Source organism: Ovis canadensis, chromosome 1 (genome assembly GCF_042477335.2).
Source record: "Ovis canadensis isolate MfBH-ARS-UI-01 breed Bighorn chromosome 1, ARS-UI_OviCan_v2, whole genome shotgun sequence".
NCBI classification, from domain to species: domain Eukaryota; kingdom Metazoa; phylum Chordata; class Mammalia; order Artiodactyla; family Bovidae; genus Ovis; species Ovis canadensis.
In genome coordinates this window covers 65,719,692-65,863,870 of record NC_091245.1, presented here as the reverse complement: position 1 = coordinate 65,863,870, position 144,179 = coordinate 65,719,692, and the positions used below count along the sequence as shown (strand labels likewise).

Sequence of the window (144,179 nt, the reverse complement as noted above, 5' to 3'; positions counted from 1 at the left end):
TTATTTAAAGGATATTCTGAACACCCATCCACTGTTTGAGCTGTTTCTTTGCATTTTCAGCTTCTGTATGTCCCTGAAGGTATTTTTCTATGATGCACATATGAGAGGATATGAGCCTGAGTTGCCTGAACTCAAGAAGAGACCCTTCTTTCCATATGACTAAGTCATTTCTGGTTTGCATCAATCAGCCATGACGTGGAGGCTCACAAATGCTGACCTAGTCAGCCTCCAAGAAGAGGACAACTTTCAATTTACCTCCAAAAAATTTGTTTTGAGGATTGATGTGAGATAGGCCTTGAATCCTATATTTTATGTTTTAATAGTTATGGTATCATTTTACAAGTTAACAACCAATGTTCGATATTAAAACAGATGGCAATATGATCTGAATTTACTAAGAATTTTTAGTCCTAGATTTTTTTTTTAAACTGGCTGTGACTTCCCCCAGTGTCTTAACTTCTCTATTCTCTGATCTTTCATCTAGAAAAGAAGGTATTTCAAGTAGGTGATGCCAGATTTTTCTTCAATAGTAAGTTATAACAATAAGCATTAAAAGGAAAAAAGAGCAGCTCCCAAGATTAATCAGTTTTACAATTATTGGTGAGACCCTGAAGTTTGCCTGAATTCAAAGAACTAGTTATGTGACCTTGAAAACTTTCATTTCCTCACCTGTGAAATGGGAACACAAGTAACATGAACCTCAGAGGGAAGTTGTGAAGGTTAACTGAATAATACATGTAAGATGTTTGCCACAGCTTAGCCATAAATGTCAGCCACTTGTAGCAGTGACGATAGTAGTGGGGACCAGGAACTAGCTCTTTAATTCAATTCTCACAGCCTGAAACTTTTTAAGTATTAATATCCATATTTTATAGACGTAACTGAAGTTCAGAAAGGTTAAGCAATTTTTAAAATGTCATGTGGTTAGGAAGTGACAGTCAGAGTTTGAAACCAGGTCTGTTTAATTTTAACCAGTAGGAAAGATATTTTCTAGCTCTATGATTCTGTGAAAATTCTATTTTGATTAGAATTGCAAAATGGTTATGAGTTAGTTATTCTGTATTTTTGCTCCCAAAGCACTTTATACATACATATATGAAACTAGCAACACATTCATCATTTCTTGTAACCTTTTTTTTTAACTTGTCTGACCAACAATAGACAGTAAGATTTGAGGACAAGAGTCTTGGTTTATGAGGCCAAGAGACAGATCTTGGCACACAGTAGGCATATAAGAATTGTCTTTTGACCAAAATACATTTTAAGAAAATACAGCATCTAGGGTGAAGCAAAGGAGAACAAGACAAACAATTTCATTGGGTTAATTTGGCTTCAGGGAAAAAACAGAAAAATAGAGACTACAGAAGCAGGATTTTATCAGGGCAGAAGGGTAACAGACATTTAAGGTCAGCTACTGTTTAGCCTTGAGGCAGGGCATGGGATTCATTTCAGGAACTTCCTCCTAAAACAATTGCTCTGAACTAAGATTTGACTGGTTCCTGCAATGAACATAATTAAAGTTAATCACATTTTTTTATATCCAGAGTAGTTTTAAACTTAGAGGTCTGACTATTAAATTTGAACCAAACAGAGGCAGTTCACTTTCAAAGACATTCTAGGAGAAATTCACTACGGTTGATGTTTTGTATTAAAATTTATATCATCCATCATCCTAATAGATTATACATATGATTTGTCCATCACATTGTAAGAGCAAAATGCTATCTTGTCTCCTTGATACAGTGTCTTAAAGAAAAAAAAAAAAAAAAAACAAGAAAGAAACACCACACTGTTCCTTTTTTTTTTTCTTTGAAGTTGTTCATAGCACACAAGGTCTGGCATCGGGAGTAATTAGAGTAAACCATGCAGAAATCCCAAAGGAAGCAGGCAGGTAGGATAATGTTTGCTACATTAAAAACTTAAAAAGAAAGCTTGGTGTTTTAGAGGACAAGAAGGTGAACAAACCCTTCCGAGGACGATTAAATGAGTGAATCTGTCTTACCTGTCTAAATGAGACTCTCTGGCCATACTCTGAGATGTAATGATAATTATGGGAAAAGCTTAAGAGGAAATTTTTAATAATTAACAATGCTACCCTACACAATAGGCAGACAAATGTTTTTGAAGATTATGATCAACAGTAACTGTACACTAGGATCACCTGAGATGCTGGTTGCCACTCCAGGTCTAAGAAAACTGAATCTACTATCCCTAGGATGTATTCAGTCCTCCCCACCAACAGGTCCCTTGGGAAACTGTAAAGTTCTATTGACAGGTGAAGACCTCTGACAGATAGGGCCCTTACAGAGGGAGCCTTCTTTTTCCTCAAACAGTGTCTAATTTTTTTTCAGTTAGTTTGGTTTGTGTCAAATATATCCCATGCGTATTGCCTTCATATCTCCTTTCCTTATGAAGGCAGAAGGAAGCAAAGTATTTAAAAGCAAAAATAGTGTGAAAATAGGGTTTCTGGATTTAGCAAGTAAAAAAGTCCCACATGTTACATGAAACATACTTATACTAACAATTATTCATTATTTACCTCCAATTCCAGTGTAAATGAATGTCCTATATTTTATCTGTCTACTCTATGCAAAAAGGCATATGTCACAGCCTGGAGGCAGCCAGCACACTATTTGCAAATGACCTTGCCTGTGAACTGATGCAGAGAAAATTGCATTTGTCACCTAAAATAATTAATCTAAATCTTAAAATGTTTCCTTTATTTAGGAAACAAGAGTTCAAAAGTAGTTTTCATAATGTAACAGCCTCTGTTATAGACTTTGATTCTACTGTGTTCCTTAATTCTACCTAATTTAATGCTTTATGGTTGTGGTGGTGGTTTTTTAAAGAACTAGGTTTTTAGTCAGTGAAAATAATCTGAAAGAAATGTATCTGTCCTCCAAACTCAAAGTTGTACTTGATTTTTCACCTAGACAAGTGAAGTGGCTCTTTAAATAATTTCCAACACTAAAATGGACCTAGCTACCAAGAGCTTCAGGAAATCTACATAAAGTAGGTGATGATAAGCATCTCTCATACACTGAGGTCTGTCTTAGCGTCCTGAACAGGGCAACAGGTGTGGCCACAATGTGAACAGATGCTTCCACATGTGGGAGTTGGGGTTTGAGTCTGCCTCGAGTCTGCCTCGGCCTTTTCCTTTGTGTCATTCACTGTGGTGATGTGTGTTTCAAGCTGTTGAACTCCTTTGCCTCACTTTATGCCTCTATTTGGTAGAGCTGTGGGCTGTGGTGTGCTATTTCTTTCTTGCATATTTTTATAGGATTGTTAAGAAATTTTTTCTTTTTTTTAATTTTAGTCTTGCTGTTTTGAGACTTCTGAATCAGACTTTCTGGTCACTGGTTTAGGGTATGATTTTATAGCAGAAGGAGAGAAAAAGAGAGAGAAACAGTAGAGGCATTATTCTTAAGAGGGAAAAAAGCCCCAGCCAAAGGCAGATGACCTTGCCCTTGTTCTGCCTTGACACGGGAAGTTGAACTGCCCCAGGAAGTCATTAACAGACTAGTAGTGACTGTTTTGTCAGGTCTTATTGTTTAATTAGATCACAACTTGGTCCCAGTTCTAAAATCCTTTTGGCACATGCCATAATTCTCAGTACTTAGTATCAAATACTTCTAAGCAGCTGCCTATATAAGGCAAAAAGCAAGTAAATTTAGCATTTGAACTAATTTAATTAAAAACATAACAGACTCTTAGAGTAAGAAGTTTCTAGTGGTCAGTCACTCAAACTTTTGTGGAAGTGATTGCTCCCTGTGGCTGCAAAATGCTCAATTTGACTACAGGCTTCCTTTGAATCACATTAAGTGTTTTGCACCATGTCTGGAGAATAAGTTTTCATCTTCTCAACAGCATATCCTAGTTTGAAGATGCTTCCTCTGTGTTCATGGACTGTGATGTGAATACCTTTAGACACAAAGCTGAATCAAAGTTCTAGACCTGGAGAATGAGAGTTGTTGAAGACTTTACATATTTGGCTCTGAGAGTCTGAGCCATCAGAGCTGAGCTTTCTGGGGATGCATCATCACAATTAATGCCATGCAAAAATTAAAAAGGGGAAAGATCTACAAAGATCTGAGAAATCTCAGTTAAAATAAAAAATTTTGTCACTCAGTTCAAGGTTCAAGGGCTAGGTATTTTAGGTAAAAAATGCCTAAATGCTGGGAGTTACCAACCTTTCCAAGGAGATGCCAGAGACCAATGAAATTGATTCTTGAGCTATTTCCCCTAGAGAATCAGCCTGCAGTTCATTTTTATTAATTTCATTCTTCTGCCTCTGGTGATATTTCTATTGACATCTTCCCTTTTCTTTTTTTTAAAAAATGTGTCAAAGTCCATCAATTATTTCTGTTGTTTATATCTTCCTACACTAACTCCATTTAACAAAGCTCATCCTGTTGGATTGTGTTAATATTTCCCTTTACATGTCTCTCCATTTCCCGTATCTGTAGAGTGATGATTTTGTTTTTCCAAATTTTGTTTTCAATGTTTTTCCAAAATGTACCAAGTATTTTACAAATTGTATTAAGAGGATGGTATGGAAAAACTTAGGAGACATGTTACCTCAGACTGCTGAGGTTGACAGTCTTGGCAGAGAAGGCATCTTATGTGTGAAACTCAAGAAGAGTATGAAAAAGGAGAATAACTAATGAAACTGCAAGTGTGATTTCAGTGTGAAAAGACAATAAATCATGAAGGTTGAGCAACAGATGATATGGCTAAAAAGAAAAGCAAGAATAGAATTGTAAAGAATATTGCACACCACAATAGGGTTTGATTTTCATCCTGGTGGGAAAAGGGCATAGTAAAGGATCTTAAAGAGAGTAATTTCTGCTTTTGAAAGATCACTCTGGAAAAATGTGGAGAATGGCTATGAGTAAGGAAAAATATGAAGTAAAAGAGCGTTGAAAGTGAAAGTGAAGTCGCTCAGTAGTGTCCAACTCTTTGCGACCCTGTGGTCTATAGCCCACTAGGCTCCTCGCTCCATGGGATTCTCCAGGCAAGAATACTAGAATGGGTTGCCATTTCCTTCTCCAGGGGAGCTTCCCAACCCAAGGATGGAACCTGGGCCTCCCACATTGCAGGCAGACGCTTTAACCTCTGAGCCACCAGGGAAGCCCTGGTAGAGTGGTAGAGGCTATTTTAGTAAATTAAGCAAGAAACAGTATCAGAAACTCAGATAGCAATCATGCAAAAAGCTAGGTAGAATCCATGATGAACAGTTAAAAGATGAAAGTGTGAGTGAGTGACAATACAGTGAAGGGTAACTGTTTTCAGTCTTGGTAAAAAGAGGAATTGTGGAGATGATTCATTCATTTATTGAGAAGGCAAAAACAAAGATGAAAGCTCCAGTCAGGACATGTTGAGCCTGCAGTATCTATTGTACACATAACTGCAGATATTCAGTTAGCTGAGAGTCATAAATAGAGGATCCATTGGTCTGTCTGTAGAGTGCTGTGGAATCTCAAGAATAAATGAGATCACCAAAAGAGCACTCTAGATTCTAGAGTAGAGTCTAGGACAAGAGGTAGGAATAAATCAAAGAAGGCTCTATGTAACCAAAATGAGGAAGAAAGAATGTCAAGAATTTCATGTAAAGATGGGCACAATAAAGGACAGAAGCTGTAACTGGTTCCAAATTGGGAAAGGATTCAAGGCTGTATATTGTCACCCTGCTTATTTAACTTATATGCAGAGAATATCATGTGAAATGCTGAGCTGGATAAAACACAAGCTGGAATCAAGATTGCTGGGAGAAATAACAATACCACCCTTATGGCAGAAAGTGAAGAAGAACTAAAAGAGCCTCTTGATAAAAGTGAAAGAGGAGAGTGAAAAAGCTGGCTTAAACCTCAACATTCAGAAAACTGAGATCTTGGCATTCGGTCCCATCACTTCATGGCAAATAGATGGGGAAATAATGGAAACAGTGAGATACTTTATTTTCTTGGGCTCCAAAATCACTGCAGATGGTGACTGCAGCCATGAAATTAAAAGACTTTTGCTCCCTGGCAGAAAAGCTATGACCAACCTAGACAGCATATTAAAAAGCAGAGATGTTACTTTGCCACAAAGGTCCATCTAGTTAAAGCTATGGTTTTTCCAGTAGTCATGTATGGATGTGAGAGTTGGACCATAAAGCTGAGTGCTGAAGAGCTTATGCTTTTGAACTGTGGTGTTGCAGAAGACTCTTGTGAGTCCCTTGGACTGCAAGATTAAACCAATCAGTCCTAAAGTTAATCAGTCCTACATATTCATTGGAAGGACTGATGCTAAAGCTGAAGTTCCAATACTTTGGCCACCTGATGCAAAGAACTTACTCACTGGAAAAGACCCTGATGCTGGGAAGGTTTGAAGACAGGAGGAGAAGGGGATGACAGAGGTTGAGATGGTTGGATGGCCTCACCAACTTGATGTACAAACCTGGTATGCTTCAGTCCATGGTGTCACAAAGAGTCACATGACTGAGTGACTGTACTGAACTGAACAGCTCAATACTATCAATTAGAGAAGTGGGCCCTGACAAGTTCTTTGCATTCAGTAGCTGGGCACTCATTGGTGACTTTATCAGAGATGGTTTCATAGAAGTAATATTGTAGATCTAATTGCAATGGGATTTGTTGAGTTAGTTTTAATAAATTGTGTCTTTCAAAAATTTGAAATTTGAAATTTCTTCATTTTTAAAATTTGTCCATTTAATCTAAGGTGCCATATTTATTGGTATAAAATATTTCATAATATTCTCTAATTGTGATTTAATCTCTATAGGAGTCATGATATCTTCTCTTTCTGGATGTGGGTAGTTTGTTTTTTCTCCTTTTATCTTGATTTGTCTAGCTGGAAGTTCATATTTTTTTTGTTGTTCAAATAATATATGGTTTCATTGTTTCACTATATTCTTTTTCTATTTCATTAATTTCCCTTCTTTATTATTTCCATTCTTATGCATATTCTCCCTCTTGTTTTTTTAGTTTTTAGGTTGGGAACTTGGATCATTAAATTTAAAATTTTATCTTTTCAAATAGAAACAATTAACACTATAAAATTTGCTCCAAGTTTTAGCTATACTCATGATTTTGATATGCAGTATTTTAAGTTTCACTCACACATTTTATAATTCTTTTCATGTTTTCTCCATGAGTTATTTAGAAGCATGTTGTTTTATTTTCACATAATTGATGATTTCCCAGATAACTTTCTGTTATTAGTTTCTTTTATGGCTAGATAACATACACTATGAAATTTCAATTTCATTTTAAAAATTGTTGCAATCTGTTTGATGATTTAAATGAACATTTGCATTTTTTAAGATATGTATTCCAAGGACTTTGGGGCATTCTATATATGCTAATTATAGCATATAATTGTTGCTTAGCATAGTTCAACTCTCTTATATTCTTACTGACTCTCTGTCAATTTGCTCCATCAATATTTGTCCTTTTGGTTTATTCAGATTTTGCTTTGTACATTTTGAAGCCCTGTTATTAAGTGCATAGATATTTAAGATTGCTTTGTTTCCTTGATGGATTGACCCCTTTAACATCATGAAAGTTCAGGTAATACACCTTGTTTTAAGGTTTATCTAATATTAATTATAGTCACTCGAGTTGCTTTGTGCTAAGAGTTTGGCTAATATGGCTTTATTTCCCTCTTTGTTTTTAGCCTAGCTATGTTATTATATTAAAATGAGTTTCTTGTTAACAGCATAGAATTTGAACTTTAAGTATATAGTTTGATCATTTCTTTTAATTAGAAGTTCAGACCATTTGCATTTAATATGAGTATTTATATGATAAGGTTTGTCAGGCAGGCGTATGCTCCTCAGTTCTGTCTCATCACCACAAAGTTTTGTGAGTGATGGACATTAAAGCCCTCGGCGGGTCACAGCTCTCAGGTCTTGGACAGACCATGTTATAGCTCTCAGGTCTTGAACAGACTGTGTTATAGCTGTTAGACAAAGCAATGTTACAGCTCCATGTTACAGCTCTATTTTATTTAAAAAATAGCAGGAGAATTCATCCTTCTGGCTTGAGGGCATGCCGACCCAAAGACACGAAGAAAAGAGTGGGAGAGCGTGCCAGCACGTGGGAGAGAGAGAGAGAGCCCTTTGCCTCCTCTTTTTATATGTTTTTTCCTCCCTCTGGGCCTGCCCTATGTAAATTAGGCTAGCCAGGAGTGCTGTTTGTTTTACCTGTCCTTTGTTCTATTTTCACGGGCTTTTCCCTTCCTTGTCTTTTAGCCACCACCATTTTGGACTCCTGTTTCCTATTCTAACTACCTAACAGGTTTAAATTATTAGTTTTCTATTTTTTTCTATTTGTGACATCTATGTTTTTATTCCTTTTTTAGTCTTTTCCTGCCTTTTTATGGATTGAATATTTTTAGTATTTTATTTTACTTTTGCATATTGGCTTAATAGCAATACTTTTTTGTTTATTTTTTACTGATTGCCTTAGAGCTTACAAAATGCATTTTACTATCATAATTGCTTTTCCATTTTGGATGACTAACCATCAGTTCAGTTCAGTTCAGTCGCTCAGTCGTGTCCGACTATTTGCGACCCCATGAGCTGCAGCACTCCAGGCCTCCCTGTCCATCACCAACTCCCAGAGTTCACTTAGATTCACATCCATCAAGTCAGTGATGCCATCCAGCCATCTCATCCTCTGTCATCCCCTTCTCCTCTTGCCCCCAATCCCTCCCAGCATCAAAGTCTTTTCCAATGAGTCAACTCTTCTCATGAGGTGGCCAAAGTACTGGAGTTTCAGCTTTAGCATCATTCCTTCCAAAGAAATCCCAGGGCTGATCTCCTTCAGAATGGACTGGTTGGATCTCCTTGCAGTCCAAGTGACTCTCGAGAGTCTTCTCCAACACCATAGCAGTGTGCTAAGTCTTAGGGATTCCCAGCTTGAATTTTTCATGCTAAAATCAGGAAAGTCTCAGGGCACATAAGAATGAAATGAATCACTACTCTTCTCATATAGTATAAAAATATTAAAACATTACATTATAAATCCCAAAATGCACTACTATTTTGCTTGTTTTAATTAGCTGTATTTATAGTTTTTTTTTAAATAGGAAATTTTACTATGTTTATCCACATATTTATGTTTCTCACACTTTTTATTCCTTTGTGAGATCCAAGTTTCCATTTGGTATCTTTTTTTTTTTTGGTTAGCTTTTGTTATTGACTTCATTTAGCATTATTTATAATTTATGTTTGCTGGTAACAAATGCAGATTTTTTTTAATTTAAATTTTATTAAGGTTTTATATTTTAGAATAATTTAAGGATGTTACCTAGAACAAGTCTTGTAAGAAATTTACACTTTATTTAAAGTGCAAAGAAGTCAATGAAGGGTTTTAGTAGGTGGAGGATGAAAAGGTCTTATTTGCATTTGAAAGAAAACTTTGGAAAGTGGAATCAAAGAAAGTGAAAATTAGAGAAGGGAAGATTAGCATTTGAGGTATGAAAATGGACAGTTTGATAAAAACACAGTCTAAGAAATGACTGTATTTCAGGATCACTGGAGTCAGCAAGCAGAAGAAATTGGAGAAACATACCTCTGTTTAGATGTCTAACTCTTTGAAAATGATAATAATCAATGATGAAGAGATATGCAATGTCTTCCAGAAAAGGGAAAGCCTATATATATTTAAAAACATGAGATAGTGACAAAACATTTGCATAGGCCTATGATATATTTATATGTTATTAAAAAAAAAAAGGAAACTGATGAGTGATGATGATGGTAAGAAGATGGAAAATAGTTGGGCAACTCGGTAAAGTGCTAGTGTGCACTGGGCAGGATGATGGGCTGTAATGGGTATCCAGAGAATAAAGTTGAGTTTCAGTTAAAGTCAGAAATGGATTGAGGAAAATAGTGAATCTAGGAGACCTACTAATGAGAGAGCAGGTGTTCCGCAGCCCATAATAGGAGAGTATCACAGAGAGGGTAGACACCCAGATAATAAAATCTCTGCTGCTCACTCCAGGGCTGTTCAGGCTCTTGTGTACAGCTTCCAGAATCACTTTGATTTGGAATGAGCACATCTGGCAGCTTTGGACAGAGTAAACAGTTCCATTCCATTTATAAAAATACAGTGGAGGTTGGTAAAATTGGCCCAAACTGGAGGGGAAAAGGGAAAGATGAAGCATCTTAATTAGCTCAGAACAAACAACATTAATGTGGTAATCAGAGTGAGTGGTGGAGAGTGAGATACAGGAAAGAAAAAAAATGCACAAGGAAACAAACAAAAAGAATGAAATGAGAGAAGAGTGATAAAACTGACAAAAAAGGAAAAGACCAGACAAAGAAGCAAGCGTAGGATATTAGTGTTTTGTTTTGTTTTGTTTTGTTTGTATGCTAAGATATCTAAATATAACTGGACTTCAGTGAAAGAACTGAATATATTTCCTTGTCTATTAATTTGGTAATCTGATCAAAAAGCATTTGGATTTATGTAAAGATAATAGATAACAGAGCCAGAAGAATTAGAGCAATTTTCTTTTTTAAAAATATCATTTAACTTCCATATATATGAAAAGTAAATGTTTCCACTAGGGAATAAAACACTGAGCAAAACCCCGCTTAGCATCTATAAGCGAGTTTGTCATATGGTTACTAAAATGAGTTATATTCAATCTTCCGTCTGTATGTTCATTCTGTATATACCTGGGCCTTGACCTTAGGGATGGCGCACATCTGATGGAAGTCACATACACTCTGTGAGAATCAAAATTAAAAATTATAGATGCTTCATCTAATAAGACAACAGGGAATGTCAGCTTATTATAGCCCTGCAGAAAAATTTTTCCCAATAATGTTTCAGTCACATTCTATGGGAAGATATCAGGCGCTATGGTTTACCAAGTGTGTTGGTCCATTGCTTCATAAACAGTGGGCATACTGCAGTACCTTGGGAATGGGGTGTTCCCTTGACCCCCTTGAACCCTGGACTCCCAGTCAAACAACCATCAACCAACAACCCTAGAGCTGTCATTATTCCCTAACAAGCCTCTTTGCTCCAACCACACTATCCTGCTTACTAGTTTCTATCTATGATTTGCTAATTTTAGTACATATTGCTCTTAATCATAGCATGTCAAAGCTGAAAAGGCTCTGAGAGATTTAGATCAGCCCTCAATTTACACCTGAGGAAACACATTTCAGAAGTCCTTCAACCCCTAACTCAAAACTTACTTCCCACAAAATTGCTTTCCCTCTGAAGTTGAAGCCAGCTCTGGGAATCACTCCTTTCCTTAGTACTTCTTTTGTTATTATAATTTCTGTTTGTCCAAGAAGGAAGTCTTGGATAAGTCCGTGTTCCTCCCCTGGCTTCCATTTCTTCCTCTACAACAAGAAAGGGCTGGATCTGATGACCTGTAAGTTCTCTTTTTACTATAGTATGTTTGTTTTCCAAATCTATCTCTGAAGTCTTGGATCCTTTATAAATTGTTCTTGGTCATACATGCAGGCAGTTGTCATTTTGCATGATTCCTTGTAACTGAAATTGGTACCTATTGATACCAGTTCCTCACTGCAACATCCATGGTGTCAGAGGTCAAATGTTAGTTACCACAGAACCGTGCCAAGTGAAGAATCAGCGCCAGTGTGCATGGGTTTCAGCTAGTATTGTGCTGAATCAGTGCCAGCGTGCATGGGTTTCAGCTAGTATGGTGCAGTGCCAAGTAAGAACTGCCTGTATATTTCTATTCCTTAGTAGTGTTTTACTTCTTGGACTTCATTCTTCAAATTTTCTTATATCTTCAACCATAGCAATTCAAGGCTTGAAAAGGGCTGGAGTGGAGTCACAAGATGGGATTGCTGTGAAGGGACTGTTCACCAGTTCTTCTCTGCTACTTGCTGTTAGAATTGATCTTGTTCTTGTACTTTCTCAGGTTTAATTCTTTAGCAACGAGAAAAACATGCTGAGGAATCCTCTTCATAACCTGCCGGAAAATCTGCTAAATACCTGACCTGTGCTCACAGTTTTCATTGGCCTGATCCTTGTCACAAAGAAGATTAAGGATAGAAGAACCCCTAGCGCTTAAACAACAGCTACTAGGGCACCAGAGATAGCAGAGCCTTCAGGACACCCTGGGGCACGCACTGCTGCTCGCCTGTTCATGGGAGGTTTGAAGAAACAAGAAATGAGAGATTGTAAAGGAATTAAGATTTTGTTAGCCATATGTCCTTCCAGCCATAGGAGCGAGGACCTCCTACCTTAACGGAAGGTCTACCCCTCAGACTGAGCCGTGTGAGCTTTCTGCCTAGTTTGTTTTTGCTGTCCCAGTTTCCAGCATGGTGGGCTTACTGTCACTTCCACCGTGCTGGCTTTTCTTGTGTTCAGCTTCCACCATGGGAGCTTCTGCCGAGTTGGGCTTCTGCTGTGCTTGGCCTGCTATGGAATGAGGTTCGTGACATTGTACAGGAGACAGGGATCAAGACCATCCCTATGGAAAAGATATGCAAAAAAGCAAGATGGCTGTCTAGGGAGACCTTACAAATAGCTGTGAAAAGAAGAGAAGCGAAAAGCAAAGGAGAAAAGGAAAGATGTAAGCATCTGAAAGCAGAGTTCCAAAGAATAGCAAGAAGAGATAAGAAAGCCTTCTTCAATGATCAATACAAAGAAATAGAGGAAAAGAACAGAATGGGAAAGACTAGAGATCTCTTCAAGAAAATTAGAGATACCAAGGGAACATTTCATGCAAAGATGGGCTCGATAAAGGACAGAAATGGTATGGACCTAACAGAAGCAGAAGATATTAAGAAGAGGTGGCAAGAATACACAGAAGAACTATACAAAAAAGATCCTCACGACCCAGATAATCACGATGGTGTGATCACTAATCTAGAGCCAGACATCCTGAAATGTGAAGTCAAGTGGTCCTTAGAAAGCATCACTACGAACAAAGCTGGTGGAGGTGATGGAATTCCAGTTGAGCTATTTCAAATCCTGAAAGATGATGCTGTGAAAGTGCTATACTCAATATGCCAGCAAATTTGGAAAACTCAGCAGTGGCCACAGGACTGGAAAAGGTCAGTTTTCATTCCAATCCCAAAGAAAGGCAATGCCAAAGAATGCTCAAACTACCTCACAGTTGCACTCATCTCACACGCTAGTAAAGGAATGCTCAAAATTCTCCAAGCCAGGCTTCAGCAATACGTGAACCATGAACTTCCTAATGTTCAAGCTCGTTTTCAAAAAGGCAGAGGAACCAGAGATCAAATAGCTAACATCCGCTGGATCATTGAAAAAGCAAGAGAGTTCCAGAAAAACATCTATTTCTGCTCTATTGACTATGCCAAAGCCTTTGACTGTGTGGATCACAATAAACTGTGGAAAATTCTGAAAGAGATGGTAATATCAGACCACCTGACCTGCCTCTTGAGAAATCTATATGCAGGCCAGGAAGCAACAGTTAGAACTGGACATGGAACAACAGACTGGTTCCAAATAGGAAAAGGAGTACGTCAAGGCTGTATATTGTCACCCTGCTTATTTAATTTATATGCAGAGGACGTCATGAGAAATGCTGGAATAGAAGAAACACAAGCTGGAATCAAGATTGCCAGGAGAAACATCAATAACCTCAGATATGCAGATGACACCACCCTTATGGCAGAAAGTGAAGAGGAACTAAAAAGCTTCTTGATGAAAGTGAAAGAGGAGAGTGAAAAAGCTGGCTTAAAGCTCAACATTCAGAAAACGAAGATCATGGCATCCGGTCCCATCACTTCATGGGAAACAGATGGGGAAACAGTGGAAACAATGTCAGACTTTATTTTTGGGGGGCTTCAAAATCACTGCAGATGGTGATTGCAGCCATGAAATCGAAAGACGCTTACTCCTTGAAAGAAAAGTTATGACTAACCTAGAGAACATATTCAAAAGCAGAGACATTACTTTGCCGACTAAGGTCCGTCTAGTCAAGGCTATGGTTTTTCCTGTGGTCATGTATGAATGTGAGAGTCAGGCTGTGAAGAAGGCTGAGCACAGAAGAATTGATGCTTTTGAACTGTGGTGTTAGAGAAGACTCTTGAGAGTCCCTGGGACTGCAAGGAGATCCAACCAGTCCATTCTGAAGATCAGCCCTGGGATTTCTTTGGAAGGAATGATGCTAAAGCTGAAACTCCAGTACTTTGGCCACCTCATGAGAAGAGTTGACTCATTGGAAAAGACTCTGATGCTGGGAGGGATTGGGGGCAAGAGGAGAAGGGGATGACAGAGGATGAGATGGCCGGATGGCATCACTGACTCAATGGCTGTGAGTCTGAGTGAACTCTGGGAGTTGGTGATGGACAGGGAGGCCTGGCGTGCTGCGATTCATGGGGTCACAAAGAGTCGGACACAACTGAGTGACTGAACTGAACTGAACTGAACTGAACTGAACTGTGCTTGGCCTTGGTCTCGCGGGGGCCAAGCCAAGGTTGTTTCAGCCAGATTACATCCAAAAAATGGCACCATATATGTTGGGGGAGTGTGTAATTTCCTTGGTTCTGTCTCACCACAGCAAAAATTTGAAGCGACGGACAAATCAGTGTTACAGCTCAGTTTTTTAGGAAAAACAAAGGATAGTATGCCCTCAAGCAGTGAGGGTGAGCTGACCCAAAAGACAAAGAGAAAAGAGGCCTCAATCCTTCTAGGCTTCCTCCTTTTATACATTTATCTCCTCCCCCATGAGCTTGCCCTATGTAAACTGTGCTAGCCAGGACGGTTTGTTTTACCTGAGGTCCTCACTTCAGTCCTTGGACCATCCTTTGTTCTATTTTCATGAGTTTTCCCCTTCTTTATCTTATAGTCACTGACATTTCAGACTCCCTTTTCCTATTTTAACTACCTATCATTTTGATTCTGAGAATTACCCTATCTCATTGGACTAAATCCTTATTTTGCTTACGTTATGCAATTTGTGTTTTAAGCAACAGCAGCATCTCAGCTGTTTCAGGGTTTCTGGTTTTACTTGACCCAACGTATTAATTTCTTCCTACAAACTTCAGAAACCAGTAGCATTCACTGGTTGCCCTTCCAATTTCTGAGCACTTACTTGTTTCTTTTATTCAATCTGACTCTTACCTCATTTGAACTCCACCTTTGAAAGTTACTTCTTGCTAAATATAAAGATGTTTTAAATTTTATTTTAATTTCTCAAACTTTGGATATTTCCTTTGCATGTGTCTGACAGAATGGAAACTCTCACCCACCTTTTTGTGTGCCAGTTCAGCCCTCACTTCTCTGACAACTTTTCCATTACTCTTTTAAGCCCTCCTTCTTCCTTTTATTTCATAAATGTTGACATATATAGGCTTCTGTCCCTAGCTCTCTGTGTTCTACTGGAGTCTATGTTGCTCAGCCTGGATCCTTCTTTCCCTACCCCACAATATCTGATAGTCTGCTGAGAGTAAAGGCATAGGTTACATAGGACACCTCTCCTTAGATTATAAATTTTACTTGACACCGTGGAGTAGAAAACATAATTTTTATATTAATTCAATATTAGGATGAATTTTTAGGATAAGAAATTTCTTCTTTCAGTGAGAGTACACTTCTTAATAGCCAACCCTTTTCACTCAGGCAGAAATAGGATCAGCTAGCATACTTCTTGGCCACAAGGTACCTTCCAGAAACAGCCTTTGAGAAGCACTGCCTGGGATGATAGTATTTACTCTCACACCAGTTTAGCAAAGTAATTAAGAGTAGGGGCTTTGAAATCTGAAGGACATGGCTCCACATTCCACCATTTTCTAGGTATGTGACCTTGAGAAGTTTTTTAATGTTTCTGAGCCTGACTTTTCATCTATGAAATGGGAAAAGAATATCTATCTCGTAGGGTTGCTGTAAGAATTAAACAAGTGCTGTAAAATAAAATGTGTCCAGTGAAAGCTAATTGCTGCAGAGAATTGGCCTTCATCTGTATAAATAATAGTCAAATCTTTATCTCTAGCCTTAGGGATCCTCTCAAGTTCTAGTCCATAAATTACAATGATCATTTAGTTGTCTTACTTGTTCCTTAAATTCTATTTATCTAAACTGAGGTTATCTCCCTCTTAAAACAAAGTATTGCCTTCGAACTTCAGTATTTTTACCAATGGCACCACCATTCTGTCTAGCATTAAGGCATAAAGCTCTGACTCTTTCATCTAAATCACGACCACATGTCCAAGCTCTTGACTAGAATAAAACTTAGCATTTTGCTTCTGCAATGTCTCTCATAAATCCTTTGCACCCTCATTTTTTTTAATTTTGGTTACAATTGATGAACTTACACTGATAAATTGCTATCACTTAAAGTCTATAGTTTACCTTAGGGTTCCCTCTTGAGTGTTGTACATTCTGTGGACTTTGACAAATGTATAATGACATGTATTCACTATAGTATCATGAAACAGTCTTACCGCTCTACCTATTCCTACCTTCCTCCCTGCAAACTCCTTCAAAGTTGTCTTTTAGTGCTCCTGCTCATCTTTTATTGGGTTGTTTCTTTTCATGTTGTTGAATTTTAAGAGTTATTTGCACGTTTTGGCTGACAGTCTTTTACTGAATATATCATTTGCAAATATTTTCTCCCATTCTGTGGTTTGTCTTCTCATTCTCTTGACCATCTTCCACAGAACATCATGTAATGTCACAATGAAGCAGAGGGTAAATATCAGTTCAGCTCAGTTCAGCTCAGTCACTCTGTCGTGTCCAACTCTTTGTGACCACATGGATTGCATGTGGCCTCCCTGTCCATCACCAACTCCTGGGACTGACTCAAAGTCATGTCCATCAGGTGAGTGATGTCATCCAACCATCTCATCCTCTGTGATCCCCTTCTCCTCCTGCTTTCAGTCTTTCTCAGCATCAGAGTCTTTTCAAATGAGCCAGTTCTTTGCATCAGGTGGCCAAAGTATTAGAGTTTCAGCGTCAGCATCAGTCTTTCCAATGAATATTCAGTACTGATTAACTCTAGGACTGACTGGTTGGATCTCCATGCAGTCCAAAGGAATCGCAAGAGTCTTCTCAACCTCACAGCTCAAAAGCCTCAATTTGTCAGCACTCAGCTTTCTTTATAGTCCAACTCTCACACCCATACATGACTACTGGGAAAACCATAGCTTTGACTAAACAGACATTTGTTAGCAGAATAATATCTCTGCCTTTTAATATGCTGTCTAGGTTGGGCATAGCTTTTCTTCCAAGGAGCAAGAATCGTTTAATTCCATAGCTGCAGTCACCATCTGCAGTGATTTTGGAGCCCAAGAAAATAAAGTATCTCACTATTTCCAGCATCTCCCCATCTATTTGCCATGAAGTGATGGGACTGGATGCCATGATCTTAGTTTTCTAAATGTTGAGTTTTAAGCCAGCTTTTTCCCTCTCATCTTTCACTTTCATCAGGAGGCTGTTTAGTTCTTCTTCACTTTCTGCCATAAGGATGGTGTCATCTGCATATTTGAGGTTATTGATATTTCTCCTGGCAATCTTGATTCCAGCTTATGCTTCATCCAGCCTGGCATTTTGCATAATGTACCCTGCATATAAGTTAAATGTACAGGGTGACAATATACACCCTTGATGTACTCTTATCCCAATTTGGAACTAGTCTGTTGTTCCATGTTCAGCTCTAACTGCTGCATCCTGACCTGCATACAGATTTCTCAGAAGGCATGTAAGGTGGTCTGGTATTTCCATCTCTTTCAGAATTTTCCACAGTTTATTGTTATCCACACAGTCAAAGGCTTTGGCATAAAGCCAAAAACAGAAGTAGATGTTTTTCTGAAATTCTCTTGCTTTTTCTATGATCCAGTGGTTGCTGGCAATTTGACCTCTGGTTCCTCTGCCTTTTCTAAATCCAGCTTGAACATCTGGAAGTTCACAGTCACATACTGTTGAATTCTGGCTTGGATAATTTTGAGCATTACTTTGCTAGCATGTGAGATGACTGCAATTGTGCATAGTTTGAACATTCTTTGGCATTGCCTTACTTTGGGATTGGAATGAAAGCTGACCTTTTCCAGTCCTATGGTCGCTGCTGAGTTTTCCCAATTTGCTGGCATATTGAGTGCTGCACTTTCACAGCGTCATCTTTTAGGATTTGAAATCACTCAACTGGAATTCCATCAGCTCCACTAGCTTTGTTCATAGTGATGCTTCTTAAGGCCAACTTGACTTCACATTCCAGGATGTCTGGCTCTAGGTGAGTGATCACACCATCATGATTATCTGGGTCATAAATATCTTTTTTTTTTTTTGTATTGTTCTTCTGTGTATTCTTGCCACCTCTTCTTAATATCTTTTGCTTCTGTTAGTTTCAAGCCATTTCTGTCCTTTATTGTGCCCATCTTTGCATGAAATGTTCTCTTGATAGATCTAATTTTTTTGAAGAGATCTCTAGTCTTTCTTATTCTATTGTTTTCCTCTATTTCTTTGCATTGATCACTGAAGAAGGCTTTCTTATCTCTCCTTGCTATTCTTTGGAACTCTGCATTCAAATGGGTATATCTTTCCTTTTCTCCTTTGCCTTTCGTTTCTCTTTTTTTCCCAGCTATTTTTAAGGGCTCCTTAGATAACCATTTTGTCTTTTTGCATTTCTTTTTCTTGGGGATGTTCTTGATCCCTGCCTCCTGTACAGTGTCATGAACCTCCATCCATAGTTCTTCAGGCACTGTCTATCAAATCTAATCCCTTGAATCTACTTGTCACTTTCACTGTATAATTATAAGAGGTTTGATTTAGGTCATACCTGAATGGTCTAGTGGTTTTCTCTACTTTCTTCAATATAAGTCTGAATTTTGCAATAAGGGGTTCATGATCTGAGCCACAGTCAGTTCCCAGTCTTGTTTTTTGCTGACAATATAGAGTTTCTCCATCTTTGGGTGCAAAGAATATAATCAATCTGATTTTGGTATTCACCCTCTGGTGATGTCCATGTATAAAGTCATCACTTGTGTTGTTGGAAGAGGGTATTTGCTATGACCAGTGCATTCTCTTGGTAAAACTCTGTTAGCCTTTGCCCTGCTTCATTTTGGAAACATAAGGTCATTTAGGGTAAATAAGCAAGAACACAAGTAAACAACCACAAAGCAAGAACGACAGATATCCAAGAACTTTCATAGCTGGAAGAGACAAGAAATGGATTACTCCTTGGGGCCTCCAGAAGGAAACAGCCCCACTGACTGACTTTACTTTTTTCCCCATAGGCTTATTTTGAACTTTGGGCCTCAAGAGCTGAAAAAACACATTTTTGTTTGTTGAGCTGGAAGATCGAGCTACCAATCACTGGTGAGGTTTTACACCTTGTGGAAAAGAGCAAAAAGCATGACACTGCCAACCATCAGAAGCAGGGACTCACAGATTGAAGCTCTGAGTCACCAAGGAGAACTCCACTCACAAGGTGCTTGTTGGAAGAACATTTCAATCACAAAAAGCAGAAAACGCCTAGCAAGAGTCGGGTCTTGAGCCTGTCTTCCATGGACAGCAGGACAGCCCGCACAGGGTGGTGAACTGCACAGGCCCCTCTTGTCGTGTGAGTGAAAACCGTGTTCCCTTCCCTCAGAGGAGAAATGCCAGTGGACTGGCCAGATGCTATGCCATGCACCACTTAAGCAGTTCAAGAAAGTTCGCTTTGTACTCAGAATAGGGAAATATTTCCCCTAATAAGGAAGGAGAATCTGAGCTATGTCTCAGCACTGGTCATAACGGAATGTTTCAGGCTCAGGGCCCTGACTGGGCAATGTCAGAGACTGGTGATAGGTTACTATTGTTTTAAAGCATTAAATTCATCATGTTTTTACAGAAACAATAGAGAATGAATACAATTATATTTACCAAATAGGGTTTTTAAGAGGATCAAATGATGAAATTGAACATATATAAATAAAGTACCTACCACAGTGCCTGGCATAGTGTCTTACACAAAGTATCATGTCAGATCCTTTAAAAAATGATTCCAACTATAGAGAGGCAAATGGATTGAAAATATTAAGATGCATAGGCAACAATTACATGTTTATAGCACACTCCATATAAGAAATGAAGGTGACAGCAAATTAGAAAGATAGAAAGATTTCAAATATTTCAATAAGGTAGAGAAATTTGACCACAGATTACATGGAGAGGAGTAGAGGTGAAAGAGTCAAGACTGACTTCCACCTTCCTGACATGAGCAATATAACCTTCTACTCTTTCCTTTTCTCTTTGGGGATCTAAGGTTCACATTTGCTAAAGGTGAAGTTGTTAGGTTGTGGCAGTGAAACAAAATATCTGGCCCACTTTTCCACTGGTGTGATATTTATTTGTCCTAAACACTATCACAATCTGCAAATAACCAGAGCCATGGTTCACATTTGTTTGTTTTAATTCAGCATTTATTTCCTTAACATGCAGACTTATGGCACTTGCAACTCTGTTCCATAACCTCAGAATGGCCCAAAGTCTGGCACAATGACAGCAATCTCAGGTCCTTCCAAAGTACTGTGCTTCATAGAACTATTCCCTGGAAGGAACAGTCAGGTATCAAGGACCTGATTCAGGAAACAAGGTACACTGTCCAGAAACATTTAGCAAAAGTGTGACTGTTCTGCTTTCCTCCTGGATAATTTAATCAAGTGACAGATATGTCCAATGGGTCTCCATTTAGTATGTGGGGTGGCCAGGAAAAAAAAAAAAAAGATTAGAAGAAAAAGCCATCCAGCAATTTTGTCTCAGTCCACAGTTTATATGATGATATCCAATATAAAATTCTTTCCCTTCTGATACAATCAATTACACTGACAACTTTTTTTCCTAATCTCAGATCTGTGTATACCTGCACATTTCAATGTTTCCAGAAGACTCATTATAATCATCACTGAATATTTATTGAGAACCCACTGGGCACAGAGAACTGTACTAGGCATGTGATCAAGAGAGAGCCTATTTCCAGCCAAGTTCTTTTGTTTCCATCCTGTTCTAGGAGTAATAACATACCTAAGGAAAGTGGAATTCTACACATAATCAAACTTATTATCTGATTTGATCATTATTTTGATTGCTACTTATGATTTATAATAGAGGTCATTATTTTATTACATACTTTCTGTATATAATTAAGTTACTTTAAATGAAGACTTTCATTCAGCTCTAGTTAGTAAGAATAATGTATTTCTGATTTTCTCATCAGCAACTGAAGAAAAATTGAGCCACATAAAAAAAGGTATTATACTACTGAATAGGTTTTTTTTTTTTTCAAAAGCTTAGAATTCATTGTATATATAAATGGGAAGATTGATGGCATTTAGTATGAGATAAATTTCATTGTTTCAAAAAATTATCAGAAGTGTGTCAAGAAAACGAAGTTCCTAGTGTTCCATGTGGGGTTTGAATTCTCTGATCAAATTACAAGTTTCAAGTTTTAACAGTAAAAAAGATCACAGTGTCATAGTTGCACATATATTTTGTAAAAGACAAAGGGCTAAATTGATAAAGGAAAAAAGAAAAATCAGTGCCTTCCAAAACAGAATTTCATGATTTTCATTGTTAGTGAGTTGTTTTATGTGTCAGGTAAACTTTGATCTTAAAATATCTTTCACAGGCAGGATTTCCTCCAGAGACCATTTTCTGTCTTGATATCCTCATAAGAGAAGCAAGAATAAATATTTTGTTCCATAAAATATTCCTCCCATGACTACTTGTATCTCTCAAACTTGTCTTTGTGTGAAGATAGTTGTAGCCAATTTGGGGGAGATAAATTTAGCTTTTAAGAAAGCTTCTCTCTCTCTTAAATGGGAATCATTTTCTAATATCCTAAAAATTGGGACAAGGTTTAGGGAGGATATTCCCATATCACAACACCTTAATTTAATATCCAATGTCCTGAGCAAATTTCATCTGGTTTCTATCCCTTTATTTCTTTGCTCTCTGCTCTAATCTTTCCCTTCCTCTCTCCCTGTGCCCTCCCTCTCCCCGTAACAGGATGTCTGTGTCAGTGTAGAAAGTGAGAGAATGTTAGCAGTTGCACCTCGTTCCTTCCAGCTCTAATCTGGCAAGTGAAGGCGCCTCACCCTTCTGCCCGAGCCATTTAGTACCAAAGCCATTTAGGTACATTCTGTGCACCCCCTCAGACAACAAGTTTTCCTTACTGTGCCAAAATCTTCTTGGAAACCTAAGCCAGATGAATTAGTCAAAAGTACGTTCTCTATGATCACAAAAAGTATCTGGACTGTGTTTGGACTATATTTAAACTGAATTTAAAATGATAAGGTCTGCTTGTGTTTCCCTCTCCAACAGAGGAGAGGCAATTGAATTTCCCACTGGCTCCTATTTTTGTTATCAGAATTTTTGAGTTAGTCGTGTCCTATTTAATTCATTCATCAATGTAAATTTGGATATTTTTGCATTCTGAGCTCTTCCTTAACTCATTTGCAGTGTTTATAAAGACATCATGACTAACAGAGGCAGACAATTAGCTTTGCTAGGAACACCCTAAGTTTATCCAACTGAGGGAGTCCAGTTCATCTTCCCATTATTGAGAATTCTACTGCACAAGTGGAGTCCTGGATTCCATCTAGGACAAAACTCTCATTTCTTCAAAAAATTTGTTTCCTATGGTCTTCCCCAAAGAAAGTCAATAAACTTCTGTTTAGTACTTTCATAAAGGGTTCACTATCAAGAACAGGTCCCCCCAACAGGAAAAGCTTACAATTCCTTTTAAAAGGCTGTGTATACTGACCCTGATAGTGGTTTATACACATTTTATTGTAGTATTTAAAGGTAGTCTGACTTTTCTCATAGAAAGTTCCACACGTGTGGATTTGGGACTTGGTAATAACCTGAGACTGTGAACAGGCAGTGGCAATGATGGCCAAAACTTTGCTCTCTCTGTACCTTCTTCCCATCACCACCCACCATCTACTCCATCACTGCTGAGATAATGAACTGGGCTTTGTTTCAAAAGTCTGAGCACCAGACCCAAACTATTACCTCTCCTGTGCCGAATAGACACATAAGTTATCACTGGTCTGGATTCATCTTACCCAATACCAGAGTTCTCTCTCCATCTCTAATAGGTCCTCTGATTGTGAATTTCTACACTTCTGATTGGAAGAGAGATGTGAATTATTTTCCATTTTTCAAATTAAAAGTTTATTCATTAGAGAAAAGCGTATTTTATTTTTACCATGGTGACTGTCCAAAAGAAACAGTCTACAAGCAGTATCTGACCTGTCACTAGTTCTAAGTCAAAATGTTTAGTCAGCATGATAACTTGTGTCTTGAATTCCACATGTACATACAAGAAAATCTATATTACTCTGGTATATATTTAATCTGGAATACAGTACTGGTAGCATCAGTTCATCTATGTCTGAGTATCATATATCACATAGAGTCCATGAAAAAACACAAACATGTTTACCTGGAACTCATACCCATCTCATTTTGTGTTAAAACATGACAAGAAACAGTAGGAACTTTGAGGGTACCAGTTAGATGTTTACTAGCTCTTCAAATGACTCTTGCCATCAATCAGTTCTTCACCTACTCAAAATGGAGAGTTGAGAACAGAAAGTTTACAAAGACAGAGGTATCAGACTCAATTTGCCTGCAAACCTTTCGGATTGACAGCATCAAGATGAAGAACAGAGAATATGCTTGCAGACAGAAAGAGTAGACTTTAGCTTTAGGCTCCACTACTTATTGGTTGTTACCCTTTTTAAATTGTAATTTTTATAGGTTAAATGATAATAATAAAACAAATCCTGAATGTTCTTTGGAAGGACTGATGCTGAAGCTGAAGCTCCGATACTTTGGACATTCTCCTGATGTGAAGACCCAGCTCATTAGAAAAGACTATGATGCTGGGAAAGACTGAAGGCAGGAGAAGAAATGGACAACAGAAGATGAGATAGTTGGATGGCATCACCGACTCAATGGACATGAGTTTGAGCAAGCTCCAGGAGATAGTGGAGGATGGGAAAGCCTGGTGTGCTGCAGTCCATGGGGTTGCAAAGAGTTGGATATGACTTAGTGGCTGAACAGCCATGTTAGACTTCTTGGGGAGTTTTCAAGCTGGAATGTAAAAGGTATACTTAGCACAATGCTTAACCAAGGGAATGCTAAATGTTACAGAAGACATTTTTTCTATCTCATAAGATTTCCTCTTCTCAAGGAATTACCTCCTCCAACCCCCTGTTTTCAGGAATGAGGAGAAGCAGTGTCTGTAATACTTGACTCTGTTCATTTGACCATAGCTAATTCAGAATGGACAGTGACTCAACTGGGCTAATTCTGGTTTGTGAATCAAGAGCCAGAAGCTATTTCACTTTAATGGCAGCAGTCAAGAGACAATTTTCCAAAACTCTTGCAGTTGAGGTTCCAAAAGTTCAACTTTCTTATTTCTTACAGTTCTCAAGGCTGATTGTTGATATCTTCTTCAGATTCCATGAGATATTCCAGATTCTTTGAATAGATTCTTCTCCCCACACATTTTCTAAGCTAAATTGGATGCAACTGGTTTTTGAAACTTACAAAATAAAAGTTTTAAACTGTAATTAGTAGTAGTCATGTCACCCTGCTTATTTACCTTATATGCAGAGTACATCATGAAAAACGCTGGACTGGAAGGAACACAAACTAGAATCAAGATTGCCAGGAGAAATATCAGTAACCTCAGATATGCAGATGATGCCACCCTTATGGCAGAAAGTGAAGAGGAGCTAAAAAGCCTCTTGATGAAAGTGAGAGAGGAGAGTGAAAAAGTTGGGTTAAAGCTCAACATTCAGAAAAAGAAGATCATGGCAACTGGTCCCATCACTTCATGGGAAATAGATGGGGAAACAGTGGAAACAGTGTCAGACTTTATTTTTTGGGGCTCCTAAATCACTGCAGATGGTGACTGCAGCCATGAAATTAAAAGATGCTTACTCCTTGGAAGAAAAGTTATGACCAACCTAGATAGTATATTCAAAAGTAGAGACATTACTTTGCCAACTAAGGTCCGTCTAGTCAAGGCTATGGTTTTTCCAGTAGTCACGTATGGATGTGAGAGTTGGACTGTGAAGAAAGCTGATCGCCGAAGAATTGATGCTTTTGAACTGTGGTGTTGGCGAAGACTCTTGAGAGTCCCTTGGACTGCAAGGAGATCCAACCAGTCCATTCTGAAGGAGATCAACCCTGGGATTTCTTTGGAAGAAATGATGCTAAAGCTGAAACTCCAGTACTTCGGACACCTCATGCAAAGAGTTGACTCATTGGAAAAGACTCTGATGCTGGGAGGGATTGGGGGCAGGAGGAGAAGGGGACGACAGAGGATGAGATGGCTGGATGGCATCACTGACTCAATGGACGTGAGTCTGAGTGAACTCCGGGAGATGGTGATGTACAGGGAGGCCTGGCATGCTGCGATTCATGGGGTCTCAAACAGTCGGACACGACTGAGCCACTGAACTGAACTGAACTGAATTGATTGTAATAGTGAAAATGACCATCACTAGGAGTAGTAGGGATAGTGTAATCCAAACTCTTTGGCTCCTCATGCAGTGTGTTACACCATCTAGTTCCGACCCTTATGTTTATTTCACCTTTATGTTTTGTTTACATCCATGATGATAAGGTTCAGAGATTTACTCTTGAATCTATGCCTCCATGGAACCAATAGATATTGCAGAGAGAAGTTACTCATTAAATATTTATTGAATAAAAAGTGGAAAAACTTGTGAAGGGAATAAAGTTAGATTAGGTATGTAAAAGTCTAGAGTATGTACAGAAAAAAATGAGGTTTTTGAAAGTACTTTAAAACAAGGCACTTTAATGGACAGAGGTAAAAGTATATACATCTCATGGTGTCACTGGGTAACAGAATAAACCTGGACTGATTAATAAATCACTTTCTTTCTCTAAGCTAAATAATAGTAAGTAGAGGTTAAAGGATAAAAGTTTTTATAAAGTTTTTCAAAAACTCTCAAAGTAAATGAGTCATAACAAACATATCTCTTTACTTGCCAAAACACAACTGCTCCCTTCAACCTCCATAACACTTTTACTGTTATAAGGGTCATATATCACAGTGACTTCTGAAGGTAGTTTTTTGTTTGAGAATCTGAAGCAAATAGGTGTTGAGTGCAGCTTTTGCAATCTTTGAGTTAAGTTGTCTTTTGATACTCAGGCATTTACCTAGAAGGGACTGGTTACTTTGATAAGAGATCTGATTTTGAAAAATCAAAATATTATAATGATGAAACATTGGAAAACACCTGTAGAAAAACTTTTTTTTTATTATTCTTTTTCTTGGCAAAGAATTTGGAGGCTCTGTGAGGAGGTATGGATATAAATATCCAGCAGACTACTGTCTTCTTGGACTTCCTACATGGGACTATCTCAGAAACTTAACCTGGTTGAGTTCCTGTTCTGTTGTTTTAAGGGGGCAGAGATTCTTTTATGGGGAAGTGGGAGGAGAATGAAAATATATTTTAACTTATTTTATGATAAATATCATTAAGTCAAAATTTAAAGCTATATATTTTTATTTTCAGTTTGATGCCCTTAATGAAAGAAGCAGTCATTTAATAAGAGATTGAAATGAGCATTTGCTAACAATGAAGTCATTATTTTAATGAAACCTGTGCAACTTTCGTGAATAATTTGGGATTTTTTTAAACAACATATTTCAAGGCAGAAAAAAAGGGAAAAGACCATACGTTTGGCAGAAATGAAAAATGGTTACTATGGCAGCTTGATTTGGACATGGAAAACCTGTTTCAAGCTATTCATAAACCCAACTCTTGCAAACTATTTATTATGTACAATAAATTATATGAAACATGTAATGAAAAAATGAGAGAGACTTGTTTTAGAACTCAGAGAATTAATGTAAACTATTTGAGAAGGAAGGACTGGGTAAGAAATGGATCCTGGTGTTCGCTGCTGAACTAGCTTAATGAACTTGTACTCATACCAAAAGGACACTCCCACACTTCTCCAGTTGACATAAATGTCCCATTCTTTAAGAAGAAAAAATGTGGAATGTGCCCTAACCACATAAAGCACACCATTTTCACAATTCCAACACAATTCATTTAGCCTCTATTCTTCATGCCTGAGTGGACATCCCTCATTACACACCCAAGGCGAAACTTGGAGACAGTGATGGGAGAGATGCATTGCCAACCCTCATATGCTGAGCTGCTTGTTCAACATGAGGATTTTAAAAAAATATATGATTATATTCTCCAAGTGGAGCATGTATGTTCCCCTGAGTCCTGGGAAGCTGGTAATTCTGTATCAAAAATATGTGTTTCTGCATATGCATGACATAAGATGAAGACTTGGTTTCTGATCTCAAAGTCATTGTCAACACAAAATTTACATTCTCAGAGTAAGAATCATTAGAAGCAATACTCAATCAAAACTATGAGTCGTACCTGGATAATGAATGCTTTACAATGAGACGAATCAGTTTGGGTGGGAATAAAAATAGGTGTCATATTGCTGTGTTTATTTCAAAATCTGAAGATTTGTGCTTTGTAGAATGGAATCAATTCAGAAAAGAAGTAAAGAATAGGGGCACAAAGAGGTTTTAAAGCAGGAGTCTGATGGGCAGCACACCGTGTCTTGAAAGCAGTGCTTAGTATGTGTTAAGTATTAGCTTATAAAAAGACAGTAAGGAACCAACCTGCATGCAAAAATCTACTCAATATGTGGGCGGTAAGAAAATGAAAGTAAAATTCTATGGTACAGTCACTGAATCTGTGAAGCAGTCAAAATAAACTCTCTTTTTAAGCAAGATTAAACAGAGCTGTATCCCTGAAGCCAGACCACCTGGGTTGAAACTTAAGCTTTGCATTTATAAAACTGCTCTCTGTGCCTCAATTTCATCATATGTAAGATGGGTATGTGTTAAGTCATTTCAGTAGTATTCATCTTTTTACAGCCCTATGAACCGTAGCCTGCCGGGCTCCTCTGTCCATGATATTCTCCAGACAAGGGTACTGGAGTCGGTTGCCTCCTCCAGGTAATCTTCCCGACCCAGGAATATAACTTGCATCTCTTATAGCCCCTGCACTACAGGCAGATTCTTTACAAATAGTGCCCTTTGGGAAGCCCAAAGATGGCTATCGATAATGCCATATACAATGAATAGAATTACCACGGAGACTAAATAAGTCAATACTTGTAATGCACATAGAATAGTACCTAGCACAAAGAAGGCAATTTATTCAGTTCAGTTCAGTTCAGTGGCTCAGTCATGTCCGACTCTTTGTGACCCCATGAATCGCAGCATGCCAGGCCTACCTGTCCATCGCCAACTCCCGGAGTTCACCCAAACTCATGTCCATCAAGTCTCCGATGCCATCCAACCATCTCATCCTCTGTTATCCCTTCTGCTCCCGCCTTCAATCTTTCCCAGCATCGGGGTATTTTCAAACGAGTCAGTTCTGTACAACAAGTGGCCCAAGTATTGGAGTTTCAGCTTCAGCATCAGGGCTTCAAATGAATATTCAGGATGGATCTCCTTTAGGATGGACTGGTTGGAACTCCTTGCAGTCCAAGACTCTCAAGAGTCTTCGCCAACACCACAATTCAAAAGCATCAATTCTTCGGCCCTCAGCTTTCTTCACAGTCCAACTCTTACATCCATGCATGACTAATGGAAAAACCATAGCCTTGACTAGACAGACCTTTGTTGGCAAAGTAATGTCTCTGCTTTTCAATATGCTATCTAGGTTGGTCATAACTTTCCTTCAAAGGAGTAAGCACCTTTTAATTTCATGGCTGCAGTCACCATCTGCAGTGATTTTGGAGCCCAGAAAAATAAAGTCTGGCACTGTTTCCACTGTTTCCCCATCTATTTCCCATGAAGTGATGGACCAGATGCCATGATCTTCGTTTTCTGAATGTTGAGCTTTAAGCCAACTTTTTCACTCTCTTCTTTCACTTTCATCAAAAGACTTTTTAGTTCCTCTTTACTTTCTGCCATAAGGGTGGTGTCATCTGCATATCTGAAGTTACTGATATTTCTCCCAGCAGTATTGATTCCAGACTGTGGTTCCTCCAGCCCAGCGTTTCTCATGATGTACTCTGCATAGAAGTTAAATGTACAGGGTGACAATATACAGCCTTGATGTACTCCTTTTCCTATTTGGAACCAGTCTGTGGTTCTATGTCCGGTTCTAACTGTTGCTTCCTGGCCTGCATACAGATTTCTCAAGAGGCAGGTTAGGTGGTCTGGTATTCCCATCTCTTTCAGAATTTTCCACAGTTTATTGTGATCCATACAGTCAAAGGCTTTGGCATAGACAATAAAGCAGAAATAGATGTTTTTCTGGAACTCTTGCTTTTTTGATGATCCAGCGGATGTTGGCAGTTTGATCTCTGGTTCCTCAGCCTTTTCTAAAACCAGCTTGAACATCAGGAAGTTCACAGTTCACGTATTGCTGAAGCCTGGCTTGGAGAATTTTGAGCATTACTTTACTAGCGTGTGAGATGAGGTAATTGGGCAGTAGTTTGAGCATTCTTTGGCATTGCCTTTCTTTGGGATTGGAATGAAAAGTGACCTTTTCCAGTCCTATGGTCACTGCTGAGTTTTCCAAATGTGCTGGCATATTGAGTGCAGCACTTTCACAGCATCATCTTTCAGGATTTGAAATAGCTCAGCTGGAATTCCATCACCTCCACTAGCTTTGTTCATAGTGATGCTTCAAAAGGCCCAGTTGACTTCACATCCCAGGATATCTGGCTCTAGGTGAGTGATCACACCATCATTATTATCTTGGTCATGAAGGTCTTTTTTGTACATTTCTTCTGTGTAGTCTTGCCACCTCTTCTTAATATCTTCTGCTTCTGTTAGGTCCATACCATTTCTGTCCTTCATCGAGCCCATCTTTGAGTGAAATGTTCCTTTGGTATCTCTAATTTTCTTGAAGAGATCTCTAGTCTTTCCCATTCTGTTCTTTTTCTCTATTTCTTTGCATTGATCCCTGAGGAAGGCTTTCTTATCTCTCCTTGCTCTTCTTTGGAATTCTGCATTCAGATGCTTATATCTTTCCTTTTCTCCTTTGCTTTTCGCTTCTCTTCTTTTTACAGCTATTTGTAAGGCCTCCGCAGACAGCCATTTTGCTTTTTTGCATTTCTTTTCCATGGGGATGGTCTTGATCCCTGTTCTCTGTACAATGTCATGAACCTCCGTCCATAGTTCATCAGGCACTCTATCTATCAGATCTAGTTCCTTAAATCTACTTCTCTCTTCTACCTTATGACTATAATAAGAGATTTGATTTAGGTCATACCTGAATGGTCTAGTGGTTTTCCCTACTTTCTGCAATTTAAGTCTGAATTTGGCAATAAGGAGTTCATGATCTGAGCCTCAATCAGCTCCTGGTCTTGTTTTTGCTGACTGTATAGAGCTTCTCCATCTTTAGCAGCAAAGAATGTAATCAGTCTGATTTCAGTGTTAACCATCTGGTGATGTCCATGTGTAGAGTCTTCTCTTATGTCGTTGGAAGAGGTTGTTTGCTATGACCAGTGAATTCTCTTGGCAAAACTCTATTAGCCTTTTCCCTGCTTCATTCCGTATTCCAAGGCCAAATTTGCCTGTTACCCCAGATGTTTCTTGACTTCCTACTTTTGCATTTCAGTCCCCTATAATGAGAAGGTAAGGTAAGACGAAGTTGCTCAATCATGTCCGACTCTTTGAGACCCTGTGGACTGTAACCTACTAGGCTTCTCCGTCTATGGGATTCTCCAGGCAAGAATACTGGAGTGGATTGCCATTTACTTCTCCGGGGGATCTTTCCAACCCAGGGATCGAACCCAGATCTCCCGCATTGGGGGCAGACGCTTTAACCTCTGAGCCACCAGGAAAGCCAGTGAAAAGGACATCTTTTTTTGGTGTTAGTTCCAAAAGGTCTTGTAGGTCTTCATAGAACCTTTCAACTTCAGCTTCTTCAGTGTTACTGGTTGGGTATAGACTTGGATTACCGTGATATTGAATGGTTTGCCTTGGAAACGAACAGAGATCATTCTGTCGTTTTTGAGATTGCATCCAAGTACTGCATTTTGGACTCTTGTTGACCATGATGGCTACTCCATTTCTTCTGAGGGATTCCTGCCCACAATAGTAGATATAATGATCATCTGAGTTAAATTCACCCATTCCAGTCCATTTTATTTCGTTGATTTCTAGAATGTTTATGTTCACCCTTGCCATCTCCTGTTTGACCACTTCCAATTTACCTTGATTCATGGACCTAACATCCGGTTCTTATGCAATATTGCTCTTTACAGCATTGAACCTTGCTTTTATCACCAGTCACATCCACAACTGGGTATTGTTTTTGCTTTGGCTCCGTCCCTTCATTCTTTCTGGAGTTATTTCTCCACTAATCTCCAGTAGCGTGTTGGGCGCCTACTGACCTGGGGAGTTCCTCTTTCAGTATCCTATCATTTTGCCTTTTCATACTGTTCATGGGGTTCTCAAGGCAAGAATACTGAAGTGGTTTGCCATTCCCTTCTCCAGTGGACCACATTCTGTCAGACCTCTCCACCATGACCTGCCCGTCTTGGGTTGCCCCACTGGCATGGCTTAGTTTCATTGAGTTAGACAAGGCTGTGGTCCTAGTATGATTAGATTGACTAGTTTTCTGTGATTATGGTTTCAGTGTGTCTGCCCTCTGATGCCCTCTTGCAACATCCACCGTCTTACTTGGGTTTCTCTTACCTTGGTTGTAGGGTATCTCTTCACGGTTGCTCCAGCAAATCACAGCCGCTGCTCCTTACCTTGGACAAGGGGTATCTCCTCACCTCTGGCCCTCCTGACCTTGAACGTGGAATAGCTCCTCTAGGCCCTCCTGCACCCGCACAGCCACTGCTCCTCGGTTGTGGGGTTTCTCCTCCCTGCCGCCACCCCTGACCTTGGACATGGGGTAGCTATTCTTGGCTGCCACCCCTCAGGCATGGGGTCCTCCCGACTTCTGCCCCAATCTTGGACGTTCAGTAGCTCCTCTCGGCCGTGCTATGTGCACCATCACAGCCGCCCGTAGGTCACCTAAGCAACCTCCAAGCCAGTCACCAGGAATCCCTTAGAAGAAATGGAGTAGCCATCATGGTCAACAAAAAAATCCAAAATATAGTACTTGGATGCAATCTCAAAAATGACAGAATGATCTCTGATCCTTTCCAAGGCAAACCATTCAATATCACAATAATCCAAGTCTATGCCCTGACCAGTAATGCTGAAGAAGCTGAAGTTGAACGGTTCTATGAAGACCTTCCAGAATTAACCACCCCCCCCTCCCAAAAGATGTCCTTTTCATTATAGGAGACTGGAATGCAAAAAAAGGAAGTCAAGAAACACCTGGAGTAACAGGCAAATTTGGCCTTGGAATACAGAATGAAGCAGGGCAAAGGCTGATGGACTTTTGCCAAGAGAATTGAGTGGTCATATCAAACACCCTCTTCCAACAACACAAGGGAAGACTCTACACATGGACATCACCAGATGGTCAATAACAAAATCAGATTGATTATATTCTTTGCAGCCAAAAATGGAGAAGCTATATGCAGTTAGCAAAAACAAGACAAGGAGCTGACAGTGGCTCAGATCATGAATGAGTTATTGCTGAATTCAGATGTAAAGTGAAGAAAGTAGGAAAAACCACTAGATCATTCAGGTATGACCTAAATCAAATCCCTTATGACTATGCAGTAGAAGTGACAAATAGTTTCAAGGGATTAGACCTGATAAGCAGAGTGCCTGAAAAACTATGGACACAGGTTCATGACATTGTACATGGGACAGAGATCAAGACCATCACCAAGAAAAAGAAATGCAAAAAGGAAAAATGGTTGTCTGAGGAGGCCTTACAAATAGCTGAGAAAAGAGCAGCAAAGGGCAAGGAGAAAAGAAAAAAATATACCCATTTGAATGCAGAGTTCCAAAGAATAGCAAGGAGAGATAAGAATGATTTCTTCAGTAATCAATGCAAAGACATTGAGGAAAACAATAGAATGAGAAAGACTAGTTATCTCTTCAAGAAAATTAGAATTACAAAGGGAACTTTTCATAAAAGATGGGCACAATAAAGGACAGAAAGTGTATGGACCTAACAGAAGCAGAAGATATTAAGAAGTGGCAAGAATACACAGAAGAATTATACAAAAAAAATCTTCATGACCCAGATAATCACAACGCTGTGATCACTCACCTAGAGCCAGACATCTTGGAATGCAGAGTCAAGTGGGCCTTAGGAAGCATCACTACGAACAAAGCTAGTGGAGGTGATGGAATTCCAGTTGAGCTTTTTCAAATCCTAAAAAATGATGCTCTGAAAGTGCTGCACTCAATATGCCAGCAAATTTGGAAAACTCAGCAGTGGCCACAGGACTGGAAAAGGTCAGTTTTCATTCCAATCCCAAAGAAAGGCAATGCCAAAGAATGTTCAGCTACTGCACAATTGCACTTATCTCACATGCTAGCAAAGTAATGCTCAAAATTATCCAAGCCAGGATTCAACAGTATGTGACTGTGAACTTCCAGATGTTCAAGCTAGATTTAGAAAAGGCAGAGGAACCAGAGATCAAATTGCCAACAACCATTGGATCATCGAAAAAGCAAGAGAGTTCCAGAAAAAAAGCTATTTCTGCTTTATTGACTACACCAAAGCCTTTGACTGTGTGGATCACAATAAACTGTGGAAAATTCTTTAAGAGATGGGAATACCAGACCACCTGACCTGCCTCCTGAGAAATCTGTATGCAGGTCAAGAAGCAACACTTAGAACTACACATGGAACAACAGATTTGTTCAAAATTGGAAAAAAAGTACAAGACTGTATATTGCACCCTTTTATTTAATTTTTATGCAGGGTACATCATGAGAAATGCTGGGTAGAATGAAGCACAAGCTGGAATCAAAATTGCTGGGATAAATATCAGTCACCTCAGATATGCAGATGACAAAACCTTTATGGTAGAAATGAAGAACTAAAGAGCCTCTTGATCATGAAAGAGGAGTGCAAAAGCTGGCTTAAAACTCAACATTCAGAAAACTAAGATCATGGCATCCAGTCCCAACACTTCATGGCAAATAACTGGGGAAACAGTAGAAACAGTGACAGATTTTATTTTGGGGTGCTCCGAAATCACTGCAGATAGTGACGACAGCCATGGAATTAAAAGATACTTGCTCCTTGGAGCAAAAGTTATGACCAACCTACAAACATTACAAAGCAGAGACATTACTTTGCCAACAAAGGTCTGTCTAGTCAAATCTATGGTTTTTCCAGTAGTCATGTATGGATGTGAGAGTTAGACTATAAAGAAAGCTGAGTGCTGAAGAATTGATGCTTTTGAACTGTGGTGTTGGAGAAGACTCTTGAAAGTCCCTTGGACAGCAATGAGATCCAACCAGTCAATCCTAAAGGAAATCAGTTCTGAATATTCATTGGAAGGACTGATGTTGAAGCTGAAACTCCAATACTTTGGCCACCTGATATGAAGAACTGACTCATTGGAAAAAACCCTGGTGCTGGGAAAGATTGAAGGCAAGAGGAAAAAGGGCTGACAGAGGATGAGATTGTTGGATGGCATCACCAACTTGATGGACATGATATAAGCAAGCTCTGGGAATTGGTGATGGACAGGGAAGCCTGGTGTGCTGCAGTCCATGGGGTCGTAAAGAGTTGGACACAACTGAGTAACTGAACTTAATTGAAAAGGTATTTAGAGGTTTATAGTTTTGATTCTAATATTTTTATGCTAATGATTAATAATGTTAAGCATACTTCATATGCTTATTTTTTATTCGTATATCCTCTTTGGTGAAATAGCTAGTGTGCGGTCAAGGTACTCAAGATAGCTGTTCTGTTACTCTCTGTACACCCCCTGCCTGTCCAGGGTCTGCTACACCTGCACCCTACTCACATGACTGACCTTCCTGCATACTTGCCCCAGTGAATAATTGTTCTTATCAAAGGAGTGGTGAGGAATGTGTGCCTATCTACTGGTTTCCTTGGTAACTAATGAGCCCATCTGATGTCAGTATCCTTATAAATGGCAATCTCCCCTTCCCTGGGAGAAAAGACTGCCACCATGCCTGGTCCTACCTGCCACAATCCACACACAGGGGGGTGTCACTCTAAGACTTTGCTTCTGAGTGTTAGCTCCCCCTTCCATTAAACCATTGTCTCTATGAAATACTGAGTTCTTTCTTCAGTCTTGAAACTAGGCAAACAAAGGTCTTGTAGGCCTATGAGGTGCAGTAGAACAGCTATCTAAATCTTTTACTTATATTTCACTGTATTGTTTGTTTCCTTATTTTTGAGTTTCATTCTTCCCAGTCTGTCTTGCTTTTCATTCACTTTCAAATAAAAAGTTTTAAATTTTGATTGTTTTATTTATCATTTATTAATGTATGGATTTTGCATTTAATGTAGCTAGGAAATCTTTGCATAACACAAGAGCATGAAGATTTTTTCCTTTTTTTTTCCTTTGGCGCTTTTATAGTTTAGAATTTTATATTAAGTTTAAGGCCCATTTTTAGTTAATGTTTCCATAATGCAAAGTAAAAATTGAAGTTTGTTTGTTTTTACATCAGTTCAGTTCAGTCGCTCAGTCGTGTCCGACTGTTTGCAACCCCATGAATTGCAGCACTCCAGGCCTCCCTCTCCATCACCAACTCCCAGAGTTCACTCAGATTCACGTCCATCGCGTCAGTCATGCCATCCAGCCATCTCATCCTCTGTCATCCCCTTTTCCTCCTGCCCCCAATCCCTCCCAGCATCAAAGTCTTTTCCGATGAGTCAACTCTTCACATGAGGTGGCCAAAGTACTGGAGTTTCAGCTTTAGCATCATTCCTTCCAAAGAAATCCCAGGGCTGATCTCCTTCAGAATGGACTGGTTGGATCTCCTTGAAGTCCAGGGGACTCTCAAGAGTCTTCGCCAACACCGCAGTTCAAAAGCATCAATTCTTCGGCGTTCAGCCTTCTTCACAGTCCAACTCTCACATCCATACATGACCACTGGGAAAACCATAGCCTTGACTAGACGGACCTTAGTCAGCAAAGTAATATTTCTGCTTTTGAATATGCTATCTAGGTTGCTCATAACTTTTCTTCCAAGGAGTAAGTGTCTTTTAATTTCATGGCTGCAATCACCATCTGCAGCAATTTTGGAGCCCCCAAAAATAAAGTCTGACACTGTTTCCACTGTTTCCCCATCTATTTCCCATGAAGTGATGGGACCAGATGCCATGATCTTCGTTTTCTGAATGTTGAGCTTTAAGCCCACTTTTTCACTCTCCTCTTTCACTTTCATCAAGAGGCTTTTTAGCTCCTCTTCACTTTCTGCCATAAGGGTGGTGTCATCTGCATATCTGAGGTTATTGATATTTCTCCTGGCAATCTTGATTCCAGCTTGCATTTCTACATGAATTTCAGAATCAGCTTATTAATGTCAACACTGAAAATTTTTTCTGAAATTCTAATTAGGATTGTATTATATCTCTGGATCAATTTGAGGGATAGTGGATATCTGAACAATATTGAATATACTGATCTGTGATTCATATCTCTTTATTTATATAGTCTTTTTCAACAGTATCTAGTTTTCAATATAAAAGTTCTTCATATATTTTTGTATATGTATGCATTCCTAACTATTTTGTATTTTTATGCTTTGTAAAGGGGCTTCCCAGGTGGCACTAGTGGTAAAGGACTTGTGGGCCAATCCAGGAGACATAAGAGACATGGGTTTGATTCCTGAGCTGGGAAGATCCACTGAAAAGGGGCATGGCAACCCACTCCAGTATTCTTGCCTAGAGAATTCCATCAGCAGAGGAGCCAGGCAGATTACTGTTCGTAGGATCGCAAACAGTCAGACACAACTGAAGCGACTTAGTATATACACTTAGTAAATTATATTGATTTTCAATTTCAATTGTTTAATACTAGCATATCAAAATATATTGATCATTTTGTATGTTGAACTTGCGTCCTGAAACTTTGATAAATTAACTCATTGTTCAGTTCAGTTCAGTCACTCAGTCATTCATGTCCGACTCATTGTGACAACGTGGACTGCAGCATGCCAGGCTTCTCTGTCCATCACCAACTCCTGGAGCTTACTCAAACTCATGTCCATCGAGTCAGTGATGCTATCCAACCATCTCATCCTCTGTTGTCCCCTTCGCCTCCTGCCTTCAATCTTTTCCAGAATTAGGGTCATTTTCAATGAGTCAGTTCTTCACATGAAGTGGCCAAAGTATTAGAGTTTCAGCTTCAACATCAGTCCTTCCAATGAATAGTCAGGACTGATTTTCTTTAGGATTGTCTGGTTTGATCTCCTTGCTGTCCAAGAGACTCTCAAAAGTCTTCTCCAACACCACAGTTCAAAAAGCATCAGTTCTTCAGTGCTCAACTTTCTTTATAGTCCAACTCTCACGTCCATACATGACTACTGGAAAAGCAGTAGCTTTGACTAGACAGATCTTTGTTGGCAAAGTAATGTCTCTGCTTTCTAATATACTGTCCAGGTTGGGCATAACTTTTCTTCAAAGGAGCAAGCATATTTTAAATACATGCCTGCAATCACCATCTGCAGTGATTTTGGAGCCCCCCAAAATAAAGTCTCTTGCTGTTTCCATGTTTCCCCATCTATTTGCCATGAAGTGATGGGACCTTATGCCATGATCTTAGTTTTCTGAATGTTGAGTTTTAAGCCAGCTTTTGCACTCCTCTTTCACCTTCATCAAGTGACTGTTTAGTTCTTCACTTTCTGCCATAAGCGTGGTATCATCTGCATATCTGAGGTTATTGATATTTCTCCCAGCAATTTTGATTCCAGCTTGTGCTTCATCCAGCCTGGCGTTTCGTATGATGTACTCTGCATATAAGTTAAATAAGGAGGGTGACAATATACAGCCTTGATGTCCTCCTTTCCTGAGTTTGAACAAATCTGCTGTTCCATGTGTAGTTCTAAGTGTTGCTTCTTGACCTGCATACAGATTTGTCAGGAGGCAGGTCAGGTGGTCTGGTATTCCCATCTCTTGAAGAATTTTCCACAGTTTGTTGTGACCCACACAGTCAAAGGCTTTGGTATAGTCAATAAAGCAGAAGTAGATGTTTTTCTGGAACTCTCTTGCTTTTTCGATGATCCAATGGTTGTTGGCAATTTGACCTCTGGTTCCTCTGCCTTTTCTAAATCTAGCTTGAACATCTGGAAGTTCACAGTCACATACTGTTGAATCCTGGCTTGGATAATTTTGAGCATTACTTTCCTAGCATGTGAGATGCGTGCAATTGTGCAGTAGTTTGAGCATTCTTTGGCATTGTCTTTCTTTGGAATTGAAATGAAAACTGACCTTTTCCAGTCCTGTGGCCACTGCTGAATTTTCCAAATTTGCTGGCATATTGAGTGCAGCACTTTCAGAGCATCATCTTTTAGGATTTGAAGTCGCTCAAGAATTCCATCACCTCCACTAGCTTTGTTTGTAGTGATGCTTCCTAAGGTCCACTTGACTTCACATTCCAGGATGTCTGGCTCTAGGTGAGTGATCACAGCATTGTGATTATCTGGGGTCATGAAGATCTTCTTTTGTATAGTTCTTCTCTGTATTCTTGCCACCTCTTCTTATTATCATCTGCTTCTGTTAGGTCCATATCATTGTATCTCATTGCTATGTAATATTTTATACATAAGCAATTGTGTCATTGAATAAGGAGAGTTTTACTATTTCCTATCTAAGCTAGATAAGTTAATATTTTGTCTCATTTTGCTATCTATCGTTCAGCACAATTTGAATCAAAATAACAATAGTATGCATTCTTCCCATTTACTAGAGTAGATTGGAGAATGCATTCAATCTTTCAAGATTATAATTGATTTTAATGTTAGAGATATGTTTTTCATTGGTGCAATTTAACAATTTGAATAAATGCTCACATATTCCTAATGTATTGATTTCAAATGTTAAGCCAGTCTTGGATTCATGGTATAAGCATTACTTGGTCATGGTGTATTTGCATTTTATATATTGTTGGATTAAATTTTTGTATCTTTGTTTATGAAGTATTTTGGTCTGTAGCTGTTTTTTGTTTCTTTGTTTATTTTATTTCCCTGGTATCTTATTGGCATAATGCTGGCTTCACAAACTGAGCTAGGACATCATTCCCTTCTCCTCAATTTTCTAAAAGAGTTTGTGCTGAATTGGTATTATTTCTTCTTTAAGTGATCCAGTGATGTCATCTAGGCTAACAGTTTTCTTTGTGGGAAGGTTTTTAACTACATAACAATTTCTTTTTACATACAGGACCATTTACATTACCTGTTTCTTTTTTATTATGCTTTCATAGTTTGTGACTGGAAGAAATTTTTCTCTTTTCCTAAGTTGTCAGATTTATTTTCAATGGCACCACACTCCAGTACTCTTGCCTGGAAAATCCCATGGACGGAGGAGCCTGGTAGGCTGCAGTCCATGGGGTAAAGAAGAGTCGGCCATGACTGAGCGACTTCACTTTTCACTTTCATGCATTGGAGAAGGAAATGGCAACCCACTCCGGTATTCTTGCCTGGAGAATCCCAGGGACGAAGGAGCCTGGTGGGCTGCCGTCTATGGGGTTGCACAGAGTCGGACACGACTTAAGCGACTTAGCAGTAGCAGCAGCAAGCTGCCATAATATTCCCCTGTGATCCTTTTCATACCTGTGAAAGCTGTAGTGATGTTACCTCTTTTATTCATGATATTACCAATTTGAATCTTCTCTCTTTTTTCTGATCATCTTGTTAGAGTTCTTCTATCAGTTTGAGTGATCTGTTCAAAACACCAGCTTTTGGATTCATTAATCTTCAGTTCAGTTCAGTCGCTCAGTTGTGTCCGATTCTTTGCAACCCCATAAATTGCAGCACGCCAGGCCTCCCTGTCCATCACCAACTCCTGGATATACATATTTAAACTTTTAATTGATTTTTGCTCTGATCTTCATTATTTCCTTTACTCTGCTTACTTTTGTTTATTTTTTTCTATTAATAATCCCTTAAGCCAAGGCTACTGATTTATCCCTTTATTTATTTCTAATGTAGATACAGTAATTTAGTAGTAGTTTAGTAACATAAACTTCCTTCTTCATTTCCACCAGTAGTGCATCCCACAAATTCTTTTTATGTTTTGTTTTCATATTCATTGATTTCAAACCAGTTTCTAATTTCCACTTTGATTTCTTAGTTTACCCGTTAGTTGTTTACACTTATGTTAATTAGTTCCAAATATTTGGGGACTTTTCCAGAGAGCTTCCTACTATTGATTTCTACTTACATTGCCTACAGCTACATTGTAGTCAGAAAGTATGTATTTTTTAAGTTTCTTGAGACTTATTTTATTGCCTAAACCATGGCTTGTTTTGGTAAATTCTGTATTTATTTTTCTGTTTTGAGATAAGCTGTTTTTAAAATATCAACTAGATCTATATGGTTGATATAGTGTTCAAATATATGTCTTCACTGGTTTCTATTTGTCTCTTTTCCAATTATTGAGAAAAGAGTGTTAAAAATCTCTATTTATAATTATTTGTTTATATCTCTTTATAGCTCTATGGATTTTATGTTATATATTTTGAAGTTCTGTTATTAAATGCATAGACATTTGTTATTGCTGTCCCATTGCTAAATTACATCTGACTCTTTGCAACCCCATGAATTGCAGTGTGCCAGGGTTCCCTGTCCTTCACTATCTTCTGGAGTTTGCTCAAACTCATGTCCATAGAGTCAGTGATGCCATCCAACCACCATTATATCCTCTTGATGATTTCACCCATATCTCATTAGTAAGATGCACTTCTTGATCCATGGTAATATTTTTTGCTCTAAAATCTACTTTATCTGATATTAATTTGGCTACTCCAAAATCTCTTGATTGGTATTACCAGATTATATATACTTTTTCTCTCCTTTCCTTTTGTCTGTGTCTTTATATTGCAAATGTTTTTCTTGCAAGCAAGATCTTCCTGTATTTTTTCCAATTTGATAATCCCTACCTTTTAGTTATGGGCTTCCCTGATAGCTCAGTTGGTAAAGAATCTGCCTGAAATGCAAGAGACCCTGATTCAGTCCTAGGGTTGGGAAGGTCTGCTGGAGAAAGGATAGGCTACCCACTCCAGTATTCTTGGGCTTCCCTTGTGGCTCAACTAGTAAAGAATCTGCCTGAAATGTGGGAGACCTGGATTAGTTGGGACATTTAAAATATTTACCTTTGAATGTAATTGTTGATGTTGCTGAGTTAAAATCTACCATGTTTCTACTGGTGTATCCCCTGGTGGCTCAGATGGTAAAGAATGTTTCTAATAGTTTCTAGTTATCTGATGTCTTTTATTTCCTATTTTAAAATTTCTCTGTAATAGTAATTGGCTCTTTTGGCTTATTATCTATAACTCTGGTTTGTGTGTTTTATTTGACTAGTTTATGGTATGTATCATTTACTTATTACAGAATATTTTCAAGTGATTTTATGCTATTTAATGTATCAGAAACTTGCAGTGATATAACTTAACTTATCCCACCCTGTCCATCTTCTATTATTTTTATACATTTACTTCTATAGATGTTATCAATCCCACAATACATTGTTCGTTTGTTTTTTCCTTTCAATAGGCAATTATCTTTCAAAGAGATTTAGAAAATAAGAAAATATACATAGTTACCTATATAATTACTATCTTAGGAGTCTTTCGGTCTTGGATGCAGTGTTCCTTTTTGGTATAATTTTCTTTTGGCTTGAAGAGCTTCCTCTAACCATTCTTATAGTGCAGGTGAGCCAGTGATGATTTCTTTCTTCTTTTGTATATCTTAAAAGCCTCACTCTTTCTTCATTTTCAAAAGATATTTTACCTGGGTATAAAATTCTAGTTAGATTTTTTTCTTGCAATGCTTTAAAGATATTATTCCTTTGTCTTCTGGCCTGCATTCTTTTTCTTTCCCTAAAATAAGTCTGAATAAATCTTATTTTTGTTCCTCTACATGTAATTTTCCAAATGTGTTTAAGATTTTTTCCATATTACTGTGTGCTTTGTTGCTCAGTCATGTCTGACTCTTTGTGTCCCTGTGAACTGTAGCCCACCAAGCTCCTCGCCCATGAGGATTCTCTAAACAAGAATACTGGAGTGGATTGTCATTCCATCCTCCAGAGGATCTTCCTAGCACAGGGACTGAACTCAGATCTCCCGCATTGCAGGAGAATTTTTTACCATCTGAGCCACCTCGGAAGCCCAATATTTTGCTGGTTTTAAGCAATTTATTTTGAGTGTTGATATAGTTTTCTTCACCTTTCTTATGCTTGGGGTTCATTGAGTTTCTTGGATTTGTAGTTTCAGAGATTTAAGCACTTTGGGAAATATTTTAGCCATTATTTCTACAAATATATGTATTTTTTTTCTTATCCTTTTTGCCTTTTCTTTTCCCCTTCCTTCTGGGACTCCTATTACATGTATCAGAATGTTTAAAGTATTTTTGCAAATCACTAATGCTTGATTGGGCTTCCCTGGTGGTGCAGAGGTTAAATATTTTCCTTGATTATTTTCAGTTTCTTTCCCTCTGAGTTCTGAATAATTTCTGTTTCTCTATTTTCAAGCTCATTATCTTTTCTTCTGAAATGTCTAATATGCAATTAATCCAATCCAGTGTTGTTATTGTTGTTTTTATCTCAGAATTGTAGTTTCTGCCTGAGAAGTTTCATTTGGGCCTTTCTCATATCTTCTTTCTTCTCTACTTAGCATGCTCAGTTTCCTCTTAACCCTCTTGAACATGTAGCATACAGTTACAATGTTTTAATATCCTTTTTCTATTAGTTTGATCATCTGTGTGATTTCATGATTAATTTATTCTTCTCTTCATTAGGAATTGTGTTTCCCTGTTTCTTAGCATGCTTTGGTAATGTTTGATTGTATGCCAGACATTGCAAATTTTGCTTTGTTGAGTGCTGGATAAGATCTCTATAAATATTCTTCAGCTATGACCTAGAGTATAGTTAAGCTATTTGGAAAAATTTGGACACTTTTAAGTTTTGCTTTCTAGCTTTCTTAGACAGGGACAGAAAATTGTTCAGTCTAGAATTAATTTTCTGCTATTACTGAGGCAAGAATCTTTGTGAGTGTATATCTTATCTACCATTAGGATAGATTTTCTATCCTAAGGATTTTCTATGAGGATTTTCTATTCTTCCTGGGAACAAAAACTTGCTTCTTTCTGTGTATGCTTTGGGCATTGTTTTTTTCAACTTTTTCTGGGTTTGGGAAAAATCCAAGTAATGACTAAAATATTTCCCAAAGTACTTTTCCAGCTACAGAGAGTTTCCTCATACATTTGTACCTGCCAGTACTCAGCTGAACGTTGAGGGGAGCCTTCCTTCTAGAGATCTCTGGAACCTCCTCTCTAGACAGTTCTCTCCTCTCTCTTATTCTCTTTTGCATGCTCAGTTGCTTCAGTCATGTCCAACTCTTTGTGACCCAGTGGATAGTAGCCCACTAGGCTCCTCTGTCCATGGGATTCTCTAGGCATGAATACTGGAGTGGGTTGCCATGTCCTCTGCCAGAGGATCTTCCTGACCCAGGGATCGAACCCAAATCTCTTATGTCTCCTGCGTTGGCTGGTGGGCTCTTTACCACCAGTGCCACCTGGGAAGCCCAATACTTTTCCTTTTATTAAAAAGAATTTAAAACAGCTGAGAGAGTACCCCAGGAAGATGTTTACTCTCTTTCAGAAACTCCTAATTCCTTGGCTTCTCAAAACCCCAGTCTGTTTTTTCTCAACTTACAGGAGGCCACTGGGCTTTATCTAGGTTACCTCTCTCTGGGCTACAACATGGCAGCTCTCTCCAGAGAGCAAGTCAAGGCAAATGTATGATTCATCTTATTTATTTTTTCTCTGTCAAGAACCCTTGTCTTTCATTAGTAATGGTAAATATCTTGAAAGCTTTTATTTCATGTATTCCATCTAGTTTTTCAGTTGTTTCACAAAGAAAGATAATTCTTGGCTAAAGTAACTGCCTCTTTGAAAGTAAATCTTTCTTATTTACTCAACTTACTACTTTCTGGTTCAATTTACTCCTTTATTCCTCTGATATTCCACAGGCAGTGGGCTATAGGTTATGCTTTTAATAAATCCAGAATACAACCTCATCTTTCCATCTCTTTCACAAATAACCTCATGAAAGCCATCATCATGTGTTTCCTGGGTTATTGCAGGATTTTCCCCAGGGCTTTCCTGGATTATTTTTAATTGTTTGCCTTGATCTATCCTTTAATCACCTATTATCTATTCAAAATCCAATAACTGGAATAATCTCTTTAATTTCTATGGAAAAATAAATAAAACTGCTCTTCTGCTAAGAAACCTGCAGTGGTTTCCCATTATATCATAAATAATAAGTTAGATTTTATTATGTACCCATGCATTTGATTCTGCTTTCACCTTATCATCATCCCCAAGTATACTTCCCAGCTGTTTCAGCTGGTAAAGAATCTACCTGCAATCCAAGAGACACAGGAAACATGGGTTTGATCCCTTGGTTGTGAAGATCCCCTGGAGGAAGAAAAGGAAACCCACTCCAGTATTCATGCCTGAAAAATCCCAGGGACAGAGGAGCCTGGTGGCTACAGTCCACAAGGTCGTAAAGAGTGGGACAAGACTGAGAGACCAAACACATCAAGAATGCTCCAGGCTGGTTATTCCATTTTAGTTATCAGGTCTCATTCCTGTTCCTTGAACCACCCAGACACATGCCTTAGAGACTTTCTTCTTGATATTCCTCCTGTCTAGAAGGCTGTTACCTCCAGAACCTGTAAGGCTTGCTTCCTTGCCAACTTTTTCAAGTGAGTCATTTTATCTACTTAAAGTTGCAACCACCCATGACATCAGCTGAGACACTCCTAATACCCTTTTGCATTTGATCTTTGAACTTATCTCTCATTACCATCTGACAGGATTATTCTTTTCCAGTCTCTGGGATTCCTTTCCATTCCATGAACATAGTAAGTTCTTTCTTGCCTCCTTTTGTATTTACTATTCCCTCTTCTTGAAAGAGCCTTCAGGCAAAATGTATCTGAGGTTCTCTTCTTTAAGCTTTTCTTCATATGCACTTTATCCATGGTCTTAATTAACCATTGTATTTTAAATTGAATCTCTCCCCTGACTACCTGCTTTATATGTCCCCTCTATGGTTTATTATTTTTTAAGACATATAAAATGATACACTATATATTTTATTATCTGTGTTTTATCTTCCATCTCTCCTACTAAACTGTAAGCTGCATGTGGACAGAGACTTTTTTCTTTTCTTTTTTCTCTCTTTGGTTTATCCCCAGAATTTAGAAATATACCTAGCATGTCGTAGGTCCTTGAAAAGTATAGTTGATTACATTTTAAAAATAGTATTTTTCTAAGAATTACCAAATTCATAACCTAGAAGAGAATAATTAAACTGATGTAAAATATTTTCCATATTAAATATGGATTTCAAAATACCTGAGTTGCATTTTTTCCCTCCGGAACCCCATTTTATGTTTTACATCAGTTCAGTTCAGTTCAGTTCAGTTGCTCAGTCATGTCTGACTCTTTGTAACCACACGAACCGTAGCACGCCAGGCCTCCCTGTCCATCACCTACTCCTGGAGTTCACTCAGACTCACATCCATCAAATCAGTGATGCCATCCAGCTATCTCATCCTCTGTCGTCCCCTTCTCCTCCTGCCCCCAATCCCTCCCAGCATCAGAGTCTTTTCCAATGAGTCAACTCTTCGCGTGAGGTGGCCAAAGTACTGGAGTTTCAGCTTTAGCATCATTCCTTCCAAAGAAATCCCAGGGCTGATCTCCTTCAGAATGGACTGGTTGGATCTCCCTGCAGTCCAAGGGACTCTCAAGTCTTCACCAACACCACAGTTCAAAAGCATCAATTCTTCGGCACTCAGCCTTCTTCACAGTCCAACTCTAACATCCATACATGACCACAGGAAAGCTTCCCTAGTGGCTCAGAGGTTAAAGCGTCTGCCTGCAATGCGGGAGACCTGGGTTCGATCCCTGGGTCAGGAAGATCCCCTGGAGAAGGAAATGGCAACCCACTTCAGTATTCTTGCCTGGAGAATCCCATGGGCAGAGGAGCCTCGTGGGCTACAGTTCATGGGGTCTCAAAGAGTCAGACACGACTGAGTGACTTCACTTCACTTCACATCACTTGACTAGACAGACCTTAGTCGGCAAAGTAATGTCTCTGCTTTTGAATATGCTATCTAGGTTGCTCATAACTTTTCTTCCAAGGAGTAAGCGTCTTTTAATTTCATGGCTGCAATCACCACCTGCAGTGATTTTGGAGCCCCCTCAAAATAAACTCTGACACTGTTTCCCCATCTATTTCCCATGAAGTGATGGGACTGGATGCCATGATCTTCGTTTTCTGAATGTTGAGCTTTAGGCCAACTTTTTCACTCTCCTCTTTCACTTTCATCAAGAAGCTTTTTAGTTCCTCTTCACTTTCTGCCATAAGGGTGGTGTCATCTGCATATCTGAGGTTATTGATTTTTCTTCGGCAATCTTGATTCCAGCTTGTGTTTCTTCCAGTCCAGCGTTTCTCATGATGTCCTCTGCATATAAGTTAAATAAGCAGGGTGACAATATACAGCCTTGACGTACTCCTCTTCCTATTTGAAACCAGTCTGTTGTTCCATGTCCAGTTCTAACTGTTGCTTCCTGACCTGCGTATAGATTTCTCAAAAGGCAGGTCAAGTGGTCTGGTATTCCCATCTCTGTCAGAATTTTCCACAGTTTATTGTGATCCACACAGTCAAAGGCTTTGGCATAGTCAATAAAGCCAATATAGATGTTTTTCTGGAACTCTCTTGCTTTTTCCATGATGCCAGCAGATGTTGGCAATTTAATCTCTGGTTCCTCTGCTTTTTCTAAAACCAGCTTGAACATCTGGAAGTTCACGGTTCACGTATTGCTGGCTTGAAGCCTGGCTTGGAGAATTTTGAGCATTACTTTACTAGCATGTGAGATGAGTGCAATTGTGTGGTAGTTAGCATTCTTTGGCATTGTCTTTCTTTGGAATTGAAATGAAAACGGACCTTTTCCAGTCCTGTGGCCACTGCTGAGTTTTCCAAATTTGCTGGCATATTGAGTATAGCACTTTCACAGCATCATCTTTTAGGATTTGAAGTCGCTCAAGAATTCCATCACCTCCACTAGCTTTGTTTGTAGTGATGCTTTCTAAGGCCCACTTCACTTCACATTCCAAGATGTCTGGCTCTAGATGAGTGATCACCCCATTATGATTATCTGGGTTGTGAAGATCTTTTTTGTACAGTCCACCTGCAGCCCAATGTGGGGCTTGAACCCATGACCCTGAGATTGAGAGTCTCATGCTCTACCGTCTGAGCTAGCCAGGCACATGTTTTACATAGTTAAGAGTTAAGAAGTATCTCTAAGTACCCAATGTCAATGTCACAAAGTCTATATGTAATAAAACTGAGAGTACTGGTGTCTTACTCCTCAAAAAACTCATTAATCTGAATCTGTATGTAATTCTTTCAACTCAACCACCCAGATTCCATTTCCACAGCAGAATAAAAATTACAAAATTCATTTTTATTCTTAAGCACCCTGTTAGGGAACAGGAACTAACATTGGTTTATTTTTTACTATACTTAAGATCCATTATTTAATCTTTACTCTCCTGCAATGTGGGAGACCTGGGTTGGATCCCTGGGTTGGGATGATCTGGGCTCAATCCCTGGATTGGGAAGATCCCATAGAGAAGGGAAAGGCTGCCCACTCCAATATTCCTCTACACTACACTACACTACACTCCACTGGCTTGGAGAATTCCATGGACTGTATAGTCCATGAGGTAACAAAGAGTCAGACATGCCTGAGCAACTTTCACTTTTCACTTTCACATCTCAATTAAGTGCATTGCTGTGATCATTTTACAGATAAAGTAATTGGACTGAGTAATTGATCCCCAAATTAAGAGCTGGATCTGAACACAGTTTCTTTTCCTTCTAATCCCACCTCTTTTTGCTTCATTATGAGCAGCAAGAATGGCAACTGGGGATCTACCAGTAAAAGAAGAATATAACCTAGACACAAATATTCATAAAGACTAATAGGACCACAGGCCATCCTGCATACTTCAAGCAGTGTCTAGGATGGCATCTCGGGATAGAACAGCACAGTCATTAATGTTCATAATGATAAAACCAAGTCATCAAAAAAAGATTAATTATATTCCATCCACTCTGTTTAAGAAGGCAGGGAAGTGTGAAATCCATTTTAGAAAGATTTCCATCAAAAATGATTAAAATTTTCAGCTATCCAGAATGATTCATTCCCCGGGGTTTCTACATAGCCAAATATGTAAATGAAAAAGCACAAATATTGCCCATTTCTCACAAAACAAAACAAACGAGCAAAACACAAAAGGTACAGAGAAGACTCAAGTGAATTGAAGATTGGATATCCCTACGGTGTATACCTAAGCTAGTAGACATTCATTTCTTTATATGTTATATCTGTTCTTATTGGTCAGGTCTACACTTAATGGTTGGTACCTTTGTTTGGAAGGTTTTAATTATTTTGATAGTTCTTCTGCTGTACAATCATTTCAGTTCAGTTCAATTCAGTTGCTCAGTCGTGTCCAACTCTTTGTGACCCCATGAATCGCAGCATGCCAGGCCTCTCTGTCCATCACCAACTCCCGGAGTTCACTCAGACTCACGTCCATCGAGTCAGCAATGCCATCCAGCCATCTCATCCTCTGTCGTCCCCTTCTCTTCCTGCCCCCAATCTCTCCCAGCATCAGAGTCTTTTCCAATGAGTCAACTCTTCGCATGAGGTGGCCAAAGTACTGGAGTTTCAGCTTTAGCATCATCCCTTCCAAAGAAATCCCAGGGCTGATCTACAATTGTTTAGGGTGGGTTAAATGTATTTCTATACTCCTGGGTGCATAGCTGGAATGATTGAGTCTGCTTTACTTACAGCTTCCTCAAAAATTTAACATTGCTTCAAATACAAAAGAGGTTAACTTTACACTAGAAGTGAAACTAACCACTACTTAATTCAGATGTCAGTCATGAAAACAAAAACAAATGTACTGCTAACCTCAGTGTCATACCTTTGGTATCTGGTAGCTAAATAATAAAAGTTAGTTAAAAGAATGTCTACTATTTAGTAGAAGAATAATTAAATGAATTGTGTGAAATTACGGACTCTCTAGGTGATGTAAGTCTGTATATTTATTTCAAATGATGACCTGACAGATGTTGATCTGGATGTTTATTCACTCCTCAATCTCCATAGCCTAGAAAAATTTTTGGCATTTAAAAACATCCATAAATAGTGGTTTCAAGAATGAATGAATAGATAAAACATAATATAAATGTTGGGAAGATCCCCTGGAGGAGGGCATGGCAAGTATACTCTGATATACTTGCCTAGAGAATCCCATGGAAGAGGAGCCTGGCTGGCCACAAATCATAGGGTCACAAAGAGTTGGACACAACTGAAGTGATTTAGCACAGCACAGTGCAATATAAATGAACAAGTGGTTAAAACTCTGATTATTGATATAATGATATGAAGTGAAGTGAAGTGAAGTTGCTCAGTCGTGTCCGACTCTTTGTTACCCCATGGACTGCAGCCCACCAGGCTCCTCCAACCATGGGATTCCCCAGGCAAGAATACTGGAGTAGGTTGCCATTTCCTTCTCCAGGGGATCTTCCCAACCCAGGGATTGAACCCAGGTCTCCCGCATTGCAGGCAGATGCTTTAACCTCTGAACTACCAGAGAAGCCCATAATGATATGACTAATATGATATAATTTGGGGGAGGGGTATATGCATTTAGCTGAATCAAGAAATATTCTGGAATGCCCCACAATAGTTTCTCTGGTAAATGTGGTAAATTTAAGAAACACTCTCACTTTTTACTTTATTTATACATTATTTAATATCCACAATACATATATACAACATTCATAGATAAAATAGTTTATTTTATATTTATTACAAAAAATGGTTCATTACATCAGACAGTTTGGAATTTAAATGTTCATTCAGTTCAGTTCAGTTCAGTTCAGTCACTCAGTCGTGTCCGACTCTTTGCGACCCCATGAATCGCAGCACGCCAGGCCTCTATGTCCATCACCAACTCCCGGAGTTCACTCAGACTCTCGTCCATCGAGTAAGTGATGCCATCCAGCCATCTCATCCTCAGTTGTTCCCTTCTTCTTCTGCCCTCAATCCCTCCCAGCATCAGAGTCTTTTCCAATGAGTCAACTCTTCGCATGAGGTGGCCAAAGTACTGGAGTTTCAGCTTTAGCATCATCCCTTCCAAAGAAATCCCAGGGCTGATCTCCTTCAGAATGGACTGGTTGGATCTCCCTGCAGTCCAAGGGACTCTCAAGAGTCTTCTCCAACACCACAGTTCAAAAGCATCAATTCTTCGGCACTCAGTCTTCTTCACAGTCCAACTCTCACATCCATACATGACTACTGGAAAAACCATAGACTTGACTAGACGGACCTTAGTCGGCAAAGTAATGTCTCTGCTTTTGAATATGCTATCTAGGTTGGTCATAACTTTTCTTCCAAGGAGTAAGCATCTTTTAATTTCATGGCTGCAATCACCATCTGCAGTGATTTTGGAGCCCCAAAAGGAAAGTCTGACACTGTTTCCACTGTTTCCCCATCTATTTCCCATGGAGTGATGGGACCAGGTGCCATGATCTTCGTTTTCTGAATGTTGAGCTTTAAGCCCACTTTTTCACTCTCCTCTTTCATTTTCATTAAGAAGCTTTTTAGTTCCTCTTCACTTTCTGCCATAAAAGTGGTGTCATCTGCATATCTGAGGTTATTGATATTTCTCCTGGCTATCTTGATTCCAGCTTGTGTTTCTTCCAGTCCAGTGTTTCTCATGATGTCCTCTGCATATAAGTTAAATAAGCAGGGTGACAATATACAGCCTTGACGTACTCCTTTTCCTATTTGGAACCAGTCTGTTGTTGTATGTCCAGTTCTAACTGTTGCTTCCTGGCCTGCATACAGATTTCTCAAGAGGCAGGTTAGGTGGTCTGGTATTCCCATCTCTCTCAGAATTTTCCACAGTTTATTGTGATCCACACAGTCAAAGGCTTTGGCATAGTCAAGAAAGCAGAAATAGATGTTTTTCTGGAACTCTCTTGCTTTTTCCATGATCCAGCGGATGTTGGCTATTTGATCTCTGGTTCCTCTGCCTTTTTGAAAACCAGCTTGAACATCAGGAAGTTCACGGTTCACATATTGCTGAAGCCTGGCTTGGAGAATTTGGGGCATTCCTTTACTAGCGTGTGAGATGAGTGCAATTGTGCGGTCGTTTGAGCTTTCTTTGGCCTTGCCTTTCTTTGGGATTGGGATGAAATACAAAAACAAGATGACATCAGCTGCCTACAATATAGAACACTAAACAGAATAAATGCTGATGAAGTCAGAAACTGTCTTTTAGCATGAAAAGCCTTAACTGGACAGAGAGTAAGAGGTAAGAGAAGTTAAACAGAAAAGAAACTAGCAAAAGTATTCACAAAGTAGACAGTGAATGGGGAGAATCTGCCTAATGTCTATGATGTATCCTTTTGGGTTTTTAAAAAATGTTTTAGAACTAGTACAGATGGTGATTACACATTATGAATGTACTAAATATCGCTGAATTGTTCACTTTAAAATAATTACTTTTATGTTACATAAATTTCACTTCAGTTTAAAAAGAATATAACTGGGACTACTTTCCAAAATAAAGGGACAGAATTGATTCTAATCACTAGAGACCAATTCTTAGAAAAGTAAATCCTAGTATGTATTCTTGAGATAGGAGCTTTCCAACTGAATTATCTTCCAGAGAAAGGTATAGAGGAAAAATAATCAGATCCTGATACCAAGAAAGATCAACCTGTCAGCTACATAAACCAGAGGATGCTGTGCCTAGCAATGAGCTCCTTACCAGCAAAGACAACATGTACTCAGTTTTTGTGTCCTCAGCACAAGGTATAGTGCCTGACACAGTACATGATGTTGAACAAGTGGGAGTTTACAAGAGTAGTGACACTGGAGGGGGAAATGGCCCTCAAGTCCTATTTGATGACTAAAGGAAAACTGATTCAGGAGCTTACAAGGCCATCTCCAAGGCAAAGCAAGAAACTAAAAGGGTTCATTCCTTTTCAGAAGGACCTTCTATCCACCCAGACATCCAAGAATCAGTAAGAAGCTAGTGAAAAATATATATTCCTGGCTCCACCTACAGATATTCTGGTTCAGAAGGTGTCAGGTGGGGTCTGGAGATCTACATTTCAAAAGAAATTCTCAGGTAGGTTCATGCAGGTGGTCTATGGACCAGTTTTAGAAAAATGGACACTCAGGATTGGGAATGGCCAATTCCTTTTTACATAAGAAAGTTCAAGATTAGTAGCCACTGCTTTCTTTTGACATGTTTTCATTTAATATTAGGACTTTTTAACCACTAAAACTGTCCAGCAAATGAAAAACCTTTGTGGTGTCATGAGCTTTAGTAACACTTACAAGGTTGAATAGAGCCTCTCTCAAGCTTCCTAGTGGCTCAGATGGTAAAGAATTTGCCCTTAATATCTGGGTTCAATCTGGATCAGGAAGCTCCCCTGGAGAAGAGAATGGCTACCCATTCCAGTATTCTAGCCTGGAGAATTCCATGGACAGAGAAGCCTGGCAAGCTACAGTCCACGGGGTTGCAAAGAGTCAGACATGGGAAATGACTAACACTTTCACTTTCACATACAGGTTATGATAAATTCTTTTGCACTAAGCAGGATTTCAATTGGTTGACTCCTAGGGTTCTTGCAGCTCAGATTCTCTGATTCAGTCATGAAATCAGGTTGAAGGAGAAGAGAGAGATGATTCACATACATGTAACTTCTTTGAAAAAGTGGATTACTATAAAAATGTGAAATACTACCTTTGCTATTCATGATTTAGAGACAGAGGTCTAACTTAATTTTTGAAAGTATCTGAACTTCATTTCTATTTTTATGAAAATATTTAATAGGACATTGTTTACAAACAGGTGAATCTGGGGAAACTTGAATTTTATTTGTAAAATATAATAGATATGAAGTTTTCAGAATTTATTTTGTCTTCAGTACTGATCATTTTATTTTCTTTCTGATTTTAAAATGAGTGAACCTTTTGGAAATTTGTGAAAACTCATAAATATTAAAGAAGAAATGTTAAAAAGAGAAAAGTTAAGAAAATTTTACCACTGAAAGTTAAAATCTGTTAGTACTTTGGACTATTTCTCTCTGCCTCCCGAATATACCCACATCAGCAAAACTTTCATGGTGAGCATTTTCTGTTGTCATATATATATATATATATATATATATATATCCTTTGAAAATGTTCTTACTCAACAACTTATTATATCATTAACAAAGGAATTAATGCCAGAATGAAATGGCCCTTTGGGTCAAGTCTGATGTTGGCAAGTAGAGAATTGAATTCAAGAGCCCATATTGCCATTTTTAAACTGGGCAAACAAAAACAGTTCTGTTTTGGTTTAATTAGCTTCGTATCTTTGTACATTTAGAGAGTTTCCATTTTCTCCCTAACAATATTCAGTGAAAGTGCTTTCACATGATTCCTTGACATATCTTTAGATTCTTAGGTATGGAGACTGTGGTTCAAACTCCATGAACATTTGTTGATATTCCATACATATTTTCAAAGTACTTTACAGAAAGATTGCACCAAATTGTGCTTCTACCAGGGCTTCCCAGGTAGCTCAGTGGTAAACAGTCTGCCTGCAATGCAGGAGTCGCAGGTTCTCTCCTTGGGCTGGGAAGATCCCCTGGAGGAGGGCATGGCAACCCACTCCCATATTCTTGCCTGGAGGATCCCATGGACAGAGGAGGCCATAGAGTCACAAAGAACCGGACACGACTGAAGTAGCTTAGCACGTGTGCTTGCACTCATACTTCCACCAACAGGAAATAAGAGTATCTCTCTTAGAGCCCAGTGGCAAGTATGAGTATTAGTAATAAAAACAAAACACATAACTTTTTGTTAAATTCAGCGAGCAACAATTTGAAATCTTGTTTTTACTTCTCCTTTGATTACTAGTTAAGTTAAACATGTTTTTATATCCATATTATAGCTTGTATTTCCTTTTAAAGCTCCCAACTTTACTGTAATAACATTTTTACACCTCAAGCATAACTGTGGGAAATTATTTTTGAGGGAGACGGACATGGATTGGGAGGGAGAACATTTTAAAGAAGCAGATATAATTATCAAGTTATTTCCATATTTTATTATAAAATTTGAAAAATGATGTGGCATTATACGGTATTTGCAGTGCTATGAAGCAGTAGCTGTTTTCTTCATGAAAGTAATATAACAATAAACACGAATGACTTTTTCAAGAGCATTGGAAGACACAGGTGATAATAAATATATATCTTACAAGTAAATATACCAAAGTTTTTTCTAATAAACTGAGAGTTTTCAGCCAGAAAGAAACAGTCTCAGTCTTATTTTTATATCTTAAAAAACCCAAATCTCAAATTGACAAGATTTCTTCAACTTCTATGACAATATAATTATCCTAAACAGATTACTTATGAAATGATGTTTTTATTAAAGTGATACCTGTTGCCACCTAACAGCTTTGGGACACCTCCCTGAAACTACATGCCTTGTTTCAGTATCTGCCAACAGGCTATTGATGATATTTGACTTGTGAACATGAGCCCGTTCTACAAGGCACTGTGCGTGTGTGCTAAATTGTTTCAGTCGTGTCCAACTCTTTGTGACCCTAGAACTGTAGCCTGCCAGGCTCCTCTGTCCATGGGATTCTCCAGGCAAGAATACTGGAGAGGGTTGCATGCCCTCCTCCAGGGGATCTTTATGACTGAGGGGTCGAACCTGCACCCCTTATGTGTCTTACATTGGTAGGCGGGTTCTTTACCACTGAGTCACCTGAGAAGTCCCACAAAGCACTGTACTGACATAAATTTCTGAATTTTATACAGTATATGTTTTCCCTCAATTAACCTTTTACCTATAAAACATTTATTAAAATAAAAATAGATAAATTGCTTTTCATGTTTTTGCTTAAGTTGCTTTAGTTGTGTCCGATTCTTTGCAACTTCATGGACTGCACCCCAACAGGCTTATCTGTCCATGGGACTCTCCAGGCAAGAATATAGGAGTGGGTTGCATGCCCTCCTCCAGGGGATTTTCCCAACCCAGGGATTAAACCCAGGTCTCATGTCTTCTGCACTGGCAGTGGGTTCTTTCCCACTAGTGCCACCTGGGAAGCCCAGATAAATTGCTACATTTTATCATTTCCACAGTATATCAAAAGAGGGACACAATTTAGAGCAAGATTTAAATAAACACAACTTTCTAGAAGCTATACCTTTAGTAATAAACTTTATCCTGATCTATTTTATTTAATCCCAGTTTGCTTGTTTTAGAAAACAGGCTTTCTCCTTTCATCTATGATGCTTCAGGTATTGAAATGTGGATTGTGTTCAGTTTCCTAGCAGTAGCACCCATCTCGATCCTGTGATGCAAGATTGGCCTTGCTTTACCATTGCTATTCATCGCACTACATACTCTATTTTCTTGTACAAAGGAAAACTTGTCTTATTTCCAATTTTTTTTTACCTACTTTTCACTGTAAATTAAAAAATAATGACAACAAAATATCATGACAACTTAAAAAATGCCTTTCTCAAAACCATGTTTTCCAACATTTTTGTGACTCTCCTATTAGTCTATGTATCAAAATGTGTAGTCTGTGATTCAAAACGTGCAACAAAGAAATGCTGCTACTCATTTGCCATGACTAACGCGCAAGCCCTCCATCCTTTTGGGTATAAGTAAATACAAACCTAAACCTGGTAATTAGAAGAATCACAGACTTCTGCATTTAAGCAGTCTTCTGGAAAATATTCTGTTAATTTAAAAGGTAAGCTTCTTCATAGTGGTATTTCTCTTCTTTCAGTCGTTTTTCTCAAGATGATGTCTGAGTTTATGGAAAAGCTTCAGCATTCTCTTTGCAAAGAGAAAGGTGGTCTACATGTCCTTCATATCTTTGCTGGTCTATGATGTGACAAAGGCAGTCTGGTTTCTTTTCTGGACTAGCCATATGGCACTAGTGCCCACTGAATTGTTGTTAATACAGCTTTTCTTCTTTTTTTTTTTTTTTTTTTCAGTGTATAATGGGGATTGGGGTGGCATTCAGTAATGACATTACTGAATTTATGGCTTGTAAATGTCAAAGATAAATCTATCTCAGTTTCCACTGGTCTATCAGCGTTACCTCAGCTTTTATTGATTCTAAAGAATCTCTGGTTAATTTCCTTTCATCTGCTCCTAGTCTCACTATGGTGGTCTCATTGAACATCTGTTGCTTCTCAATTCAACTACTTTCTTGTGCCTCCTACTTTCTTAAGGAACCTCTAGATTTATTCCCCACTGTCCCTTCCATTCTTCCTCAGTATGCCATGCAGCCCTTTCTCCCCTTTAGAGGTTACCTTGATGTTGATGTGAGCCAGCCTGTGAAGGTTTTTCCAGGACTTTCCTCTGATTAAACACTTCTAGGACAGCAATTTTTAAAGGACATCCTAGAAACATCTTAGTTGGCTCCATATGGTCACCATCATTCTGATCTGAGGTATTTTCTTCAGAACTCTGTCATTTTCCTGAGCTACATCTGAAACATCTAGTACAGAGAATTTGTTCAAACCTTCCCTCTTGCCTTTTGCAACTTCTTTAGGGGAAAGCCAGGACACATAATTAGGATTCTTGCCTCCTCCCCTTGAATTCTCTCAGAATCACTATCAGGACCATATCTTTTGCTTTCTTTTGTTGAAGTTGAGCTTTCCCTGCATTTTTTTTTTCTTTCTATATATACTAAAGCATATTTTCATATCTCCAAAGTTTAATTTGTATAAGTAAGTAGCTCTTGGAATTTAGAAAGCCACTTTCTTTTGCCACAAGTCCTTTTGTCTCACTACACACTGATAAAAAATAAAAACAACAGGCTTCCTAGAACACTGATTTTTTTTCCTCTTTGTATCCCTGCTTTAATAATCCAAATCCTGCCTCAGATAATGAATGCCTCTGGCTGGATGGGGGAGGGTCAATTAATTTATTTCAAAAGGTCTTATCCTTGTTACAGATGAATTGATGATATTGATAAATTACTCTTATCTTCCACTTGTTTCCAAATTCATTTCTTAGAGGAACCATTCCTTTTCTCCAGAACCTACTTTTAAAAAAGCACAGTGTTTTGAGCAAAGATATACTATAGTTTATCTTCAGCTACGCAAGAGTTACTATGTTGTACTATACATAAAGATATCAATGAATAAACTTTTTTAAAAAAATTTCAATCCAATTCAGTAAGAACCATTTAATATTTTTTTAACCAGCCTATAACTGTTCCCTGTATAGGAAAGAAAGATTTACAAAAGGACAATACAAAATTTGAACTTTTCAAATGTAAACAATATAATTTAATATGTCAAATATATTAAGAGAATGAGAGGATGTATACATGAAATAATCAGAATACTGTACAATGCAAGACTTGGAGTAACTGTCTCAATGTACACGCACTGTTTATAATAGTATTTAATAGATATTTGTTGCTCTTTTTTATGCATTTTATAGACAGTACAGTGTAGTTTATCTGAGCATCTTGAAACTACTGTGAGTTAGAGAAGATATCAAGGAGGAAGTATGATGGACTAGACTTCACATTTTGGGTAGAATCTGGAAATGTGTTAATAAGGAAATAATCTATTCCAGGCAAGAAGAAAACAACATGGGGAACAACTTGGAAAATAAGAATTGTGGGCTCAGAAGACAATTTTGCTCTGTTAAGCTTTAAACTGGCTGAACAACACAAGTAATTCTAGAAAAATGTATTTTTTTCAGATATTTATTCTTGGCATTGTCTCCCTCTTTCTCCCTACCCCCATATTTTTCCTAAAGCAAATGCTTTGTCATATTCTTCCTCTTCATGGGATTGATGTTGGCTTATTCTACTGCTTCTATTTGCTTTACCCATGAGAGTCTCTCCTCTCCCAAGTGGTTTGACTAAGTGAGGCTCATAGCATGTATTGGGCAGCCCAAGGGCAACCCCAATGGGGCTCACAAGCCTTTAACTTTGGACTAAAGCCATTTTTGCTACTAGTGAGTCTTATGAGAGTTTGTTTTTCTTCTAATGCTGCAGCTAAATTTCCATTGAAATAGCTCAAGAAAAGAAAAACAAGAGCTACCCTTTCATTTTTTCTCATTCCTTTTGCTATCAAATACATTAAAAGAATGAGAAGATATACACTGCTGAAACTCTCTCAACCCACAACTCTGCTGAAACTGCATCCTTCAGGGTCCTAGTGGCCTAAAGAGAATCATCTAGAAGACTTTTATGAAGACTTTTAGTTCAATTTAACCATCCTTGACCTCACTGCCACACTTGGCACCTTAGCCAAGCCCTGTTAAGATGCATTTTATTGGTTTCTAGAATGGAACACTCTTCTGATTTGCCTCCTACCTCTCCAGACTATTCTTCTCCTGCCTCCTCTTGCTCCCCAAATAAGATATTTTCTCAGATCTGTCATTATTTCTATTTTTTCTCTCCCTGAATTCTCTACTGAGGTAATTTTCTTTACCTTTAATATAATTTCTGTGCACAGAACCCATATATATATATATATATATATATATATATATATATATATATATATATATAAAACTGATTTAGTCACTGAACTACAATCCAGATTTCCAACTGTTTGCTAAATGTTACCATTTAGACCCACTTGCCAATGCAAGAGATATAAGAGAAATAGGTTCAAGCCCTGGGTTGGGAAGATCCCTTGGAGAAGGGTATGGACAGAGGAGCCTGGAGGGCTACAGTCCATAAGGTCACGAAGAATTGGACACAACCGAAGTGATTTAGCATGCATGCATGCAATTTCGATACTCTCACTAATCCCTAGATAGATATTAAAAAGCAGAGTCATTACTGTGCTGGCAAAGGTCTGTATAGACAAAGCTATAGTTTTTCCAGTAGTCATATATGGGTATGACAATTGGACCATAAAGAAGGCTGAGAGCTGAAGAACTGATTCTTTTAAACTGTGGTGTTGGAGAAGACTCTTGAGAGCCCCTTGGACAGCAAGGAAATCAAACCAGTCAACCCCAAAGGAAATCAACCCTGAATATTCATTGAAAGGACTGAAGCTGAAGCTGAAGCTCCAATACTTTGGCCACCTGAAATGAAGACCTGACTCATTAGAGAAGACCCTGATGCTGGGAAAGGTTGGAGGCAGGAGGAGAAGGGGACAACAGAGGGCAAGATAGCTGGATGGCATCACCAACTCAGTGGAATAAGTTTGAGCAAGCTCTGGGAAATGAAGAGGGATGGAGAAGCCTGGTGTTCTGCAGTCTATGGGATTGCAAAGAGCTGGACACATTGAGTGACTGAACAACCACTAATCCCTGTAAATTCAATATGTGCAGGGTTGAGGTTCCCAGCTCCCTTCTCAGAGCTCCTCAACTTCACTCCTTCATGTCCATCACTGGCAGAGAGGTATGCTAGATCTGACTCTTACCACCATATGAGGGCTTACTGTGTGCGTCTCTTCCCAACACTGAGGTTGGCCATACTGGAAATATTTACACCACAGATAATGGCAAATCCTACAAATCAGGGCTTCATTTTCTTCTTCCTTCTTTCTTTCTCTTTTTAAAGCTGATTGTTGAACGTTTCCCAGCACACCATTTATTATCATAACCCCCAGTAACCTGAGCTTAAAATTTGGAGTTAATTTTGGACTATTTTCTTTTCCTCAACTTCTAAGTCCATTCAGCTACTCAGTCCTCTAATATTTACACCACTCCAGACTTTATCATTTCCATTGATCCTGGCCAGCTTCTTACTAGGCCTTGCCTTATCTTTAACCAACTGGGGAATATGCTGCTAAATTAATCTTCCTAAGGAACAGCTGTGACTATAACCAAAACTCTTGGTGATTGTCTTTGCTTACCAAAGTGAAGATCAGCCATAGTCTGGTCTCTAGTTTCCCTTTAGCCTGTCTCTTGATATTCCTGTCACATAACTCAGGATCCTGACCTCTTAGCTTACACTTGCTTCATAAGTACCTGGGAAAACATGGGGGACAGATTGTCTAATTGACCAAATGTGAAGGCATATTTGATTCTGTGCATATTTTTTTGTCCTGGATTCTTCCTTTGCCATTTCCACAAACCTACATCTTACCTCTAAGTTAAGGCTCAGACCAGTGACCATTTCTCCAGTCTAAATGATCTATTTTCATCATCTGAGAGCCCAGTCTCAGAACATTTTACTTCTATAGCCACATGATCATAATTATTCTTTGTCTTTTATTAAGATTTCTGGTGAACATACTATATTCCAAGTATATAAAAGTGAGCAGGACCATGATGAGTTTCTTCTTGCGTCTAATGAGCATGCAACCAAACTGTGCTGAATAAATAAATATAAACAAGAACATCTAGGTTTTATATAGCATATTTTCTCCCATAGTATTTCTTTCATTTCTCATAATATTATAATGCAGGGAATAAAACAGAAATTTTATCTTATTTGTACTATTACTCACTGGGAAATTGAGAGCTACTACTGAGATGAAGTTTATGTATGAGACTTCAGATTTCCCACTTTTCCAACATTATTTCCTAGCATGCACACCTTTGGCTCTTTAAATTCTAGGTAGAGTTTATATGATTGGATGATTGGTTAATATCTATCTTTTCTGAATGTAAAAAAAAAGGATAATTGGAATACTAAGCAATAATATCATAAGCTCTATGAGGACAGAGACCGAGTCTGTTTTATTCTCCAGAATCATATCAGCACCCGGTTTGGTTCAACATTATTCTGTTAAATCAGCAAACTGCACTGCTTGTGTTTTTTCAATACCATAGGTAGAAAGATAAATATAGTTCCTAGTATTATTTTGCAAAAGTTTATTTTCCAAAGTTTTTTTTTTTTTTTCCAGAGCCACAAAATCACTGTGTTGTAGATTAAGGACTTTCCCCCAAGGGTTTTATTGGTTTATTTATTTACTGAGTTTGACTATAGCTTGGCAGATAGTATCAGTAACTGAGCACAAAGAAAGAGTAATTGGGCACTGTTTTAAAATTTACTGATGGTCTCTTACAGCTGTAATACTTTAACATGGGCAGTGTGAGTAACATCTCTAAATATTTTTTACCCTTTTTATCTTTTAGATGATGTCTGTCGACCTTAAGTGCATAAGGTTAGAGTTAATGATCATTGAGCATATTTATCTTGTTCTAAATATATTTACCTTGTTCTAATTCTAGAGAGTTTTTTTTTGTTTGTTTTTGCTTTATTTCTCAACATAAAACTGAGAGGTTTCTCCTTTGTTTTACTTTCTGATCTGGAAATGGCTCCGCTAGCAAAAGCTAAATATCTCTTCAAAATGTATGTACACGGACTGGTTGACAATACAAATTGATAAACCATGTGAGTAGCTATTGCAATCTAAAGAATATCACCATGGGCCAAGATCCAAAATGAGAAAAAGACATTTCTGAATCCTATGAAGGCGATAGATAACATGTCAGGCTTAAACAAAATTGGTGACCCAGCTATTAATATTCTACATATACTAGTACATTTTATTTTGCTTCTCCACATCCTTCTCTCAATACAGCACATGTTTTTGTTATATTAATATTTTATCTGCAGTTGATTGCTTTAATTTTTTTTATACCATGATCCTCATAGCAATACTTGTGATGGAATCCTTGGTCTACTAAACATACTTCTCTCATGAAAGGTTTTAATGTTCTTCATGCCTCTTGTACAGCTAACAAGTATTAGATTTGGGTTTATGGATGCTTGCTTCAAGGTGCAGATTCAATAAACTGGTTGGTTTTTTTTTTTGGTATTTAGTATCGAAATGGACCATTAACCCATCTGACAACCTATTTTAAGATAAGATTCTAAAATATGAATATAAAAATGAAAAAGCATTATCTTAGCCTAGTCTCTTCCATTTCTGTCTCTGGATAATATTTTCTCAGATCAGTATAGTTGGTGAATTGTTTAAACTACTCAATGCAAATTAGCCTTGTAATTTCCTTTGTAATAAAAGTCTGTTCTCGCTCACCTCATCTGTAGTTGAATATTATTCAGGCTGTTGCTTTGAGTTCCCATTAAAGACAGAGGAGTGAAGAGTGGTAGATATAATCCGCAATCATCTACTTCAGGAATGGGTTTTAAATGATTCTTTTTTCTTCACATCAGTTTTTCTTAAGTTTGATGAAATATTTGGTTGTCATTTTGAAAGAGCTGTACTCTACATTTTTAAAATAAAGTTCTTAGAAAATAGTAAATAATTGAAACTTCCACCACTTATCATGTCCAATGACCAACACTACCTAATCTTACACCAATAAAGGAATAACATGTGTAAATTTATAAATGATATGAATTATATTTTCATTGCAGGAAAGTGGTTGTAAATTAAACAAGTCCTTTGGCTTTCTTAATAATGATAATAATAATGGCCATAATAACAGACATCATTTATTGAATGCTACCTATCTGCCAAGCTCTTAATGTAAATTAATGCTAATCCTCATAACAACTCTAAATATGCATTATTGCTGTTCTGCAGGTAGGGAAATCAAAGCTAAGAAAGGTTATAACCTGGCTCAAAGCTTCATGTTGGACAGTTAGAGTTAGAATGTAGAACTGTGTCTCTCTGGTTTCAGTGTCCATCCTTTTTGAAGATCTTTCTCTCCATCCTCAAGCCCCATATAGCTAGCTCCGCTCCATCTATTTGGAAAATGTAAACTTCCTGGTAAGATTTATACACTTCCTAATGGACTTAATTAATTCATAATACTGTTTCATAAGCAAGATTTTTCTTATCAATATTTTTAAATAGAACTCTAAATACTTATTTTTATGGATGTTATTTCAATCTTCCACGTTGTGTAAAAGCATATGTTAACTTCTGACTCACACCTCAGCTTCCACAGTCAACACTGATGACCTTCTCAGTCGGCTAGTTCTTACCTCTACCTATGTTCCTATGCTAGGAAGGACCTTTGCCTGGATGCCTCCTACCAAGCAGGAAGCTTCTCTTCTTCATTTCTTATCTTCTGCATCTCTCACGATATCTGGCACTAAATGAATGGGAGTTTTTGAGTTAGTTGCTTCTTTACATAGACCTAGAGCTCCTTGGATGTTAGGACCACCTCTAAGTCTTCTAAGGTGACTGCCTCTGTGCCTGGAAGGGTAGAGGCAGCGCCCACACCCACATGATAAAATGCACTGAAGTTACTGATGAGTTAATCGTTCAATGAATTGATCAACTTCTTGAGCAGAAAGAGAGAGGCAAAGCAGAATAGCACTTTTCTGAAAAAGAATTAGAACAATAACAAAAAGTCTAAGTACTGACTGTTTTTTTTCTAAAACTCTTTGCATAATAATACAATTAATACCAATAATAATAATAGTTATCACTCAAGGACCCACTATATCCCAGAAACTGTGTCAGATTCTTTATATATAAGTATTATCTCATTTAATTCTTAGAAGATAATGGGTAATTTTTTTTTCTGTTTAGGAGGTGAAGAGCTTGAAATTCAAAGTTACTGCTATGAAATGCAAAGATACAATTTGGACAGAGGTTTGTTTCCCTTTAGTTCACATGCTTTTTCAAAATGCCAAATATGGAATTTTTCCAGGAAAACAAGAGATTCCTGCATCTTTTAAAATACCACTGATTCTCTCACATACTTTGTGTAAGTACATGTTTACAGCAGTTTAATGAGCTTTTATAAATTATTACACACTTAAAAACATACTCTGCCCTAAACAAAGTTATTTTTGTAAAATTATCAAGTGTACATCCAAGAATTGGAAGCCAAATAAAGAAAGCCACATTGCTACTGTTTGGTTTGTTTTATGGGTGTGTGTGTGTGTGTGTGTGTGTGTGTGTGTGTGTGTGTGTGTGTGTATTACCCACCATATTAAGGGAACTCAATTCTTGAGACTGATTATTTTCCATTTATCTCCAGGGTTAAATAAAGAAGAAGTCCTCAAAATACATCATTTATATTGTAAGCTAGCTTATGCCCTGTCTGGTAAAAGACAAATTGAGAAACATTGCAATGTTTTATGCAGCCCTCAATTTTGGGTGCTATCTATTAGAACTGCATGTAACCTTGTTATGCTGTTATCCAAATAAATGATAGATATAGAGAAGTAGAATAAAATACTAAGCATAGCTTGTTCTTTACTTAAGTTCACCCTGGAAGATGTTTCCTTCTATTTCTCATTACAACTTCTTAATTTAGTTTATGTTTATGTAATTATTCATTTATTTCATAAAGAAATTTACCAGTAAAATCACTAATTTTTAAGTCTCTGTGTCTCAGAAACTCTGCCAATGTGTAACGTCTTCTAACACTGGCCAAAAATAGCAGTAGACTAATTTTGAAATAACTCTTTCCTCTGTAGAATTCTTGATGCTATTCTCATTTGCCCTCTTTTCTTGAATCCCCCACCTTCAAACTCCCACCCCGGAAAAAAAAAAAAAACAGATTACAGTAAATTTTGGCAAGGAATTCAATTTGCATCATTTTCTTAGAAGTCACGTGCTTTGGATTTCCTCTTGTTTATGATATATTAAAATGCCTTCCAGATGTTTTTAATTACAAAAAAAACTTCAAGAAAGCAGAGTAATCCACAATAAAATTTCCTCTTTTTTTAATGGCCAATAAATTAGTATATCCCAGCTTATCAAACTGCCCCATAATTCTGAGGATGACCTCTTTAAAGAAGGTCAGGCATTGAATTAGACAGCTAGATTTGGGCAGATACAGAATTTTACCAAGAACACTTTCAGTTCCTGTTTCCAATTGAGGCTGCTCCCTGCCTGGGGCCTAGCCCGATGTAAAAGCCCATTGGCTGGAACTGCTTAAATGTCCCACACAAATATAAACACCTCCACAGTGTTGAGAAGATGAAAGGCACAGCTTATTGATATTGTATATGCTAACGTTTGGATGTGGAACAGGAAAGACAGCCTTTAACTGCTGGTATGCAGTGTTGAAGCTGGGCTGCATGAAGAGGTTTTCATTTACTGATGTTGGATGTGTGCCCAGATTGCCATAGTAGAATTTAGGGGAAAGCACAGTAAGAAGAAGAACCACAGAATGGTTTGGGGAACATCCACATGAGGCAAAAGAACAAATACATCTGAAGACTATATGTTTCCAGAAATGAAAGGACTAACCACTGGGGAACAGTTGTGAGCCCCCCAAATCCCAAGCTGGCCCTCTGCTAGAAGGTAACTGTCTGTTCCTCCTAATTTTCATTCAGAGTAACAGTAAGACTGTAATTCAGCTGAAAGAGCAAGAGAGAGTGGGCAGGGCAGGGCAGGAAGAAACCTTAGCTTGGTTTGCCTGTTGTTTTAAGCTTAGCAAGGAAAATAAATGTGTTTTTCTTTTACTAATGTTACCAAAAGAGAAAGAGCCTTGTGGATTAGAGACATGGTGGCTTTTTAAAATGTATCTGCTAATTATCTCTCGTGTGGGACAGACCAGGAAACGTTGAGGGCATAGAGATTTTGTGACTCACAATGTAAATTTAAATTTGAATGGGTCATTGATTCACTCACTTCATAGAATATTTTCTGATAATTAACTCTCTCCTCACTCTACTTCACTCCTTCTCTTTGCTTGTAACTTTAGCATATTTGCCAAATATGTGTAAATGATGATGGCTTTGGAGAGGTAGTTCATCAAAATAGGTGTCTGCAAGGACATGGTGCTTGAGGAAATGTTAAATAAAGAAAATCAGACACTGTGGCTTGTACAAACTAGTCACACAATCCATATTTATTGAGCTCCCATGTTACACAGAGAAAAAAAAAAAAGAAAGGATCCTATAGAAGGGAAAAATTGAAAGAAGTTTCACTGAATAAGAGTGAATGGATCAACAGAGGAAAGCTATGGGACTACCTTGGAGGTCTTCCAGCTCAAAAATTAGGAGACTGAAATTTGCAGGAAAGAACAGGAGGACTGAATATGTGTTTCAAAAGCAGAGAGAAAAAAAAAAAAAAGATCACCAGTAAGTCAAGGACAGTTACCTGGCTACAGGCATTTAAGATTTGGGTTTTGTAGCCATGCACAAAATAAATTCCAGATGGGGTCAAAATGTTATTATTTGTTTCTGCAGTCAAATATGCCTATTAGTGATGAGCAGAAGATACCAGGACAAAGGAATACAATGTAGGATTATCCGTTAACAGCAGCATTGTCTGTAGTGATAGCACTATAGTAAGAAAGGAAGGGTGAAGGAAAGTATAACTAATGATCATTCTTTGTAATTACTCGATGCAATTTGAGTTAAAAATTTAGAAGAATCTCTGGAACAGTGTCACATTTGAGAGAAGAACAGATCCACAAACGATATCATGCAAAATAGGGCAAATTAGGAACCTTCCATCCTCACTGAAATGATGAGGCTTTTGTAGTTACCAAATAGCATCAACCCAATGAATGGATGTAAAGACTGAGGGGTTCAAGAACTGAGCTTAGTAAACATTTCATGGATTCTTTACCACTCTGCTACTTACCTGGGAAGCCCTTAGCAAACATTTACTTCTAACTTATTACGACTTAGCCAGAAGTATGCCTGATTCCCAGGTGTGCTGGTGGTCAAGAATCCGCCTGCCAATGCAAGAGATGCAAGAGACATGGGTTTGATTCCTGGTTCAGGAAGGAAACAGCAAACCTGGAGTAGGAAACCTCAAACCACTTCAGCATTCTTGCTTGGAAAATTCCATGGACAGAGAAGCCTGGTGGACTACAGTCTACAGGGTCGCAAAGAGTCAGACATGACTGAGCTACCGAACACACAATACACACAGGGAGAAATATGGGTACTACTAAAGAAGCAAGGATTATCAGTTACTGTGGAGCAAGAATTCTCTTAGCTATTCTAGCCAGATAATGCACTGGCTGATGTGGCTTCAACCAGATGTCACCTCTTTTAGATGTAGGAAGCCCACTCTAATCACTCAACTTTCAACTTTAGGAGGAAACCAAGTAGAACAGTGAAAGAAGAAGTCCCAGCCCTTCCTCCTGCTAAATCAGAGGTGTGTTCCACAGAGAAATAGCCCAGCCAGATCACTCTCAGTTACAGACAGTATTCCCCAGTTCATGGTCCTTGCCCTAGGGAAGTTTAGTGCTTTGCATTCCAGGTATGTTCTACTCAGAAATAACCTGAATGCTGCCCCTTTGCTATCTCTTTCTTCCCTTCTCCCTTCTTCTCCACCTTGCTCTCTCCATTCTAGGTGCACTGGTTTTCTTACCACTCATGTAATGCATCAAGCATACTGTTATTTTTAGATTCTCTGTGTCTATATATTCTTATCCTGGATATCAGCATGGTTCAAACTCTTTCTTCCTTGGATATATGTTAAAATGGGACTTTATCGAAGTGGCCCTCCCTGATCACCTCCTTCAGGATAGCTCCACTCCCTACCCCTGACCTTGTTCATGCTGCTTTATTTGTCTTTAGACAATTTATCACCACCAGACAAACTACACAATTTTTAGGCCTTTTGTTTGTTTCTGCCACTTGAATGTAAACTCCATGAAAGCAGGATACTGGTCCATTTTGTTCATTGTTAGTCTCCCAAGCCTCAAACAGTGGCTGGCTCTTAGTAGGTGCTCAATAAATATTTGTTGACAATATGAATAAGTACCCAAGGAAAAGCCCAAAATGCATTTGGACCACAGTGGTGAAAGGCAGTATCAGATGACTCATTATTATCTTTCAAACTGCCTTTTTGTACACTCACACACAAGCAATAGTCTTTTAATTCTTGTAAATCATTCAGCTAGTTTCTAAAACAGAAGATACTCAGTCAAAGTTGAAGCTTAGATAGGCAATGAATATTTTTATTATAAGTAAATTGCTTGCATTTTTTTAGGGAAAAGTTATACCAACTTTTTCTTTATTATTTATCTGAAATTTAAATTTAACTGGGCATCCTATATTTTATCTGGTAAGCTTATGCTGTGGGGAGCAACATAATGAAAGAGAGTTGTGTGAGATTCTTCAGAATTTACATAACTAATGTAAGACATACCAATCAGGGGGATGGCGTGCCACAGTTCATTCATACATCTCTGGCCTTCATAGCTTTGGGGCAGACTGAGGGTACTAATCTCATAGCCACACCACTCAGGGAGGTTCATTTATTTTTTTCACTTAAAAAATCATCCTTGACCAATTATTTTGTAGTGTTTGAGAATCCAAAAATGTGTTTAATGTTGGTGTTTCTTTTTTGTTCACCATATTCTCTCCAAATTTTCAGAGTTCTTTGTCCTGTGATTCATAGTGCATTATGGTGGCTATTTGGCTTTCTTGCTATCTTCTTATCAAATCTAACTTCTAATTCAAAATTATTTATTTGGGGCATATTTCTTTAGCACTAATTATTAGCATTAATGTGGACAAGTGGCTGGATTCACTTTTAATAGGCTGTAATTTAACAATGATAATTGTATTGAAATTAAAATAACTACAAAATAGTAAAATGACTTAAGATAAATAGAAGCGTGGCTCAAATGATCCTGACAAAAGCAGAATATTTCTCTTTAGCAGCTAAAGCCTTTCATAAGGCTTAAATATAAAATTATGAAGTTGTAAGATTCTTAATAACTTTTTAAAATCATAAATTAATTTTTAAAAATTATTTCAAATTTTGTGCATAAAGTATTACTAATATTTTAAGTTGCATTATTTCAAAATGCTTACCTTAAAGATTCACAGAAGTGCAGTGGCCTTGTATAGAACTATCTCTGACCTCAGAGGTACTTTGAAAGGAAGTATAAACAGAAGTCACCAGGGAAGTCAATGGCAACCCACTCCAGTGCTCTTGCCTGGAGAATCCCAGGGACAGGGGAGCCTGGTGGGCTGCTGTCTATGGGGTCGCACAGAGTCGGACATGACCGAAGTGATTTAGCAGCAGTAGTAGCAGCATGAACAGAAGTCAAACAATCCCAAGAAAATTGCTCACTGTGCTGTCAGATTTGAAAACCAAGAACCTTGAAGAATGAAGGAGTCATGATGGAATGGAACAGTTGGAAATCTTCACCAAGAAATGGGGGCTTAATTTGTGCCTTGTAGGATGGACTGAGGGACTTCCCAGGTGGTGCCAGTGGTAAAGAACCTGCCTGCCAATGGAGGGGATATGAGGCTCAAGTTCAAACCCTGGGTCGGGAAGAACCCCTGGAGGAGAGCATAGCAAGCCACTCCAGTATTCTTTCTTGGAGAAGAATCTCAAGGACAGAGGAGTCTGTTGGGCTATAGTCCATAGGGTGGCACAGAGTTGGACATGACTAAAGCAACTTAGCATGCACGCAGAGAATGGGCTGGGAATGTATTCTTAGAGAAGAAGATGAATGTAAGGTCAAGGAATAAGCAGTATGCACAAAACTTTGTAGAGGAAAATAAGAATAAAAGTTGGAAGAGCCAGACAGCAAGGAAAAAAATAGAAATACTTCCATTAGGAGTTGCTGGGACACGATCAGGAATAAGAAACATTAGTCATATTAGTCAGGATCTTAAAGGCCATAACACAGAATTTAAACTTAGTGTCCTGGGGTATACAACCATCGTATATCTGCCCATGGGAAAAGTCAGCTCAGCAAAACTGGCTCAGGATATGTGCATACCCTCCCACCCAAACTCGGAAGACAGTAACTGGCATTTTCATTGTTTGAGCGTTTCTAAGGAAAGTTGTCTTCCCTTAGAGATTTTCTGGCTCGCAGAGTTATTTCTACTCAGAATGAAGCTCCACGAACTTCTGTCTGTGGATACAAATCAATATTTAGGTTTCTGAGAATTTCAAGTGGGTCGGTGGCTTTGTGACCAGAAGGAAAGTCTAGTTTGATCCCGCGTCCTCACCGCAGGCAAGTTCCCCCATTGACAGCCACAGGGATTTGGCCGATGTCACAGACCTCAGATCAGGCACCAAGATTACTTTCCAAGTACTAATCGAAGACCAGGCACACTGTTCAAAGAGATATCACTTCTGTGCCATTCTCCCCAGTGGAAGACAGAGGCATTTTTGTGAGATATATATTTGCCAGCTCTTCCATCAGAGAATATTTATTTGTTCATTAATTTATTTTATGAACATTGTACAAGTCACACAGTACAGTAACTTCTGATCATTTATTGCCCAGATTTACACTCTGTTACTTGATAGAAAGTGCAGCTCTGGAATGGAGCTCTCTCAGCTCCCTGTGTAAGCAGTTGTGCAGCAAGTCACAGGATAAAGGCATTCCTTTTGGACACTGTAATTAGCACTTGTTTTATTTATACATCTCCTTTAACACTGTGTCCCTGTTAAAAATATTTTATTTCAAAATGGCTTGCAAGAAAATAGCTTGGCATGGATAAGGAAAAAAAAGAAGAAACTACAAACCATTGATAAATCCATCTTTAAAAACCACAGTGTACAGATTACAAGAGTAAGTTAACATTTTATGTCTTAATCTCCTAGCACCATTGTTCATGCTTACTATTTCTTGCAGAAGATTCAAAGGATATTTTTTCCAGTAGACCAACTCCTTTTTTGTTCACACCTTGCAAATGGTTTGCTTGTTTTAAATAGCACTATTAATGTTCTCAGGCACCTACATATTTTGTAAGCCCAGCCTTAGTAAAGTGACTGGTCTATATGGTTTTCCTCTTCTATTATTTATTTTATCTCCTCCAACTCCTCTTTCAAACAATTCATAGTTACCAAAAGATTTATTAAATTCCTCACCAAAGTTTCCCTACTAAATGCAAAGTGGGATTCCGCCTCTAGCAGAGCAAGATGCAGTCACTCAACAGTCCAAAGATTTCTTTTCTTAATTCTTAAATGTTTCCCTTCCTCCATCCCTTGTGAGATAGGTGAGAAAAGCAATTGCCCCCACCACTTAATGCATCACAACTCAGAAACTCACTCCATCCTTGTAATTTTGAATCCCAGCCCAGCTGGCGGTTCCTGGATTTCAGACTCTGAATATGAGTTCAGCACTTTTAAATCAATCACTCTGAACAGTATTTCTGTCAAATGGAAATCTTTTCTTCTTTGGCAGAAAGGCTTTCCTGATTTCGACTGCAGCCCTGGAGAACTGAACAGTCTCATAAATGAAACCAGGATGTAGGAGAAAAATTAAACTAGATATAATTTTCTAACGTTGTCATTGGGAGAGTCTTGTTCCATTTACTGTTCAGTAAGATGAAGGCACCTCTGTAGCCTCTAAGATTTTTCAAAGTTTCCCCATTCCTGGTGAATGGGTTACTGCAGTTTGACTAGCAAGGGGTTACTTGGAATAGATGGAAATAGAAGGAGAAATGAAATACTCCTTGGGTTCTATTTCCCTAACTTAAAATTATCCTTTCAATTATTAAAATGCTTTTAGAATAGTTGTTTCATAAATTTTGCTTGTTATTGCTCTTAGCAGTTTACGTCCTCCTCTGAATGTCCTGTTGGTGGTGGTGGGATTGATGAGACAATACAGAATCCTCTTGGCTTAGCTATTTTTGTAGCTGAAAAAATAATACCTCTTCCTCCATTTTCTTCAGACAAGCTTTAATATCAAGCCTTAAAAATAAAGAAACAATGTCAAAGCTCTGAAAATGATATAAAAGCCCAAATCTCTTTGGGGCCTTAAGTAATAATAACAAAAAAAGTGCATAAATTTTACTTTTCATAGAACACTATTCTTGACTCTTCACATGCACCTTCTGTGACTACATGATCCATTGTGCCCAAGCATCAGGGTAATACAGAAATTAATGCCTCCTATATTCTCAACCTTCTACTATGCTCTTTATTTTATATATGCATGGATCTCCAATTATATAAAATAATGTAAAATATGTACATAAAGAGAGACTATAAGATTTATTAAGAAACGTCCATGGAGAGGTGCTAATTTTTTACACCAAATTACATAGAAGGAAATTTATAAATGTAATTTCCTGTCAGTTTTTATACAATGACTATGTTTCCTATACATTAATTTCCTCACAGTCCCCTAAAAATTTAATATAATCCCTTAGATACTTTGAAATTATTGTATCTATAGACAACCATTGATTTATGGACATTAAACAAGAGATTTTTGAGCTCTCAGTTACATTGGAGTTGGTAGTTACAGAAAACTGTGAATAGTGAGTAAAAAAGATTTAAACACAAATGAAGTTGAACATAGTTGACAAATTTATGGAAATAATTTGGAAATAAGTACATTCATTTATTCAATATTTATTCAACACCTATTTATTGTTTACTATTATTGAATATTGAGTGCCTGGTACTATGTTAGCTATTGAAATTCAGTGGTAAGAAACACAGACATGGATCCTGACTTCATGAGTTCAGGACATTAGCCTCTGAAGCAGGAAGGCAAAGTTCTTGAATCCTTTAAAGAAACGTTGCTGGACACCATTACTATAGAATTCTGAAAGTACGGCAATAAGAAAGGAGCAATAAGGAGAGGCCATATGAGAGGCGTACTTCAAATGAACGGCTAAGAAAATTATACAAAGTTTGAGATAAACAGCAACTTGAGGATCAAATATCCCAGCCTCATTACCCCAAATGAAACCCATGTTTATATTTACACCAGTGGTCAATGGCTGAGTGGAGTCCAGGACCCACCTCTCTCTTTTTTTTTTTCAGAACCCATATCTCTTGACATTCAGGAAAATACCTATCAAACGAGTGCTGTTTGAATATTTTTATAATAAAATTCCACTCCTGTGTGTGTAAGAAAGAGTTATGCATTGAATTGTGCCCTCTAATTAATATACTAGAGTCTTCATCTTCTGTACCTTCGAATGTGACCTTATTTGGCAACTGAGTCATTTTAGATGTAATTAGTTAAATTAAGATAATGCCATGATGGCATAGGATGGGCCCCTAATCCAATATGGCTGGTATCCTTGGATAAAGAAGAAATTTGAAATCTGACATATGTGTACACACAGGGAGAATCCCATGTAAAAATAGGAGTTGCACTGTCAAAAACCAAGGAACTACCAGAAGCTAAGAAACAGGCCTGAGACAGATCCTTCCCTAGTGCTCTCAGAGGAAGCAGGAATCTGTTGACACTTCGATCTCAGATTTATAGCCTCCAAAACTGAGATAACAAACTTCTGTTGGTTAAATAATAGTTTGTGATGCTTTCTTACATAAATTCTAGGAAACTAATACAGAGGGAAATTCCATTTGAGGTTTACTCAGTTAGTTTTTCATTCATTTACTTATTCATAAAATAAATATTTATTGAGTACCTGCCATATGCCAAGTAATGCACAAATCATTGGGAATACAAAGATGAATAATGCCCAATCACTATCCTCAAGTGTTAAGTTATTATATTGTTGGGTTCCTCCCACCCTAGTCTGGAATCCACTTCCATCTGTGTGGTTCTTTCCCAATAAGTATGATTTATTCCTCCAATCACCCCTGAAAGATTAGATTCCACTTCTATCTTGGGCCTAGCCTCTTCACTGGAAATATGTGAAACTGTTGCTTCCCAGAAGTAGTATCTCTCTCCACTCAGTGAGTCATGGGCCAGGGTGGAATCCAGGCCAGTGACAGTCCCTTAGTGTGCTATGAAACCAAGCATCTCACATCTACCCACCAGAGGAGCACAGGGTGGCAGCCACTGAGTCCCTGTCATGCTTTATCAGGGCTATAAAGTGAGTATTTAAAATTTTAAAGTTTTCAAATGAAATATACAAAAGTGGATTATTTAGCAGTTTATCAATTTTACTCTTCTGTGGCACAGGGAACAGACAATAAAATTGTTCAAAGGAGGCTTCAAAGCTACTTTCTGCCATTTTATTGCAACTTTAAAGAGGACTGAAAACAAGGCCCCCGGTAGGCCCCTGGCTGGCTCTGTGCTGCCGCTCCTGAGAGCGCCTGTGTATTCCTACAGCTGATGCTGCTGGAGTCAGGCCTTCTCTGCCCTCACTGGGACCACATGGCCACGGCTTCCAGAGCTGTGTCTGTGACAACCAGAAACCAGAGGAACTGCAGGAACTCTGGCCACAGAACAGAGGGGCAAGTGCCCTGTTGTCCCTGCTTCACAATTACCTGTTCCCTACCTCCATTTCTCAGTGACTGTCTGACCCAAACGTCCCTGTCCCAACTGACACAGCAGCCACTTTCATGCAGAGGACGGGAAGAACAAATTTAAAAGGAACACAAAATTATAAGGTTGTATCCCTTCAGTCATTTCTCTTTCTGAGTATGTTAGGAGTCTCACATATACACTCAGAGGAAAGGAGGGAAACAAAAGATGTTTCTCCTAAATTTTGAGGAACATCCATGCTATTTATGGGCTTCCCAGGTGCAGCTAGTAGTAAAGAACCTGCCTGCCCATGCAGGAGATATAAAGAGATGTGAGTTTGATCCCTGGATGGGGAAGATCCCCTGGAGGAGGACATGGCAACCCACTCCAGTATTCTTGCCTGGAGAATCCCATGGGCAGAGGAGCCTGGCGGGTTACAGTCCACAGCATTGCCAAGAGTCGGAGACGACTGAAGAAACTGAGTGAGTGAGCAAGTGGTGCTTCTGGAAATCTCACTGGGAAAAGCCTGAAAGATGAACTTTTAAGTAAATTTATGAGAGTCTTATTGTCCATGGTGTTAGTACTGTTGCTATTTTTTACTTGAGGCCAGCTTCCTTTAAATCTCACCTTTTTTATCTACAAAAATAAAATATAGGCTTATAACATCCAGAGTATCTCTTAGAGGGCAGAAATGGAGCCAAGAGGTCTAGTGCACCCCAGATCTCTTTAGGCCTCTTGGCCCTTTTTTATTTTTGTTTTATTGTCTCTTCTCAGCTGCAAGAGAGCATAATGGGAAGCTGAAATATTTTCCCCCATGGGTTTATATATTTTCCTGGAATTAAGTGTCTGCCACAGTGGGTACCATCCTCTCACCTGCCAGTCTATGTACAGCAATGGGAGCATCAACAACTGCGACTAGAAAATAGGTGATCCCAAGCACCATACAGAGAAAAATCCAGTTTCCAGAAAATGGCTGAGATCACATAGAAGAAAGAAAATTAAGGGAGAGGTTATTGCTAGAGTTATGTATCCATTCATTTATTTACTTATCCAAAAATATTTATTGAGCACCTACTATGTGTTGGGTTTATATTACTCTAGGGATGATGTAATGTTGCACAAAAATAAGCATACTTATCATCCCCACAGAGATCAAGTTTGATGAGAAGGAGACATCCATCAAATAATGATGTAAATAAATTAATTAAAAGCACAAGTGTAACTGCTATGAAGGATAATTATAAGTGATATGTGGGCATAAAAGGAGCCAGTTTTACCTAGTCTGGGTAGAAGCAGTGGTGAGAGGGTCTCAAAGAAGCTTGCCTAAGAAAGTAATTATTGAACTAAGGTTTGAAGAAATGGTAGGAATCAATTACACAGCTAGATTGGAGGTGGGGATGGGAATGGAGTAGGGAGCAATCCAGGCACAGTGTAGGAAGAAGTCAAACATTCTGTGCCAAAGGAAGAAGGGCACATTTAAAAAACTTTCCTGAACACCTGGAGAGAAAGGTGTGAAATGAAGCTGGGGTAGTTGGTAGGAGGCAGCCAGTCCATGCAGGGCTTGGCAGGCCCTACTAAAGCCTTGGAAGTGATCCAAAGAGCAATGCAGTGCCATTGAAAGGCTTAAAACACAGAGAGTAACATGAGGAGAAAACCATTGTTCTTGCTAAGATCAGGTGGAATTAGCTGCAACCTACAAAAATTTCATGCTACTCTCAGCCCAGAGTCACATCTCTAGAAATCCAAAATAATCCCAGTTTACCACGGGAATCCTAATGGCTCAAACAATTTTATTTTCTTGAACATTGATTGGATAACTTCATATTTTCCAACAAAGGAGATGGCAAATAGCTATTTAGAAATGCAGCAATTTGGACTGCACACCTAGCAAAGATTAGCAACTAATAATAGATTTAGAAAACAAAACGCTCTATTTGGAATATCTCAGCAGAGCCACCTGCTAAGAGAACAAGTAAAACTTTTTCACTATATTTCTATATTACCTTTAATTTGCTTTGATATCTGTCCCCAACTTCTAACACACTATATACTCTAGGCTATCAAAAATAATCAAAAGTGATAGTAATATAATTTAAGTTGTTTACTTTCAGAAATAATGAGCTGATTCATAACAACAGAGCAATAACCACACTTCCACATTACTGGCCAAGAAAATCTGGCTATTACCCAAACTTGGGTAAATCACACCACAAAACACATGTTAATTTTGGCTACCCCTCCTTACTTAATGAAATGTTTATTTCAAATTATCTGAGCTCCCTGCATTCATTTTCTCTCCTTTTCAATACACTGTGGATTGAAGGTTCATTTCCAAACTTGAATCTACTCATGCCATTTTGCCTGTTACAAAGCCTTCGTTGGCCTTTCCAACGGGGCTGAAGGTCAAACTCTGAAACATGGTCATGCACAAGGCCCTCTGTGGCCCAGAGTCTGATCATCTGTAACCTCACCTATTACAGTGCTCCTGAATATTTTCTGTGCCGTGCACTCCATGAGAGGAAAAGCAGTGCTCTGAACGAAGATTTAGCCCCTCTCCTCAAGAGGAGCATCATTCCAGTGAGAGAAGTTAAGTTACCATACATGGATTCCATTAATGCTATGTAAATAGGCAATTTTTTACAGAGTAAATACAGGATGCTAGCAGAACACATATGCTGCTGCTGCTAAGTCACTTCAGTCATGTCTGACTCTGTGCGACCCCATAGACGTCAGCCCACCAGGCTCCCCCGTCCCTGGGATTCTCCAGGCAAGAACACTGGAGTGGGTTGCCATTTCCTTCTCCAATGCATGAAAGTGAAAAGTGAAAGTGAAGTCGCTCAGTCGTATCCGACTCTTAGCAACCCCATGGACTGCAGCCTACCAGGCTCCTCCATCCATGGGATTTGCCAGGCAAGAGTACTGGAGTGACTAACACTTAACCCAGGCTCATAGAACCTGAAAAGTTTGGCATCATCTAACATGCAGCTTCAGAAGTGACCTACACAATTTAAAACTCCATTATATACAGACTCTCTGTTTTTTTTTTCTTCTGTGTTACAATTTTGTTTCCCAAATTATATTGAAAACTGCTTAAGGCAAAGAACATGACTCTGATATATCTTGAACATTGTCCATATAGTGCTGACCACATGGTATGTGCTTCTAAATACATGTTGACCAATTAATAGGACAGTAAATCCTTACTGTGTGGGGCAAGGGAGGAAGTGGGAAAATGCTGGATCCACCAAATCAACTAGGAATGAAAAGCATGGCTATGTGGACTGGGCTGGCACAGAGACAAAGCTCTATTGGTACTTAATTTTTTTTTCCCAATTTAACAGTGATAATGATATAATGACTATATGATTTAATTGGCAGGTAGGAGCCAGAAAAAGACCTCACTAACTCACACTAATGAGAGGGAGGCCCATTGCAGTCCGACTGAGGTTGCTCTTAGTAATTGATTTTCTATTTTTAAAATATGTGCTTAGTTCACTCTCGCCAACATACACACGATTTGACTGCAACACAGAATACACTTTGTTCTTTCATTTTGTCAAGTGCAGTTGCATTTTAATTATTTATGATAATACTTAATAGTATATTAGTAAGTGTCCTGTAGTGTGGCATGTAAAAATAATGAAGTCTTAGTAATAGGAGAAGATGATAGAGTTCTCAGCTATTAAATCTTTGCTGAGAAGTGAAGTGAGACTGCAGGGTTCTTTGTGAGAATTGGGGGTTTGAAGATTAGGGAAGTGAAAATTAGCAAAGTTTTTCTAAATTACACTTATAAAGTATATAGATGGTGATATTTTAAAATGCATTGAATATGACTAATGTGTTTGACTATGACAAACATGTTAAGATACATGTTTCTTTTATGTGGGCTGATTAGTAGATATTAAGACTTAAAAAAAGAATAGACCTCAGCTGGTTTTTTACTTGTGGCATACTTTTATATGCTTTATTTTTATTTCTGACTCCCACAAAACACATTCTATCTCCAGATTATTAAGAATAATTTGAGCATGTGAAGGTTTTTTAAATTTCAAATTAATCTTTCTTATGGTTATGGATGGAATTATAATCATTTCCTGAGGAAAAAATAAGATAAATGTTTTAAAAGTTATATAACTCTTGACTTTGTAATTTTGTTATTGGTATATTTTACATAGTTTCTTTTTTTTTTTTTTACTTAAATATTCTGTTACATCCAACTTTCCAATTCTAAATTCCAGAAATAAATTTTACAAGATTCAGTTGAATAAACGTCTGCCAGAAGACTCCACCAAATTCTATGTCCAAGTACTTCCCCATCCCTTGCCCAAAAGCACCCTCATTCTCTGCAGCAGAGCCTTTGTTCTTCTCTACCATTTTAGAAGTGTTTGCCTACTTACTTTGTCCTGGTAATTGCAAATGTTTCCCAATCCTTTTAGGGCTTTCTTTGCAGACCATATCTTCCCTTTCTTTGAACAGAAGCTCTTCCTTTCCTTCCAGTTTTGTCCTCATTCCCCTAATCTCTCACAACTCATCCCTTTCTCTTTAACATCCTCATTCTAATTGGCCCTATTCCCTCACCCACCAGTTTTATGAGTTCTTTTTTTCTCACCCTGCACCACACTAACAGAAGACTGAAAAAAGGCTTTTATCCTATTACTAGCATATTGAGAATATCTATGTTTTGGGATTATACACTTAAAATGGCCAGTTTTTATTGTAGAGGTGTAGTTGCTTTAAGTTTGTTGATGAAAATAAGAATTAAATGCTCACAATAAGAATCGTCAAGGAAAGGATGATCTATTAGACTATAAAAATAAAAATTCAGAGATAAAGGAGGTCATCTTTATTTTAAGGACTAATACCTAAGGCAAACTTATAAATAAATATAAAAATTATTAGCCAAAATGAATGTTTTGGCAACTTGTTTTTTATGTATTTTGTTTATAAAGTGAAGTGGATATATATGAATATATTTATATGTACAAATAGTTGATAATGGCATCGTAGTTGAAATAACTTATCTGAAAACTTGGTTGTAAGAATTTGTGATATCTTTCATGAACAGGGAAAAGATATTCAAGGCATGGTGTCTAGAGAACATGACTAGCATAGTTAACTTAGAAAATATGACCTATCAGGCTTCCCAAGTCAAGGTCCTGGGCCCCAGGCCAATGGACAACTCAGGGAGGTAGAGAATACAAGATGGTCTATACTTGTGAGAGTTCTTCAAGAGGTTTAGTGATGGTTGCAGCGCCTCTATCATAATACTTGTAATTGGGGCAGATGTTCTGTGAAACAGAACAGCAGAGCAGATTCAGATTCAGGGCTAAGCTACCTCAGAACAGGAATTTTTAAGACAATGGGCAGAAACTCAGAAAGAAGTCAATTAAAGAACTTAGGCACATGAGGAAAAGCATCAATTCGGTAGCTCAGTGGTCATTAAGGAGCACTGGATCCTTAGTCTGATTAGTAGCACACAAAACTTAAGGGTACAGTGGTTAGGGCTGGAATGATTAGATTCCACTGCACTGGGGTTGTGCCAGACAAATATCACCAACTCTCATTCCAAACTGCTTTGGCAACTATGGTGAATCCCACTCCTCAGGAGAAGTAATTAAGAAACACAACTAGATAAGAGAATCAGAAACCAAAGAGCAGCAGTTTCCAAAGTGAAATATCTGCCCATATATCTATCCATTTGTGTACACAAGTGAATACGCATTTTTGGACAACTGTATACAGATACCAATATAGCTATTCTCCATCTTGCATCAGAGAATTTTGTGACATAAAGGGTCTAGGCTAATCCACAGAAATACCACTCTTTTATATATGAGTGCAGATGCACCCGACAGCTTTGAAATTTGATATATTCCACATTCTTGTGCTGTCCAGTTTTCAAAGCACACTAGGTAGACACTATAGCAAAAGTGGGAAATACATTTTCATTTCTAAGCAATGTCAGGCTAGATAGCTTGAAAACTCTCCCAACAATGAAATCTCTATAAATTTTAGAAAAACTGTATTTTACACATTTTTAATGCACAGGCCAGATCACGAGAAAGTCAGGGGGAACCCCATGGTTCAAAAATAGATAGTAAATTGACCAGCAGTGCAGTGAGCTGGAGCTGATACTTCAATGCTAGTAGGAAAGTGTACTAGTCTCAGCAACCAACGGAATTACCTAGAAGTCCTAACAAGGGAAAGAGTCAAAACTCAGACCCCATTTATAAATCTGGAACCAGACAGTATAGATTTTAAAATCCTTCCCTCTTACAAAAGAAAGTGATAAATATGCTTTTCTATGTAAATATAAACTCTATTAAGAAAAAGTGCATACTTCAGATTTTTAACGTAATGATTTCTTTAAAGTGGGGACACTTTAAAACTTATACTATCAGTGTGAGCAAGGATCCCCTCACAATAAGAAATTTATATACCATATACAAGGTCTGGGATGCTGTGTACAAGCACACACAAAAACATTTATGGAGGGATAGACCTGCAATGTGCTAAATATGATTCTCATAGATAAATTTCTATTCAAAATGCCCTCACAACTTAGACTTTACAAAAAATTTCATGTTAGAAAATAATTAATCATAAACAAGAGTGCTCAGATGTAGGAAACAGGATTATACATTCTACTCTCACATAAATTTAGATACTATAAAATTAGTGGGTTTAAAATAACTAGATATTTTAAAAGGCAATTAGAATATGATGAAAGAATACAATACTATAAGAAGACTAGGCAGCTATGTCAAGAAAGGAAAAATAACATTTAAAAAATTAAATATAATCATTGAAAATATAAAACTAAGCTCTATTTAAAGAAAAGATTAGATCTAGCTAAAGAGAGAATTAGGAAATAGGAATACAGATCTTTGGAAATTATAGTGCAGCATAGAAAGATAAAGAGAAAGGTAATATGGTGGAGAGTTTAAGAGACATAGAGGATCAAATACAAAAAGTCAAACATGTATTCCAAATGAGTTCAGAAGAAAAGAACAGGGGGAATGGAGAAATGTAATGAAATAAAATACAAAATGATAATCCAGAAATTCTTTCAAAATTGACATGAATATGATTTGTCAGATTCAGGAAGTACTAGTAATCTCAAACATGATAAATATAATTTAATCCATGCTTGGACACACGATACAGAAATTTCAGAACACCAAATTTTTAAAAAGTTTATAATAAAACTATAATGATAGAATCATCAATAGCAACACTTAGAGTCAAAACATATGGAGCAATGCTTTCAGTATGTTGAAACCAAACAGTCATCAGCTAGAACTGTATAGTGTTGTAATCACCACATAGAGATGGATGAGCTCTCCCCACAAAACTTAGCTCAGATATCATGGCATATGCTCTCATACATACACCAAAAGTTGTGAGTACAAAAAGCTTTGTTAATCATAGAATGAGGCTATCTGGAAAAAGCAGACTCAGAAGCCATTCTGAAAATGACTTGAAGGAGGAGGGAAAGGTGACTGTCTTAATGATGGTTATGTAGTTAGAGGCTAAGGTGTGGATTTCCTTGAATGATACCAGTTTGCTTGATTTGAACTTTCTGTCAACACCAAGGGAGGGTGCTTACGTAGCCGGGTAAAGTTGTATTGTGTCCATTTGAAGGTGAAGGCAACCTGTGACTGAGAGTCTGTTGAAACAGGCACAGGATAAATTTAGCCAAATCTAGGACTTATCAGTTGCTGATTGTATGGGGTCAGTAATTTCAATAATACTGAATATGAGAACTACAGTATTAAATGGCTGTAATCCATCATAGGTGCTATTTATTCTTTCCAGGTTAAAAACAAACTAAATTGGATTTTTAAACAGAAAAATCCAGTGGCGATAAATGCTCTTTCTCTAAATAGAACTTGTATAATAGGTTCCAATCCTTAAAAGCCTTATTTTAATTTGTATTGAGTGTTTAAACTATTTTAAATCAGGGATGGAAAGGTGAGGATATCCTTCAGGTCTTTTTGTCAAGCCAATTGAAAGTACCAAAGACTTAATTTAATTCTAATTTATTATCATTGGGTTACAGTATTTGTGTCCATTATGGGATAGTTTAGGGCAATGAGTAATATGGCTCTGAGAGATTTAAGCAAAGCAATAGTTCCAATGTTTAATCTGTTTTATACCAGTGAATACTCTATTTTATGTTCAATAAATCCCCTAAGATTGAAGGTAGTGTTATGTTTAAATTTAGTGGAATATCCATGTATAACTGTAATTTGAGTCCCAGTAGTGACTTAAGCCATGAAAGTTTGCCAATTAATATATATCACTAGATGTCAAAGTTAATTCAGAACCTTTACTATAGAGGTACCAAAACCAATTACACTCTCTTTTTGTTGTATAATTTCTTTTAGTAAAATTGAAATTCCAATTAGGTCAACATATGGAACTCTGTGTCAGTTTTTTGTTTCCTTACCGTATATCCAGTCTTCTAAAAATGTATTCATTTGTTTTTTGTGGCTAGTATATGACCTCTAGAGTATATATAATACTAGCATCATCAGGGCTCGGGTTTTCCCTCATGGTAATGGTTGAATTAACCACTTGGCTGTGCCACAGGGTTGTCACAGGTGTTACTCTTATAACCCTCAATATCAGGACATCATTTTGGTGACTGAGACACAGCAATGGCAAAGGCATTTTTTCAGGTCCCAGTGAGACCTCTGATTTTTGAACCATGAACCTCAACATGCCACAGGGTGAATATTCTTCCTATGAGTTATCACCCAATAGGTCTGTGTACTCCACAAGGCATCAGTCTTCCCCTGAGAGCTCTGTAGAATGTAAACCAATACTTGGTTAAGAAACAAACCCCAAAATCACAAGATGAGAGTCATTCCCTTTATCTTAGCATCACTTAAGACTTATACTGGAGTCAAGACAGACAATTCAATCTGAGACATTCAGATAGGCCCTAGGCCACTTTCCAGAGGACCCCAATCCAATATGCTTGTCCTTAAATGCTAATTATAAAAACTTTCAAATTAGGTTCAAGAGGACTCAGTACATACAGTACAAAGAAACACAGTTCAATGTGCAAGCTTGCCAGCAAGCAGCTCCACAGCTAAAAGAACATGCTAGTCAGCAGGCAGCAGTGCCATTTATCAAGAAAAGAAATACCTTTAATGGCAAAGTTATTGCCTAGATATCTTGCTTACTGCACTGATTATTGTGTGACTCCTCAAAGACAGACTGGATCCACCCCAACCCCTGAGTCAGAAAGGTAAGAGGGCACCTCAGTTCCTGAAACAATCACCAAACAATTTAAGCTGGGATTCAAAACTCTCTTGAAGTCACTGAAGTATCTATGGATCAACAAGCAATGCTGAAGGTCCTGTGTTGTGTGCTTGGTCATGTCTGACTCTTTGTAACCCAAAGGACTGTGGCCCACCAGGCTCCTCTGTGCATGGGATTTTCCAGGACAGAATACTGGAGTGGGTAGCCTATCCTTTCTCTAGGGGATTTTCCCAACCCAGGTATCAAACCCAGGTCTCCCACAATGCAGGCGGATTCTTCTTCTTTTTTTTTTTTTAATTGGAGGCTAATTACTTTACAGTATTGTGGTGCTTTTTGCTATACATTGACATGAATCAGCCACAGGTGTTCATGTGTCTCCCGGTCCCAAACTCCCCTCTCACCTCCCTTCCCTTCCCATCCCTCTGGTTTGTCTCAGTGCTGCAGTTGGATTCTTTACTGTCTAAGCTACCAGGGAAGCCCAAAGTTCCTAGTTAAACAATTTAAAATTAATTATTCCTTATTCTGTCCTCCCAAAGAACTTTTTCCTGCCTCTCTTTTAGGCTTTCCCCTGCACCATGCCCCCCCCCCCCCCCCCCCCCGCCACACACACCCCTGCAGTTTACTGGAATTATTCATCCTACCCTTGGCCAGCCACTAAATCATAATGCTAAAGATCACGATTACTGAATTTAGAAGATCTAAACTTGATTCCTGGATTGCTTCTATATTGGCTATGTGCTCTTAGGAAAAATGGCTTAATTTTTCTCAGCCTCAGATTCCTTTTCTACAAAAAGGGAACACTAATAGTACTTAATCACTTCGTGTGGGGAAGATTAAAAGTGACACAGCCTGTTTGAGTTTCACTCAAAGAGTGGCACAAATGACAAAAGCAATGGCAGCAAATATTATTGATCTGTTTCTCCATTAAAATGTCAGCCTTTCCAGGTGAGAGAATGTCTTATGATCTGCTTGTTAGGTCAACATCCCCCAGCATTGTTCTATGTACCTGGCCATATATTGATACATGACTCAATCAAATTAACATTTATTTTTAAATTCAAATTCAGATTGAATACTGCCACTGACTGGATTTATTTTCTCTCTGCTTCACATGCCCTTTTCGCTTTATCTCAATGCTGTGTCCGTTTTTTTTTTTCTTTTTTACCTTTTTGTCTTCTAAATCTCAAGAGTCATGAAAGTCCCAAGAAATAGGTGAGAAAAATAAGATTAAAAAATAAAATCTTTCCATAAAGCAAAGTAGTCATGGAATGTAAATGAAATTTAATTTCAGAACCATATTAGAATAAGGATTGTTAGGCATCAACTCATAACTCTTTGAATGACTGTCACAGCAACAAGCCTCCCTACAAGTTGCCCAGCAGAGGGTGGGCTAGCATGGAGGTGTGTTGTGGTGCAAGGGTAGTGAACTGTAGCACTTGCCTGGGTGAACATAGACGTCCTTATGTGACTATGTTCCCAGGGTCTGGCAAGCCTATCAGGATGTTCTGTCTCCATGCTGATTTCCGTGTATAAAACTTCAAACTCACCACTAACTGATGAAATCAATTAAGCCAGCAGCACTATCTGCTGAAAACTGACTTAGCAAAGACAGAGAGGGAAGGAATGGTAAGGTAGCACAGATGAGACAGAAAAACAGGGAACTGGGTTCTGTTCTTGTTCTGTTTCTAGAAGCATTACGTTCCATCTATGTGATCTTTTACTTTGCTTTGAATCACTGCTTCCCCAGTAACTCTGAACAGCCCCCTACTGGGCCCCATTCCTTAACCTCACTGAGTGATTACAGTGAATACTGTGGTTAATGGTTTCTGGAAAGACGGTATCTATCAGCATCAGAGTGTACACATTTGGGCCTAAATATTGAGAAACCGTAGGTATGTAATGCAAAGCCTGGGTGTGCCTGCCTGTAGAAAGGAGCTCATTAGGATTAATCTTTTACCAAGTGACTAATGAGAAGGGAACGAGGCCCTTTTCTCCCTGACTCGGCAGAGATTTTGTTCAAACTTTCAAACAGGTCTCTTTGGAATGAGGCTGGTCACTGATGAAGACTCTCCTTAAGCATATGGAACTTAAAAACATCTTTTTTTTTTTTTTTTTAAACTTTTGTATACTCTAGCAAGTTCCTGAAAATCAAATGGCAGAACCTAAGCAGAGGACCGACTGCCAAAACGCATGCCCAGTTGGGGAAAAGTGTGTGGGGAATCATCCAGCAGGCTTTGAGAGCTTCCAGCTCAGCCTGGTAGAACTCTGTATTACCTTCTGTGCCTGAGCGCTGCCAGACTTTTGTGTGAAAAAGCATCTTTATGAAGCAGTACATTTGTTACGTTGTATCTACAAATCCTTTCTTTTCACCTTGGTCTCTGTTTTTAACATGAGCAATATGACTTCGTCTCTTGAGCTGCCCTGAGAGGAGAGACCCAAAAGAAATAAAGCAGGTGAGGGTACCAGGCATTTTTTCTGCTAAAATTAGGATAAGACAATATGAATTTTTTGTACAACTTCTGTAGTTGGCTAATAGAAGTCAAATTCTTTTCCAGGATAATGTATTTGTTAACCCCGTTAAAAAGGCGGGGTGGGGGGGAAATCTGCTGCTTTATCAGTAAAAGCATACTGAGCTGAATACCTACACAAAGAAATTTTCAGTATAATTTATGGCATTTCATCATGTTGAACTGCATTTCAAGTAATTCACCCCGGCAGTTTTATTCTCAAAATGGAAATCTTTGTACTTTTCTTGCCTTCATCACATAAAATGAGTTTGTGATCAGCTGTAGTCCAAATACTTGATAATTTGTCTAACTGGATAGGGTTATTAGCAATTTAAGAAAGAAACCCATTTGGATTTTCAGAGAGTTAAATGAAATAGGAGATTGCTATGATGATCTCTTAAAAATTACAGTGTAACACACAGAAGTGAGACTTAAGAAACAAGATTTTCCATATACCAGGGAAATTCAAGCTCAAATTCCATCGACTAATTTCCAGGGATTAAGTGATCCATATTGAAGTCAATGAAAAATACATCTTACAAAGCTGAGAGGTCAATTCAATTCAGAAAAACAGACCAAATGGCACACTATCTTTAGAGATTCTGAGGCTAAAATGCATCCAGATCAATTGGATGAAAGATTTCATAAGATTCTTCACACTGGTCAGAGTAAAGTGAATAGTGGTAGTCACAGCCAGAGGATTCTGAAGGTTCAACCGATAGAATGTTAGACCTGTAAGGCACTCGAGGATTACTTAGCACAACCTCCTAGTTTTATAAAGAGGAAATTGAGGCTTGAGGAGATTAAGTGACTTGGCCAGCAGCTCTCAGTTGGCCTGGGTAGGTGCCCACCCCCTATATTTCAGATGGATATCTTTGTAACTCTCCCATCGAATTCTTTCAGGAATTAATGATTTTCTTGAGTTGGTTTCCTTTGATTTTATACTGTGTAATGGGGCTGAAAATATAGAGTAAAATGCTGATACAGAGAATTTTCAAAATTGGTACTATTTTTAACTTTTGTTTAGCCTCTTGAGACATTGCATAGAGGCAGATAGCATTCATTTTATATTTGGGTTCAACTTTTCAATTTACGAAACATTGAATATCGAAGACTTGCTAATAATATAAGCTGCTGCTGCTGCTGCTGCTGCTAAGTCACTTCAGTCGTGTCCGACTCTGTGCGACCCCAGAGACAGCAGCCCACCAGGCTCCCCCGTCCCTGGGATTCTCCAGGCAAGAACACTGGAGTGGGTTGCCATTTCCTTCTCCAATGCATGAAAGTGAAAAGTGAAAGTGAAGTCGCTCAGTCGTGTCCGACTCTTATCGACCCCATGGACTGCAGCCTACCAGGCTCCTCCTTCCATGGGATTTTCCAGGCAAGAGTACTGGAGTGGATTGCCATTGCCTTCTCCGAATAATATAAGCTACTTACTGTTTAACCTATTTACAGATACATTATTAGGATGAGCAAAGTTACATGACATTGCCAAGGTCAGGTAACCAGGCAATTAAGAATCAGGAACTTGAACCCAGTACTTTTTATTGTTTACAACTCAAAAGTTAATCATGGATAACTAAGGGAAAGGAATCAACTCATAAAGTTCTTAGAAGAAACTGAAGTATTCATTTGATATTTTCTTGTAAGAACTTCACTTGATGGCTAAGAGCATGAGATTTAGACTCAAACAGAAATCCTAGGACGTTGGTTAGGTGATCTCTTTAAACCCCAATTGTCTCATCTGTTTAATGGTGATAATAACAACCATAGGTTTTATATAGCTATTAAGTGAATAATATATGTAAAAACAGTTTGTCTCATTGTTTGGCTTACAATAAATACTGTATGCTATTATTCTATGCTATTATTCTGAGTTTATACTGTCAGCAAGACAAGCAATGCTTCTCTTTTGTCATTAATATATGAGGATATATATATATATAATGTATTTACATATGATTATATACAGATAAAGTATATATGAGCTTCAATAAACTGTCAGTAATTATCCTTTACACCTTTCAGAATTCAATTCCCTTGAGAGCAAAGATGGATGTTTTGTCTTTGATGTAGAATATCAGCAATGACAAGGTATGATGAGCCATATATACCCAGAACCCGGTATATCTTTTGGAAGAAAATAGTTGTTCAATGAAGAGTTTTTATTGTTGAAGTAGAGTTTAATATTGATTTTGAAAATAATCCCTACTCTGGGCTGACTGGCTGATTGGCTTACTTATATTTATTTATTTATGTGTCTGGAATTTGAGATGAGATGTATGAATTTGATCGTCTGTCTTAAGGTCTCAGTTCCCACATGCTGCTCATATGGAGCATCTTCCTCTGCAGCTGTTCCTCTGATGTTTAAAGTTATAGTATATAGATCTTACAACATGGTTTCTAGCTCCTTATCTAGCAATAGTCTACCTAGTCCAGTGGTAGGGAAAAAATTGGCTGTGTTGAACATACTGAGGATATATGCCTACTGTGCTTTTTGAAATTTAAGGGTTTTGGTGATACACAGATTTTAATCTATGTACTAACTTTGACTACCTTATAAGATCCAGCTCAACTGTTCAAAAAGTGATATTTTTATTTTACACTACAGTAATTTTTTTTTGGTTACAAGTGAGGTAGACATTTCCTACAATGAGTTGAAGAGGAAAAGAAAGCTCTGGCCCAGTTTACAGATATTTCTTCATGATGTGCAGGCGCCACCCAGAAGTTAGCAGCCGTAGCACCACAGTCCCTTTCTGGGACATCCTTAAGGACCGTGATAAAGAGAATCCCTACCAGTGGGCAGATCTTCGGGTAGGACACATTGGAAGAAGAAATGGCAAGAGGTAAGAGTATATATAGATTCATGCACTGTGGCCAATGGTTTAACCAAATTGTTAGAGACTTGGAAGAACATGATTGGAAAATTTGCAACAAGAAATATGGGTAGGCTTCTCTGAATGGCCAAAAAATATGAAGATATATTTGTCCCATATGAATATTCACCAAAAGGTGATTATAGTAGAAGAGAATTTTATTAATCAAGTGGAAGGATGGCCCATCCTATGAATATCAATAAGCCTGTTTCCCCAGTCACCCCTGTTACTGACAAAGGGACTCATGGACCAGATGGCTATGGAGACAGTGATGGAGATTTTACATGGGCTCAGTAACATAGACTTACCTTCACCAAAACTGACTTCAGCCACTGTTAAGTGTCCTACATGCCAGCAGCAGATACCAATACAGAGTCTCTGATATGGTACCATTCTCTAGAGTTATCAACCAGCTACCTCATTGACTGCATCGTACTGATTATCATGGAAGAGGCAATGCTTTGTTCTCACTGAAATGGACGCTTATTCTGAGTAGGGGTTTGCCTGCCTACATGTAAAACTTCTGTCAAACTACCATCTGTGTTTGTATAGAACTATATAATGTCATGCTTTTCCATATAGCATTACTCCTGATCAAGGAACTAACTTCACAGTAAATGAACATGAGAAAGGAATCTTAGACAAAGGAGGAAGCACATGCAAAGATCAGAGTGTATTCAAAAGCACAGAAGCAGGAAAGGCTATGATATATTTGGTGATTGCCAAACCTGAAGGCCTGTTTGTGATGTAGAAGCCTATTGAGAAGTGATGGGAATTGAGACTGACTATCTGAGACTCAGGACTGGCAGGGGGACAGTCTGAGTATTTATGCTGTCATCTTCAGAATCACCTCTTCCTCTGTCATTAGTCTATGTTACTTAAGCCAAAACTTCTCTCTTTGTGTCTGTCTTTGCATTTATCTTCCCTGAATAGTTTTTGCTTTGTTTTTCTCTAAGGTTCTAAATTTATTATAATAATAGAGTCCTACTGGGCAGCCTTGCCTACCTGGGCCTGTCTCAGCATGCCTATAGTGAACTCAACTTCTATAGTGAACTCAACTGACTTCATACCCATTCAGGGCCTATTGAAATCATCTTTGCAAAATATGACAAGGGCCTGAACCAAGTCAGTGGCAGAGTTAGTTGAGAGGTAGTGACATTAACCTGGGGAATTCAGGACACGGATCACTATGTATCCATTCATGGGTGATATTCAAAATATGTAACAATCAGTTTATCAAGAATATTGATCATCAAAGTTGATGCCACAAACAGTCTGAAGGGACCCCAGACATGAACTATACTATAGACGTGAGCCATTGTGTGCTGGCTGAATCTCAGCTTGACTTCCGTGATTGTTTTGTGTCATATTTTCAAAAGTTCAAGTTAAAAGAGATTTCAGAGCATGGAGGTTAGAGGATAAGAAGGGAAGATGATTACTGAAGCGCTCTGGCAGAGGGCAGGTAGCTGATAGAATCACCAGTGGTTGTACTGCTATGCTGTTATTGTTGTTGCTGTTGTTCAGTCACTCAGTAGTTTCCGACTCTTTGAGACCCTATGATATGTAGCCCACCAGGCCTCTATCTACGGAGTTCTTTAGGCAAGAATACTGGAGTGGTCTGCCATGCCCTCCTCCAGCAGATCTTCCCAACCCAGGGATCGAATCTGCATCTTTTACAGCTCCTGCATTGGCAGGAGCTGGGAAGCCCTCATTTTCTATGGGCTGGTCTAAATGAGTGAGTAGCTGACCACAGTTTAAGAACCTCTGGAAAAGACCCACCCTTGAAGACTCACCAGAAGGTAGCTGCCTATATCATACCCAGAAATTAGACTTCTGTTTTCATAGTCATACAAAGCTATAGAGTACACAGACATTTCACCTATTGATCTGACTTTCCTGTGGACTTAAGCAAAGGCAAGAATTTTTACAATTCATGAAATTAAAATATCATTCTTAAGTTGATAATAAGCCTGCTAACTGTTCATTCTGACCTGACCCAGAAATGCCCTATAACATTTCACAGTGCTAGACCTTTCAAACTGAAAGATTAATTTTGATATGGGGAAAAAGTTGCATTGCTATTGTATTTGATCTTCGAAATAGTAAAATTCTTGATTATTTGAGGATCTAAAGCTTTTCCTTCTTAATTCACTAACATTGAAAGTTTTATCAATAATACAGAGAACAAATAACTAACCTGATCAATGCTAGCATCTCCTTTAGATTTTCCTAAGTATTAAAACATAACTTTTATATTTACATTAGGTTGGAGTTGTGTGGTTTTCATTTGTCTCCAAGTTAAACATTAGCTATTTTTACCCTACTCTATTCTGTTATCATATACAGATACAAAATTATGCTTTTTTGTTGACAAAGAAAGAAAAAAAAAGTTAATGGCAAAGTATTTTGTAGATGCCTTGAGGGCCCAAAGAAGAAATAGGAATGTTGTTTGCAGTTTTTCTGTATCTTATCTCTGTCCCCTCTGACCAATATTCTTTTCTCTAGACTCTCTAACAGATTTTAAAATGTCCAGTTCCTCTTTGTTCCTCATGAAGGGGGTGTGGAATGAGGTTCCAACTTGGTCAGGCGTGCTCTGACAAGAACTATTCCAGCAACACATAAAGCAGAGACCTGTTAAGGATTTCACCTTTTAAGAAATGACAGAATAATTACAGGACAACACGTCCTTCATGAGTAAAAACAACCAAACTAAAGTGCTTTCAAGGCTGGAGTGGCCTACTTCTCTCCTGGCAAGCTGCATAAATCATCAGCTGTGAAGGGACTGGTTCACGGCCCTTGGCACGTATGTGTGTGTGCGAGTGTGTGCCCATGCACGTGTATGTTGGAATGTACATGGACACATCATGGGTTAATTCACTCAGTTTCAGGTTAGTTGAAACTCTGATAATAAACCCCCCAATACATTTTACCTCCATCTCTCTTCCCCTTAATCTTTAAACCTCAGGCTGCTTTAAAGGGAAAATTTAATCCATATATGTCTGCCTCATTTTCATTTAAATCGTCAAAAAAAGTTGTTTTAAAAGAGTTCTTTGATGTCCTACACTCCCTTGAGCCTTTTCTTAGCCTATTTTCTTAAAAACAGGAATTAGCATTTTCCCAGGTATAGAGGAGTTCTAACTCTCTTGCTCCCCAAACACAACCCCCACCGTCCCCACCCGAGGTCTCAAGTGAAAAAAAAAAAAAAGAAAAAAAGTTTTGGAGTTACTGAGGGAACACTGGTAGAGAAAACAGCTTATCAGAGGGTCAAAAAGCATTTACAAATATGAACTCAATGTGGGGCCCCACATTGGGGTTAATAATTAACATTTCTGCTCTTTGGGGACCCCGTTCTACCCTGAGAATATGCCCAGGGAAATATTGGATCTCTCCACCCTTGGCTGATGCCTGAAGTCTGGAAAATTCAGAGACATGAATCTTAATGCAAGCGGCTATTTTGCCTTTTTGATAGAACTACGTTTTTGATAGAACTACATGTTTTTGATAGAACTACAGATATGCCCATGCTGGAACCCATATTTTTTTGCCTTCTGGGTGGTACTTTTGCTTTATGCCTAATGTGTATCATTTCGTTCTGGTTTTCACATTCAGAACAGCACTTCTTAATCATTTTTAGATACCCAAATTAGGCATATTCCATCTTATTGTGCACAGTAATATCCAAAGAATAATCTGAGTTTGGCTAAGACTCAAGGGTTCCCATGGTGAAATCCTAACTTTAATCAATGGAGAAATCTCAGAAAATTCTTTAGAAGAAAGGCACAGTTAGAGAAAGAAAGCAAATATCATAGTGCCAGGATTCTTACTTTTTGAAAGACTTTTAAAATAAGGGAGTTACATTTCAAATATGCTTTCTCTTTCCTCAACACTTCTGATTTCTGATTACACTGCATTAATACAAGAGGGGCTGAATTTGTGATCATGGACTCTATGAAATCAACCTGAAGAATTCAGTCATCATGTATCAAGTAGCAAATAATTTGGGAATCTGGATATAAATTCCCAGTTCTGGAAGCTCACAATCAATGGAGTGTTTCTATATTGTTTTGGAATGCAAAGTTGACCATTAAAATACTCCATGACTGCTCATTGATTTCAAGATGAGAATCAAAATTCAGATTAGCCTCAGCTGAGCTCTGCAGGACCACACTGTGCTGAGGTCTCTGTTCCACCCCCATATGTGTGGTATCAGAACCACAGAGGTCCCGTCTCTTCTTCACTAGTAGATACTCTCATATCTCTGTGCTTCTGTGGATGGTGATGCATCTCCCAGGAATGCTCCCTACTTTTCATGCCTGCTGCGTGCCTCCTCATTTTTCAAGGCTTATCTCAAAAGATATCCCATCCCCTCTACATAGCTTTCCTTAATGCCTTCAGGTAAGGTTATCATGATTTGTCTCTTTACCTGTTTGTTGCTCTTTCCCACAACAACTTCAGCTTTTGGAGGGGAGCCACTGTATAGTACTAGTTAAATCACCAATGCCCGGCAGAATTATGCTCTGGGGAGAGTGATCTGCACATAGCGCCCACTCCTCTCCAGAGCTGTAAGCCTTAAATGCTGCCAAGAGGAAGCCACTCGTGCTGAGCTCTGGCTCCTCCAGCAAACTTCAACCAGAGTAGCCTTGCTTTCAACTGGTGACATTCTTAGGCTTCCATGTTCCTAATGTTAGACACATTTTTATAAGTGGCTGGATGGACAGATGGGTGGATGGATGGATCCATGGTTGATTAGGGTTCAAAATCTTAGAATTCAAGCCAATTGAGCAAATTTACAAGTGTTTCTTAAGCACTTACATAGAGTATTTCAGCACGATCTAAAGAGGTCTCTATAAGGAAGTAAATAATTCAATGTCCACTTGGAGTTTGGGATTAGGTAGCAAGTCGAGTTTTTAAAAAATAAATTACATTATAAATTACATTTAAAAATCACCAGGAATTCCAGAGCCAAACAATAATATTACATATCCTACAGGCTACTTTTGAGGCTGAAGCAGTAGATGCAATTCTAAGCTGAAGTAAGGAGGGCTAGTGATTTTCTAAATAATGTTTTAAATAATGTACTATTTTTAGCTTGCCAAGTACTTTTCTGTAGATAACCTTCTCTAAAATTCACTATTGCCTTGCCTTGAAAGTATTCTTCCGCTTGCTTTAAGGGAACATGAAATAGAATTATTATTATTATTACAATAGCAATAAATAGAAAAGTTAAGTGACAAGCCCAAATTTTCATAGCTAGAGAACAGAAGAGCCAAGAAAGAGGAATTCACATCTGTCCACCAGAGGACGGCCCATGTTTTGTGCCTAAAGCATACACAACTGGAGTGGGAGAGTTTCTTCAAAGCAAGAAAACATTAAAAAAAAAATAAATTAGAAAGTATTTATTTAGAATGAGAAAGAAATCACAACATTATTTTAATTAATTGTTTGACATACACTGATGGTGCTTTTCTTCCTTGTACATTTTTAGCCATGTACTTTGCTCAGATTTCCAGCTCTAAGGTTTAGCCAGTATCTATCTGTCAGTACCAAAGTTATGGTAACCAGTTAGCTTAGAAACAAAGCCATAAGACTGGAATAAGAATCAGACTTCAGTTAAGCTGCGTGGAAGTTCAGAACATCTTGCAATGTTCATTTATGACCTTACCTGTGTGTTTTAGCTGCTCAGTCATGTCCAGCTCATCGCGACACCGTGGACTGTAGCCCACCAGGCTCCTCTGTCTGTGGAAGTCTCCAGGCAAGAATACTGGAGTCAGTTGCCAGTCCCTTCTCCATATGACCTTACCTACTCCCTTCCTTAAAGAGCAGTCAGGTATGAGCACAATTTAAAACTGAAAAAAAAAAACTGTGTTTGAAGAGTCATGAAATGGTCCTTCAGATAATCAGAAAGTCTGTGGGCTGGGGTTATGGAGGAAGAGGTCATCTTGTTCAGATCCACCTCATTCCACAATCAGTGTTAACCAAAACAGTTTCTCCTTAATATCAGTGATCATGCTATGTCTAGTTCTAAACTTGGCCATGGCATGCAGACAGTGCATCAACCGTATCTGGTGAGAGAATGAGTGAAAGAATGGCAGGACAGTGCTTCATATTAAGGACTATCATCCAGAGCCATGGTGCTGACGCACTGGTTCCTGTGGTCCAGAGAGAATATTGAGGAGGATTCTCTGATAGACAGCTGCTGGAAAGAGCTCCTCCATCATTATCTAAGAAGTAGGACAGTTTATACAGAGAACAGAAGCAGCAAGGAGGTAACGGGGTCAGTCAGAAAAAGAGCAGGAGTTTCTGGGACTTGAGCTTCCCTGGTGGCTCAGATGGTAAAGAATCCACCAGCAATGCAGGAAACCTGAGTTTGATCCCTGGGTTGGGAAGATCACTTACACTTAGCCATACCCTAAACAATTTCTTCTTTTCATGGAATAGGATACTGAGTCTTTGCTACATGGCCAGATATCACTGTTGATTTCATTGTAAATTTTTTGTTGATTTTATAAGACAATCTGCTCTGGTTTGCTTTCTGTGTTTCCATTTTATTTTTCAGCTTTGATAACTGTTTGTCAACTGATAATATTTATCATAAGCCCTGGAGAGCTGGTAATATTGCTAACAACCCCATATGCATGTGTGCTAAGGTGCTTCAGTCATGTCCAACTTTTTGCAATCCAGTGGTCTATAGTCTACCAGGCTCCTCTGTCCATGGGATTATCCAAGCAAGAATATTGGAGTGGATTGCCATGCCCTCCTCCAGGGTATATTCCTGACCCAGGGATCGAACCCTTGTCTCAGGCATCTCCTGTATTGGCAGGTAGATTCTTTACCGATAGCACCACCTGGGAAGCCCAACAGCCCTGTATATATATCCACAATAGAAAAAGGCATTTTGTAAAGTTTGGAGACAGAGGAGTTCTCTCTTTCCTCTCTCATCATTGGTACTCACTGCAGTCATGCACTTTGGATGCTAAGCATTAGCCCAGATCTTTTAGTTAGTTATCCTACATGTATAGCATCTCCTGCCAACTTTGGTAATCACCTCCCAAATTACTTCACAGGTAACCAGATTGGTTCTAATACCTATATAGTTGGTTCAGTTTTTGGTCTTATATCTGTATTATTTTCCAGCCATGTGACTACAGCTCTTCTGGGACTCAGGATAAGGAATACTGCTTTATGTCTCACATTTGTCTCTTTCCAGAAAGTTCAGTTACTAACCTGATTCCATACCAAGAGTTTTTCATCTTGGTTACCCTTCTATGCACCTTTCTAATCCTTCTCCAGCATATATTTTCTGTAATATGATATTCATATGGGAGCCTAACCATAGGGTTGCTATGCTCTGACCTTTGGTGTTCAAATCATTTTGTGAAATCTGCTGCCTGGCCTTTTCACTTTCAGTTTTCCGTCATTACTTCCTTCCGTTATTTTGCTTAGTTCACATCTGTGTTAGCTTATTGTGCACCCAAATATGTCAGATATTTCAATGGCAAGAAGAAAACACACAGACACACCATCATTTTCTTTTCTGAGTTATCATAAGGTAAGATCCCGAAACAGACTTCAGAGTACTCTACAGAAGATGATTATAAAAATAGGACAATCAGTCATGGTGGAAACTCAATGAACTTCTTAATGAACTAGGCTGGCCTGAACACAAGGAGAGAAAGGGCATTATTAAGACCATTTTTTGACATTTTCCATGCAGTGCTCTTGTAATTTATCCACCTAATCTTTGCTGGACAACACGTACCAGCCTTTCAGATTCTAAAGCACTTTGCAGAGCTTTCAAACACTTCAAACGTTACAGTTGTTGTTGTTGTTTAGTCTCAAAATCATTACGACTTTTTGTGACTCCATGGCCTGCAGCATGCCAGGCTCCTCTGGCCTCCAATATCACCCAGAGCTCTCTCAAATTCTTGTCCATTGAGTCAGTGATGCTATTTAATCATCTCATCCTCTGCTACCCCCTTTTCCTTATGCCTTCAATCTTTCCCTTTATAGTTATTGGTCAATATTTATCTCTCCTCCAATAAAACTATGGATAAACACAAGGAAGACAAGGAATTCATCTGCTTATTTGCACACCAGTTCTAGAAAGATAGTAGGTCCTCTATGCATTTTTGTTGGAAGCATAATGAGTGAATCTCACCTTATTCTTTTCATTGGTCATTTATCTTCAAAATGGACCTTTTCTGTTTTATATATTCTTTGTTCTAACTCGTCTTCTCTTCTCTTCATTCTTAAACTTGTGGTGCTTCCTGACCTCCACTTCAATCTTATTTTTTATATTATTTTCCTTTTGTGTTGGCTTTCAATTTCAGAGGCATCATAATGTGTTTTCCTCCCATTACTCTCTACCTTTCCATGGCTTTTGAACAGTTTGCTTTCCATAGTGAAGGTGGATCTGGGCCTTTTGGAATCTGGAATAGAATAGGGGTGCCACTTTGAGACAAATAATTCAAAATTATAATGTACAATTCAAAGCAGATTCGTGAGAATGGGGAATTAGCCTCTGCCCACTGAACACTTCTTGGTTTGTTTCCCATAGATGCGGCAGGTGATATGAAGACACTGAGATAATTCTGAAAGCAAAACAAATTTAATTTAAAAAATTAACAGAATAAGGAGATAAAAGTGCTGTATAGGTAAAGGAGTTGTGATGATAGTTAAGCAGAACTAGGGATGAAAGGATAAATTTGTGAATTGGGAATTTGGGGGTTCACATCAGTGTGTCTCATGAAAATCAATTATAGCATAGTTGGTAACAGCTTTTGATTTATAAAGGCTTGGATATCACATTAGCTCTGTGACCTCAGGTAAACTACTTAACCTCTCTGTTTATTTGTAAAATGCCACAAAGTGTCTCTGTAATGTTTAAACTGGAGGATATGTGATGAAGTAGTTCACACAGTGCTCAACAAACAGCAGTTGTTCCTGTTAATGGTTTCTTCAAACCATAAGAAAAGCCTATGTCTAGGAATTGCAAAAAGAAAGAGCAAAGCAGGAGGGGGAAAAGCAGTGTTAACTAAACCAGCTTCCAATTTCCTTGGCATTATTCTACCTTCCACATTATCCATCTACCACTATGCACCGGGAGGCAGAAAACAATAGAATGTCTAGCTCTTGAAGGCCCCAGTTCAGTGAATGAAGTGAAACGCTTGCATTCAGCAATGACTACTGTCCCTGGTCAGTTCAGATGAGTCACAGCAGATCAGCTGGAATGGTAACACTGGCAGCACATGGCAAGTCTCTCAAAACAGTATCAACCAAATGATGAAGGTTCACTTTGCTCAGGCCATAATGAATTTGGTCTGGAGGCCTTTCACTATTGGACCCTTGGCTATTGATGCTCTGACTGGAAAGCTCAAGGAAAATCTTCGTCTTGGTCCTGTGGTTTCTCTGAGGGAGAATGGAGAAACTGGAGAGGCCCATTTTTCCAAAGCAGTTTGCCTCCAAGCTGCAGACTATATCATAACGGTAAAATGATAAACACTGATGGTTACCACCCCACATTTGCATCTATATTCATAAAGCAGAATGCATTCTATGTGGCAAAGCCAGCACCATTGTTTATGATTTCTTTGTGCAACGTGAAACAGGGAACTGAACAAATAATCTTCCCCTAATGTTTAATGTTTAGGCAAAGCTCTTGTTTTTTGCTTTTAGACATGTTCAAAATGTTCAAAAGTTCTGCTAAACACTATTTCTTCTTGAAATACAATATTTTGAACTCTATTATTCCACCTTCATCTGCTCCCCATGTAATCTCATAGTGTGGAGTAATTTAAAAGAAATATTGTTCCTCTGTGACTTTCTTGTTCTAACTTAAGACCAAGCTCTGGGCTATTGTCAAGTTTTAAGAAAACTACCTCAGAAATCTGAATACGTAGCTGTATTCACCACCAATATTTTGTGATGTGCTTTTTTTTCAAGCACTAAACCCTAGGTAGCCCATCCCATCCATCTCTCTAAACATTGGCTCCACAATTCAAAGGTTACGTTGAATGACCAAGATGAAGCTTGATTATATGAAGCATTTCTCCCCATTTTGTGCAAACCCTGGAGGCTGGTTTGTTCTGGCTCACTTCTGAAGAAATCAGTCTTACGGAGATCAAGGCAAGCATGGAAATCTTCCAGGTGAAGCTCTCATCCTCACATGGACAGCGTGTGCTCAGGCTAGTCCAGAGCTCTCTGACCTCTCCATGAGCAGTTTGGTGTTGAACTTCTGATGTCATCCTGGGATTTACTAGGTGTGTTATGCTTTTGTTTGTAACAAGCCTACATATTTTAGACTTCTACACATATCGGAGTGGAATTTCTGAGCCTATTCCAGGTCTACTCTAGAATCAAACTAATTTTATAACAGGTTATGGCAATAGGAATTCAATATGAACCAATAATAATTCATCTCTGTATTTCTGATTACAATCACTTCAGAAGGAGGGAGTTCTTGCCTGTTCCATTTAAAATTCCATTTCTTTTGTTTCTTCCATCTGTATTACCCTTTCTGAATCTTAAATTACGGCATGTCTTCAAATGTTTGTGTCATCAATGTGTATCTGCTTTTAATATATAACATTGAAAATTATATTGCTATGTAACTATGGATGTCACTTATCTGATCATCAAAGAGTGAAAGGGATAAAAGAATGTCCAGCTTTGGCCAGACATGACACAAGATGAAGCATCACTAGGTTGCTCTTAGTTTTTGAAGGTAGGACTCCTTTTTAAACAGGGTAGAAGGAGCTGTCTTTAACATGCATGGCCAGCCACCAAGGCAAAGCATGACGGATGCCGTTTAAATGGAGATCGTATCTCTGCAACAGCCAGTAAACTTTTTTTGGAAAGAAGTGTTCATCGAGGACTTAGCATCAACTTTGTATGTAAATGTATACTAAAAATAAACTATGCATTATGGATGATAGGTACATGGCTCTGTCTCAAGGATTTTGCAGACTAGTTGGAAAGCAAGTCCCTTACCTACAAAACATTTCATCCAAACGTCCATGTTCATTTCCAACCAATGTGTTGTGCTGTTTTTTTTTTTTTTTCCCTACAAGAGCCTCCAGACTAGCTGTCGGGGTGACAGACACTCTGCCTTATCACTAGCTCCATGTAGACCAACATATGGAAAAGTAAAAAAAGGATCTGCAGCCCAAACAATGTGCTTCTGTTGCTTGTTTCAGAGTGTTCTGTTGGGCTGGTGCTCTAGCTGTCCCACTGATAATGTTTTCTGGTCCTAAAAATGATGAAACCAAACATAAGTTAGAAAAGTATCCAAGAGGAACAAAGGAAAATGTGGAAAATATCTGTTGTCTCAAATGATATGTTTTCATTTGATTTCATTGAAAATGTTTGCAGATCTACGGTATTTGAAATGTATGGCTCTCCCTTGAAAAATGTAGCTTTCAATGTAGGCACGGTCCCCAGTAAAGAACTATATAGGGGTATCACTGGGTGATAAGTTAACTCAAAGTGACTGTTTTTGAGAATGTTCTCCCAGCATTTTCAATATTTAGCACTATAGAATCGCTTCTGCTTTTCCCCTCTTTCTGCGTATTTGGCCTCTGCCTCTACATTTATTATGTAGATCAGTCCTTCCATATAGCCCTGGATCCAAACTAGGAGTCCCTAGTTCTAAGCTGAAAAGATATTCTCCATTCCACTATTTGGCTCCCCATCCTGAAGTTTGGGCCATGTTCTGTGTACTTGGCAGAAAGCATCCAAGACAATATCCACACTCAGATGGTTCTCCAGGAAGGTATAGAGGTTGACACCCTCATGAACATTTTAATTTGGTTTTTAAGATTCCAACTTGTAAGTGCGGCTCACTGTCTGTGGTCTGCATTGCACTTTTCTGAGCACTGCTTAGGTAAGTGGAAATTCTTTCTCTGGCAAAGAAATTCGGACCCCATCCTTTGCCCCATTGCCTGAGAACGCTGGCACAGACAAGAGAGGCTCTGAGCACAGATGAGCAGCTTTTGAGAAATCTGAGGGGGGTCAAGATGACAGCCTCATACATGGACAGTCATGGCAGAAGGATATTAATTATCTAAAAGTACAAGAATTTCCATGCACATACTCCCCACCTGCTGGGTCTAACTCTGTTACACTCTGACTTTCCCCACGGTGGGAATCTCTTAAAGGCATCATCCTTAGGAATGGTCTTTGAGTACTTGCAATGTAAGAACATTCTGAGAGGTACTGGACATCAAAAGGAGAAAAGACAGATCTCTTAGACTCTAAGACTCACAGAAAGAATTAAATCCAAAAGCTGAGATACAAAGAACACTGTGTTTAGTGCCATTTCAGTGATGAAAATAATACACTCCATGTGATTTTAGAAAAGAAGTTGTACTTTGGTCTGGCAAAGTGAATGTCTTGGATTAGGCCATTAAGTTCCTGGGGACAAGAACTGTGATCCAGTGCAATGGACCCTGGTGTGGAAAAATTTCAAAAGGCTAAAAACAATAAGGTTTTTTAAGTAGTGGATTGCTTTCCAGTTGGAGTTGCATGCACTTTCTCATAGAAGTAAGAAACTAGAATATAGAAGCAATCAGCCCTGTCTCTAAGTGTGTTAAGTCATGTAGATGAAGCTGCTTCGGCCCTTGTTTGCACAGGAAAGCTTGATAGATAAGAAAAAACACTGAGGCTGCAGGCTCCTGCTTTGAACTGAGCAGATGTGAGATGTGCAAAGAATGTTACAAGCCCCCTGCTTTGACACAGATAAGAGAAACAGAGAGAAGATAGAGCCCTGGGTCGGAAGGCAGAGAGCCTCGAGAAAAGGCAATTCCCATGCATTTCAACCCGTGAAGGCTTCTAGCAACCTGGATGTGAGAGAGTCGGGGAGAGGAAGGGTCCCAGTGAGAACTATAGTTTCAGGCAAAGGAGAGAGAGATATAATGATGCAAGAGAAAACAGGAAACTTGAGAATCAACTGCTCTTCTAGGAGAATCCTTTTCACCTGGAGACCTCATACCCCTAAAGAGAATGTAAACTACACACTTTCTGAACCACTACCTGTATCTCCAGCCATTTCCATTCTGGCTGCAGACTAATAAACTCATAAACCCGTGGTGCTTGATTGACCTGTGGGTTCTTAGTAAAATTTGATTGCATTGAAATTGAGTTGCTAATCCTCCAGAAAGTGACCCAGGGTTGACTCTACTCCTTTAGATTGTATAAAAGGATTCAGTATCCCCAGAATCATACACATTTGTAAGTGAACCCAGGGGCCAGGGAATGTTGGTGCTTTGTGTCAGTTTGGGGAGGCTGATGCGTTCTGGGAGATATAAATTCTTCAAACATTAAGTTTGTCTTGTTCTTGCCAAAGCACGATAGCAGAGTCTTTAGTAAACTTCTCACTTGTCATTAACAATGACTTTCATATCAGAATATTCAAGGGCATTGATAGCTGAACAAAAAGAAAAGGCAAGCAGAGGAATTATAAAAATAAGCAATCATTCATTTCAAATACAAAAGGAAAATGCACCTCATTCAGGGTGTTTCAAGAAATAGAAAAGTGCATTTTTGCTGATAGATTGCTATTAAGGACACCTCTAAACCTATCAGCCATAAGAAGATTGCTTTGCCATTCTTTTTGTAAAGAAAATGAATGAAGTTGGAAAACGTAAAACCTACAATGTGGTTTCAATTGTAGATCATGGCACTTTCATCCCAAAATTTGAGGAAGATAACTTTTAATTACAGTAATAAGAACCACATGGGCAATGATTGATGTGAACCTGATGTGTCCTATTCCTTTATTAATCTTTTTAATTAGAGGCAAAGAATGTTTTATCTGCCGGGAAGGAGATGAGCTGGGCCATGATGCTCTGCTGCACTTTGGGATGGAGGACCTGATTGCTTACCGAGGGTCCCTGTTAACCCGGGGCAGGAGGTGATGGACCCAAAGCTGGGATCACTTGTTTCCAGCTGGAAACAGCTTTGCTTATGCCTCTTGCTGCAAATCATCTGCATGAAAAACCTTTTTTTTCTTTCTGTTGGATTGGTTTTCTTGGCATTGTTAAAACTGGACTTAGGGAGAGAATTTAAATCGTTGCCACACCAGTGTTGGGAGTTCTCATCTGCCATGAAAATAAGGGTGCGGAATTACAATGGTGGATGTCAGGGCAGCTGGAAAGGGAGCCTCTCTCTGATAGAAGCATGTCAGGAACTGGACTGAAGCCACAGAAACAAAAATAATGAAGTCAGCACTAATTGGGATTGCTAGCTTACGACCAAATTGACAAGATAGAAAAGGAGGGTTGGGAAGAATAAACAACTAAGGAAATAATCAACAATTACAAAGCATGGTATAATGCCCACTTGAACTTGTGTGGTTGACATAAGTTAGTTCTTGAGCCCTATGGTATAGAATTACATATTCACTCAGCAGGTTTCTATTGAAGTCGCACTATGCATCAAATTATGCCAGGTCCTGGGATGCTCTTATTGGAAAGATAACCTGAAAGAGTCATAATCTCCTGGTTAACGGAGGTACGTATGTGAATCTGGAGACACAATAAAGAAATTATCTTATTACCTGGAACTGGGGAAGTCAGAGTAGTACTGGACAGGATTCATAGCCCGTGAGTTGATGGTTGAAGAATAGGAATTTTCTGGGTGTGTATGGAGAAAAGTTGTTTTGGTAGAAAGAATAGACTCTCAAAGCTATGAAGCTATGAAACAGTATTTCCTATTCAGAAAAATACACTAAGTTGGGTATGGATCTAGATTTGCCTCAAGTGAGGCTTGAGGCAGGTGGAGGTCAAGCTAAAAAGGAACTTCATCTTGTGTGTGATGGGAATCCACCAAAGGCATTTGAGTGAGTAGGGACTTCCCTGGCAGCTAAGCTGGTAAATAATCCACCTACAATGCAGGAGAATTTCAATTTCATTTCAATTCTTGAGTCATGAGGATCCCCTGGAGAAGGGATAGGCTACCCACTCCAGTATCCTTTGTGCTTCCCTGGTAGCTCAGGTGGTAAAGCTGCTGCTGCTGCTGCTAAGTTGCTTCAGTCGTGCCTTACTCTGTGTGACCGCACAGACGGCAGCCCACCAGGCTCCTCTGTCCCTGGGATTCTCTAGCAAGAATACTGGAGTGGGTTGCCATTTCCTTCCCCAATGGTAAAGCATCTGCCTGCAATGTGGGAAACCTGGGTTTGATCGCTGGGTTAGGAAGATCCCCTAGAAGAGGATGTGGCAACCCACTCCAGTATTCTTGCCTGGAGAATCCCCGTGGACAGAGGAGCCTGGCGGGCTACAGTCCATGGGGTCACAAAGAGTTGAGGACAACTGAGTGACCAAGCACCGCACGTGTAAAAGTGTGTAGAAGGTAGTAAATGCTCAGCAAAGGTGATTTTCAGTTGCTTGTGTAATTTCTCAACAGATTTGTTGCAGAGAACTTCAAGATATGAAATGCATGTTACTTTTTCATAAGTCAGGGTGCTAGCTCCATTCAGGGAAAAACTGACAGAGGTTCAATTCTAGATTTTCTAATAAGCTTAAGCAATTCCCAAACAGCTAAGTCTTTCACAGTCCACTTATCACATTTACTATAGTCAAAATAGGTCAGCCCAATAAATACCTTAAAGGAGAAAGAAGGCTTGGGAAGAGGAGGGACTTGTTAGGAGCATTGCTGAAGGAAGAGCATTCATAAAAGACTTTGGGTGAGGACAACATCTATTCAGATAGACTCAATTCTGTTTCTTCTTCTTCAGACCTAGTTTGGAACCATCTAGATGTGCCTTTTCTTATTCAGGAGGTGTAAATATGTAGTGGGCTTCCCCAGTGGCCCAGCGGTAAAGAATCTACCTGCAATGTGGGAGACACAGGATCAATCCTTAGATTGGAAAAGACCCCTGGAAAAGGAAATGGCAAACCACTCTTGCCCACAGAATCCCATGGACAGAGAAGCTTGGTGGGATGTAGTCCATAGGGTCACAAAGAGTCAGACACAACGGAAGTGGCTGAGCACACACGCACAAATATGTAGTATAACGTGAAGGATGGGAAGAAGAACAGGGCACGATGGGATGGCTGAAACAGAAGGCAAGGTCAGGCCAGAGAAGAGGAAGGCTGAGCTATGCTGAGGAGAGAGTAAAACAGCTCATGTGTGGTCGGGAAGACTTCAAGGTGGAGGAGCAACCTTCCACCAGCCTCCCCCAGGGAAAGGAAAACAGGGCCAGCGCTAGGGACTGGAAGGTAGCTTTTTGGCCATATCAATGCACATGTTTCCTGATAGTGTTTCTCTGGTCCTCTCATCCTCCAACACTGGTATGTTTTTCTTGTTTTATGATCCAGTTCGTGTTCTTGGACTTTGATCAAGATGGAACACAGAGCTCAAAGAGATAAATTTTGGCTTTTCTTTTCTAAAAAATTAAAGAGCTTTTTAGTCAGTGCTCCTGAACATGACCCGCCCTTGGGTCATTTTGCTCTGGCATGCTGCTCTGTGTATGCATGGGAAAGAGGACCCACTGAGAGTGTGTTCCAATCCCTTCAAATACATTATCACCCACAGCAGATGTCAGAATCTCCTGGCTTTCTTCATGTATGTGATGACCTGGAGGAGTTGAACTGTGGGGCTCTTGAATAGAAAGGAAATGCAAGAAGAGAAAAACCAGCACAGGCTGCCCCTTAGGGAAAGTGTTGTTGCTCAGTAGCTCAGTCATGTCCGACTCTTTGCAACCCCATGAACTGTAGCCCACCAGGCTTCTCTGTTCATTGGATTTCTCAGGCAAAAATATTGGAACAGGTTGCCATTTCTTACTCCATGGGATCTTCCTGACCCAGGGATCAAACCTGTATCTCTTGTTCTCCTGCAGTGGCAGGCAGATTCTTTACCAGTAGTGCCACCTGGGAAGCTCTAGGGAAAGTGACCCGTCATTAAATAATCTTTTTCCAGATATAATGTGATCAGTTTATTCAGAGTCCACCATTGTTTTGGTGAGATTTGTTGTCAATACACCCCCAAGAGCCAGCAAATATCCTTTTTTGACATTTTCTTTGACAGGACAAATCAGTATTGAATTGCTCAAATTAAGAAGCACAGAATAAGGGTTTGTGTCCAGTATTGTGTGCTGCCTCCCAGGAGTATCAGCGATGTCATTCACTGACATTGTCATTGGCAGAAAAACCAGCGAAATTATGCACCAAGTGACATTCATGATAACAGCTGCTGGCTAACTTGTGTTTCAGGGTGCTTGATGCTCCCCCACACTCCCTTATCAACCCTCTTGGCACATCGCTCCTTGAGCTCCTTAATCATGCAAACCAATGTCTGTCTCCATACACACATACACACAACAGGTTACTTGCTGGCTCTTGAAGGTGTGTTAATGTTCCCATTGAAGTAATGAAGATTCTGAGACAGCATGCAGTAGAAATTTGATTTAAACCCAGCATTTCGTGTTTAATTGATTAGGCTCAGTTTTGTGGGACTTACAATAGGAATTGATTAGGTATTCTGATAATCTTGTTTCTTTGTGCTTGAGTAAGAAAAGCTGGTGGAAGAGATGCTTTGGAAGTTTCTGAAGGATTTTTGACACCCAAGTCATACCATGTTGGATGCCATCTACTCTCTCAATGGTCAGGCTAGCCCTTGCCAGTTACTCATGACAGCTGTGTGGACACCTGTGGCATATGCATTTGTTGGTTGGTGCCCTCTTCATCTTGCATTTTTATTTCTGCATTTTCTCCACAGTTTGCTCACTCTTCATAAGATGTTGAATATTTTCTTATTTGTCTGAGACTTAAGCTTTAACTCCAGACCATTTAGGTTCTTTTGAGTTTTAGCCAGCATAGAACTGCTCCAAGATTAACTTCATCTCTTAAAGATTACTGACTTGATGGAAAGTTGGAAGCCTAAAGGGAACTGTAGAAAATGTTTTGACTTGTATTTTTCCTACGGTCTTAGTTCTGCCAACTGAAGATCAGTGAGAAGAAAGATAAAAGCAAATCCCAGGTCAATTTAATTCCATCCAATTTATCTATCCTAGGATCTCATTAATTAATAGGTCATGTTATTTGACAAACTTATTGAGCATTTACTATAGGCTAAGTAACATCTTGGAAGTTAGGAATACAAAACTTAGTTTTTAAAAAAAATGTCCCTAGTTGATCAACAGATGTTGGTTGAGAGTTTAGGATCTACATTTCCAACAATCAGGGAATTCTGGTATTGGTGATCTGAGGATTGAATTTTATAAAAGGCTGATGAGCAGTGATTCAATTTTCTAAAACCTAACAATTTCAAAACTGATGCAAATAGAGAATATTCAGTTCAGTTCAGTTCAGTTCAGTCACTCAGTCGTGTCCAACTCTTTGCGACCCCATGAATCACAGCATGCTAGGTCTCCCTGTCCATCACCAACTCCCGGAGTTCACTCAGACTCGCATCCATCAAGTCAGTGATGCTATCCAGCCATCTCATCCTCAGCCATGTCGTCCCCTTCTTCTCCTGCCCCCAGTCCCTCCCAGCATCAAAGTCTTTTCCAATGAGTCAACTCTTCGCATGAGGTGACCAAAGTACTGGAGTTTCAGCTTCAGCATCAGTCCTTCCAGAGAAATCCCAGGGCTGATCTCCTTCAGAATGGACTGGTTGGATCTCCTTGCAGTCCAAGGGACTCGCAAGAGTCTTCTCCAACACCGTAGTTCAAAAGCATCAATTCTTCGGTGCTCAGCTTTCTTCACAGTCCAACTCTCACATCCATACACAACTACTGGAAAAACCATAGCCTTGACTAGATGGACCTTAGTCGGCAATGTCTCTGTTTTTGAATATGCTCTCTAGGTTGCTCATAGCTTTTCTTCCAAGGAGTAAGCGTCTTTTAATTTCATGGCTGCAATCACCATCTGCAGTGATTTTGAAGCCCCCCAAAATAAAGTCTGACACTGTTTCCACTGTTTCCCCATCTATTTCCCATGAAGTGATGGGACTGGATGCCAATAGAGAATATTAAATTCCCTTAATTCTGACGTCTAGTCCTGTCTGCAACATAGATCTCGAGTCTATTCAGTAAAGATTATGGTAAACAGAGCATATGTTAATGATAACTCAATTGATATCAATGGCCACAACTGGAATCTATTAGTGATAAGAAGTGTCCAGCTTAACTCAGCTGATGCCACAGATCTCTTCTTGTATATATTGCCCACAGGTTCCCTGTTGGTTTTCCAAACTTAAGTGGCACTAATCCAAATGTTAAGGGGAGCAGAGAGTGGAGTGATGTTCCCATCTGCCTTAAATGCCTCAGCATTAGTGAAGGCAGCAGATTTGAGCAGTTTATATAACTCTTTGCTCATGAGAAGAAGCAGCTCTCTCCACTCAGTTTTGACATTGGTTTCTAATATTCTTTCTTCTTTCCTGTAATTAGAGTGTTCATTTAAGTCCTAACCAAGTGCTTAAAAGTACAGGACACTCTGGACCTATGGAGGGAAAATAGAAGGCTCTGCTCTTCTAAATCAGTGTCTCTTGGACTGGACATAGAGAACCCCAGGTCAGGGTTGTGAGTATGCCCCAAGCAAAATAGCATCTACATTTTCAGATCTTGGAAAAGCTATTTGGCAAGGGCATCAGTTCCTCCCAATAACCTGCTCAGATCACAGTATAATAGTGGTAGTTTATTCACAGGGTATTTTATTTTAAGTGTTACTGTAGAACTCTATAATCACTTAAGTACATATGAGTAAATGAGAGAGCTTTGACATTTGACAACTTAACACTTAGATTTGGCCACCTCATGTGAAAAGTTGACTCATTGGAAAAGACGTAGATGCTGGGAGGGATTGGGGGCAGGAGGAGAAGGGGACGACAGAGGATGAGATGGCTGGATGGCATCACTGACTCGATGAACTTGAATCTGAGTGAACTCCAGGAGTTGGTGATGGACAGGGAGGCCTGGCGTGCTGCGATTCATGGGGTCTCAAAGAGTCATACATGACTGAGTGACTGAACTGAACTGAACTGAACTGAACACTTAGATTATAGATTTTTATAAGTGAATGTCCCAAAGAGTCCTCTAATTTATGGAGCTGATATTCAACCAGTACCCATGAGTTTATCTCAACTAGTTGTTTATGGCTGACATCTATTCTGATTGGCTGGGTGTTCACTCTGATCAGTTGCTAAGCTTTTACTGGTATTTACAAAGTTTTGTTGCCATCCCTGTGATTTGTGGTTTTGTGCAGATGCTCTCTTGCTGGTGCTGCTGCTAAGTCACTTCAGTCATGTCCGACTCTGTGCGACCCCAGAGACAGCAGCCCACCAGATTCCCTCATCCCTGGGATTCTCCAGGCAAGAACACTGGAGTGGGTTACCATTTCCTTCTCCAATGCATGAAAGTGAAAAGTGAAAGTGAAAGTGAAGTCGTGTCCAACTCTGTATGACCCCATGGACTGCAGCCTACCAGGCTCCTCTGTCCAGGGGATTTTCCAGGCAAGAGTACTGGAGTGGGGTGCCATTGCCTTCTCCAGATGTGCTCTTGAGTCCCACTATTATGAGTCAATAGGCCCACCTGGATCACTCTCATCAGGTCTGAAGGGGGCCCTCACAGTTTTCAAATAGACTTCACAGAATAATATGTTCTATTAATGTCTACAAAAATAAAGATTTTCAAAGCTTTTAGATGTATTTATCAAGAACATGAAGAATCTGCAAAATTGCAGGTCAAATCAGGCAAGCATAAATTTTTACATATTTTTACACCTGAGCACAGTATGGTCATTTTCCATGTTCTCCCCCATCAGACTTAGGTTTATAAAGAGATTCTGTTGACTCTCCTTTTATTTAAAAATAGTGATTTCAATAACCTACTGAGTTAGCACTAGGGATACAATGAGGAAGACAGACACGGTCACTGCTCTCATAGAGTTTACACTCTGAATCACAATATGCACCTACACTTCTGACTTGTGACATTCCTATCACACCCCAAGCGTACCACCACTGTAGTCTTGCTGCTTTACTTCTTTGACTACTCATGTTTCCCAGACCCTTATTGTTCTCATCTCTCAGAAACACTCTAGTCTATTTGGGGGCTTCTTTGGATTGATCAAGCAATTACTATGCAACAGACATTATTTTAAGTGTTTTCTATCTATCATTTAATATCACCTACCCAGTAGCACTGTGAGAGGGGTACTTCTCTAAACCCATTTTGCAGATTCATAACCTTAGTTTCATAGAGCTTAACTTGTTCAAGGTTACAAAATTAGCAGTGATAAAACCTCAGTTCAAATTCAGTCTTACTCCAAACTTGTGAAGACATAATGATTAGTCAAGTTGAGTCAACAGTGAATAAATCAATTTTATATATTAAGGAACTGAACTTAGTGTATGCTATGCATTTTCCCTTGTCTAACCACTGAGAATCTGGAAGTCACTGACATTCCTGGTGAAAAGGGATCTTAAAGTGCTCAGAGAGGAAGCAGGAAATAGTTTCTTCAGCATATCTCTGACTGAGGATCATTCAACTTGAGGCCAACAATCGGGTATGTATTGTATAAGGTTCTCCAGAAAAAAAGAATTGATAGGATGTGTGTATATATATACATATATATATATACACACACATACATGCATGGCCATATATATGTGCTATTTAAGGAGACTGATTATAGACATCGGCTAACATAATTATGGAGGCTGATAAGTCACGCAGTTTGCTGTCTGCAAGCTAGAGAACCAGGAAAACTGCTGATGTAATTCAGCACTAAGTTAGAAGAACTGAGAGTCCAGGGCCAACGATGTAATCCAAGTTTGAATCTGAAAACTCAAGAACCAGGAAGCCAATGTCAAGGGCAGGAGAAGACAGCTCAAGCAGACAGAATGAATTCACCTTCCTCTGCCATTTTGCTCCATTCAGTCCCTCCCAGGATTGGATGAAGCTGCCCTGTCTTGGTGAGTGTGATCTTATCTCAGTCTACTAATTTAATCCTGATCTCTTCCAGACACACATACACAGATATACCAAGAAAAAATGTTTTACTAGCTATCTGGGCATCCCTTAGCCTACTTAAGTTGACTCATAAAATTAACCATCACAGGATGCTTGTCACTTCATGAACCAAAACCATTTGAAATTTCACTTTGAAGGCATTTTTTTTCCTCCTGAGGCACTGAAATATTTCTGTTAGTAACTTTCAATCATTGGGCTAGTTATCTCTTCTAGAATGATCCAGAATATATGTACTCTACTAGGCCCCCTTTCATGTGTCTGGCTCTAAATTCCCTCTTTTCTAGTCTATTTTTCAGAGATGTCATGGATGCATATATCATATTTGTCTCATGAATGTGATTTGCATCACTTCCACAATATTGGTCTTCATGGAAGTATTTTTCTTTTTATTTATAATATAGCTATTATTTAAAACTTGGGAGATTTTTATGTCAAATAGTGGATCCCCATCTTCTCTTTGTGATACTCTCTAAAGTACGTTCCAAGTAACCACTTCTCCAAGAGACAGGGAGTCTCCTCTATTCAGATCCCTCTCAATGACTCAGCATCCTGCTTACACTTTTATTTTTCTTAAGAAAAAAGTTTCTATTTCTTGGACCTGTTTTGCTAGCAAAGGATGGGTGGAGAAAGAAGTTCTGAAGTCTGCCTTTTCAAATAAAATAAGAACAAGAATAATACTTTAAGGAGGTGAAAACTGTTCATTATACCTGGCCTGCTGTGCTCACATTTATTGATTGATTGTCCCCTAGAAGGCTTTTGAGTTCCTGATCTGGGCTTTAATTTTATTTTTCCTATAAGATGTGTGCCAGGCTTCTTACCATTTTTTTCACCCTCTCAAACACACTATAGTCTCTGTGCTTCTCCAGATGTGTTTCAACCAGCATGGAATGCATGGGTCTTTGCCCTAGAATGACAGTTTGTGCCTTCAACTTCTATTTGCATTTCCTCTGTTTCCCCCCACCATCATCTTTTTTGTCTACTTAACTACATTTTAACTGTTAAGACAAAGAAATGAGATTCATTCGGGTAAATTTTCTTTGAGCCTTATAGAAAAGTGATAAGGAAACAAATCTTCAAGACATGACATGGCAAGACTAGGCCAGGCTCAGGTCTTAAAACACAAAGTGCAGAATTTCCAAGCTGGCTTTCTCAACCAAGGTGTCAGGATGTCATGAACCAAACTGGAATCTCAATTGAGCATTTTCAGGCATTATATTTTTAGAAGAAAAAAAAAAAGCAGTCTTTAATAACTGTAACTGGGCAAGAACTCATCTTTATGGCCTATTACATTGACAGAAAGAGCAACAAATGAGCCCTCATTAAAGTCTAAAGCTTCCAACTATTTTATTATTGTTATTTGATATCTGTTGAGTTCTAGGGTTAATTTTAGCCAGTTGTGCCTATAGATGTAATATCTCAATTAGTTGGTATGGAATTAATTTAGGTTTCTTTACAGACCAATCTCCAGAACCTCTTTTCAAGATTCTTTTTTTATTCCTCCCAAATTGTTTTATTCCTTCCAATATATATACATACTCACACTATCACTTGATACACAAAAATCTGTTCCTTTCCTTGGTATAGTTTATTTTCTCTATTTTTGTAACAGAAAAAATGGCAGAAACTTACTAGAAGATGCAAAAGGAAATGTGACTTTATTCTAATCAATTGTTGAAATAGGATTCTTTTAACTCTTTTTATGTCTACTATATTTACAGAATTTGTACTCTGTGGTATTTTGTTCAAATATAAGTCAATTTTTTTTTTCTCTTATTCCCTGAACTTTAAACCTGAACTTCCCTGATCAATGACCAAATAACATACTTCAGGAAAAAGATGCTGAAGTGGGAGCATTTTACTTTTCAACTGAAGAGATTGACCAGCATACCCACAGCGCACTGTTACTTCCAGGTCCTATAAGAAAGGTCTGTCTCCTCTTGAGACTTAATCTTCAGAAGCAGCAGCTACATTTCTATCCCAGCCCTTGCCCCAAGCAACCATAATATACTTTCTTCCTCTGTATATTTTCCTTTTCTGGATATTTAACATTAATGGAATTATATAATATGTGTCATCAAGTGCTGACTTCTTTCACTAAGCATCATGCTTTTGAGATTTGTCCCTGTCAGAGCATGTATCAGTAGCTTGTTCCTTTTTAACACAAAGTGATAGGCTTCCCTGGTGGCTCAGTGGTAAAGAATCTACCTGCCAATGCAGGAGACACATGAGACATGGGTTCAATCCCTGGGCTGAGAAGATTCCCTGGAGAAGGAAATGGCAACCCACTCCAGTATTTTTGCTTGGGAAATCCTATGGACAGAGGAGCCTGGAGGGCTATGGTCCACAGGGTCACAAAAGAGTTGGACACGACTTAGTGACTAAACAAGAACCACCACCACTTAGTACTTCACCATATAAATATACTACATTCTGTCTGTCCATTCACCAGTTGATAGATTTTTTTTAAGTTGTTTTCAAATTTTACTGTTGTGGATAATTTTGCTAAGATTATCAATACTGTACAAATCTGTATGGGTGTACATTTTCATTTCTCTGGTTCCAAATAGGAAAAGGAGTATGTCAAGGCTGTATATTGTCACCCTGCTTATTTAACTTCTATGCAGAGTACCTCATGAGAAACGCTGGACTGGAAGAAACACAAGCTGGAATCAAGATTGCCGAGAGAAATAGCAATCACTTCAGATATGCAGATGACACCACCCTAATGGCAGAAAGTGAAGAGGAACTAAAAAGCCTCTTGAAGAAAGTAAAAGAGGAGAGTGTAAAAGTTGGCTTAAAGCTCAACATTCAGAAAATGAAGATCATGGCATCCAGTCTCATCACTCCATGGGAAATAGATGGGGAAACAGTGGAAACAGTGTCAGACTTTTATTTTGGGGGGCTCCAAAATCACTGCAGATGGTGATTGCAGCCATGAAATTAAAAGACGTTTACTCCTTGGAAGAAAAGTTATGACCAACCTAGATAGCATATTCAAAAGCAGAGACATTACTTTGCCGACTAAGGTCCGTCATGTATGGATGTGAGAGTTGGACTGTGAAGAAGGCTGAGAGCCGAAGAATTGATGCTTTTGAACTGTGGTGTTGGAGAAGACTCTTGAGAGTCCCTTGGACTGCAAGGAGATCCAACCAGTCCATTCTGAAGATCAGCCCTGGGATTTCTTTGGAAGGAATGATGCTAAAGCTGAAACTCCAGTACTTTGGCCACCTCATGCGAAGAGTTGACTCATTGGAAAAGACTCTGATGCTGGGAGGGATTGGGTGCAGGAGGAGAAGGGGACGACAGAGGATGAGATGGCTGGATGGCATCACTGACTCGATGGACGTGAGTCTGAGTGAACTCCGGGAGTTGATGATGGACAGGGAGGCCTGGCGTGGTGCGATTCATGGGGTCGCAAAGAGTCGAACACGACTGGGTGACTGAACTGAACTGAAGGTAGATATAAAGAAGTGGGATATCTGCTCATATGGAATACCTGCTCAATACCTAACTCATATGAGACAGTGAATTATAATGAGCAGGAGAGAGCAAAGTCTTTGAATTTATGCAGATTTTAATTTTAGCTACAACTGTTACGTTACACTTTCTTAATCTGTTTCTAAAAGTTCTCATCTGTAAAATGGAGATATAGTAACTTTTATCTTAGCTTACTGTAAGATTCAAATGATGAAATATAAGTTAAATTCCCAGTCTAGAGCTAGGCACATAAAAGTTACTCAGTATTTGGTAGCTATTATTAATTAAACAGTATAATTAGGAAAAAACATTCAGATTGTAATTATTTTAATATTATCGGAGTACAAAGTAATAATGTTTCAGGTCAGGCTTAACCATTTACTCACTGTGGATGTGGGTAGATACTCAACTTTTTGAACATTCACTTTCCTAATCTGTATAATCGATCTTTCAGGGTAGCTTGAAGGATTTGGTGGGATCATATGGATGAAAGAAACGAGCATGGATCTTGTCTGCTTTAGATGTTTAGTAAATGGTTGCTGCTGCTAAGTCGCTTCAGTTGTGTCCAACTCTGCGACCCCATAGATGGCAGCCCACCAGGCTCCCCCGTCCCTGGCATTCTCCAGGCAAGGACAATGGAGAGGGTTGCCATTTCCTTCTCCAGTGCATGAAAGTGAAAAGTGAAAGTAAAGTCGCTCAGTCGTGCCCGACTCTAGCAACCCCATGGACTGCAGCCCACCAGGCTCCTCCGTCCATGGGATTTTCTAGGCAAGAGTACTGGAGTGGGGTGCCATTGTCTTCTCCGTAGTAAATGGTAGCCTTTGACATTATTTGGGGGAGCTTTCTGTCATACATTTTTTTCTACCACTTGATTCCTTAGATACATTAATCTTTCTAGAAGCCAGAAGGTGGTCACTTACATTGACCTTCTTTCAGAGAGTAGGAAAACTGAGTTTCAGAGTAATTAGCATAGTTAAAATGATAGCTAATATTTCTGAGCATTCATTAATATGTGAGACACTAATGTAGCTATCAGATGGAATCTTCTCAATAACTCTTTATTAGTAGAGACCCAGATTGGTATTCATACCTTTTCTTTAGTGAAGAAATTTTAGTTTCAAGAGATTGTGGAGTCCAGAGTCAGGACTAGGACCAGGCTCTCTGCCTCGAAAACCATAATCTTGTTTTTTCCAAATTTTAACATTTTTATTTGTATCGGAGGTATAGCCGATTAACAATGTTGTAGTTTCAGGTGAACTGTGAAGGGATTCAGCCATACATATGTATGTATCCAAAACTCACATTCCATCCAGGCAGGCACATGACACTGTGTAGAGTTTCATGTGCTATACAATAGGTCCTTGTTGCTTATCCATTTTGAATATACCATTGTATACATGATCATCCCAAACTCCCTAACTCTCCCTGTCCCCTGGCAACCGTAAACTGGCGAAACCATAATCTTAATATTCACCTCTAATGTTCTATTGTTCTACAGCAAGGAATTAGCTCAACCTACCTGACTCCTAGCCCTCCTGGGTCCTTTAAGACACATGTGCTCTCTGAAAGGTGATTTCTAAAATCAGAATAAATCTAATTCTTGCCCCCATCCCTGTTATCTTGCCCATGCAGTAGAGTTGATGGGAAATCAACCTCAGTTAATTTTCTAGGTTCCTTAGCTGTCTTGGAACCACATGAGAATCCTAGAGTTTATGCAATCCAAGAACTTAAGAAATTGTGGAAGAGTCTTCTATCCTCTTGCTTTCAGGGCATCCTGATCACTGCTGAGATGCATAACATCTATGAACGTCCTTGGGAAGCCCCACAAGAGTCCAAGACTATCAAATCCCTTATTCATGATATCTACCTCTTATTTTCTCACACCCTGTCCCTGGAGATGCCCCTGACTTTCTAGGCCTTTGTACTTACTGTTCCTGTCCCATCCTCAATCTTCATACCTTGAGCATGACCGAATCTCTGTGGTTGGGCTACTCTTCTCTGTCTCTTTTCAAATAAACTGTTACAGAGTCCTAGTTTTGTAAAAGACCTCTCAACTCTCCCCTGAGGAAACAGAGCCTAAACTCATCAAACTCTAATGTGGTGGTTGCCCTCTTTAAAAAGTATTGGAAAAAAGATTCCCTGTATTTCATGGCAGTCCCATAAGGCGCAGTTAATTTTCAGTGTGCTTATTCTGCCACATTAACTTTTTGATAAATCATTGCTACAAATATATTGGGTATTTGAAAAAGCAGATTAGAGAGTGAGCTGACACTCTGCTGATATACACACACTCTGAAAGGGGTCTACTACTACTGCTACTAAGTTGCTTCAGTTGTGTCCGACTCCATGCGACCCCATAGACGGCAGCCCACCAGGCTCCTCCATTCATGGGATTTTCCAGGCAAGAGTACTGGAATGGGACCTTTCCCTAAAGCTTTGATTCCTAATATACAAAACGATGACATTGCAACAGGAGGTATTATATCTGAAACACCACTGGTCTCTAAAGTTACCGATAGGAATAGTTGTTGGCACAAACTAGGCCAAATAGTACAATTTAATAAAATTTTTTTTCTTCTTATTTTTCCATTTTCCGTTTCCTCTGTGTATTTCTTTGGTTTCCCAATTCTATTTGGAAACACAAAAAATGGCAAAGTATGTGCTAACATTTCTAATTATATAATTGTAAGACTACAAAGGAGCTATGAAAATGGCAGTAAGGGAAAAAAAAAAAAACCCTCACTTGTTCCAATCAGAAAATAATGAAAAGTCCTGGACCCAGGCTCACACTATTCTCTGTCCCACATTCCCCTTTAGAGGGCATCGTCACCCAGTCATTAGTATTTTCAGAACATGGACACAGGTGACTGGGCTGTGTGAAGGGTAGATGTGTTAGTCTCACCTTAGGTCTTGAGTGTCAGGAGGCAGGGTGTAGGTTGTCCTGGGGAAGGGACTCCATAGTTTCAAACAAAAACTCTAAACCCTTTTTGAGACCATTTCCTCTGATCCTGATAACCTGTAAATCTCTATAAGTTGCACATGGAATTGAGTCAATCCGAGAGAGAAATCTGCTCAGCATCACTTTCATCACAAATGTGTCTTGTCTGAAAGAGTTTTTAAATAGGTGTTTTAACAGTGGTTTAGGATATATAGGTCTGAGCAGGTGACATCTTTTCCCAAAAGGTTATCTCTCCTGAGCACAGAAAAGTTGGTTAACATTGGAGGAGGTGCATTTAATAGATTTACTTAGCCCTTATTAAAGGTCAGGAAATACTGCCTGCCTGCCTTGGTCCTTCCTTCACCCTTCTTGTTTCTCCCTTTCTCCCTATCTTCTTCATTCCAATGCTTTTTTTTTTTTTTTTTTAGTTTAAAAATGTTCTAATTAAATAGTATACACAGAAGAATATCTGTAATATATAGGTATATTACAAGGTCCAAAAGCTACAAATAAAGCCAACATCCATGTAACCACCTCACTACTGGGTGAATAGAACACGTAAGTTTTAAAGCTCCTCTTTACACCTTCTATTTCCCTAGAGTTAATCATGATCCCAAATTTTATGTTTTGTATTTCCCTATTTATTTCTCTATTTTTCTTTACAGGTTCCTACACATGTATTTCTCTCTAAACAATATATTATACAATATAATAATTGTATTGTGTCCAGGTCCAATATTGTGTCCAATCAATATCCAGTAATTGATATTATATATATGATTTGCCTTTCTCAACTAACATATTTCTGAAGTCTCTCCACGTCAGTACTTATACATAAATTTTCACCATATTTATTATTATATATGTCTCCTAATTTATACTTCTAGAAGAGTTTAGTGTAGCAATTATCAAACTTTCTGGTCTTACAACCCCTTTTCATTCTAAAAAAATTGTTGAAGAATTCGAAGAGCTTTTGTTTATATAGATTATACATTTGTCGATACATTTTCATAGTATTGAGATTAAAATTCAAAAATGTTTAAATTTTATTAATTTATTTAAAACTAATAATCCCACTGCATGTTAACTTTAAGACATTTTTACAAAGACTATTTTTAAAACAAAAAAATAAATTAATGAAAAGAGTGACATTCTAAATTTTTTATAATCTTGTAATGTCTCACTTTAAGGAAAAATTTAATTAAATTCTCATATCTGTTCTTTATTCAATCTGTTGTGTTTTTAGTTTTGGTTGAAGTACTAAGAAATCAAATTGCCAACATCATTTGGATCATCAAAAAAGCAAGAGAGTTCCAGAAAAACATCTACTTCTGCTTTATTGACTATGCCAAAGCCTTTGACTGTGTGGATCACAACAAACTGTGGAAAATTCTGAAAGAGATGGGAATACCAGACCACCTGATCTGCCTCTTGAGAAATCTGTATGCAGGTCAGGAAGCAACAGTTAGAACTGAACATGGAACAACAGACTGGTTCCAAATAGGGAAAGGAGTCCGTCAAGGCTGTATATTGTCACCCTGCTTATATAACTTCTATGTAGAGTACATCATGAGAAACGCTGGGTTGGATGAAGCACAAGCTGGAATCAAGATTGCTGGGAGAAATATCAATAACCTCAGATATGCAGATGACACCACCCTTATGGCAGAAAGCAAAGAAGAACTAAAGAACCTCTTGATGAAAGTAAAAGAGGAGAGTGAAAAAGCTGGCTTAAAGCTCAACATTCAGAAAACTAAGATCATGGCATCTGGTCCTATCATTTCATGGCAAGTAGATGGGAAAGCAATGGAAACTGTCAGACTTTATTTTCTTGGGCTCCAAAATCACTGCAGATGGTCATTGCAGCCAGGAAATTAAAAAAACACTTGCTCTTTGGAAGAAAAGTTATGACCAACATAGACAGCATATTACAAAGCAGAGACATTACTTTGCTAACACAGGTCTGTCTAGTCAAAGCTGTGGTTTTTCCAGTAGTCACATATGGATGTGAGAGTTGGATTATAAAGAAAGCTGAGCGTCGAAGAATTGATGCTTTTGAACTGTGGTGTTGGAGAAGACTCTTGAGAGTCCCTTGGACTGCAAGGAGATACAACCAGTCCATCCTAAAGGAGATCAGTCCTGAGTATTCACTGGAAGCACTGATGCTGAAGCTGAAACTCCAATACTTTGGCCACCTGTTGTGAAGAACTGACTCATCTGAAAAGACCCTGAAGCTGGGAAAGATTGAAGGTGGGAGGACAAGGGATGACAGAGGATAAGAGGCTTGAATGGCATCACCAACTCAATGGACATGAGTTTGAGTAAACTTCAGGAGCTGGTGATGGACAGGGAGGCCTGGCATGCTGTAGTCCATGGAGTTGCAAAGAGTCGGGTAGGACTGAACAACTGAACCGAACTTAACCTAAGAAATATCTGGCCTCACACAAATATATAGATGAAGAGAAACGGACCTTGAAAACTTCCTGAAAAAATTCTTAGATCACATTTTGAGAACCACTGCCTAGGAGTCAAATTGCTTTCCAAAATAATCCTAAATTGTCTTTAATATTAGTTACATCAATTTATATTTTTTAGCAGTATGTTCTTATTGTCCATGCCCTTGAAGACATTTAATATTGTCAAGCTTTTATATTCTTTAAAAATCTATTGTATAGGAAATGATATCATATCATTGATTGATATGGCTTTAATTTTCCTTTATCTAATGACTAATGAGTTGAATATCTTAGGACTATATACATACTTTGTCTTACATATAGTGCTAGTCAAATCTTTTGATCACTTTAATATTGAGCTATTTATTTTTTATTGATTGACTCTTTTTATATTTTGGAAATCATTCCTTTGTCTTTTATTTATATATACATATATTTGCTCAAGTTGTTTTTATTCTCTTTATGCTAACTTTTGATGAACTATAATAAATCTTAATGAAGAGAAATTTATTGGCCTTTACCCTTATAATCTGTCCTTTAGAGGGTCTGGTTTAAGAAAGCCTTCCCTATGCCAAGGTTATAAAAATGTTCTCCTAAACATACTTCCAAAAGCTTTTATGTTTTTTTCCCACATATAAGCCATTAGGCCACGAAGAATTGTGTAAGTTATGAGCTTGGATTTTTGCATATCTATAGTCATTTAGTCCCATATCAGTTTACTGAATTGCCTGTACTTTCCCCACTGGATTGCGTGGCCAGCTTTTTACACATCAGATTTCACATACATTTGTGTCTCTATCTGGGCTCTCTATTCAATCCACTTTTCCTTCTGTCATTTTCTGACCAATGTAATAACATTTTCGTTACTTTGGTTCTAATATGTCTTGACATATGATAATGCTAATCATTCCAGCTTCTTTAGGAACATATTAGATGGTTTATATTCTCTTATTTTCTGCTGTAGATTTCAGAATCACAGTACTTATACCATCTATATATGATGGGGGAAAAAAGAGGAACAGCTTTAATATCTCCTTGAATAAATATAACATTTTGTTCTATTAAGTTCTTGCATGTATTTTGTTAGATTTATTCCTCAATCCCTTGTATTTAGTGATGTTATTATTACTAATATTCTTCAAAATTTTTATATTTTTAAATTATTACTGATATAAAGAAATGCAGTTAGCTCATTTATATCTAGCATTTCAGTAAAATATTTTATGAATTTAATAATTTGTGAATAGTTTTCTGGGAATATTCTTTTAGAGCTTTGCATACTGATATGTTCTCAGTTTGCATACTGGTATGGCCCACTCCAGTATTCTTGCCTGGAGAATCCCAGGGACAGGGGAGCCTGGTAGGCTGCTGTCTATGGGGTTGCACAGAGGCAGACGTGACCGAAGTAACTTAGCAAAAAATGGTATTATACTGTTTTTTCTTTTCTAATCTTTGTCTTTTTCTGTCTTACTGCAGTGATGGAGCATGTACATGCTAAGTTGCTTCAGTCATGTCCAACTCTTTGCAACCTGTAGCCTGCCAGACTCCTCTGTCCATGGGATTCTCCAGGCAAGAATACTGGAGTGGGTTGCCATGCCCTCCTCCAGGGGATCTTCCCAACCCAGGGATCAAACCCGTGTCTCTTACACCTCCTGTACTGTTAGGCAGGTTCTTTACCACTAGTGCCACCTGGGAAGCAGTGATAAGAACCTCAAATATAATGGTAAGTAAAAGCTTCGATAGTTATCATTTTTTCACATAACTGATTTTAAAGAAAGCATTTTAAAGTTTTACCATTATGTATCAGAATTGTAATAGGATTTTTCTGCAGATGCCCTGTATCATTTTAAGAAAAATCCTTTCTCTCTGTATACTGTTTAGGACTTTTTTTTTTTCATAAATGAAATTTCAAAATTATAAAAAGCTCCTGCATTTGAGAAAATTTTGGTTTTTTTTTTCTTTATTCTGCTAAACTTGATAAAGTATGTGTTAATGGAATTTTTTAATGTTGACTCACATTTCTGTGATAAGCATACAATGGATTTGATATATTTTCTTTTTTATATATGGTGGGATTCCATTTGTTAGTTTTGCTGGGGGATTTTTGCATCTATGCATATATGTGAGAATGACTAATTATTTGCCCTGCTCTGTCGTTTGGTATTTTCAGTTTGCAGGAAGAATCTCATAAAATTATTTGGGGCATGTATTTTCTTCCATTATCTGCCAAATTTTTATACAGAAATTATGTGTTCTTTAAAAGTTCAGTAAAAGTATTTTGAAAATTACTTGAAATGTAGTATTTTCTTGGTGGGGAGTTTTCAACCTCTATTCTAATTTCTTTAATAGTTGAAGGACTATATATGTTCTATTTCTTTCTTTTTTTCCCCTTGACTCAGATTTGGTTGTATTTTCCTAGAAATATATGTTTTTCATGGATGTTCTCAAATTTATTGCCAGAGAGTTGTTCATGCTATATTTTAATTCTTTTAAATATCAACAGCTTTTGGTAGTGACCTCCTTTACTTATAAATGTTGAAAAATTTTACAATTATCTGGTCAATCTTTTCTGAGTTTTATAAATTTCATTCATCTTTTTGAAAGCAAATAGTTTACATTGATTTCTCTGTCTTCTATTTCATTAATTTCTGCTTTATCTTTTTTACTGTTTCATTTTCTTAGGGTGAGTTCTGTACTTGTTTAAAACTCCAAAACTTGATTTATCACTCATTAATTTTGAACATTCTGTTTTTATAATGTTACCATTTTTAAGGCTATGTTTTTCCTTTAGGAGCACTTTAGCTACATTTCTCAAGTCTTGATACCTACTAAATTTAGTATTTTTATTATTATTGTATGCTAATTTCTAATTTCTATGATGATTTATTCATTAACTCACTATTTAAAAGTATTTTGAATATTGTTGAGATTTGCATAATGGTCTAGTGGGTGGTAAATTTCAAAATCAACTGTTAGATGTTTATGTTTAATACAGATATTTTAGATAAAGTTTGCTATGTGTGATTTTCAAATATATATTCTCATTCATTTTTGTCTGCTTAACCTAGTAACTTCTAAAGAAGTTGTTACAATATCTCCAAATTAAAGTATATTTATCAATTTCTTCATGTAGTTCTTCCCATTTTTTTATTTATAAATTTTTGAGGCAGTGTTAACAGCAACAAGGGTCTTCCCCAGTGACTCAGCAGTAAAGAATCCATCTGCAATGCAAGAGCTGCAGAAGTGGGTTTGATCCCTAGATCAGGAAGATTTCCTGGGGGAGGCCACAGCAACTCACTCCAGTATTCTTGCCTGGAGAATACCATGGATGGAGGAGCCTGGTGGGCTACAATCCATAGGGTCGCAAAAAGTAGGACATGATTGAAGCAATTCAACATGCATTCAATAGCAATAAACATATTTACAACTTTGTAATCTTCCAAATATAAATATTTTTGAAATATTCATTACGTAATGAACCTTTTCAATACACAGTAATTCTTTTAATATTGAAACCTATTTTAATATTAGAATTATTTTGTTATTACAATTTATAATCCATTTTGGTTAGTATTTTTTCTTATTTGTCATTCTATTTCAAGCATTTTTTAGTCTTGTATTTTGGATTTTTCTTTGTAGGTATCATATGGATTCTTTTAAATCATATAGATTTTTTTTTAAAGTGACATCATTCAATATTTATCTTTAATTTAACTGAAATACTTAGTTCATTTCAGTGTATTGTGGCCCTCAGTGTATTCAGATGAACTACTCTATTTTATTTTGTACTATTTTGTTCAGTTTCATGTTTGATCAATTTCATCTGGGGAAATGCCTTGAGACCTAGTTTCAAGGGGCTTTCCTCTGTAAAGGATATTTGTTATTTCTAATTTGGAACTTCCAAATCAGAATATCTCTTAAAATAATTTCTGGATTTGAATTTTTTGGCCAAAACAGGTAGTGTGAATATGTATGAGCTATAAACTTGAGTGAGGGCTGGCTTATGAATTAAATTTTTTTCTCTACCCAGACATAAATTTTTCTGCTATTCCTCTGTAAGACAAGTTTTCTTCTTCTTCACCCATTCTCTATGAGTGAAGACCTTGGTGATCTTGGCTTTATGTGATATTGTCCTATGAGATTCCCCAACTTAAGCATTCTTTAAGATTTGCCTCCGGTCTTTGTCCCTCAAATTCATCAAGACTGAACAGATCCCCATGGAATACCAGTTGCTTCTCCGTTATTTCAGCTTTCTTGTTTTTATTTTGGGCTTTAAGGCCCTTACTACTCTAGATTCTTGCTCTCATGTTTGGTCCCTGAGAATTTTCTCTACCTTCTTACTTACTCAGTTAAACATTTTTAAAATTTAATATATATTTATATCAAATTTTACAGCAGGATACTTGTTTAAGATATCTTGTCTCTCACATTACCAAATCTGGGAGTTCTTTTGCTTTTCTTAAGTATTTATGTTGTATATGCATATTGAAAAGATATAGAGTTCATCAAATCATAAAATTAGTTCTAATTCATGACAGAACTATGTGAGGGGGTAGCAGGTATGGGAGAGTTCATGGATTGTGAGATTAAAAAGAATCTGTTTTATGTTTATTAGACTGAGTACATACAATGTTAGAAGAGGCAAACACTAGTTAACCTGGGAAATGAAGGCAGAAGCCAGATCATTGAGCAGACAGGCGTTCGGCACTTGCTCTAGATCAGAAACAGTGCTGCATGCTAAGGGGAAAGCTGAGAATAAGACAGGTAGGAGTCTTGCCCTCACAGAGCTTACTGTCTGAAAGTAAGCTGAAGGCAGATACAACTAAAGGGGTCAGAATGAAGAAAAGCCAAAGTGTGAACAAGAGTTGCTGTAAACCAACAGGAAAGCCATAAGCTACAGGAGCAGAGGCTGGTCAAGTAAAAGACAGTTGAGGAAATAACTTAGGAAAAACCAGTCTCGCACATAGCAGACATTCAATAATAGGCCTAAATTCTTCAGAGGCAAATAAGACCTCTTAAAGAGACTGTGATATCTAGATAATGATGAGCATTTAGGAAAATGCCTTAGCCAATTCTTTAGAGCTTTTAAATATCTGTAAATGATTTTTGCATCTGTTGTGTATTCCAAATTACAGTAGATAAATTATTATGAAATAGTAATGAATGAACTAGAGCTAAGATCCCAGGTGTCACTTTTGCTTTAGGTAGACAAGAAGTCTTGCATTGAACTTGGATTTTAAATAGATGTTACATGTCTCTGATCATTGGTCACTTTTTGGATGTCAGAAATATCCTTTTTTCACATTTTATGCTGCCAGAGCTGTAATCCAATAACAATTTTCCCAGTAAGTAAGTGCTTCTCACATGCCACCAGGGAGCAATTGCTTTGCTACACTGCACTTAAAAGGAGTTTAAACTAAAAAGACACAAATTTCACTTTTTTCTCTACTGTGGTTGTGAAAAAAAATAATGCTAAAAAAATAATATTTCAGATTATTGAATTTGCACTCCTATGAGACATCAACATAATTGTGTAGAGGGCACCTTTAATTTTTTATATGCTTGTTTATTAATAAAGAAGAACTTTCTATTCATACACCAAAAGAATGGTCCAGTGGAACAAAACAATAAATGCAACAAAACCTCTAGTTCCTTAAGTTGGAATGCTGGGATTGAATTACTAATTTATGTTGTTTTTAATTTCATGTAATAAATTATACTGTTTTAAAATATAGGAGGAAACTGTTCCCTTGGAGTCTGCTTACCTCCAACTCTGACTAGGAAAGTTTTATTTGTCCCTGGGGGACTGGGAAGTAGGGGGATTCACTGAAAAATTGCAGTTTCACAGGAGCATACTATGAAACATTCATAGACATATTCCTGCATTATAGAAGCCTTAATAAACACAGCCAATCACTTCAAACTATACATGGCCCTTCCAAGGCTTTTGAAAGGCATTTTCCTAAAGGAAAAGGTAGACTTTGGGAATCTGGTTTTGGGGTTGTCACAAATATATATACCAGAAAGCACATCCTGAATTGAGGATAGTGAACAGCTGACATGGGAAGGACTCTGATGGGTTCCCATGGGAAGCAACTCCGGAACTGGGCTGACCATCCGAGTTGAATGAGACAACCACCCTGTTACCTTTGGGTGGACAAGTAATGATATGCAGGTTGACGCTGGAAATGAGCATGGACTGGAGTGGGGTAAATCTCTGCAAAGCAAGGTCGTCTATGACGGTTGTCTGCTGGCAATGCTCAGAGCACTCACAGAAGGAAGGAACGTACATCTTTCACTCCTAAAGATAGATTTGAGAGATCTTCATCTGCAAGTCTGGCATCGGAGAAGGCAATGGCACCCTACTCCAGTGTTCTTGCCTGGAGAATCCCAGGGATGGGGGAGCCTCGTGGGCTGCCGTCTATGGGGTCGCACAGAGTTGGACATGACTGAAGCGACTCAGCAGCAGCAGCATCTGCAAGTCTGGCATAGATCTGCATCATAGGATCGATCCACTATTAAAAAGAATTTAAACAAAATTGGACACATTTGTCCAAATTAATGAAGGATAAATATCTGATCTGAGAAATTTTAGTCAGTTAAACTTCCATCCTAAAGGAGATCAGTCCTGAGTGTTCATTGGAGAGACTGATGTTGAAGCTGAAACTCTAATACTTTGGCCACCTGATGCTAAGAACTAACTCATTTGAAAAGACCCTGATGCTGGGAAAGATTGAAGGTGAGAGGAGAAGGCGACGACAGAGGATGAGATGGTTGGATGGCATCACCAACTCAATGGACATGAGTTTGAATAAACTCTGGGAGTTGGTTGATGGACAGGGAGACCTGGCATGCTGCAAGTCTGTGGGGTTGCAAAGAGTCGGACACAACTGAGTGGCTGAACTGAACTGGACTGAAACATTATCTTGGCTCTCTTAGCCACCATGCCATTAGTAGTACTTACTATGTGCAGACGTGTTACCAGATGTTGTGGAAACACTTGGAACTGGATCCATCAGAGGAGGACCATAAGCACTGAGAACCCACCAGAGTCCAAGCATTTTAGATAGATTTTTTTTTTATCCAATTCTTTCAAACTCTGTGTGTGGTATAATTCTAAGAAAACTAAGAATTTATGAGTCTTAAAAAATTTGTCCAAGGCTACATAGTAAGTAGATGGTAGAGCAAAAATGTAGTCTGTTCTGCTTGAGCCCAAGTATAGCAGGAAGGGAGGAAGGAGAGGAGGGAAGAAGGAAGGAGAGAAAGAAGAAAGGAGGAAAGGGAGGGAAGGAGGGAAAGAAGAATGTGATTGTTCACTTGAATAAAGAGAGAATTGAGAATCACATCTGGCAATTCAAATTTATACCTCTTGTATTATTAAAAACTTGTAGATGGAAAAAAAGAAAAAAGAACTTAGGCCATTCCAATTTCAGAATATTTCAATATGAATGCTAAAACGTGCTCCTTCAACTAGAGGGTATTTGGTAACAATTTTGAGAGAGAAACCAAAAAAATGTAATATTTTCAATCCTTTGTAATATCTGTACTGCTATGATCTTACATTTGTTATCTTAACTCTTTTGGAGTTTCCCTAACAAAAAGCAGATTTTTTAAAAGATTTTTTTTTTTACTTTGTCATGCAAATCAACTCTCTCTCCCACAATTTTGTAACTTCTTAATTATAAAACGACTATACGCTTATTACAGAAATTTTAGAAACTACAAAAATATGTTAAGAATAAAATTCACCTCAAATGCTCTTACAAAAAGATTTATAAGTATTTCTCCATCTTCTTAATTTTTTTCTTTATAACAAAATTAAGCTATATGCTCAATTTTACCTTACACTTTTTTATCCACAAAGCAAATATAAAATTTTCCCCAAGTCATTAAAAATGCCTCAAAATAGAATTTTTATTTGGAGTGAGGTATTCAATTATATTAGCACATCTTATTCCACCTAATTCCTTTGTCCTTGGACATTTATTTAGACTCCATTTTTTTCAATGAATCGCAACTAAAATATAACTTAACATTGAGTCAATAATAGCCAGGAAGTGCCTCATATTTGGAATGATGACTTTAGTTATACCAGCCCTCTCTATTTGAACTATAATTTCCTTATGAGATGCACTTTGTATCCCTTAGAAGAAGAAAACTTCTCCACATTTATTTTTATTCATTCATCACATATTAATAATTGCTGTTCTGTGGTTTAGGTCTAAAAACTGTATAGGTCTTCAGAAAGAGGCCTTCTGAGAGCATATGGTTTTCTGTGACAAGCAGTCATGAACATAAATAATACTGGTCAAAGCTGTTAGAATTCAGGCAATTAATATTATAGAATTTCTGGAAGGAGAGCTCTTTTCTAATGGGGTACTATAGAAAGCCCTAATGTCATTAGAATATTCTAGAATAACTTGTTTGTCATTTATTTATGTGTGCATATATGTCTGTGGAGGGGCTTCCCTAGTGGCTCAATGGTAAAGAAACCGCCTGCCAATGGAGGAGACACAGTTTTGATTCCAGGGTCGGGAAGATCATATGGAGAAGGAAATGTCAACACACTCCAGTATTCTTGGCTGGGAAATTCCATGGACAGAAGAGCCTGGCAGGCTGTAATCCATGGGATTGCAAAGAGTCGGACACAATTGAGTGACTAAACAAAATGTATGTAGAGATGCTAAAAGGTAAAATATTTTTTGTTCAAAGTTCTTAATTAGTCAATTTAAAAGTCATTCAAAAATAATGTTCAGAAAATAAATTTTATTTCTCAAAGATCATCAGAAAAGTAAATTGTAAAAGCAATTGTGACTTGAAGATATCTATAAGAAGAACAGGTACAAGATATATAATGGTTTATAATATTAAAGTCTATTTCTCTATGATTTGAAATTTTTGAGAAAAATGGTTAGGTTTTAAAAATTGTGTGATGATCCAAACTTCCCCATTAAGCTATTAAGGAAATATTTCTCCAAAAAAAAAATCATATTCTTTTATTACTGCAAATATTTGTAGCTGACTTGCATTCACTGAAGCATATGCAGCTTACTTTGGAGATGCCCTTTATCTATCTTTACCTCTGGTGGGAGCTCCTTTTTATTTTTGTTTGCCTTAGTTCAGTTCAGTCGCTCAGTCTTGTCTGACTCTTTGCAATCCCCTGGACTGCAGCACACCAGGCCTCCCTGTCCATCACCAACTACTCCCGGAGTTTACTCAAACTAATGTCCATTGAGTCGGTGATGCTATCCAACCATCTCATCCTCTGTCGTCCCCCTCTCCTCCCACCTTCAATCTTTCCCAGCATCAGGGTCTTTTCAAATGAGTCAGTTCTTGTTTGCCTTAAATCCCAATTTATTATAAGTTTGCAGAGTTAGAATGAAGTGTGGATTCCTGTACAATCCTTCTCCAGGCATGCCTGGGTTTTATTTCTGGAGGTCATGCTCCTGGAACATGCTAATTTGCTCTCATGTTATGGCTATTTTTTTTAAAAGCCACCCATTTCCTTCCTAAGAGAAGGAAATGGCAACCTACTCCATTATTCTTGCCTGGGGAATTCCACAGATGGAGAAGCCTGGCAGGCTACAGTCCATGGGGTCACAAAGAGCAGGACACGACTGAGTTACTAACCCACATGCTACATAACATACAATTCCTTTTCAGGATGACAGTCTAACACCATGGACCTTGAATATTTCTGAAATTTCAAAGAGATTTCTGAGTCTGATTGCCACTGTGAACTCACTGTCCAAGCTGTTTTCAAGGATTACTTTTTCATGCCCTATTGGCTAGGAGACTCTTAAAGATTGTTTCCACGAAACAACACATCTAAATGAAAAGAAGATATGAATTATCAAATCTGAATCAGATCTTTAAATGATACAGTGTATTATTTTCATTACCCTTTTTTCTCTGTTTTTTCATCTTCTGCTTACATGTGGAAAAGCAGGATGGATGCTAATGTGTTTTATATTTATCTTTCTGGTACGCATAATTTTGAAAGCAGTCTTAAAACAAATTCTTCTAATAAGATCCTAAGGCTCTGTCCTGGGCTGTGTCCTGGGGTAAATTGGGGGATTGGAATTGACATATAAACATTACTATATATAAAGTTATTCACTAAAAAGGACCTCCTGTATAGCACAGAGAATTATACTCAATACTCTGTAATGGCCTATGTGGGAAAAGAGTCTATGATGAAGAGTCCAAGATGAAGAGTAGTATCTCTGAGGTAAGAGACACAGCTGTTCTTCTTGCCATGATTCTTCAAAGATGAGTGCCATTAATGTAAAACATATGACTTAATATCCATGAGTTCACATGTGAAAAGCATTGTCCTCTGAGTAAGAAATTGGTGGTAGGCCCAAGAGAGCTCATATGTGGTAACTAATGAGCTTTGTTTCTGTCTTAGTACCCAGGGCCATCCTTAGACAGATAGCCAGTCACAGTCAGCTGCAGCCACTTTTTTATGATTTATTTATCTAAAATTTTATTGAAGACTTTCTAGGTTGAGCTAGTAGTAAAGAACCCACCTGTCAATGCACGAGATGTGGGTTTAATCCCTGCGTCAGGAAGATGCCCTGGAGAAGGAAATGGCAACCCGCTCCAGGATTCCTGCCTGGAGAATCCCACAGACAGAGAAGCCTGGGCGGGCTACAGTCCATGGGGTTGCAAAGACATGACTAGAGAGATTTAGCACACACCAGAACACAGCTGATTTACAATGTAACTTTCAGGTGTACAGCAAAGTGAATAAGTTATGCATATACATATGCTAAGTCACTTCAGTCGTGTCCAACTCTGTGCAACCCCATAGATGGCAGTCCACCAGGCTCCCCCGTCCCTGGGATTCTCCAGGCAGGGACACTGGAGTGGGTTGCCATTTCCTCCTCCAATGCATCAAGGTGAAAAGTGAAAGTGAAGTCGCTCAGTAGTGTCCAACTCTTAGCGACCCCATGGACTGCAGCCCACCAGGCTCCTCCGTCCATGGGATTTTCCAGGCAAGAGTACTGGAGTGGGGTGCCATTGCCTTCTCCGCATATACATATATCCATTCTTTATTAGATTCTTTTCCCATATAGATGATTACAGAGTATTGAGTAGAGTTCTCTGTGCTATACAGGATGTCCTTTTTAGTGAGCAACTTTATACATAGTAATGTGTATATGTCAATCTCAGTCTCCCAGGACAGAGCTACAGAAGTGGCTGTGTTCTCTTGTACCAAAGAACATATTTTATGATTGTTCTATCCTTTACCTCCATTTCTTTCCTACAACTGTATTTCCACCAAATACTGTTTCTTAGTTTTACTATTTTTTTTAATACTTTTCTAGTTGGGTGTTATCCACAGCTGAGAGTTAAGTAGTGTAATTGCTCTTGCCAGGTCCCATCAAAACTCTGAATAGATTCATTCTCATCCACTTGTGGCATCCAAGAGATTTTGGTACATCTGGGAGACATAGCTTACAGCACACGGCAGAGTATCTACACAGCCTGGATAGGTGGCAGGGCAATGAGGAGAAGGCAGCCATCTTTCCACAGCAAAATCCTGGTTTTCTATACAAGGTACTATCTCAGCACTGGACTTTCAGAAGTAAAAATAATTATTTGCAGATGAGTTATTTGTAGTAATTACTCCTAAGCATAAGAATTTCCTCATAGGTAGTTAATCATATTTAACATTTATTAAAATTATAGAGAAATACATGAAATTTTCAAAATACATGGTGGTCATTTTAGTCATTTACATATACATGGCACAATACAATCAAAATATTTCTAGGAAAAATGTATTTAAATCTGATTCTGACAGGAGGAAATGATGTTGGTTTAGTGTTTCCTGGGGTAAAATGTGTTTGTTTTTTTTTCCAGATTTTGCTTTCAAACTTGTAACTCACCTCTGTACACCCACTGTTCTACTCACAAAAGTGGAAATAGTTTTACCTGAAGAGGTTTTGAGTAGGTTAAATAAAATAACAGGTTATTGCAGGTTTATAGAAAAGCATAGTATGCCCCCACCTCTTACATTTTATTTAAACCTGGATTCTATTTCCTTTTGATTAACTGATTGCATTTGTACCAGGTTAAAACAATGCCATTTATTCTGGTATGAGCCCTGATTTTCCCTCATATGAAAAGTGAATGGGTTAGCCATTGTCCCAAATACCAGAGAAGTTAACACAGATATAATTTTAGAGGAAATTGGAAATGAAATGTTACTGAAAGGGCTAAGTTCTCTTTCAGGATGTAGTGGTGGGTTCCACAAAATTTATGATTTAAAAATCTAAGGAGATGCTCAATTATAATTACATAAAACACATTATTTTTGATATAAGCACTCTGAAATCTGCAGTTTTCTCCACTGGCATGCTTCCCTACGCTGTGCTGTACTGAACATGTGCAGTACTATTCTGAGTTTTCCGGAAGTGAAACAACTTTATGGAAATCATATGCAAAATGTTTCTCAAGTTTTTTTGCAGTTTACTTTTTTATGAGTCTGTTAAAAATTTAAGAGAAGCCTTGTTGACATTTTATATGCTTATTTTTCTTTCAAAGGAAAATTGGAGGATTTTTAAATTTTCATATCTATGATGATAAAAGGTGAAATAACATCATAATTCTTATCTTGTTCAATTTGATATTTGGTTGTTTTATTTTTTTTATGAGTTTTATTCATCTTGTAACCAGTCTTGTATATCTTATAAAAAGAAGAGGTTTTACTTTTTTGGTTTTGAGGAATTTGCCTAGAGCTAAATTATCTAGGCCGAAAACCTGTTCAACAGATCTGAATTTTTACAATGCTACCTCTGAAAAATGTTAATAAATAAATATTTTAAATATTGTCATTTCAATATTTTAAGTACCTCAGCAAATGATTTTGGTGGAACTCTGTCCTCTGAGAAAACTAAAGAAAAGAACATATTCTCGTCTTGAATACATCTGAATGTCACAATCACATTGTTTCCCTCCAGTGTGTTTATGAAATGGAATATTTTTAGTAAAAGGATGTGGCTACAGCCATTTATTACTTTCTATAATGTTTAATTCATCCAACTGAGCACTAAGATTTTTATAGTTTACTGTCCAAGTACTTCTTTGGCCATCAAAATCCCTTTGTGATCTAATAGAGAAACAAAATGACATTTGTAGGGACAACAATTCATTAGGCTTAACACAACTATTAGGTCTTTAATTAAATATTGACTTGAACCTCCAGGTTCTACTGCAGGTGAAAAAGTGATTTTTTTATCTGCAAATGGTTGTGCTGATTCATTGCTTTTACTAACATTTATAGAGTGCCTTCCATGTGCAAGCAATGCTTAGGCACTGTGTGTATGCCTTATGGTGTGCTGGGACATGGATATAAAGATGGAGCCCTCAAGTTTTATTTGTATTGTTATTACAAAGACAAGAATTAGAAAGCTATTGAAAAAGCTGCTGAGCGCTTTCTAAACAGGCAAGCATACAGCAGCTGTGGGAGGAGGAGATGGAATGGTGGCATTTTTCAAAATGGGCATTTGGTATTGCAGATTGGTGCCCAAAAAATGAAAACAAGGATAAACTATCGAGTCAACAAATTATTATTATAGCTATTTTTATGGGACGATCTTGTTCTGCATTTGAATTAAACCACAAATTTCAGTCACTCATTAGCATTCCTTCTTTGAAATGACTTTAATATGGCTGTATATTAATTCAATCGCTATGAGTTTCCTGAAATAGAAGATTGACTTGACCTGTGGCCATTGCTAGAGAGATCACATCCGGTGTCACATTAGCAAATTAGCACTGAGTTTAACCCTTGTATAGTGAAGCCCAGTGAGGGCAAAACAACATCATTGCTATTTTCCTAACTTCCAGCACTTCATTAACTATGGCACCACATAGGGGTTATATAACTGCGATCATAACTTTGTAAAGTTTATAAACATAACAGAATGTTCTCACGGGTGTCCTAGGCCAGGCCGCAAGCATCGTTCCTTGAGGTCACCCAAAGTTCCTTCTCCAGACACTGCTCACCCTTCAGTTGTAAGGGGAAGCAGCCTGCACATTGGCTGTCCCAGTGCTAACCCCTCCAGGAATCGGACTCAGCAGCCCTGTGCTCCTGCCAGCATGTCACCAGAGGAAGATTGATTGCCTCTTAATAATGTTTCTCATAAGTCTGACCAATCTGGGTTTTTTTTTTTTCCAGTCCCTGGGTTCTTAGCACTTGACCCCCACAATGTGGCATTCCTTGAGGCCGTGGCTAAACAAGACCATGGAGCTCCTGAGAGAAGCGGATTCTAGTCACTGCATCAGTAAGAATCTAGGACTATGAAGTCGAGAACGCTCATTCAATGCAGGCAAAGCAAGGACTGCCGCCCTCTTCTCAGCCTCAGTGCAGGTTTAGAGAATTCCTACAAAGTCCTCCAGATCTCACCACTGAGCAGAGTGGGAATTAGCTAAGAATGCTCCTTAATTATGACTCTCCTAGCTCTTTACCTCCCTCACCAGGTAAACATACACACAGAGAATTTTAAGGCCACCAGGGAATTCTTCCTAGGGATCACCCATCCTGGAACCTTGATGTTTAAAGTTCATATCCTAGACTGCCACAGTATGGACCCCAACAATTTTTTGACATTGTTATCACATGGTCCTAAAATATCAAATATTGAAGTATAGTGAATGAGTGTGTGTGTGTGTGTGTGTGTGTGTGTGTGTGTGTGTGTGTATGCCCTGTTGGGAAGAAAGCCCTAGCCCTTTGTAAGTATAAGAGTACTGGATGACCTACCTTATGGGATAATTGTGTCACATTAGGCTTTATTCTTTGGTGTTATATTTCAAAGTAATTATTTGAACTGCAGATGGTAACTGAAATTAAAAGACGCTTACTCCTGGGAAGAAAAGTTATGACCAACATAGATAGCATATTCAAAAGCAGAGACATTACTTTGCCGACTAAGGTCCATCTAGTCAAGGCTATGGTTTTTCCAGTAGTCATGTATGGATGTGAGAGTTGTACTGAGAAGAAGGCTGAGCGCTGAAGAATTGATGCTTTTGAACTGTGGTGTTGGAGAAGACTCTTGAGAGTCCCTTGGACTGCAAGGAGATCCAACCAGTCCATTCTGAAAGAGATCAGCCCTGGGATTTCTTTAGAAGGAATGATGCTAAAGCTGAAACTCCAATACTTTGGCCACCTTATGTGAAGAGTTGACTCATTGGAAAAGACTTTGATGCTGGGAGGGACTAGGGGCAGGAGGAGAAGGGGACGACAGATGACGAGATGGCTGGATGGTATCACTTGACTCGATGGACGTGAGTCTGAGTGAACTCCGGGAGTTGGTGATGGACAGGGAGGCCTGGCGTGCTGCGATTCGTGGGGTCGCAAAGAGCTGGACACGACTGAGCGACTGAACTGAACTTAACTGAGGTTCAAATGTCCGCCACAGTAACTAGTGCTTTACAGAACTTGACTGGGCTCCCCCCTTACTATATCCTTTCAGCTCTTGAATTATTAAGAGTGGCTTGTATTCCCTCAATTTATGCGCTGTGTTACAGAACATAGAAAATGATGTTTCCCTTTCACATTTTTTTTCATGTAGTGCAGTTTTACATTCTTAAACACACACACACACACACACACACAAATAAATACATAGACACAAACCATTCTATCTTTCTTTGCCCAAATTTAATGGCTGCAGATAGCCATGTCTGTTGAAGGGAGATGGCTTATTTTTCTGCCAGCCTTCAAAATGGGGAACTTTCTTAATTAAGAACTCACTCTGCCTGAGATTCTGTGGGAGACTGGGGTTCAAGGAGTCATGGATTTTGGTAGTAGTTAGAATGGAGTTTAAATCCTGGATCTGGCATTTAATTACCAGGTGACCCTGGGCAAGTTAGTTACTTAATCCTTTGTGCTTCAATTTCCTCACCAATAAAATGCAGGTCATAAGAATTACTTGAATCAAGGATTTAGCAAGTTAAGATATATCTAATATACGTGGTAGTGACTGGCATGCAATAAGTACTTAATAAGTAAAAGTGAGGGTTTGAAGGGCTCTTCTTGAGATTAAAAAAAGCTCCTTAGACTTTATTTCCTATACAATGACATCTAGTTCAATGTCTAATTTATTTTATATTTTTGCAATAAAAATACCTTTTCTGACCTACCACCACTTACCCTCTTTCCTGTGTCCATTTCTGCAGACCAGACACTATTAGTTTGCATGTGACTTAAGACATCAAGCCAAAGGTATCTCCTCTGCCACCCTCTCCCTCCATCCACTGTTACTGCCCCAAATTAGTACCACATTAAAGAAACTCTCTATTTTTTTTTTAATCTTCACACCTACCAAGACCCACATGCAAGCTGAAGTTCTTTTCTCTCAATATGGTACAAGCACATGAACTCTAAAGAGAAAACCAGTTTTCATTTGTAAATGAAAGATTATTTCTTTGCCATGGAAATCAAGGGAAAAAAATCAACTCCAGATTCCTCTTTAGCGACTTTATAAGTGATAGTTATTCTTTCTGATGGTCAACTCCACAGCTGTTGCCCAAGTAGCATTGTGTCATTTGTTAAAGTAAAAACTCCAGTTGAAATGCAAACATTTAAAAGTGTAAATAAGCAGAAAAACTGCTTAGGAGCAAAAAAAAAAAAATCTGCAAGAGTGCTTTTAAGAGTAGGGTGCAAAGTTGTCTTCTTAGCAACTCTCTTCCCATAAAGCTTTTGATAACAGGAACTTGAACTAAACCATGACGCTAAAGTAAAACTTGCTTAACACTGAAGCAAACAGTTTTGCTTTGCTTTTTTTAAAACCTCTTCACCATAATCTAAAATTCCACCAGCAGTCACAGAGAGCAGTTATGCGTGTGTGTGTGTGCAGGCTCAGGCATGTCCAACTCTTTGCGACCTCATGGACTGTAGTCCACCAGGCTCCTCTGTCCTCGGTATTCTCCAGGCAAGAATACTGGAGTAGATTGCCATTTCCTCCTCCAGGGGATTTTCCCAACATAGGGATTGAACCTGCATCTCTTGTGTCTCCAGGATTGGCAGGTGAATTCTTTACCACTGAGCCACCTAGGAAGCCCAGAGAAGCAGTTATAGTCACACTTATAATACTGACCTTAGGTATATTCACTTATTCTTCCACTCACCAAGCCCTCTGAGCACCTAATCTTTACAAAGCTTTAAGAGAAGTATTGATGTATGTCTGTAAAGAAAAGGGTCCCAGTTCTTGTCTTCATGAAGCTTAGAACTGCAGAATCAAAAAATAAATCATTAACAAACAGGTAAATATACAATGATATATACACACATACATATACATATACATACAAGCAGTTATAAATACACACATATACATATATGCACACATACACACATTATATACACACATATGGGGCTTCCTTAGTGGCTGAGATGGTAAAAATCTGCCTGCAATGTGGGAGACCTGGGTTTGATCCCTGGGTCAGGAAGATCTCCTGGAGAAGGGAATGGCTACACACTCTGGTATTCTTATCTGGAGATTTCCATGGACAGAAGAGCCTAGTGGGCTACAGTCCAAAGGGTCACAAAGCATCGGATATGACTGAGTGACTAACACACACACATACATACAGTTATTGTCTCCTTGCCACCAAGAAGGCAAGTTGATGTGAGGACAAATATCTGGGCAATATACTTAGATCAGGTGTTCCAAGGAGGCCTCTCTGAGAAGGAGCTGGATCAGAAATGACTGACAGATGAGGGGTCACCCTTGGGTAAAGTTGGGCTACAGAGCTAGCTCTAGTTAGGGGGAAAACCAAGAGCAAAGGCCTTGAGATGGAACAGACTTGTATGTAAATGGACAGAAAGGAAGAGGATGCAGTAGGAGGCAAGGTTTGCCTCCAAACCTTATCTGTGTGTTACATAAGTGATTTATCTTGGGATAGTGAATATTATGGACAGAGTGTGAACTACAGAGTCAGACTAATAGGGTTCACTTGGCTTCACCACTTACCAGATGTGTATCCTTTAGTTATTTAATCTCTCTGATCCTTCTTTTCTTCCTGGTAAATGGGGATAATCACACCTAACTTTACTGGATTGTTGCGAAGATTACATAGGATTAAGTGCAAACATGCAGAGTAGGATGTGTCACATAGAAAACCTGTAATAAATGTTAACTATTCCTACTCTTCACCAAAGACTTCTTTGGTGGCTTAGAAGTAAAGAATCTACCTGTTAATCCAGGAGACACAGGTTCAATCCCTGGGTCAAGAAGATCCCCTGGAAAAGGAAATAGCAACCCACTCCAGTGTTCTTGCCTGGCATATCTCATGGACAGAGGAACCTGGCAGGATACAGTCCATGGGGTCATAAAAGAGTCAGACATGACTTAGCAACTAAACAACAACATTTCCTATTCATTATATATTTAATATTGTTGTTATTACTTATTAAATCTCTCTGACAGGGGGTTACAGTGAGATTATAGGTTCCTCCACTGTTTGAAAGCAGAATGTTCCTGTGAAACCTTTCATAAGCTGAAGTAATATAAAGTGAAGAAGCAATTGCCTTAAAATATATCTTGCTAATGATACACAAAACACATGGAGATAAAGGACAGATGCACACAGACACAGTTGAAGGCTATGGGGCTTGATGCTGAGTGCACATCCCATGGAAGGAGCTCTTGGTGGGGCCACTTCCACTGCTCTGAGTGTTCGCTGACTGTATCATGGCTTGCTGCAAAACCAATATTATTTTTGCTTTTCATCTTTTTTCATAAAAGCAAAAATTCTCTTCAGATTTCTTTTGGATAGTGAAAATAGGTACCAATGTAGGTCTTCCATAGAAGTGAAATGGCCTAAAGTGAACTTTCAAAAGCAGGGGACAACTGTAATTCTAAAATTAAATCCCACTTTGTAGCATTCTGTTGAAGATTGTGTGGGATGACATACGTAAAATTCATAGCACATGTTGCCTGGCACATACCACTGAATATTCCGGTAGCTATTACTATTGTTGTTTTTTAATTAATAGCAGCATTGACTATAAGTTAAAACTAGTATCAGATCTACATGTTTTCTAAATTGACCGAACTCAAAATATTCTTAGAGTATTGAAATGTTTTTAGAACTGAGCTTTAGCCAACATTTCGTTTGGTTTGAGTCCATATTCTAGACATAAAAAAGCACATTTGTTATACTCAAGCTTTCATATCTGCCACAGGGCCATGTTCAGTTGTATCCTGTAAATGCTCCCTTCACCTCTCAGGAAACTTGATGCATAGTTAAATGTGCCTATTGGTGTTAATCATGTTGCCTTACTAATAACCTTTCATTCTGGCCTCAGATGGGAACAGAAACACAGAGTTACATATGGCCCACCTCCAAATTTCTCAAGGTCTTCTCTCACCAACATGTGCCACAGATAAGGGAGTAAAAGAGTCATTGATTGATGCAGGATAAAGAAAGAGAGTTTTTATCACCAGCACCCACCAGTTTGGCCATTTGTGTAGGATATTCAGTGAGGTGTAGAAGGTTCTGAAAATAATTTCAAACAAATGGAGGAAGGGAAGGAAGACAAAAAGGGGTCAAGGGTGAAGGAAGAAGGGAAAATTTAATTGAAATTCACCTTCTGCCTTGTGATAGACATACTTAACATATGACCAAACAGGCTTTTTCCTTTTTCCAGCTTTTCTGGTTTTGCATCAACTCTGCATATATTTGATGAAAGAAGGTATTAAGTCCCCTCTGGAATGACATGGGGAGATGTGAAGTTGAGGGTCAGGGCATGGATTTTTAAGCAGTATATTCCCTATGGCTGAAATGCTTCCATGCATTTCAGGATTTATGGATTTTCAAAATTGATATTATTTGAAAGCATATATCTAGGATGCTTTAATGAAACTACAGAAGTTTTTTATTCTAAGAAACACTTAGCCATTATTTCTTCCTGTTAAAACAAGGGGACATCAACAATTTCTTTCCTGAGAATTTATACATTCACCTTCTCATCAGTGTGATAAAAGGAGCAAAAGTCAGAAAACCTAGACTTTAGCTGACTATATCTACTAACTATGATACCTGAACCAGTTATTTAAACACTCAAAATATTTGTCCCCATCTATATAAAAGCGACTGAACTGAACTGATACAAAGTGAGAAAGCTGAATTATATGATCTCCACATTTACAGGCATTCATGAAGATTTAAGCCTTCAACTGTAATAAATTCTATGAGTTCTCCCAGTAATTATGCCCCAAATTTTGATGAACTGTGTATTTCTATATACCAAATAGAGATCAACTTATGAATTGAAGGGTTCTGTGAATGCAACTTTTTTTGTAATAAACATCATTGTCTCATCCAAGTAAGAGTCAACCCAAATCTCAGCTTTCCAGTAACTGCCTACAGCTCTCAGTGTGTGTGTGTGTATGTGTGTGTGTGTGCGTGGCACACCTGTGTTAAGTACCATCCAGTTGAGCATATAGTCATTTCAGTGTACAGTTCCCTTAAAATTGATCTAATGCAGGAGTAAGGAAAGCTCTACCACCACCTTTCACTATGCTTGATAAACTATGCTTAGGGAAATGTCTTTAGGTTACAATTCGTCAAAGAAATATAATATGGTTTAGAGTTTTCCTTTTCTTTTTTTTCCTAACTACTCCATTGGACATCTTTGTCACTTGAAATGAAAGCAGGTAGAGAACGAGAGCAAAATGACCTCTTATATTAAAGTATTGAGTTTATACAGGATAATGTTCACATTTTCCCCTTTAAGAATAACGTATAGATACTGAAACTGTTTACCTTCTGTTTTTTAACCCTCTTGTTGCTGGGGGGAAGGGAGGGTCAGGATTTAATAAGAATGCCCTCAAGTTTATTTAGTAAGAAATGTAGAGAAGCGGCAACAGCTGAACAATATTCTTTATCAATGTGATGGGGAAGGAGAGGCTGTCTGACGAGCATTCTTTTCATAGTTTGGAGCTCTAAAAGTAGCCAGTTAATTAGATTCCATGGTTACTGCTATTGTAATATCTGCTTATTTGAAGTGCAAAGATAATCATCAATTGTACACTCTTGACTACACTATTAATGGCTCTAATACCCACATTGTGTTTACATTTTGCTTGGTAACAAACACTTAGCTATTGTTGTTTTTAACATGTAGTAATTTGGTGAATACTGTCTCTATGCAATGCCCTTGCCATTTCATTCTGCAGTATTAAGTGTTGTTTTTCCAGTGAGGTCTTGAAATGTGGGGCATTATGTATGAGTTATGCTAATTTGTTAGGGCAATGAATACATTAATTTCATTAGTAAATGGCCTCAAAGCAATAATTACCAGTGTAGGTGTGTCAGAAGCGATCATGTTCAGTTTTGCCACTTAATTATTAAGATTTTGTTCTGAGGGGCCCAGATTTGACATCCAGCTTCAATTTAGCCATAAATAAAACCCAGAAATATGTAGGGATGAAGAAATGAAGCCAAGAACATGTTTTGTACTTACATTCTTCCACTTTTTGTCCAATTGTGACTGCCAATTAGATGCAAAATAATTAGTGTCGTATACCCCCCAAAAGCACATTTTATTAAAAATAGCAATTTTATTTTCTTGATTCACTTCCCTGCCTTTCATAGCTGGATTTTAAATTATCCACAAAACAGTATGTAATTTGTTAAGAAGAATTCCATTTAGAATTGTTGTCTGCAGTTCTTCCTTAAAGCTAAAGTCACTTTATTTTTTTTTAATAAATGGAATTTTCCTCTAATGGATTAATTGGCTCCCTGAGCCTGTTATATTATTATACTACTTGAACCATTTGTGGCTAAGCTGTAACGGTAGAACCTATATTCCAGTATTAATTTCCACAAAAATCTGACATTCTTTTTATAATCATGCACCTGTTGGAACCATTTAATGCATCTCCATTTGCTGAAATGATGTGTGAAGGTCATTTAAAACTGAGCAATCACTCAGGCTGTTTATGGAATCTTGGAATATTAAACCATTCTCAGTGTCTTGGTGTTCTGTTCTAATGGGAAAATAATACTCTTCAAAATTTTTGGAGGAAGGAAATACAGTGTAGTTGGAGAAGCAGATGGCACATATGTACAAAGAAAGGATGTGTGAGACCTACCAGGGAAAGGCACAAAGCAAACAAAGGATCAGAATATGAGAGAATCATTACAGAAGAAAACACTGGAAAGGAGCTGGAAGAAAGCTTACTGCTATCAGGGTTTAACAAGTCAAAAAAGCTTGAGTCATTTCTGCAAGGGACTGTTGTCAAATCAAAGACAAACAATAGTCTTAAACAGAATAGTGGTGATGAAGGGTGGAGCTGACCAGCTGAGAAGTTGATTAATAGATGATGCTTCTGTTCTCCTATTCAATTTTCCATGTGGTGACTCTGCATTGCAGCCTCTAACTTCCACCTGCCTTTAGCTTTGGCGACATTTTTATTTTTTAATTCTTTTAGACTTCAACCAGATTCTTGTAATATGACCCTGGGATGCCACGTGCACCAAAACATCCTACCCTCAGGATTTCGAAAAGACAGAATTTTTTTAATCCAAAATAAAGTTGAATTTACCTCGATGGATAACCAGCATTGAATGCTATTGGTTTTCACAGCTCACAGAAGTTTAGGCCAAGATCCTACAGTTTGTCAATTGCAATGGTGGTCCTCAGTGTTAAGGATTGTTTGAAAAAGATCTTTTCCTCCCCACTTAAATTAATACATGAGTCCAAACTTTAGATTTAATTCTGATTTATACTAGCAGGGTCTAGAAATAATCTAAAGCTGTTTGATTAATATTAATTTATCTTGACTAGGATCATTGGTAATGATTTTGACTTGTTTAGCTATTGCTACATTGAATCATGTTTACAGACATGAAAGGGTGTTTTGTGAAATGTACTCAGATGTATGAATGAATATGTCTGCAAGCCTGTCACAGGGCAAGAACCCAACTAATATTAATTATCACGGTTACTACTATTAATGATGTTATTGAATGGCAACCCACTGCAGTATTTTTACCTGGGAAATCCCATGAACAGAGGATCCTGGCAGGCTATAGTCTTTGGGGTCGAAAAGAGTCGGACACAACTTAGCGACTAAACAATACCAGAGCAACATAAGAACCGAGGCCCATACATGAAGGCATATGTGCCTGCCCCAGCTCTTGACGATTGTTCAAATATTGGGTTGGCCAAAAGCTCGTTTGACTTTTTCTGTTACATCACATGGATGTGGACCGAATGAATTTACTGGCCCACACAATAGTATGGCCATTGCTTATATTAACACTTGCAAATTCTCTGGTGAATGGGTCTTCTCAACTTAATGGTCTCCGCAGAGATTTGCAGTATTCACCCAACTCCCTAAATGGCCTTCAGTTGTTTGCCAATATTCTTTCTCTTGCACTCTCACTTTTTTTTCCTTTTCCTCCAAAGCTCCCTCAGTTATAGTCATATCTGTCACGTCAATGATAGCTCTGAACTGTTCCTATTTGTCCCCATGTCCTCAAGGGCACATGCAAACACTTAGCTCCGACCTGTACTGAAAACCCTATACAGTGAAGTTGGAACCAACTGATTTTAAGGAGAAATACCCAAAAGGGCTTAAACTCTGAATACTATTTCCTGAAAACTTTTTTCTAGCCTGTCACAAGGTACATAAACTACTACTACATATTTTGAGTGCTACTATACACCATCAATTGTGCTCCTTACATAATTTTATTTTTAACAATCACTAACTTCTAGGTATAAATACTATTGCTCCTTTAGGGATGATAAAACTAAGATTCGGAGAAAGTTTGAGTTACTTGCCCACATATAGCTGGTAAGTATTGAAATACTTATTTAAGGCCAAATGTGACTCTAAAGCCATTCTCTTAACTACATCTTATTCCCTTTCCACAACATTTATAGATTCTTCCTATTTGAGTCAAATATACCATTCAAAATCATTCAAACGTAACCCCTGCCACACTGCAGAGAAGGAAAAATAAGGTAAGTTCTACCAGCATGTGTAGCTTATTTTTCCTGGTCTTCCATTTTTTTTAGAGTGGAGACATACCATTAATAAGAAAAATGCCACAAACCTTCGAGCTAATGATACAAAGATGGTGGGCTTATCCATGCAGTTATGAGGCATGGTTATCCATTTCATGCTTTTTGTCCTCTGGGGTTTATCTTCTAATCCAAGCAAGCTCTGTTTTTTAAGCATCAAAGAAATATGATGATGCTAGCAGGTAGATTCCAGAAGATTCCAAAAGATCAACTCAATTAATATTGTTGCACTTAAGACCATAGCAAATGTCTTGCAGAAGTCACCTCCTTTCAGGGTGTTAAGTGGTTGCCAATACGTGGGCTCCAGGCTCCTGGGAAACAGCAGAGTGAATGGCAGAGGTGAGTGAAACAAAAGCCAAGGATTATCTCAAATAGCATTATATATCATAGAGATGCATTTATTTTATTTCAATGTA

The 144,179-nt window shown here is 38.3% G+C and overlaps 1 long non-coding RNA gene and 1 other non-coding gene across 3 annotated transcripts; one reads left to right on the top strand and one right to left on the bottom strand.

Annotated features, from left to right (window-relative positions):
* Nucleotides 1-47,323: 47,323 nt before the first annotated feature.
* On the bottom strand, nucleotides 47,324-47,396 carry TRNAE-CUC (transfer RNA glutamic acid (anticodon CUC)). Its single transcript has one exon. It is a non-coding gene; the product is annotated as a tRNA-Glu (tRNA).
* Nucleotides 47,397-65,067: 17,671 nt separating this feature from the next.
* Nucleotides 65,068-121,996, top strand: LOC138430096 (uncharacterized). 2 transcript variants are annotated; one of them, XR_011253003.1, is made up of 5 exons: nucleotides 65,068-65,408; nucleotides 88,023-88,088; nucleotides 88,709-88,840; nucleotides 94,546-94,697; nucleotides 121,185-121,996. It is a non-coding gene; the product is annotated as an uncharacterized lncRNA (long non-coding RNA). The 2 variants fall into 2 exon arrangements; XR_011253017.1 differs by lacking the exon at nucleotides 121,185-121,996 and adding an exon at nucleotides 118,499-120,770.
* Nucleotides 121,997-144,179: the final 22,183 nt, after the last annotated feature.